The sequence below is a fragment of the Gekko japonicus genome, unplaced genomic scaffold, assembly GCF_001447785.1.
Source record: "Gekko japonicus isolate JY-2015 unplaced genomic scaffold, Gekko_japonicus_V1.1 scaffold1207, whole genome shotgun sequence".
NCBI lineage: Eukaryota > Metazoa > Chordata > Lepidosauria > Squamata > Gekkonidae > Gekko > Gekko japonicus.
In genome coordinates, this window is record NW_015163124.1 from 196,002 (window position 1) to 299,351 (window position 103,350).

The 103,350-nt window shown below is 49.7% G+C and overlaps 3 protein-coding genes across 3 annotated transcripts; all 3 read left to right on the forward strand.

Moving 5' to 3' along the window:
- Positions 1–13,467: 13,467 nt before the first annotated feature.
- Positions 13,468–47,327, forward strand: ZNF592 (zinc finger protein 592). The gene is made up of 8 exons (XM_015406894.1): positions 13,468–15,843; positions 28,924–29,102; positions 33,170–33,346; positions 36,211–36,370; positions 39,835–40,098; positions 42,186–42,298; positions 43,990–44,125; positions 46,778–47,327. The coding sequence occupies exons 1-8, from the start codon at positions 13,468–13,470 to the stop codon at positions 47,300–47,302; spliced, it is 3,930 nt and encodes a 1,309-aa protein (XP_015262380.1). The 3' UTR covers positions 47,303–47,327.
- Positions 47,328–53,904: 6,577 nt separating this feature from the next.
- On the forward strand, positions 53,905–72,085 carry SEC11A (SEC11 homolog A, signal peptidase complex subunit). The gene is made up of 6 exons (XM_015406896.1): positions 53,905–54,014; positions 60,180–60,289; positions 65,918–66,067; positions 68,322–68,441; positions 69,904–69,961; positions 71,846–72,085. Exons 1-6 carry the CDS (start codon positions 53,964–53,966, stop codon positions 71,894–71,896), a joined length of 540 nt encoding a protein of 179 aa, XP_015262382.1. The 5' UTR covers positions 53,905–53,963; the 3' UTR covers positions 71,897–72,085.
- Positions 72,086–92,255: 20,170 nt separating this feature from the next.
- LOC107106708 (neuromedin-B-like) lies at positions 92,256–101,845 on the forward strand. The gene is made up of 3 exons (XM_015406889.1): positions 92,256–92,403; positions 99,681–99,898; positions 101,837–101,845. Exons 1-3 carry the CDS (start codon positions 92,256–92,258, stop codon positions 101,843–101,845), a joined length of 375 nt encoding a protein of 124 aa, XP_015262375.1.
- Positions 101,846–103,350: the final 1,505 nt, after the last annotated feature.

Below are 103,350 nucleotides of genomic sequence, written 5' to 3' on the forward strand. Positions count from 1 at the left end.
AGGTCGTTGCCTTTTCCATTCTATCTGACGGAGGACTAAACCGGAGCGTCTAGAGGAGGCTGTTTGTCAGGCAGAGCAAAGATATGAACCCAGTGACCACTTTGTTGGGGAGGGAGGAGTAGATGGTTTCCAAGACATACCCAGGTCAAAGATACACCTGGGATGGACATCAGTTGTGAATAAGGTGGCTGCATGGGATTTTCTTTTTCTGGATGCAAGCTGCACGTTTATGGACCAACTCAGAGTCCAGTGGCACCTTTAAGACCAACAAAGTTTTATTCAAGGTGTGAGCCTTCATGTGCACACAAAACTCGTGCATGCACACGAAAGGTCACACACTGAATAAAACTTTGTTGGTCTTAAAGCTGCCCCTGGACTCTGGAGTTTGTTCTGCTGCTTCAAACCAACATAGCTGACCACCTGGACAGTTACAATGGATACGATGGAGCTGCGGTGGCTCAAGTGGTTAAGACGCTGAACTCCAGGCTGTGGAAGGTCGGTAGTTCAGCAGTTCGAGACCCGAGTGTGCCGCATGACGGAGTGAGCTCCCGTCTCTAGTTCAAGCTCCTGCCAACCTAGCAGTTCGAAAGCAAGACATTGCAAGTACATAACAGGGAACAGCGTTCCGTGCGCCTTGGTGTTTAGTCATGCCGGCCACGGAAACGTCTTCGGACAGCGCTGGCTCTTTGGCTTTGAAACGGAGATGAGTACCGCAACCCTAGAGTCGGATTCGACTGGCTTTCGAGCAAGGGAACCTTTACCTTTTTACAATGGATACATGCCCCTTCTTGGTTCCCGCCTGTGTGAATCTCCGAAGGAGGGCTAGAAAGAGCAGTCGTTAGAATACTTAGAGGCAATATCTGGACTGCTAAGGTCTCATTCTGCTTAAAAGGTAAAGGTAAAGGTTCCCTTGCTCGAAAGCCAGTCGAATCCGACTCTAGGGTTGCGGTGCTCATCTCCGTTTCAAAGCCGAAGAGCCAGCGCTGTCCGAAGACGTTTCCGTGGTCATGTGGCCGGCATGACTAAACACCAAGGGGCACGGAACGCTGTTACCTTCCCACCGAAGTGGTACCTATTTATCTACTTGCAATTTCTTGCTTTCGAACTGCTAGGTTGCTTACTGGTAGGCAATGCAATTTACTTGCTAGTGTGGCCAAGGAGGGAGAGCGTTGGGCTCTAAACAGTTTTCTGCCAAAGAGGGTTGGATTCCTGTGCACACCGTGCCAGATTTGCATATATTTGTTTGCACAAAGTTTAGTCAGAGCCCTAGGAATAGAGGAGGGTATCGGGTTTTTGAATAAATAAATCATTTGTGTCACTGGCAGGAAGCACTTGCTCGCCTGTTTGGAGCGACAACAAACTAGGCCTTCCTCCCTTGAGCGTTGCCGGCTCTGTTTTGGGAAGGTTTAGATAGTGCCAGACCATCCCAGGCTGTCTGAAACGTCTTGTCCTCGTCCAGACGGATTAACTCAAAACCCAGCCGGTGCCTGTCAGGAGCCGCTGTTGTGATCCCCGCGCTTCAGTCGTGCTTACAGCACCAGTCCCCTAGACAACATCTTTTTGTACATAACCAAAATGGAAGTGTGTCATAACGCGACTGTGTGTGTGTATATAATGAGCTGGTGTAGCGTTGGGGTTACAGTTCAGACGAGGATCCGGGAGGCCTGGATTCAGATCCCGACTTAGCTGTGAAGCTCTCTGGACAGCCAAGGGCCTGTCCCCTTTTCTGTCTCCGTCAGCCTACCCTACCTCACAGGTCTGGTATTAGGATAAAATGGGGAACTTGGGGGACCTTCCATGAGCGCCTTGGGCGGGGAAAGAATGTATGAGACGGATAGATTGTTGGAGAAGGGCCAGGAAACCCTGGATTCAAATCACCACTCGAATCCGAGCGTTGCGTAGCGCTGAGGATACGTGATGATGTCTTCCATTGGATTTCAGCTGCAAAAAGCAGTTGTGCCTCCCATTACGTGCATCAGGGATATGGGGAAGGAGGGTGTCACACACACCCGACGCCAACGTCCTGATTGAAAATGGCCCTTCTGGTCTGCTTCAGGCCTCAGCAGCAGCGAGGGCATGAGTGCTTCCCGCGTAGGCTCCCGTCTCTCTTTCCCTGCCAGAGACAAAAGCACTTTGGGGGAGGCATTTACAATCCGCGATTAGAGCACTGGGCCCTCAGCCATAAAGCTCTTTGGGTGACCTTGGGGAAATTTCACATTTCTCTCGGCTTAGCTCAGGGCGATTGTGAAAGTAAAACTGCACACGCCGCCCGGAGCTCTTTGTAGAGAGGGCAGGGGAGAATGTCAGGGACAGGTCTGTGTTGTGGCTGTATTTAGAACGCTGGCGGTGTGGTTAGAGCAGTCACAGTAGGATCTGGGGAGACCCAGGTTCGATCCCCCACTCTGCCATGGAAGGCTCACCGGGAGACGTTGGGCCAGTCACACAGTCCCAGCCTAACCAGCCACAAGACGCGACGCAGCATAGATCCTTGTGCTGTGGTGGCAGCTGCTGGCAAAGCAGTATTTTTAAAAATCTGTGCAGCCAATCAGAAGTCTTGCTGGGCAAAAGCCCTTCCTGGCCCCGCCTATGCTCTAAAAACACTTGGTGGGCACCGGAGTAGGTGTCAGCAGGTGTTGGTTTGCCCTCCGTGCCCCAGTGTCAGTCTTGTGGGCAGGTCACTAACAGCTACGCCCGCACTGGAGGACACAAATGCAAAAATGCATCGGGATTGACACAGTTTATTCCAGTAATTTTGTGTGTGAGTTCATGCACAAGGATTTTTTTAAAAAAACAGCTCTTATGATGTTTGGCCTCCACAATACACCCCGGTCACACAAAACAACACAGAAGTGGGCAAAACAATTGCTGAAATTGCATGTGCCAGAATTCAGGGGGATTCCACAGGCAAGCAAAAGGGGAAGGCCACCAGAAGGGCCAGGGAGCCACAAAGGGGGGGCGGGAAATTAACCAACCTTTGACTCACGATTGACATAAAGAAGAAGAAGAAGAGATTGGATTTATACCCCGCCCTTCACTCGGGGTCTCAGAGTGGCTTACAAACTGCTTTCCCTTCCCCTCCCCACATCAGACACCCTATGAGGAAGGTGGGGCTGAGAGAGCTCTGACAGAAACGGCTCTTTTTTCAAGGACAGCTCTGACAAAACTATGGCTTGCCCAAGGTCATCCAGCAGCCGCAAGTGGAGGAGTGGGGAATCAAACCCGGTTCTCCCAGTTTAGAGTCTGTGCACTTAACCACGACACCAAACTGGCTATACCAAACTGGCATGGCAGGTTACTTTCGTCAAGACTTCCGCTGTGGCTTTGGATATCTGGGAATGGTCTGGGTTTTTGATGCCATGCATGAGACTGATATGGTTCTTCAGCGCAGACAGCCGAGGAAAGGTCTGGACGTCACCTGTGCAGCACCTTCAGAATAAAGCTAGACAAGAGTAAAGATGGTTCATGTTCACTGTGTTGCTCCTCCTCGCAGGGTTCTTGTGAGTATAAAATGGAGGAGAGGGGAATGATGTGAGCTGCTCTGGGGCCTCATAGGGCAGAAAGGTGGGGTATAAACGCCGTAAACAAAATTAAGATCTCCAAACTGATATAGAGCATGAGAATGTATGGGGAAGGGCCAGGAAGCCAACAGTGGTCCCTCTGAAGAAAAATGTCAGGTCTTTCCATTTGTGAAAAAGACAGCTGAGGAGGAACACTGTATATTGTGGACTGTATAGGTAGAGACAGGGGCCATTTCCTGCAGGAGCGCACAGGAGCGGAGCTCCGGCAGTAAAGAGCCCAGGGGGCGGGCACATGCAATTAGCCCCACCCCCTGCTCCCAGCAGCCCTCAGTCAGAGCAAGAAGCAGCCAGGTAAGTCGCAGAAACCCCCCTGGCCCCCCGGTCCAAAACAGTCCAGTGGTACCTTTAAGACCAAGTTTTATTCAGGTACAAGCTCTCCCTCCTCTGTGAAGACAGATCTGCACGTTCCCCCCCTCCATAGCTAGCAATCCAAAACAGTCCAGTGGCACCTTTAAGACTAGGTTTTATTCAGGTACAACCTCTCCCTCCTCTGTGAAGACAGATCTGCACGTTCCCCCCCTCCATAGCTAGCAATCCAAAACAGTCCAGTGGCACCTTTAAGACTAGGTTTTATTCAGGTACAACCTCTCCCTCCTCTGCGAGGACAGATCTGCATGTTCCCCCCCCCCTAATGAGTTATGCTAATGAGCTCCTGCACTATGAAATGACCCCTGGGTAGAGAGCATGCTTTGTCGTCCGTCCGTCCCCCCCCCCAGTTCATAGGGAGGAATTGTGGAGTGACTGATAGAATTTATTTTAAAAACGGGGGGTTGTTTGATCCAGTTCTTTTGCTAGAAGGTAGATGCAACGGCTGAAAGTGTGTTCTTCCCAGCTTTCATCTAGGGTGCAAATTTTCTCTTATCACAGTCAACCTAGCTGCCATAATAACCTCAAGGCGAGATTACTACCACAGGCTCTTCCTGGTCTTGCCCTTGAAGACCAGCTGGAAACTTCAGTTGGTCCCGATCGTTGGCTGGCTTGGCTGTTGGCTGGGGAGCCTAGCCACTTTGAGAATTTCTCGCAGGTATCCTGCTTGTTCCTGGGTTCAGTTTGAGGTGGTGTTTCCGCCTTTCAAGCCCCTCACAATCCGGAAGCCGCACAGTGAAAAGATCACCTCGTATGAAGCTGTGCAGCCCTTCCAGCCTTCCCAGTATGAAGACCTCTGGTCTTCCTTTCACTCACACTCACCTGCAGAACTGCAACTGTGCAGTCTCAGGTCTTAGAACATAAGAGACGCCAATGTTGGATCAGGCCAAATGCCCATCCAGTCCAACACCCTGTGTCACACAGTGGCCAAAAATACTAGGTGCCATCAGGAGGTCCAGCAGTGGGGCCAGGACATTAGAAGCCCTCCCACTGTTGACCCCCCTAAGCACCAAGAAGACAGAGCATCACTTGCCCCAGAGTCCCTATCTATACCTTGTGGCTAATAGCCACTGATGGACCTCTGCTCCATATGCTTATCTCATTCCCTTTTGAAGCCGTCCATGCTTGTAGCTGCCACCACTTCCTGTGGCAGTGAATTCCATGTGTTAATCACTCTTTGGGTGAAGAAGTACTGCCTTTTATCCGTTCTAACCCAACCGCTCAGCAATTTCATTGAGTGCCCACGAGTTCTTGTATTGTGAGAAAGGGAGAAAAGTACCTCTTTCTCTGCCTGCTCTATCCCATGCATAATCTTATAAACCTCAATCATGTCACCCCTCAGTCGTCGTTTCTCCATGCTAAAGAACCCCATGCGCCTCAACCTTTCCTCATAGGGAAAGTGTTCCAACCCTTTTATCATTCGAGTTGCCCTTTTCTGCACTTTTTCCAAAGCTATAATATCCTTTTTAAGGTGTGGTGACCAGAACTGCACACAGTATTCCAAATGAGGTCTCACCATTGATTTATATAGGGGTATTATGATATTGGCTGATCTGTTTTCAATTCCCTTCCTAATAATCCCCAACATAGCATTGGCCTTTTTTATTGCAGTCACACACTGTCTCTGGTGCTTCAGAAAAAAAATTAAAAGAAGAAACTGCGTGCTGAGCTGGCATTAGGTTCAAATCCTCACTCTGCCACTTTTTAAAAATCCCTCCCCCATTCTTTTGCATGTAAGACATCAACCCCCAATGTCCTTCCATTGACTATGTAAGAGCTGAGTTGTTCAGAAGGAGATCGAAGACTGATTAATAGCAATAAATAGTCCCTCTTTTGTTTGTTTGTTCGTTCTTGGGTGTATCGCTGTTCTTTGATTTGCCGTAAGCCGGTTTGCCTCCCTTGGGTGGGAGAAAGCAGGACAGAAAAATGGCAGAGACATACGGAATCGCTCAGCAGTAAGCTCTAGGCAAGTGTGAAAAAGCATTGCCAGAGGAGGTCTAGTTTTGAGTGCATTTTCATGGCGTGAGCGGTAAAGGCGAGCCCGTCTCAGCCTGGTCAGCAGCCGGACACGAGATCCCTCCCTAAGCGGCTCTGATGTATTCTTTTTGCAGTTGATAAACAAAAGACTTCTTCACCGTGACGGTATGGAATTCATTGTTGCAGGTGACAACCATGCACGTAGGCGGCTGTGTAAGCCAGAGGAGACACATCCACGGGAGTCGGTGTTTCTGTGGTTGGTCGTCGTTATAGAGATGGTAACTGCTCTATTTGGGGTCAGGTGTGAAGATCAAAGGGCAGTGAGCACCTTTTGCTTTCCTGCTCTTGTTTGAGGCCTTCCAGGAGGCATTTGGCCACTATGAGAGACCAGACACTGTATGGAGCTTTACCTGCCATGGTAAAATATCAATTAATCTAGTGCATTTTTCTCCTGCCCTTCATTGAACAAGCTCTGGGCAACATTCGTGGTTCTGTTTTCCCCATTTTATCCTCTCAGCAACCCTGTGAGGTAGGGAACTTCTGAGGAAGAGTAGGGATTTAAACCCGGGTGTTCCCAGATCGTAGCCTGACACCCCAGCCGCTACACCGTGCCGAGGCAAACGTTCTAAATGCAGCCACATTACAAATCTACCCATTGCATTTTTACCTGTATCAGGATAGCCCAGGATAGCCTGATGCCAGACGCTAAGCAGGGTTGGTCCTGGCTAATATTTGGAGGGGAGACCTCCACGGAATACAAGGGCGTGACGTGGTGGCAGACAATGGCAAACCACCTCTGAATGTCTCTTGCCTTGGAAACCCCACTGGGGGGTCGCCACAAGTCAGCTGTGCCTTGACGGCACTTCCCACCACCACATAACATGCTGGCTCTCACTATGTATGAAACAAACATAGTAGAAGGTTCTATAGTCTGTGCTACCTGTGGTTGATTCTGTTGTGCACCGAGTGAGTATATTAGAGTGACCTTTAACTTGGGAGGATCTACCCTGACCTGGATAGCCCAGGCTAGCCCAATCTTGTCAGATCTCGGAAGCTAAGCAGGGTCGGCCCTGGCTAGTATTTGAATGGGCAACCACCAAGGAATACCAGGGGCATGACACAGAGGCCGGCAATGGCAAACCACCTCTGAAACATCTCGTTGTCTTAAAAACAAGTCTAGCGCGCCACCTAGTGGTGCATAATGCTAAAAGAGCTAGAACCTCTGATTGCCAGACAATCTTAGGATCTCCTGGCTATACTGCACACATGTTGCCATACGATAATTATTAATATCAATTATTTATTGGGAGGCTCTTCTGTGCCCCCTTACCGCTGGCAGTGGTGGATTCACATTCTTCACTATATATTATTTTGTCCTGTGTATACAGCAGGTAGGTCTAAATTTCTTGATAATCTGCTAATAGGACAGATTTTTTCCTCTGACATTGACAAGTTGGTCTTTCTATTATCTGACACTGATCCGCTCGTCAGCTATAGTGTCTCCTTTCTTCACCATCGCTGCAAAAAAATCAAGCCTAAGACTGCAGCTTCAGAAAATTAACCTTTTTATGACTAACTGGATTTATTATTTGACAATTTTACTGTTTATAATGTTAATAGCTGGTTCGTATTTATTTGAAAATTCTTTTAATTGCCGTTTTATCTATGTACGATTAGAATTATTTTCTTTTTATTATCCCAATTTTGTATTGTGTCGGCCTTTGGCTATATACACAATAACATTCTGGTAATCCATAAGAAAACCTCCCTGTTTCCCTGATTACAAGTAGAACTTCTTCAGTTACCTGGTAGCAGATGCCGGCATACAGCCAAGTCTCGGGAAGAAATTTTATGAGCACACAGAAATGCAGAATGTGCTGTTGCTGGGTGGCCATGCTCATGCTTAGCACAAATGTTCGGTCCCTGGGAGCTTCAGTTAAAGGACCTCATAGTAGCAGACGTTTCTGAATCCGAGACCATGGAGAGCTGCTGCCTGGCATCTTCATACGTACACATGCACTCACACACACATTCATCTATATATGCAGAATGTTCCCTCTAAGCTGTGGAGTCTTGTGAGCAAAAATTCTACTTTGTGAGCTACCGGCATCAAAGTTGTGAGGGAGCAATTTGGCTACCGCATAAATCAGTTTGCTCTGGAGCCTTCCTTCCTGAGCGATGAAAAAAAATGGGTGAGCCGGAGGCTAAAAAACTGAGCTAGCTCACACTAACTCAGCTTAGAGAGAACCCTGGCCCCCAGACCCAACCTGGCATGGGGAATTTTCATATATCAAGAGGCTCCAGTGGTAAACTACATGATGAGACACGACATTCTCCCCACAAATCTCAATTATCATAGGTGGTTGTTCCTATAACACACTAGCTATCTTCTTTAATTGTATAGAGGTCTTTGTTTAGATGAGTAGGCTTATATCTAATGTATGGCTCCTGATTCCGACTATTGAAATAAAAGGTCAAAGTAGTCTTATGACAAAAAAATAAGTCTCCCCACAAATCTCAAGTATCATAGGTGGTTGTTCCTATAACACACTGGCTATCCTCTTTTAATTGTATAGATGTCTTTGTTTAGATGAGTAAGCTTATATGTAATGTATGGCCCCTAATTCCGACTATTGACATTAAAGGTCTGAGTAGTCATATGACAAAATATTAAGTCCAGCATAGCAAGCAGTGTCTCCTAGATCTTTATCAAGACTACGTTGGGTTCACGGGTCATTTGGTAAATACTAAGTTCTCAACTCTTATATCCCTCTAATGTATACCCTCCTGCTGTTTTCAGTGCTTGTTTTATTTATTTGTCTGCTTTCTATTGTATTACTAAGTAAAAGAATAAAAAATGTATTATAAAAAAAAAGAGGCTCCCAAATACTGGTCACCCAGTATGCAGGGATGTCAGCCTGCAGGAGGGACCTGGGGACCCCCCAGGATTCCAGCTCATCTCCAGACTCAGAGATCAGTTCCCCTGGAGAAAATGGCTGTTTTGGAGGGTGGACTCTGTGGCATTTGTACCCCACTGAGGTCCCTGTCCTCCCCGGGCTCCATTCCCAGATCTCCAAACCTTTCCCAGCCTGGAGCAGGCAACCCTATCCACCTGCTGGTGGCCAGGCGGGACCCTATCACCCAGTCACTGAAAATCATCACCATCTTCTGGAGAAACTGGCAATTGGGTGTGCATGGTCTCTGGTAGGCAGCATTTCCTAATGTCCTTAATAGAAGGGGAAGTAGAGATTGGATTTATACCCTGCCCTTCACTCAGCGCCTCAGAGCAGCTTACAAACTCCTTTCCCTTCCCCTCCCCACGACAGACACCATGTGAGGTAGGTGGGGCTCAGAGAGCTCTGAGAGAACTGTCCTTGAGAGAACAGCTCTGAGAGAACTTGTGACTGACCCAAGGTCACCCCAGCAGCTGCAAGTGGAGGAGTGGGGAACCAAACCCGGTTCTCCCAGAGGCGCACTTAACAATTAAGGATGGCAGAATTGGAACTCCCAGCGTAAACTGCCCTTTACGTGGCTTATCAAAGTAGTATGCGGCTCACATATACTTGGTTAATAGTTTGCATATGCAGAATGCGGGGGGGGGGTGCATTGGATATTATTCTGAAGTCCTGCATCTTTGAGGCTAGTCAGAGAAGCAAGTACGCTTGTTTTTTTTTTTGGGGGGGGTCTCCCTTTCATTACACTTGATTATCTGCTTTTTTAAAGAAGTAGGAGTTGTGCTCTCAGCCAGAGTCTCTTGACAGACAATTTTCAGTACAAACTAAAAAATAAAGCCATGTCCTGAATATAATAAAACCAGGATGTATATATTATTACCCTGACCTGGATGGTTTAGGCTAGGCCGATCTCACCAGATCTCTAAGCAGGGTCGGTCCTAGCTGGGACTCTGATGGGAGACCCCCCAAGGAAGCCCAGGGTTACTGGGCAGAGGGAGGCCATGGCAAATCACCCCTGAACACCTCTTGCCTTGAAAACCCTGCGGGGTCGCCATAACTCTTCTGGGAATTGATGACACTTTCTACCATCAAGGTAGCCCAGACCTGAATGGTGCAGGCTAGCCAGGTCTTGTCAGATCTTGGAAGCTAAGCAGGGTCGGCCCTGGTTCGTACTTGGATGGGAGACTACCAAGGAAGCCTGGGGTCGCTACGCATAGGCAGAAAACGGCAAACCACCTTTGAGCATCTCTTGCCTTGAAACCCCTGTGGGGTCACCGCAAGTCAGCTGTGAATTGACAAAAGAAAAGTGTGTGCACATGTGCATACACACACATGTAGAGAGGTGAAATTTCCGGAAATTTTGAAACTCGGGGAACAGAAATTTTCGGAAAAATTGAAAAAAATGCTACATTAGCATTTCTTTTGTCTTTTCTAGATTGAAAGTCATTCTGTTACTTTAGGAACATAAAATATGACTATGGACATTTTTACTTGGCATGAGATTATCACAACTAGCATATTAAAAATATAATGTATCCAAACAATTATTACAAACAGAATACCCACCCACATGCAAAAGCAAAACTGAAACCTTTTTATTTTCTTCTGACAATCGCACCTCCTAAAGGAAGAAATGCATCTTGTTCTTGCATTGGAGAGTTCTGTTTGTAACCTAGGACTTGCTTGTCCTCAGTGCACAGAAATTAGATCAATCTGATACCATATATATATATTAGAAATGATTTGGAAAATATTTGAACACCTTGTCTTAAAATATTTTATTCATCATGTTAAAATAAATCTTTTTTCCCCCTTTTTTCTTTTCTTTTTTTCAATTTTTCCAATTTTTCAGGAAAAAACAAAAAGGCTTCAAGAAAAAAAACGGAGGAAAACCGTTTCCCCCCCGAATTTTTCTGGGTTTTTTCCGGGCCTTCACATCTCTACACACATGTATAAAAGTAGCAACCACTAGGTTTGCCTGGGAAGTCTGCCTGGGAGATGACAAGATTTTACCTGAGCGAGAGTCATCCCAGGTTTATTCTTGCCAGCTGAGCAGTATCCGTGGCGAGACAGCCGGTGCCAGAGAAACCTGGGACTGACGCCCTGCTGTGAAAGCCAGTGTGTGCTCTTGGGCCAGTTGCTTTAACATGGGAACCACCTGGGTTCCGATTCCGACCTGGCCACGATGTTCCCTGGGCGGGCGCGGTTTTTAGCCGCACTCTCTCAGCCAAGCCTAGGTGTCTTGGTTAAAATGGAGGAGGGGACAATTATGTACTTACAAAGGGTCAGATTCCCCCCCCCCAAAAAAATGTAAAGCCACCTACTTCACAAGGTCATTGTGATTATACAATCATATAATCTCTGTGCACGCTGCTCTGAGCTCCTTGGAGTCAGGGAAGGGTAAAAATCTTTTGTCAGTTGCTTTTTAAAAATATCTAGTCCTTACAAGGTACGCGGGACGGCTTATGGGAATCTTTCCTCCGCCGTTTTAAACGCACGACAGCCTTATGGGGTAGGCTAGGCAGAGAGAGTAACTGGCCGAGGGTCATCCAGTCAGCCATGTGACTGAAAGGGGATGAGAACTCTTGTCTCCCAAACCCTAGGCCAACACTCTAACCGCTTGCTCAATTAAAATACTGCCTTTGCCGGGGGAGTTGTCTTTCCATTAAAACGAAGGCCATTTAGAGATGATATGTCTCCCGTTTGCTGGACGAATGTCCCATTAGAACCTTTAAATTGGTGAGAAGGAGAGAAGGGATGCCTTCTGATATAATTTGTCAGAATTCTTTTTTTAAAAGCAGCATAGTGTAGTGGTTAGAATGCTGGACTAAGATCTGGGAGACTCAGGTTTGAATCCTGACTCTGCCGTGGAAACTGGCTGGGCAACCTTGGGCCAGTCGTTCGTGTTCGTTCTCGTTCTCTCTCTCTCCCTCTCTCCCCCCCCCATTCTGTTTTATTGAAGAACTGGATTACAAATAAAGATTACCTCTCTCTGCCTAACCTACCTCGCAGGGTAGTTGTCGTGAGGATAAAATGGAGGAAGTGTGTTGTAAGCAATGCTCCATCTAAGATTTGGAGTCTTGTGAGCAAAAATTCTCCTTTGTGAGCTACTGGCATCCAAGCTGTGAGCAAGCGATTTGGCTACTGCATCAATTAGTTTGCTCTGGAGCAGTGTTCCCTCTAAGCTGAGTTAGCGTGAGCTAGCTCACAGTTTTTTAGCCACCGGCTCACACATTTTTGTCTTAGCTCAGGGAGGATGGCTCCACAGCAAACTTAAGTGATGCAGTAGCCCAATCACCTGCTCACAACTTTAATGCCGGCATCTCACAAAGTAGAATTTTGGCTCGCAGGACTCCACAGCTTAGAGGGAGCATTGCTCTGGAGCCCTCCTTCCGGAGCGACGGCAAAAAATGTGTGAGCCAGAGGCTAAAAAACCGTGAGCTAGCTCACACGGACTCAGCTTAGAGGGAACACTGGTTGTAAGCTGCTTTGGGTTCCTGCTGGGGGGCAAGAGGGGGGAGAAGGCTATAAATATCCGAGTAAATAAAACAGTTGCTAGCAATGTTCCCTCTAAGCTGTGAAGTCTTATGAGCAAAAATTCTACTTTGTGAGCTTCTGCCATTAAAGTTGTGAGCGAGCGATTTGGCTGCTGCATAAATTAGTTTGCTCTGTAGCAATCTTTCCTGAACAAAGACAAAAATGTGTGAGCCGGAGGCTAAAAAACTGTGAGCTAACTCACACTAACTCAGCTTAGAGGGAACATTGGTTGCTAGTTCTGCAGGGCCGGTGGTTCCCTGCATTGCAGAAGGCAAAGCGAAGAATTCACCCCCCTCCTTTTCTGCCCTGTCACGTTTGGCAGTTCCATCGAGGACAGAGCAGAGACTGGACTTGGGCGGCTCGATGCTCCTTGTGCAACTCGGAGCGGAAAGAACTCCCCCCCCCCACGCGCAAGCCTCTTGCCGCTTAGAATAGTGTGAGGCAGAGAGGAACCATCACCTTTCTGTCAGCCAGCTGGGGATTGCTTGGATGTGTGTCTTGGCAGGGGCTCTCCGGTGGTGGCTCCACTTCAGCTGGGAAGAACCAGAGCGCTCCTTGCATCAGCCTCGCCTCCCCCTTGGCTTGGGTCAGCCGGTTGCAGGAAGCATAGCAGAGCGCACCTACGCACAGTGGCCACGAGAAAAAGGGCAAAAAGGTGTAAGGATTGCAAAAAAATACCCCCCAAAAGTCCATGAAAATATAACAAACATATTTATGTTCCTTGCATCTTTGTTTTTTCACTCGTGTGCTGCGTCATTCAGAGTCTAGTCGGGGGAAGGGCCGAGACTTCATTTCTGAACTTCAGAGAAAGCTAAAATCCTCAGCAGAAGTTGCCAAAAAAATAGTTTTCGATCTGCTAGAAAGCAGGGGTGTCTGGCCATCCGCTGATGGTCCTAGAGCGCGGGAGCCCTTAACGTGGCAAGTGTGTCTTTGCCTCCCTAAACTGTCCCAAGTTACTAGAATCCACCGCTGTCTAAACAGTAGAAAAGATGGCAAATTGACATTCACAGACGCAGCATCTGACAGTGTATTTCGCTTTTGTTACAGTTTTCATCATGGGTGACATGAAAACCCCAGACTTCGATGACCTGCTGGCTGCTTTCGACATTCCCGACCCAACCAGCCTCGATGCCAAGGAAGCCATCCAGACGGCCGGCGAGGAGAACGAAAACCACCTGAAGCAGTCCGGAATCGGCATAGATGAGAACGCATCCCTGTCTCATGCGGCGCCAGCCTCTGACGTGCCGGTGGTGAGCGTCATCGTGAAGAACACGTGTCGCCAGGAGTCCTTCGAGGCAGAAAAGGAAGGTAACCATCTAGGCCCCGGCCTGCTGCACAATGGATTCCGCGGCTCCGATCTGCCCCTGGAGACTCACAGTTACAGTAAGTTTGATTCCGCTTTCATCAATGGGGACAGCCTGAGAAGCTACCCCGAGAAGCCGGAACAGGCCAAGTCGGAGCCGCTGCCCACGTTCAGTCAGTTCAGCCCCATCTCCAGCCCCGAGCCGGATGATGCGCTCAAAGAGAACAGTATTGTAGATAGACCGAAACTCTCCCAGACTCCCTACTTCCAACCCCATCCGATGTATATTCCCTCCGGGTCGTCCATGTTAGACCTCCTTAGTAGGACCCTCCCGGAACCGGAGTTCAGTAGGTTCATTTCGACGGGGCCCTCGCTGCTAGATCTGCTGAGTAAGAAACTGCCGGAACCGGAACTGAGTATGTTCGATCAATACTGCAAAAGAGATCCAAAGATAGACGTGCACGGGCTGCAAGAATGTAGGGTGGACGCTGGCCGGCGGGACCGCGACAAGAGCCCGGAGAAACACGATGCGCCCGGCAGAGACCCCACGGACACAAACAGCTTCCTCGGGGAAGGGGTGCCCCTCGGTAACTTCCACAGCAATAACCTGGCAGAGAGCAAAGGGCCCGCGCCGGAGATAAACTTCTCTTCCGCGGTCCCTCCTCGCCAGCGGATAAAGCCTGCCCACTCCAAACTCTCGTCCTGCGTCGCTGCGCTCGTCGCCCTCCAGGCCAAAAAAGTCGCAGGCATCGCGAAAGACGACCAGGCGACTCCGGTGAAAGAGCCGCCGGGCCCCTTCAAGGACGGCGTTAAAGGAAGCCCCAAAATGCCCAAGTCACCAAAGAGTCCGAAAAGCCCCCTTGAGATGGTGAGGAAGGCCAACAAGCAGCCTGAGTCCCCCCGGAGCGTGTGCAGCGACAGCAGCGGCAAAGGGTCTCCTTCCGTGGCCACCGGCTCTCCGCCCGCCATCCCCAAGGTCAGGATCAAGACTATCAAAACCTCTTCCGGGGAAATCAAACGGACGGTCACGAGGATCCTGCCGGAGATGGATGAACTGGGCAAGTATCCCCTAGAATCCCCCGCAGAGAGCTTGGTGACGGAAGAGTTTGTGAAGTCTCTCCCTTCCCCAGAAGCCGGCGCGTCCGTGGAAACAGAGCCGTGCGAGGGTTTTGCGAAAGCGGCTCCTCAGGAGGCAGCCCTCGCGAGCCCCCAAGCAGACAGTATCGTCGCAGACATTCCCGTCAACAGCACCTCCAGTTTCTCTCTGCTGGCAGACTACGGTGCAATCAAAGCCGGGCTCGCGGGCCAGCAGCCGGGCAAGAAGCAGCCGCAGGGCCCGGTGACGCAGCCCTGTAACCCCGCCAGCCTCCTCCCGAAGGCCGTGCACCTCGCCAACCTCAACCTGGTCCCCCACAGTGTGGCCGCCTCCGTGGCGGCGAAATCTTCCGTGCAGCGGCGCGGCCCGTCCCAGCTGACGCAGATGACGGTGCCGCTGGTCCACCAGGTGAAGAAGGCCGCCCCGCTGGTCGTCGAGGCGTTCCACAAAGTGTTGCACGGTGCCAACCCCGTGCCGATCTACGCCCCCAACCTCAGCCCTCCCCTCGACAGCAGTATTCAGTTGCCCGTCTCCGGGTATTGCTGCCTGGAGTGCGGGGACTCGTTTGCCTTAGAGAAGAGCCTCACACAGCATTACAGCCGCAGGAGCGTCCACATCGAGGTCCTGTGCACCCAGTGTTCGGCCACGCTGCTCTTCTTCAACAAGTGCAGCCTGCTCAAGCACGCGCGGGATCACAAGAGCAAGGGCTTCATCATGCAGTGCTCGCAGCTCTTCATGAAGCCCATCTCCGCAGACCAAATGTTCCCGCCTTCCCCGACGAGCTCATCGGCCTCTTCAGCGCCACAGGCCTCGCGGCTGCCCCCCCTCTCGCAAAAGTCCCGCTCCGCCTCGGGAAGCCCGGGGGCGGGGGGGCCCCCAAACCCTCAGCCCCCGCCGGCTCTGCCTCTGTACACGGACCCGTTGAGACTGATTCGCCATGGATTAAAGTGTTTTGAATGTAATAAGCAGGCGCTGGACTACGTCGCCCTAGCCGCGCATTATCAGAGGACCTCGGAAGACAACGAGGGGCTGGTAAGTCGCTTTCTAGAGGTCTGAGCGACCTTCTGTTGAGTTTGGTGTAGTGGTTGAGAGCAGCAGACTCTACTCTGGGAGAACTCCTCCACATGCAACTGCTGGTGTGACCTTGGGTCGGTTGTGAGTTCTATCAGAGCTGTTCTCTCAAGGGCAGTTCTTGAGAGAGCTCTCTCGGCCCCACCTACTTCACAGGGTGTCTGTTGTGGAGAGGGGAAGGGAAGGAGATCGTAAGCTGCTCTGAGACTTGGAGTGGAGGGCGGGGTATAACTCTAATCTCCTCCTCCTCCTCCTCCTTCTCTCCTCCTCTCCTCCTCTCCTTCTTCTTCTTACCAAAGAACTGTCAATGTACATTAAGCTGAGCACAAGATGCACATTGCCGAATCATTCCGTGCCCTTAGAATCAATACCAGGGGTCCCCAACATTTTTGAGCCTGTGGGCACCTTTGGAATGCTGACACAGTGTAGTGGGTGTAAGCTCCAAAATGGCTGCCACGGGAGGTGGAACACCAGCTCCAAGACGGTTGCCCCATCTTATCTTCAGTCACAGAGTGAATACCCCTTGGTGGCAGCTGCTGCCAAAGCAACATGTTGAAAAACTGATCGCCAATCAAATAGCCAGTGGCCCAATTGAAAGACTCGCTGGCGAAAGCAGCACCCAGACCTGCCCACTTTCTAAAAGCACTCGGTGGGTGCTGGAAAAGGTCTTGGCAGGCGCCCGTGGGCACCACGTTGGAGACCCCTGATCTATATGCTGTATACACTTTAAGGCAGCCTATGGAAAAGAGGACAGAGGGGGTTTAATGTGAAATATAACTGTGGTCCTGAGCTGTTTGGTGCCCTGAAATGTACAGTCAAACCCGCACTGGTGCTTCAGTTCCAGTCACTGGGGAAGCAGATGAGTGATTAAGGTATCCTTTCTTATAACAGGTCTGTTTGTATGCCTTCAGGTTTGGCATTTTTTACTTAGCACCTTGTCCCTCCTCTAGCCAAAAATATTGACCAGTCTTGGGCTTCTTGGCTCAGTCCCATGTATAGACCGTTGCTTGTGCTATAGGAAGCAAGACTTCAGTCTACAATAACGGGTTTGGATAAGAGCGGCTGAGAGCCATGCACAGGCTCCGTATCTTCCCTGGAGGTATTTGCCCTGTCACTGATGAAGGCTGTGTCCAGACATCCAGATTAACCACCATTAAGTTGAAGCGTGCATGGGTCCGGTTTGGGCAGAGAGAAAACCAGGTTCAGCTAACCCAGGCACGAAACCCCGACCCAGAATCAGGTTGCCTACGAATGATTTAGCACCAGGTTCCCCACGAACATGCGGTGCGCTCCGGGCGAGAGGCAGCCCCCTTCTGACCACGCTCCAGATCTATATGTCACAGATAACTGGATAGATTCAGGTGGGTGGCCGTGTTGATCTGAAACAGCGGAACAAAGTTTGAGTCCAGTGGCACCTTTAAGGCCAACAAAGTTTTATTCTGGGTATAAGCTTCTGTGTGCACACTTGTCTGTCTTGTCTGTCTATCTATGTATCTATCTATCTAGTTTATACCCCGCCCTCTCCACCAAAGCAGGCTCAGGGCGCTTACAGAAATTCTTCAGGTACATTCAGGGGGGTAGCTGTGTTGGTTTGGTGTAGTGGTTAAGTGTGCGGACTCTAATCTGGGAGAACCGAGTTTGATTCTCCGATCCTCCACATGCAGCTGCTGGCGTGACCTTGGGTCAGTCACAAGCTCTGGCACAGCTGTCCTTGAAAAAGAGCAGTTTCTGTCAGAGTTCCCTCAGCCCCACCCACCTCACAGGGTGTCTGTTGTGGGGAGGGGAAGGGAAAGGAGTTTGTAAGCTGCTCTGAGATACCTTTGGGTAGTGAAGGGCGGGGTATAAATCCAGTCTCTTCTTCTTCTTCTTCTTGGTTTGAAACAACAGGACAAAGCTTGAGTCCGGTGGCACCTGTAAGATCAACAAAGTTTTATCCTGGGTATCAGCTTTTTGTGTGCTTGCACACTTCTTCAGATACCGGTAACGAGTTAGTCTGAAACACTTCCCTGTCATCGCTCTCTGTGTGAGGAGTCAGATGTACAAGTTGGGTTGAAGTGCATTCTCTTGGATGTCTGCAGCCAAAACATACCAAGGGTCTTCAGTTTTGACTTGTTTTCTGTACATCTGTTCTTCTTTCTTGAAAATACTGCTGTTTGTGTTTGTTAAGTGCTGTCCGGTCACTTCCAACCTATGATGACCCTGTGAATTAGTAAGGTAAAGGTAAAGGTTTCCCCTTGCTCGAAAGCCAGTCGAATCCGACTCTAGGGGTGCGGTGCTCATCTCCGTTTCCAAGCCAAAGAGCCAGCGCTGTCCGAAGACGTTTCTGTGGTCATGTGGCCGGCATGACTAGACGCCAAGGCGCACGGAACGCTGTTACCTTCCCACCGAAGTGGTACCTATTCATCTACTTGCAATTCCTTGCTTTCGAACTGCTAGGTTGGCAGGAGGTGGGGCCAGAGATGGGAGCGCACTCCGTCATGCAGCACTTGGGTCTTGAACTGCCGAACTACCGACCTTCTGGTCTGCACTTCAGTGTCTTAACCTCTGAGCCACCGTAGCCCCTCCAAAATGCCCTATTGTTTAACAGCCTTGTTCAGGACACGCAAACAGAGGGCCGTGGCTTCCCTGATTGAATCAATCTGATGTTGGGTCTTCTAATTTTCCTGCCGCCTTCCACTTTTCCTAGTGTCGTTGTCTTTTCCAGTGACTTTCGTCTTTTCATAATGTGACCAAAGTACCTGCCTCCCTATAAAAAATTAGCACTGTCACTGGATCAAGGGAATCTTAATCTTGAGGTTTAGTTGATTAATCAAGTAAAATCTAAGACAGATTTTTATCTGGATAAAATCAGGCTTCTAAAGAAGACATACCTTGTTTGGAGAGGATGCACAGCTGCATCACAGCAGGGACACTCAGAGGAGGCATTCCCTCCTGTGTGGTAGAGAGGGGGAATTCACTGCCCCAGGAAGTAGCAGCGGCTACAAGCATCCACACCTTCAAGAAGGGATTGGATAAACATATAGAGCAGAAGTCCATCAGTAGCTATTAGCCACAAGGTATAGATAGGAACTCTCAGTCTGGGGCAAGTGATGCTCTATATTCTTGGTGCTTGGTGCTTGGGGGGCAACAGTGGGAGGCCTTCTGGAGTTCTGGCCCCGCTGGTGGACCTCCTGGTGGCACCTGGGTGTCTGGCCGCTGTGTGACACAGACGGTGCGGTCAGATGGGCCGTTTAGTCCGCTTTCAGCCCGCCTCAGAAACGGATTTTATCTGCGCGATCACACAGTCAGCATCTGCCTCCCGTCCCCAGCCGTCGCTTTCCGGCTCAAAACTGCTTTAACCCTGAGTATTTTGATACCAGGTCCCGAAGTGGTGTTTTCCTGATTCTCCGGTTCCAGCCACACTTTTCTGATGTCTGATCGCTCCTGCGGTGTTGAGCCACTTTCGGTTTAAACCCCCTCCCCGCTCAAAAGCTGCCCGAGGCTTCCGGAAGTGAGTGTGATCGCAATTCTCCACATCAGGGCCGGAGCAGTTTAAACTGCTCCCAGCGTGCCGTCTGACCGCACCCAGAGTGTTGGAGTGGGTGGGCCACTGGCCTGATCCAACATGGCTTCTCTTATGTTCTAATGCCTCTTCTATGAAGATGTCCATCACCTACGTTTCTTTCTGTGTGAAGGCTTTTATTTAAAATGATTAAAATGGTTAAAAAGAATCTGCTGCCTGATTAATCAGTTTCAGAGGATGAGAATCAGCGGCAGCTTTCGATCAGTTGATCTAACTTGATTATTTCAGTTACCATTGAAGTCCCAACAAAATGCGTTAACAAAACACTACCTTTCAGACGACCCGGTTTTTAAAAAGCCCTAACGCTAAGTTCGACTGCCACTCCTCCACACACTTATTTGAAAGTAAGTTCTACTGAAATCTGTGCGACTCACCTTCCAGTAAAAGTGGTCAGGGTGAGCCATGACCCGGATAGCCCAGGCAAGTCAGATCTCGTCAGATCTCGGAAGCTAAGCAGGGCCAACCCTGGGAAGTACTTGGATGGGAGATCTCCAAGGAATACCAGGGCTGGAATGCAGAGGTAGACAATCAAGCCACCTCTCTGGAAGATGTCATAGTCCCACTAGGTGTCACCAGACATCCCCATGACTTCCAGCTTGCAAGCGCGCACACACACACAAATACTGGAAAAGGAAAAAGTAGTCAGGGTGGTGGTCACTTTAACTTCATGCAGCCTTTCTCAGGCATGTATTTAAACTCGCCACAACTCCGCCGCAGCCGTGGGGCTGATCTTCAGGCCCTCTCCCGGCTCTCCTTCCTTAATTTCCCTCCCGTCCTGTTTTGTTTTGTTTTCGCTTGCCTTGGCTGTCTTCAGTTGATCTTGTAGCTCTGTCGAAATCCACAAAGGAACCTTTGTCTCAACAAAGGGATCATTCACTGCCACTGCCTCTTGATTGGTCGCTGGCACAGGACTTTTTCGGCAGCGATCTTTCTTGCCAACTCGCTGCGTTTCTTCTGTGGCGATTTTGTTTGGTAATCTAGCTCAGCAGCAGCGGGCTCGGGAAGTTCGCGTGGGATACTCCGAACGGGGGTTCTTGCTTGTTGTATTTTCAGGCTTTTGGAGTCCTCGCGTATTAGGGAGGACAGAAGTTTTCAGAATAAAACGAAACGAACGACTAACAGCGCCCTCCTAAGCAGACAGTTTCAGAGGGCGGCCGTGTTGGTGTGCAGCGGCAGAACTCGATTCCAGTCCATTTGCACCTTAGAGGCCCGACCAGCAAGGGATTTGGGATGCGACGTTTCGAGAGGCAAAGGGAGCTTTGACGACCCTGAAAATCGTGTCGGTCTCTAAGGGAGTAACTCTGCTTGGGGTGGCTCTGGAAAGCTGGCAAAATTTCAAGCCGTTTCAGTTCAGTTGAGGGGGGAGAGGGGCAAGGCTACCTCTAAGCTTTGGAGTCTTGTGAGCAAAAATTCAACTGACATGAAAGTTGTGAGCAAGTGATTTGGCTAACTGCATAAATTACTTTGCTCTGGAGCCCCATCCTTCCTGAGCTAAGACAGAAATGTGTGAGCTGGAGGCTAAAAAACTGTGAGCTAGCTCACACTAACTCAGCTTAGAGGGAACACTGGAGAGGGGCCGTCGGGTATCACGTAAGCCGTTTTTTACTCTTGCACATGAGTCGGTTGGCCACGAATTGTGACTTTTGGCTGCCGCTGCCTGCGCCGCACAATTTGCGAGCCGCGAAGGGGCCAGGCAATCTCAGTTCTGGCAGCTGGCTGCGTCAGGGCCACAGGGAGACCGTTGAGTCCACGGTGCACAGCCAAAACTGCGTGTTTACACCAGTGGCTTTCGCCCAGCTGGTGCGAGTCAGGCAAGAAGTCTTTGAACCATTTCCTGGGAATGGGCAGGATTCTCTTGACTGCCTGTGTGGAAAGCTTAACTGAGAGGGAATTGGTTCCCAGTTGTTTTCCCAGTTGAGGAAAATGTGTAGTTGCTGCTTCTAAGCTGTGGAGTCTTGGGAGTAAAATTCTACTTTGTGAGCTACTGGCGTTAAAGTTGTGAGCGAGCGATTTGGCTGCTGCATAAATTAGTTTGCTCTGGAGCCATCCTTCCTGAGCTAAGACAAAAACGTGTGAGCCGTAGACTAAAAAACTGTGAGCTAGCTCACACTAACTCAGCGTAGAGGGAACACTGGTTGGCATTAGCCATTGTTGAAGGCAGGACCAACCCAAGTGTGCTTAAAAGCCTGGGAAATTTGCATAGAGGAGGGAAGGAGCTGTGGTGTTTACTTTTATTCATTTGTACTCCCATCTTTCTCCATCTTGTCCTCACAACAATCCTGTGAGGTAGGCTAGGTTGACTGTGACCGACTCAAGGTCACCCAGCGAGCTTCTGTGGCACGAGTGGGGATTCGAATTTGGGTTTCCCAGATACTAGCTCGACACTCTCTTAACCACTACACCACACTGTTGTGCATGCTTACGGCATGACTAGTCACACGGGACGGTGGTAGATCTTATCTTCTTGCCCCACTTTTCCTTGTAACTCCATTTTGAATCCTTCCTCCTCCAATCCAAGGAGACTTCCTCCAAATTAAGCGGCTATTCCATTGGGGAAGAGCCTCTCAAGCAGTGTTCCCTCTAAGCTGAGTTAGTGTGAGCCAGCTCACAGTTTTTTAGCCTCTGGCTCACACATTTTTGTCTTAGCTCAGGAAGGATGGCTCCAGAGCAGACTAATTCATGCAGGAGCCAAATGGCTCGCTCACAACTTTAATGCCAGTAGCTCACAAGGTAGAATTTTTGCTCACAGGACTCCACAGCTTAGAGGGAACATTGCTCTCAAGCTGGACGAAAGCTCCTTACACTAGAGGAAGGCTACTTGGAGCGTGGTTGGATCCACCCCATTGCAGGTGAAGAGAGGGAAACGGAGCATGAGGCTTCTGCCCCAGCAGATTTAGACGAACCCTTGTTTCTGAATGTGTGACTTTTGTCGGGGGGGGGGGGGGGGGGAGGAGGGGCAGTGTTCCCTCTAAGCTGAGTTAGTGTGAGCTAGCTCAGTTTTTTAGCCTCCGGCTCACACATTTTTGTCTTCGCTCAGGAAGGAGGGCTTCAGAGCGAACTATTTTATGCAGCAGCCAAATCACTCGCTCACAACTTTAATGCCAGTAGCTCCCAAAGTAGGATTTTTGCTCACGAGACTCCACAGCTTAGCGGGAACATTGGAGTCATTAAATTTCTGCAACGATTTCCAGATAGGGTTCTTAATTTCACATCTGGCAAGAAATGTTAGGTAGTGATTTACTGATTAAAACAATTCTATCCCACTTTTCCCCGTGGTTCAAGACGGCTTACAATACCAGTGAAGAACATTTTCAGTTAAAGCCCAAAGTAAAATAGTAGACCCCAAATCTCTCCCCCCCTTTCTCCCCCCTTAAAGATGTCTGCCGTTCAGACCCCTTCCAAAGCCCTGGCGAGCAGGTGGGCCTTGCAGCGCCTCCTGAAGATCTCCAAGGAGGGGGGCCCCCCCACCTCTTCCGGGAGGCCGTTCCACAGAGCCGGAGCAACAACGGAGAACACCCAGGCTCTGACCAGTTCCATACAGGCCGCCCTTAGCGGTGGGATAGAATCACAGAGTTAGAAGAGACCTCCAGGGTCATCTAGTCCAACCCCCAGCACAATGCAGGACATTCACAAATACCTCCCCCAGTGACCCTGCTGTAGGCCATAGATAAAATCATAGCTGACAGGTGGCTGCCTGGTAACCATAGTTGGTGCACAGGCCCATATGGAAGGAGACAGTCCTTAGGATCAGGGCTCTAGTCGGGGGGGAGCTCTCAGGTACGGAGCTCCGGAAGACAACCTCTAGGGGGCGGGGCGGTCACGTGGTGAAGCCCCGCCCCCTTCTTTACCCCGCCCTCTGCTTCGATCCTCATTCCGTTTGGGAATGAGGATGAAGCAGGAGGGTAAGTAGCCGGGCCTTCTGACACACTTCCGGTGATGTCAGGGGGTGTGGCCTTCTGTCACTTCCGGTGATGTCAGGGGGCGTGGCATATGCAAATAAGTTATGCTAATGAGTTATGCTAATGAGCTCCGGCAGCTCTTTTTCTACAACAAGACCCCTGCTTAGGATAATAAAAGTAATACTACCACTACTATTTTTAACCAGTTTCCAGTTCGGTTTTCTTTTCCTTCCCCATTTGAGGGTTTTTAAAGATGTTTCTCTGGAGCTGTGGTGGCTCAAGTGGTTTAGACGCTGAACTGCAGGCTGTGTAAGGTCGGTAGTTCAGCAGTTCGAGACCCGAGTGTGCCGCATGACGGAGTGAGCTCCCGTCTCTAGTTCCAGCTCCTGCCAACCTAGCAGTTCGAAAGCAAGACATTGCAAGTAGATAAATAGGGACCACTTCAGTGGGAAGGTAACAGCGTTCCGTGCGCCTTGGTGTTTAGTCATGCCGGCCACATGACCACGGAAATGTCTTTGGACAGCGCTGGCTCTTCGGCTTGGAAACGGAGATGAGCACCGCAACCCTAGAGTCAGACTCGACTGGCTTTCGAGCAAGGGAATCTTTACCTTTACCCTTAAAGATGTTTCTAGGGTCAACTGGGGCCTAAGGGGAGTTCCAGAATATGCCAGGCCAGCATGTAACTTGTTTATATAATCCCCTGCAAGAGTCAGTAGTGACTTTTCACACACACACACACACACACACACACCAGTGCAGAAAAATGCCATGCTTGCAGTGATGGTGGTGTTAGTCAGCCACAGAGGTTGTCCCGCCTGCAGGAGGCGGGCCCTTATTTGAGTGACTCATAGCATGCAATGAAATCAGCAGTCGGAGTGTTACCTGGCGTAGGTGGGGGAAAGTGTGACGTTCCAGTAGGTGGCATTATGGCTGAGTTTTGCATTTTCACCTTCATTGTATTCTTTCTGATTGAGGTGGGAGCGTATCTTCAGTGATCTTTCCACTAGCAAACTTTTTTTGGGGGGGGGGGTTGTTGCTTGAGTCCCAGAAGGGAGTCCCATCCCACCTTGAAACTTTCTGCGCTCCTGAGATAGCCTTACTGGGCTGTTGTGTTTGGCAGCTCTTCCCGGCTTCACTTTCAGTCTGGCCGGGGGAGTTAAGTTAGCGCAGACACTGAGCTAATCTCTACTAAATTCCTGTCTGATGCAAATTGGCGGATTCCCGCAGCGTGGGATGTTAAGTAATATTATCAGTGACCAGAAGTGCCAGGAATTGAGAGGTTTTGCAGAAATGGTCAGTTTTCATTAGGGATGGTTCTCTAAGCTAATGCGTAAAAAGTTTTCTGGAACAAAAGATAGGGACCGTGGGGAGTCCAGGCATGAGTGTTTTGTGCTGTTCTCTTGCAGACCCTGTTAACAATACAAAATCTTTCCCGCCGTAGCACTTTCCCTGCATTGGATCTCGAAGGCACGGATGTTTTCTGTTCCAAGAACAGCTTTATTCACATCAGGTTCACATAACACAGCCTCAACGACGCACCTCATGATTGCTCGGAGGACTCAGTACAGATACTGATTTATGACCATACAAATGAAAAATAGTAAATTCAGAAAGTAAGGTTATCTCAAATAATTGCATGGCGCCTGGTATTTCTGGTCACTGTGTGACAAAGTGTTGGACTGGGTGGGCCATTGGCCTGATCCAACATTGGCTTCTGTGATGTTCTTATGTTCACTACTAATCAGCCACGTGTCCGGTATTTTGCCATCTTCTCCAGGATGTTACAACATACCCCAGTCTCTAACTGCATGTAAACCAATATCAAGTATTCTATGCCGCCCACCACTTCGCCACCGTTGCTGCAGATGACCCTTCGTGGGCGTTTTCTCAGGCAGGATTAAGAAGACAGGCCACTGGCTAGATGGAAGAGTTTGCTTTGAGAAGGGGGCCGTTATTTTAGAAATCTGCTTTGCTGGCAAGGCGCACGTGTTAATGTTGTTATTTTCTTCACAAAGGCTACCAAGTCAGGAGGTGGTGTTTCTGTTTCCACACGCTTGATGGAAACCCCAGCGCCTTTCGTATAGGGATGGGAAAGAGGTTACCCTTTGTAGGAAAAGAGAAAATAAAGATGGCCCCCATGTTCTGGCCCAGAGTCCTCACCTGTACTGTGCTGCTCGATGGGAGAGTGGTTTTGTTTGGGTTGTCAGTCGCTAGGGGCCACAGGAGGCTGGATCCCTCGATTCATACACCAGTTCCTCGACAGATTAAGCTAAGACGTTCATGCAGGGCCAGTTCCAGATGGGGTGGGGGCCTGGACAGACAGGGCCCAGGGCCCCCCTTATGCCTTTGCGGCTCTGCCAGTGTGGTGTAGCGGTCAGGAGCGGCAGACTCTAATCTGGAGAACCAGGTTTGATTCCCCGTGCCTCCACATAAAGCCTGCTGGGCGACTTTGGACCAGACACAGTTCTCTCAGAACTCTCTCTGCCCCACCTGCCTCACAAGGGTGCTGGCTGTGGGGAGAGGAAGGGAAGGAGCTTGCAAGCATCTCTGAAACGCCTTCAGGAAGAGAAAAGCAGGTATAAAAACCAACTCTTTTCCTCCTTCTTCCACCCCTCTGCCCGCGTGCACTCCGCTCACCTGGGCACCCTTCTCCCCCTTGCAAGCCCTTCCACCACCCATGCTCAGTTGCCTTCACCACCTGCACACCCTTTCCCTGCTTGGAGTGGTGCTGCCATTGCCACCGGGAGTGCCACCACTGTGCAGACCACCCACATGCCCTTCCTTAATGATGCTGGACACTTGGGAGCGTAGGTGGCAGGGGAGGTGCATGGGTGGAGGTTAGTGGCAGTGGACCTCCTGCCAGAAGTCCTGGGCCTTGGTAGCTGCCCCCCCCCGGGTGTGCTGAGGCTGGCCCTGTGTACGTGCACAGGAGGAAGGGAAGGGAAGGAGAGGGAAAGACTGGACCATGAGAACAGTTTTCGTTGCTGCTACGGCGGCTGACGCTTTCCTCCTAGTATCCTCGGTCCCTGTAGCTCCTTGGCCAGCTCCAGCAAGATCGGGGTGTGCGTTATTGCAGAGTGTCTGTGACAAGGACGTGTAGGGACAGTGGAGGCTGGCATTAGGGATTTGATGATAAAACCAGGTGTCACATATAGATGGGGCTCCAGACCGTGCGAGTTCTGCTCAGACGTCAGTACACACTTTCCAGTGATGCCTTCTCTGGGCAAGTTGGGTAAGCTGTTTCGGAGCCTCATTGTTGGGAACAAGGCAGGTGATGTCTGCCGTTTATGAGCTCGGTTCAAGTCCAGCGGCACCTTAGAGACAAGCAAGGCTTTCGGGGTATAAACTTTTGAGAGTCAAAGCTCCCTTCATTGGATACAAGTAGGATTGGCGATCCCGGAGTCCTTATATCCCAGTCTGAAGATGGGAGGGGGGGGTCTTGAAGAGAAGGGAGTTGGGAGGCAAAGGTACAATGCAAAATGGAATCAACTTGATTAGAGTGGGCTATAAGGACTTGGGGGCCTCCATTCCTACTTGCATCTGATGAAGGGAGTGATGACTCTTGAAAACGCGGACTCTAATCTGGGAGATTCCCCACTCCTCCACTTGCACCTGGCTGGATGCCCTTGGGCAAGCCGTAGCTCTGATAAGAGCTGTTCTTGAAAAAGAGCCGTTTCTGTCAGAGCTCTCTCAGCCCCACCTACCTCACAGGGTGTCTGTGGTGGGGAGGGGAAGGGAAAGGAGTCTGTAAGCCGCTCTGAGACGCCTTTGGGTAGTGAAGGGCGGGGTATCAATCCAATCTCTTCTTCTCTTCTTCTTCTTGTTGGTGCTAAGGATTCGAATCTTGCTATTGTACTGTGGACAAAGATAGCTACCCTCAAATATGCTGTTTTATGGCATGAGATTTATATATCTAGATGGATGGGTGGATGGATGGATGAATATATGTAAGATGATAGATATATGGATGTATATATAAATATATCCAGATGGGTGGGTGGGTGGTTGTATGTAAGATGATAGACAGGTATATGTAAAACCCTGACCTGGATAGCCCAGGCTAGCCCGATCTCAGAAGCTAAGCGGGGCCAGCCCTGGTTAGTATTTCAGTGGAAGACCACTGAGGAATACCAGGGTTGTGACCTGAAGGCAGGCAACAGCAAACCACCTCTGAATGCCCTTGCTCTGAAAACCCCTCCGGGGTTGCCCTTACTCAGCTGTGACTTGATGGCCCTTTCCACCACCACCACACGTACGTAAATATATTTAACTCAGTACATTCGGATGAGCAAATAGATAGAATTAATAAAGATGTGACGAGACAGGAGGAGGAATTCAGAAGGACCCGTATCTCTGAGGCTAGGGTAGGGCAACAGAATGTAAAGATGTCCAGTGGAACCTCGGTGGGTCGATCTCAGTTAAATCTTACATTTAGAAAAAATTTAGAATCCTCAGGGGCCACTGAAATGTTCTAAATCTCTACAGCACGGAACACGACAGGCACCTCGCTAGCTCGGGCGACAGGCACAAGGTTAGCTCAGAGCCGCCCGATCCAGCAGTCTCTGCCCACGTTCCAGCCACCCACATCCGCTCGTGCTCGTACACCGCAGAACGGCTTGCTGGTAGATCGCCGCATTCTTTCTGCTCACCCCGCCATAGAGCAGGCCTGACGCTGCCCTAGAGGCTCAAGCCCAGCGAGAGTTAACAGTGGCCAGCGAACGCAGTTTGGAATCTGCCTTGTGGCATTTAGGCGGTCAGTCCTCCACTCTCCTCTGTAATAGCCCTTTGTCCGGAGTGCTGGCCTCACAGCCAGCTGCCCCGCCTCCTGTGCCCGCAGGGCTCCCCCTGGCAGTACATGTCCATCCGTCGTCCTTTGCCTTCGTGTGGCCTCCCTAGTTAGAGGTTCACGTGCCGCTTCAACGGCTTCAGGTGGGGCTGCTCCTGGGGGTTTCCAGGGCTGGGGAACTTGGCTGAGGAAGCCTCCGTTTTTGACCTTGCAGAGAGGAAGGGCTTCGGATTTAGCCCTGGAGGACCTCCCGGGGCGGCTGCAGCCAACTTGTTTATGCATAGCTAACATAACTCGCTTCATTCATCAAGGATACCGGGTTTCGCCCTGACCCGGATGGCCCAGGCTATCGGAAGCCAAGCAGGGTCGGCCTCGGTCAGTACTTGGGTGGGAGACGGCCAAGGAAGTCCAGGGTCACTGCACAGAGGGCAGCAATGGCAAAACCACCTCTGAACATCTCTTTCTTTGGAAACCCCCCCCCCCGCCGCCATAAGTCAGCTGCGACTTGACAGGCATTTTCCAACCACCACCGCTGCAATGTTATTACTGGCAAATAGAGAGGTGGGGTGGCTGGGGGAAGGGAGAGCTGGGATTTGTAATGCTTTGCATTTTTCAAGGACATTGGAGAGGGAGTATTGGGGGGGGGGATTCAGGAGGGTTTAACCCCAGCAGGAAGTACAGAGAAGCCGGAGGCTATGGGTGCCTAAGAGAGGGGTTCTTTTCCTACCCACAGGTACAGAAGACCTTGCAAGGCAGAACAGCTAACTGCGGCCTCTCCCTTTTCTTCCCCGTAGACCTGTCAAGTGTGCCTGATGCTGTTACCCAACAAGTGCAGTTATTGTGCCCATCAAAGAATCCACGCTCACAAATCTCCTTACTGCTGCCCGGAGTGCGGCGCCATTTGTCGGTCGGCTTACTTCCAAACCCACGTCAAGGAGAACTGCCTGCATTACTCGCGCAAAGTTGGCTACAGGTTTGCTCTTAAACCCACCCACCCATATTTTTTTTAAAAAAAGCGTTTAAAGGAGCTGGAGGCACACCGAGAGATGACTGGGGGAGGGGACTTCACGACAGTCTTTGGAAGCCGTTCTTAGTATTTCATTATTTCAGGCACTTAAAACCCTGTATAGTAGGCTAGAAAAGGCAGCCCTTAAAGCGACATGCAGAAATCCATAATACCACAATCGAAAGCAAGGATCCCCAACCTGGTGCCCGCGGGAGCTGCAGGGCCCACTGACACCTTTCCTGCCGTGCACCAAGTGTGTTAAAAAGTAGGCAGGGCTTTTGCCTGGCAGGGCTTCTGACCTGTGGTGTGCATGCAAGAAAATGTCTTAAAAGGCATTATGTTAAATAGAGCATCTGCCTGAAACTTACATAACCTTGGTCCTAGACATTTTGTGGTTGACTCGTCCTCTCACAAGAGCCATTTTCTGGTTTTTCCCACCAGCCTGTGGCAGAATTCAAAGGGTTCCTGCAGCTGGAAAAGGTCGAGGACCCCAGTCAAAAAGATAAACATTAAAAATATAGACCACGCGTCCTAAATGCAAGCACGAGTAACAATATCGGCTACATCATGGGAACGGGAGCACAATATTTCTTTGAAAAGCAGCACATCCACCACAGAATAGCGGAAGAGGTAGAAGCAACTGGGCCCTCAAGCTCAGCCGCTGAATAAATCGATAGCCTTTGCACAAATTAGTGAGAGCGAGTTAATGAATCCCTGGTCCATTTCTTGTCCCAGGTGATAATTCATACTGATATAGTATTACTGGCTTTGGTGTTGTGGGTTTTTTTGTTTTGTTTTTTCCCTTAAAGTCTAGATTTGCCGCTGCTTTCCCAAAGTGCAAAAGCTGCTAAAGTGATTTTAGATGAGCGTATTAAAAAGATATATATATGTACAGCCTGCGTTCCAGCAGAAGGGGAACATTGAGCATAATTATAGCCCCGGGCTCTTGCTTTCGGAGCGCAGCATAACATGTGCTCTTGCAAAAAATAAAATTATGCACTATTTCTGTGTGAGCAGAAGTAAATTGGGAGAATTGTTACCATCTGGCACAGATCACCCGGAGTAATTGAGGGGGAAAGGCAGAATGTAAGGTTAGACATACCTTGCCTGTAGGGGATTGGCTTGTGATTTCAGGTAGGTAGCCAGAGGTTTGGAGAGCCACCTGTGAAGGCCTGGTTTTTCTTACGAAAGCGTCAACCCCCGTGTGCTGCAGCAGAGAAAAAGGCAAACTCTGTGTTAGGGATTATTTACTTTACTTTATTTATTTCGGCTTACATGACCAGAAGTCTTAAGCACACTTATGCACTGTTAGGGATTATTAGGAAAGGGATTCAACATAAAACAGTCAATATTATAATGCCCCGGTATAGACCTGTGGTCCAGCCTCATTTGGAATACTGTGTACAGTTGTGGTCACCATAGCTCAAAAAGGACATCGTAGAGCTGGAAAAAAATACAGAGGAGGGGGTTGGAGCACCTTCCCTAGGAGGACAGGCTGAAGAGTCTGGGACTTTTCTGTTTAGAAAAGAGACAACCAAGGGGGGGACATGGTAGAGGCGTTTAAAATTACGCATGGGGTGGAGAGAGTTGACAAAGAACTTTTTCTTTGAGCCAGTTTGGTGTAGTGGTTAAGTGTGCGGACTCTAATCTGGGAGAACCGGGTTTGATTCCCCACTCCTCCACTTGCACCTGGATGGATGACCTTGGGCAAGCTGTAGTTCTGATAAGAGCTGTTCTTGAAAAAGAGCAGTTTCTGTCAAGAGCTCTCTCAGCCCCACCCACCTCACAGGGTGTCTGTTGTTGTGGGGAGGGGCAGGGAAAGGAGTTTGTAAGCCGCTCTGAGACACCTTTGGGTAGTGAAGGGCGGGGTATAAATCCAATCTCTTCTTCTTCTGCCTCTCCCAAAATACTAAAATCTGAGGGCATCCAATGAAGGCGATGGGCAGTAGATTCAGGACGGACAAAAGGAAATACTTCTTTAGGCAGAGAGTGTTTAAAATGTGGAATTCAGTGCCAGAGGAAGCAATGATGGTCACAGGAATAAACAGTTTTAAAAGGAGATTAGATAGACTCATCCACCACGAGTCTAATCAATGGTCACTAGCCCTGGTGACTGAGGGGAACCTCCACATTCAGAGGCACGAATCCTCTGAATCCCAGAGCCAGGAGGCCACATCAGGGAAAGGCCTCCGCCTCCATGCCCTGTTGCTGGCCCTCCAGAGGAACTGGTTGGCCACCGTGTGAGACAGGATGCTGGTCTGATCCAGCAGGGCTCTTCTGACGTTCTTATGTTCATTTCCCCCAGTATTTGCATGCCGCCGTGATTCAGTGTTGCTTAGTTTGCCTAATCTCAACACACCATAAAAATGGCCTGAAATTAGTAACCCAATTGTACTGACCATCTTCTCAAAGAGGAGTTCTGGTTGTTTTATAACTGTGAGATGCCTTTGGTCTGGATTGTTGCTGTGTTCAGACTGGATCTCCAGTGCCACTCCATTCCATGACCGCCTCTGAGCTTTGTGCTTGTGCTATCTTCTCCCTTTGAGTAGCTGGATGTGGTCAGATGGTGCTGGGCTGCCCCAGGGACCTCATGCAGGGAATCTGGGCATCGAGACATTCAGACCCATCTTTGCGAGCGATTGTAAAGGCCTGGGGTTTTCAGGAGTTTGCCTGGAACACCGAAGAGCAGGCAGGCCACCCCACAGACACACACTCATTGCCATGGATTAGTGCCGTGAGAGAGGTCTTCAGCTGGTAGGGACAGCAAGTTTAAGCAGAACTTCTCTGGGCAAAGTAAAGAGCAGTTTACAAGGCACTGACCAAGCCGTGAGCGTCTCACCTGCCAGTGAGCATTCCATTGCATTGTTGCTTCGGTTGTTCACAAAGAGGGATCTGTCCAGGTAGCTGACCTGTGATGACAGTTTAGGGGGAGTGTTTTCAAAGAAAAAAGGGGGAAGGGGCCATGGCTCGGGCATCTCCTCGGCATGCCAGAGGTCCCAGGTTCAGTCCGTGCAGCCTTCAGCTAAAAGGAGCTGGCCGCAGGTGTTGTGAAAGACCTCTGCCTGAGACCCTGGAGAGCCGCCGCCAGTCTGAGTAGGCAATAGGACCGTGATAAACCCGGAGTCTGATTTGAGTGTATGGCAGCTTCATTTGGAACACACATGAAGCAGCCTTGTACTAAATTTGACCCTTGGTCCATCAAGATGAGTATTGCCGACTCTGACTGGTAGCGTCGCTCCAGGGTCTCAAGCAGAGGTCTTTCACATCACCGCCTGGTCCTTTTTAACTGGAGACACCAGGGATTGAACCCGGGACCTTCTGGAAGCCAAGCAGAGGCTCTTCTACTGAGTCACAGACCCTCAAGCATGAACCCACTGGTCTGAATCCTTTCCCCATATGTTCCCCCAAGAGCCCTACGGTCCGGGGCACAGCACCTACTGGTGGTTCTAAGCCCCAAGGATATCAAGCTGGCCACAACCAGGGCCAGGGCTTTTTCAGCGGCGGCTCCTGTCTGGTGGAATGAGCTCCCAGAGGAGATCCGGGCCCTGCGGGACTTGGCACAGTTCCGCAGGGCCTGTAAGACGGAGCTCTTCCACCAGGCCTTTGCATAGGAGCCGCCGCCGCCATTGTGCCTCCACCGAGTTGCCATCTATGACGGTGGATTAGATCTATAAGTGAACCGGCCCTGGGAAGACGCCTAGGTGACCAAGAACCTATGTTGCCAGGCTAGGTGATAAAAGGATCCCATCTTGGAGAGATAAGTTAATATCTAGAGCACCGCACTTTATGTATTGATTGTTTTATACTGTTTTAACTGTTTGTTATGGCATTTGCCGCTGTTGGAAGCCGCCCTGAGCCCATCTGGGAAAGGCGGGATACAAATCTAATAAATAAATAAACAAACAAACATCCCGAGAAACAGAAATGATATCGATGAGCCACTCAGTAGAAGACACCCTTCAGGAGCTCCTCAAAGGGGTGTGTGTCAGGAGACGTCACCAGCCACACTCACAGGTGTCCCTCTCTCTTTCCAGGTGCACTCACTGCGGGGTCGTCTTCATGTCGCAAGCGATGCTGAAAGTGCACATCCACGAGAAGCACTGTGAAGTCTTCCACAAGTGTTCGTTCTGCCCGATGGCCTTCAAGTCCGCCGACAGCACCACCGCCCACATCACGAGCCAGCACCCTGCAGAGCCTCACAAGACATCTCAGTAAGTCGGTCTCCTCCCCACCCCCTGGATAGCTCCGGGCCTGCCCTCCCTTGCGCAACACGGTGTGCCCTCTGGTGTTCAACGAAGCTGATGGGCAGTAGGTTCAGGATGGACAAAAGGAAAGACTACTTTACGCAGGGAGCGATTAAAATGTGGGGTTCGCTGCCAAGGGTGTAGTGATGGCCACAGGAATAAACAGCTTTGAAAGGGGATTAGATAGATTCATGGAGGAGAGGTCTGTCAGTGGCTACTAGGCCTGGTGACTGAAGGGAACCCGCACATTCAGAGGCACGGATCCTCTGAATCCCAGAGCCAAGAGGCAACTTCAGGGGAAGCCTCAGCCTCTGTGCCCTCTTGTTAGCCCTCCAGAGGAACTAGTTGGCCACTGTGTGAGACAGGATGGTGGCCTAGATGGACCCCTGGTCCGATCCAGCAGGGCTCTTCTGATGTTCTTAGGAAGGCCTCGGCCTTTCTGCCCTGTTTCCGGCCCTCCAGAGGAACTGGTTGGCCACTGTGTGAGACAGGATGCTGGACTAGATGGACCCCTGGTCTGATCCAGCAGGGCTCTTCGTATGTTCTTATGAAGGCCTTTCTGCCCTGTTTCCGGCCCTCCAGAGGAACTGGAGTTGACCACTGTATGAGACAGGATGCTGGACTAGATGGACCACTAGTCTGATCCAGCAGAGCTCTTCTGATGTTCTTAGGAAGGCCTCGGCCTCTCTGCCCTGTTGTTGGCCTTCCAGAGGAACTGGCTAGCCACTCTGTGTGACAGGATGCTGGACTAGATGGACCATTGGTCTGATCCAGCAGGGCTGTTCTGATGTTCTTATATATCTGTCCATGGGCTGCCATTCTCTACTTTTGAGCATGGAGCCTGTCCCATTTCTCTCATATTTAATTTTCTACTTTCAGTGGTCCTCAAAGGCAAAAGAGGGTTAAGAAAAAATGGGAACACAGAGAGCCCTGTGTAGAGATGGTGTGGTGTAGTGGTTAGGGTGTCATGGTAGGATCCGGGAGGCCCAGGTTTGAATGTCCACTCTGCCATGGAAGGTCTCAGGGGGACAGGGGGCCAGTCCCAAGCTCTCAGCCTAACCTACCTCACAACATTGTTGTCAGGATAAAATGGAGGAGAGGCGAAGTTTGTAAGCCGCTTTGGGTCCCCATTGGGGAGAAGGGCAGGGTATAAATGAGGCAAGTAAATAAATAAATGTAGGAGCCTGAGCTCCTTGAGGGAAGGGTGGGATAAAAAAATGTCGTGGAGGAAATGTTCTTGATAATAGAAAAATACTGCTTCTCGTGACGGGCAGCTGACATGGAACTCACCACCACAAGATGTGGCAATGGCTACTACTGACTTTGATGGATTTAAAAGGGAGTCGGGACAGACTGATGCAGAATAGGTCTATTTGACGGCTGTTAGCCGTGGTCACTGAAATGGGGGGGGAGCCCTTCACTACCCGAAGGAGTCTCAGAGCGGCTTACAATCTCCTTCCCCTTCCCCTCCCTGCAGCAGACACCCTGTGAGGTAGGTGGGGCTGAGAGAGCTCTTCTGAGAACAGCTCTGAGAGAATTTATGACTGACCCAGGGTCACACCAACAGCTGCATGTGGAGGAGTGGGGAAGGAAACCTGGTTCTCCCAGATTAGAATCCGCGCTCCTAACCACTACACTAAACTGGCTGTCTGGGGGAGAGCCAGTTTGGTGTAGTGGTTAAGAGCGACTGACTCTTAAGCTGGAGAACCAGGTTCGATTCCCCACTCCTCCACATGAAGTCAGCTGGGTGACTTTGGGTCAGTCACAACTATCTCAGAGCTCTCTCGACCCCTAAAAACAAGTCTAGCTCACCGCTTAAGTGGTGCATAACACTAAGAGCTAGAACTTGCGGCTGCCAGACAATCTTCGGATCTCCTGACTATTCTACACACAATGCCATACGATAATTAGTAATTACTAGGGGCAAGGCTCGTTGCGGGAAGAGAGGCAACGGGGCCTAGAGAGAGGCCTTGCAGTGGGCCAAGGCGGCTGGGCTCGCGCCTTCCCCTGGGGAATCCGGGTGGGACGGCCCCTCCCCCCCAGGCACCCGAGGGAGCGGTGGGGCAAGCCGGCCAGCTATGCGCCTCCCGCCACCACGCGCTGGAGACGGCGGGGCAAGGCAGCTGGCCTTGTCCCCCCTCTCAAGGCTCGCTGGAGGCGGGGACTGCCGAAGGTGGCAGGCCTCGGTCATCCACGGCACCGCACGCTGGAGGTGGCAGCGGCGCTGGGCCAAGCGGGGGGGGCTGGTCCCTCCCCCCCGCCCACTCGAGGGCCCAGCATGCCAAGGCGGCCGGCCTCGCCCCTCTCCCGACAGGCCACCTGAGCAAGCAGCGCACTTGGCAGTGGAGCGGCGGCGAGCGAGGGACACTGGCTTGCCGCCCATTCCAGCCTTGTGCGGGCCAAGGCGGCGAGCCTCGTTCCTACCCAACCCAGCCAATGGCACACCAGTAGCCCCGAGTGGCAGCCAACAGGCCAATGGCTGAGGGAGTGAATGGAATCTCGCCACCCCATAGGACAGAAGTCCCACCCCAAATTGGCTTTATAATAAGGAGAGATTATTACTGAAATGGAGCCTCTGGGTTCGGGGGGGGGGGCCCCCCCCCCCCCCCCAGCCCTGGTGGTGGGCCCCCCTTCAGCATCGAAGTGGCCGCTGTTAAAATGCTGACCTAGAAGGACCATAGGTCTGATCCAGCACGACTGCTCTTGAGGTTTCAGATAACAGGTCTTTTGGTGGTGGGAAAAAAAACCTGAGAATGGGAGTTGTTCTCTTTCCTTTCACCTCTCTCCGGTGACTGACAGTTTTTGGGTTTTTTAAAATCTTGTCCTTCCAGGGTGATCTACAAATGTTCCTGCGAGACGGTCTTCAACAAGAAGCGGCTTCTGCAGGAGCATTTCCAGCAGAACGCCAGCCGGCTGACGGTGGGGGTCTTCAAGTGTCCGCAGTGCCAGCTGGTGTATATGCAGAAACCACAGCTGATGCAGCATGTCAAGGTTGGTGGCCGAAGAGGACGCGGGGCCTGCGCGGGACCCCCTCCCCCCTCCCCTTTCCCTTTCCCTTTGTGCACGTCAGACCCGCCCTGACCTGGATGGTCATCTCGTCAGGTTTCAGAGGCTAAGCAGGGTCAGCCCTGGCGACTGTTTGGATGGGGGACCTCCAAGGAATACCAGGGTCGGGACACGGAGGCAGGCCATGGCAAACCACGTCTCTTGCTTTGAAAACCCCGCGAGGTCACCGTAAGTTAGCTGTGACTCGATGGCATTTTCCACCACCACCCCATCAGACCTGTGGAGCTGGCAAGGAGGGGGGAGATTGGGGGGGGGAGACGCATATTTCAGGTCACGGGACACATGAAACTGCCTTGTACTGAAACAGACCCCCGGGTCCATCCAGGTCAGGACTGTCTACTCAGACTGGCAGGGGCTCTCCAAAGTCTCAGGCTGAGATCTTTCCCATCACCTCCTGCCTGGTCCTTTCACCTGGGGACGCCAGGGATTGAGCCTCGGACCTTCTGCATGCCAAGCAGATGTGGTTCACTGGAAGTACATTTTCATAAACAGTCTTAAAAAGCTGACGCGTGTGTCCAGAGAAAGCATGCGGTACAGTCATACCTCTTCAGGATGCCAGGAAGTGGTCATACGTGCTGATTCTCTTGCGCATCAAGAAGTCACTGCATGGAGAAAATGAGTGCATCAATGAGAAGTCCCGGCTAGAAACTTTCTACCTATGCTAGCTTTCTTGAAGGAGGAGACCTTTAACAGAGGAAGCATTCAAATATATCACCCGCATCCCAAATTGATACTGTCCCAAGAGGACTGTACTGCAAGCTTTTTCCAAATGTCTGCTTTTTCTAAATGATGTTCAAGGTTTGTTGTCAAAGATAGGATATCGAGATATACGACTTGACCTTTAAGGGGATCTTTTCAGATGGGGAGGAGAGAATTTTTGCTCACAAGACTCCACAGCTTAGAGGGAGCATTGGTCATGAGCACCTTTTATACAACGTTTGACAACCACAGGACGGATCATCACTACGAAACTGAACACTACAACCAGCGGAGATAGTTTTTAGCTTAAATGGAGTAGTCTCTTGAACACATGCATGAAACTGCCTTATACTGAATCAGAGCCTTGGTCCATCAAGGTCAGTATTGTCTACTCAGACTGGCAGCTGCTCTCCAGGGTCTCAGGCTGAGGTCTTTCTCAGCACCTACTGCCTGGTCCTTTAACTGAAGATGCCAGGGATTGAACCTTGTACCTTCTGCACGCAAAGCGGAGGCTCTGCCACTGAGCTGTGGCCACCTCTTGGGTTGCCGTGAATCTTTAAGTCTGATTTGGCTCAGATGCTGCAAGTCTTCTAGGCAAGTCCTATGAGACGTTTGTGGATTCTTGAACAGCATCTGCTGCATTGTTGATGACTTGATTCATTGAGGATTTTTTCCCTTTCCGAGGCATATCAGTGCTTAGGACAGAACAGCCAAACTGTGCCCCCAATGGAGCTAGACATACTAATGTGATATTATTCAAAATCATTGATACTTCACTTCTTCCTAATGGGTTTGCAGTCTGAAGCTTGGCTCTGGCCTCAGGGGAAAGGGCCTCGCACCAGAGGAGCATGCCACTAATTGGGCAGTAGTTCCATAGGATCCAGGCCCTGGTATACCTATGCAGTAATGGATTATCTTGTTCCAGAAATGCTGCCGTTTAAATATATAGCCTTCTCACCATGCTGTCCGCAAGGGCGGCTGCCTTGCGCCTTCTTATCCTGGGCACCGTTTGATTCCTCTCTCTTTTTTTTGTTCCTTTTCACAGTCAGTCATTTCCCCCTTTATTTCCTTCATTTTGTTTCCACCTTAAATTGCAAGCAGTTGCCACATGCAAATAGCACAGACGCCCTATGCCTGTTGCTCATCATCTGGAAAAGGTCCGATATGCCCCAATAAGGCCCGCTATGAAGATTAAATAGTGCAGGGAAAAATCACATCAATAAGGCAGCAAGACACAGGTCAATACAAATGTTATGAAAATTGTGAACGGGGCTGTTTGCGAGACACTGATGAATGCAGTTTACTTACGATCCAGCCAATATCTAATCACATCATCTTAGACTCTGTGTGTCCATCTGTCTGTCAGTCTGTGTCCCAGAATCTCTCTGGGAACTGTGTCTTTGACTGTTTCCAGAAGACAGGCCCCACCTTACAGCCATGATAGCCAAACTATGGTACATATTTTCAGATTAGGTAAAGGTAAAGGTTCCCTTGCTCGAAAGCCTGTCGAATCCGACTCTGGGGTTGCGGTGTTCATCTCCGTTTCAAAGCCGAAGAGCCAGCGCTGTCCGAAGACGTTTCCGTGGTCCTGTGGCCAGCATGACTAAACACCAAGCTGCACGGAACGCTGTTACCTTCCCACTGAAGTGGTACCTATTTATCTACTTGCAATTTCTTGCTTTCGAACTGCTAGGTTGGCAAGAGCTGGAACTAGAGATGGGAGCTCACTCCGTCATGCGGCACACTCGGGTCTCGAACTGCTGAACTACCGACCTTCCACAGCCTGCAGTTTCAGCGTCTTAACCACTTGAGCCGCCGCAGCTCCTATTCTCAGATTACATTAATGTTAATCGTCTTTACTATAAACAATGCAACTGAAGAGCAACTGCACAGTTGGGCTTGTACTGACTGCTTTTCCAGACCCGCGCTCGATCTGACTCAACGTTGCTGATTTCCCCCTACATGCACTTCTGCTCTGTATAGAACAAGTATGTATGGGGGTGTGCCATTTTATGAGGATGTGTACCCTTTTAGGTCACATGGAAGGGGAACAATGTTTTTCCCCCCGTAGCGAAGAGCTGACAGTTTTTGGAAAGGCAGTGCCTCCAGGAGAAATGGCTAGGCTCCACCCTGGGTGTGTCCTCTTGTGTTTATTTCTGTCCTGCTTTCCCCCCAGTTGGGACTCACGGTGGCTCAGAGCAATGTTCTCCCCCCCTCCGTTTTCTCACCACAGCCCTGCGAGGTAGGCCGGGCCGAGAGTTTGTGACAGGCCCAAGGTCAGCCTGTGAGCTTCCGTGGTAGACATGGGGGATTCGAACCCAGCTCTCTCAGGATCCTACTGCCACTGCACCATGCTCGTTCTCGTACTGTCTCACCAGTATGCTAACCTTTCATTTTCAGGGAGTATTTCTTAACAGAGGAACATGCGCCGGTCTCCTCTTTGCAGTTTCAGGTGGTATGGTCCAAAGAGGAACGTACCACTTTCTTTTTCATGTTTGCAGTGATTCAGGGCGCTCTTGTCCGGGTGATGACTACAGAGCCCACTTCACTCTTTTCCCAGCTGAGCGAGCTGTTTGAAAGAGCCATATTCATTTTTTGTGTGTGTATAAGTTGAGTATGCGGACAAATTTTCAATCGTTTTCTCATTCTGTTCTCCGCATGACCCCTTCCCGTTCCCGTTTGTTTTTTAGAGTGTCCATGGAGTCCCCGAAAACCCCGAGGATCTCGCCAGCTTTCGCCAGAAGTCCGAGACGGCAGCGACCAGTAATGCCCTCCCCACATCAAAGGAGCTGTCAGTCGTCAACGGTACTCCCCAGACGCCTCTGCCCATGAAAGACACGAGCCCAGAATCGAAGGCCAAGGCAAAACCCTGCAGTTGGACCTGCCGGGAGTGCTCGCAGGGGATCCCTGACCGCGAAACCTACGTGTCTCATATGAAAAAAAGCCACGGAAAGGTACGGGTCTTGCGGAGACATTGGTGCCACATTTGGTTCTTCTTCCCACAAACACAACAAAAGTGTTGTAGCTGTACAACGCACAACCATAAGAACGCGAGAGTCTGTAAGGTTGGTGCCTTTGGCGTATTGCATGCGTTTGGGACAGCGTGTCAAAATATATCCTGCAGAAAGACTGTGATAGCGTAAAAATGGTCTCGGCACCCTTTTTACAAGGAGGGAAATGAGACTGAGGGCATCAGTGTCCTTGACGCAAGCAAGTGAATTTAGCCCAGGCTGGCCCGATCTTTGTCAGATCTTGGAAGCTAAGCAGGGTCAGCCCTGACTAGTGTTTGGATGGGAGACCTCCAAGGAATACCAGGGCTGTGATGCAGAGGCAGGCAGTGGCAAACTACATCTGAATTGTCTCTTGCCTAAAAACCAAGTCTAGCTCACCACCTAGTGGTGCATAACGCTAAAGAGCTAGAACTTCTAGCTGCCAGACAATTTTAGGATCATCTGGCTATACTACACACAATGCCATACGATAATTAATTAATTATGACCAGGAGCCGTTTGGTGCGATGTGAAGGACCATATTCTCCTGTACCTTTCTGCCCAGGAATTAAGATCACACAGAGAAGCTCTCTTGTCTGCCCGTCAATCAGAGAAGCTCATTTGGAGGGCACACGGGACAGGGCCTTTTCAGGGGCAGCCCCACGATTATGGAACAGCCTCCCCAGGGAGGTGCACTTGGCCGCCTCACTTTCGATCTTCAGGAGGCAGTTGGAGACAATTTTGTTTAGGACTGCATTTGACTAATTTACTTTTAATGTATTGGATTTCCTGACTGAAGATTTTAAATTGTGGTCTTCAGGTATTTCTATAATCATTGTTTTATTTATATTACAAGCTGCCTTCCTCCCCTGGATAGCCCAGGCTAGCCCGATCTTGCCAGATCTCAGAAGATAAGCAGGGTTGACCCTGGTTAGTATTTGAATGGGAGGCCACCCAGGAATACCAGGGTTGCTAGGCAGAGGCAGGCGAGAGCAGACCACCTCTGTTCCTCCTCTCTTGCCTTGAAAACCCTCCAGGGGAGGACCATAAATCGGCTGCAACTTGATGGCAAAAAAAAAAAAGCTGCCTTGAGTTCCACAAGGTAGGAAGGTGGCTAATAAATGTTTTTAATAAATCAGTAGAGCAGAACGTGTTTTTCAGCACGTTCCCTTCGCATCTCCACAGCTGAAGGGGAAGAGAGTGCCTGCAGATCCCAGCAAACATATGGTCCTTTCCGCACTTGGGATCTCATCCCTGGTTTGATCAGAGTTCAAATCGCGACACAAGACCTTGCACTTATCCCTGGTTATAACAGCATCCGTTTATCCCAGGACAAGTGTGGGGCGAAACCGGGGTGACCTCAATGTAACGTGGAAAAAAAAAATACCCCGAGATAATTACAGGGGTGAACTTGAGTGTAGTGTAGAATGTAAAAATACCCTGAGATAATTACAGGGGTGAACTCGAGTGCAATGTTCCCTCTAAGCTTTGGAGTCTTGTGAGCAAAAATTCTACTTTTTAAGCTACTGGCATTAAAGTTGTGAGCGAGCGATTTGCTCTGGAGCCCTCCTTCCTGAGCAGGGAGAAAAATCTGTGAGCCAGAGGCTAAAAAACTGTGAGCTAGCTCACACTCACTCAGCTTAGAGGGAACACTGCTCGAGTGTAGTGCAGAATGTAAAAATACCCGGAGATAATTACAGGGGTGAACTTGCATGTAGTGTAGAATGTAAGTTCGGGGACAGGGTTGAACCAGGATTTAAGGTCTAATGCAGAAAGGACCATATGTCTGAGAGCCACACAGTCTTGCCACAGACTCCTGCCCAAGAGCCTCGGGCGTGTTTACCGTGAGTCCACAGGCAGCCTCTCCTCAAGCAGGGTCGTGCGGCACATGGATGGCAAGCCCCTCTTTCTCCATCTCGCGCAAAGCAGCTCTGTGCCGTAATTTGAGGAACGGCTTTGCAAATCCAAATTTTGTTCTTCCGCCCTGACCAAAAGCGTACATTCCTAGCCTGCTCTTGCGGTTTCACTAACCAATTCTGTTCCTTTGTTAGAACATAAAGAGATACCCCTGTCGGCAGTGCGAGAAGTCATTCCACGCCTCCAATAGCCTGCGGAGACACACGCGCAACGATCACGACACAGCAAAAAAAGTTTATACCTGCCTGTGAGTAAGGGGGGGGGGAGGCGTCTTCCCCACAGTGAACCCCGCCACACCCACCTTTTGCTTCTTATCCTGTTTACCTTGTTTGTTGTCAAAACCCAGGGCCTTTTTTCGTAGCAGGAACTCCTTTGCATGTTAGGCAAACACACCCCTAAAGTAGCCAATCCTAATGAGTTTCTGCTGTTGGGTGTGGCCTGTTATGCTAATGAGTTCCTGCTGGGCGTGGCCAACTCGGGAGCCAGCCGGAACTCCGTTCCTGTGCGTTCCTGCCCAAAAATAGCCCTGTCTATATGTATGTTTGTAGTATATAATGTAAAAAAAACATTAAAAGTGTACCCTCGGGTACTAAAAAAATAAATAAATAAATACAATATAATTGAGTTAAGACAACATTAAAATACTTTAAAACAGTCAGAAAAACAGCACTGACTTCCAGATGACGGTTATTTCCACCAGCCCCCCTGGGTGGAGGGGACATGCAGGAATCAAAGGGAAGGTTGACGTCTGAGAGTGCCAAACCGTCACTGCCCTCAGCCAAATGTGGGCTCCCGAATCCCTGCTTTGTCTGAACAAAGGCGGTTCCCAGCAGGACCCAGACAAAACAGATCCTCATTCTGCCCGTGCGTTCCCTTCATGCATACCTCTTTATTTGTCCTCTAGAAGGGAAGCCGTTCTCCTCCTCTCCCCTGCCTTACTGATAAAGTTATGGCAGTTAAGTTGGGCCAAGGTCGCCCTCTGATACGACTGAGAATAGGAAGCTCGATTCTGAGCCTCTTTGGATAGAGCCTGGGCCTTTGGCGGTCGCTCCCGGCAGCGATCCCCGCGCAGACTTTTATGGGGAGGTGAGTGGGATGTCCGTGCCAGTTGCCTGAAGGCCATCCCATGAACCAAATCAGCCCTGGGAAGCCACCCGGCTGTGCACACAAGCTCGTCCGTGAGCGGCACCTGAGGATTTCTTCAAAAAGGAGCATTAGAGCCTACACTCAAATAGCATGCACAACTAGAGCAGAGTTACCTATTAAACCGGCGAATGTGTTTCCAACTACTTGTTGGCTGATTAATGATAATGGAGGGGAGGACATGTATAGAGGGGAGTTGGTAAGTGGGGAGAGCGGGCGTTTGGAATAAACCAAAGTTCTTTCTCTTACAAACAAAGCATGCGTCAAGGAATACACACAGTAATCAGCAGATTTCCTTAAACGTTTAAACAATTAAAAATACGGTTACCCTGACCCGGATAGCCCAGGCAAGCCCGCTCTCATCAGATCTCGGAAGCTAAGCAGGGTCGACTTTGGCAAGTACTTGGATGGGAGACCTCCTTGGAATACCAGCTGTTGGGAGGCAGGGGCAAGCCTTATTCAGCCCCCTCTCTGAACATCCTCCAGGCCCACAGTAGGGGTCAGTCACCAGAGGTTACCATGACTTCCAGAAGTGCACACACACACATATGAAAAATACAACCTCCTCCCCCCCAAAAAAATACAGTTAAAATTGGTCGTCCTGGAAGGCAGATAGAAGAGATTGGATTTATACCCCATCCTTCACTCAGAACCTCAAAGCGGCTTACAAACTCCCTTCCCTTCCCCTCCCCACAACAGACACCCTGTGAGGGAGGCGGGCCTGAGAGAGAAGTGAAGGGGAGGAGGAGCAAGACTGTGAACTTGAACGATCTTAATCTTGTCTTTACTCCGAAGGTACTGCACAGATGAAGTCCAGACGTTTCCTCAGATGTCTGCGCTGGAGAACCACATCAGCCTCATGCACGGCATCAAAAACCCAGACCATTCCCAGATATCCAGAGCCAAAGCCCCAGCGGAAGTCTTGACAAAAGTAATCTGCCATGCTTTACGTCAATAGTGGGTCAAGGGGCAGTTACTTTTTTTAATTTAATTTTTATTTATTTATTTTTTGCTTGGCAGCCTGGAGCATCTGGCGGCCTTCCCCTTTTGCTTGCGGCACATGGGAACCCCCCCCCAGTGTTCCCTCTAAGCTGAGTTAATGTGAGCTAGCTCTCAGTTTTTTAGCCTCCGGCTCACACATTTTTGTCTTAGCTCAGGAAGGATGGCTCCAGAGCAAACTAATTGATGGTGTAGCCAAATTGCTCGCTTACAACTTTAATGCCAGTAGCTCACAAAGTAGAATTTTTGCTCACAAGACTCCACAGCTTAGAGGGAACATTGATCCCCCCCCCCCGGCCCCCCATTTCTAGCCGATGCATTTTCAGCCATTGGTTTGCCCATTTTTGTGTTGTTTTTTCACAGCAAGCCCTGACCATGTACTGCAAAGATCAAACACTGTGCATTCAAACACAAAATCATTAGAATAAATTGTGCAAATCAGATGCATGTTTACATTTGTGATCTTCAGTGTGGGCGAAGGTGTTAGTGGCCTGCCCACAAGCTTGACACTGGAGCACGGGGGGTCCCCAGTGTGATGCCCATGGGTGCCGTGGCACCTGCTGACACCTTTTCTGGTGCCCACTGTTTTTAGGAAGTAGGCGGGGCCAGGAAGGGCTTTTGCCCAGCAAGGCTTCTGATTGGCCGCTGGAGATTTGATTGGCTGTGCACATTTTTTTAAAACGTTGCTTTTGCAGCAGCTGCTACCACAACACAAGGATCTATACCAGGGGTGTAAAACCTAAGGCCCATGGGCCGGAATCGGCCCACCAAGGGCTTCAGTCAGGCCCAATGTTCCCGCTAAGCTGTGTCTTGTGAGCAAAAATTCTGCTTTGTGAGTTACTGGCTTTAAAGTTGTGAGCCAGTGATTTGGCTACTGCATAAATCAGTTAGCTCTGGAGTCCTCCTTCCTGAGCCAAGGCAAAAGTGTGTGAGCTGGAGGCTAAAAAATAGTGAGCTAGCTCACACTAACTCAGCTTAGAGGGAACACTGGTCAGGCCTACAGCTCTCTTCTTCACCCCACCCCCTCCCCTGCCTGTCCTCACCCTTCCGAGGGAGGACTGCAGAACTTCCCAGCTGGCTGGGTCTTGTCTTTGCTGGTTTCTCCTCCAGCAGGAAGCACCTCTGGGCTAAAGCACAAAACAAGTTGCAAAGAAAATGTGGATTGGATTTTCCTTTAAGGTCTCTGGGCCCTGATAGACTACACTGAGACTGGAATGATAGCCTCCAGAGAGGAATGATAGTCCCTGGGAGTGACAGCTGCGTTCTGGGAATGGAATTCCTCTCTGGGGGCTGTATTCCAGTCCCAGAGTATTTTAACTGGTCCCAGAAACCTTAATGGAAAATTCACTCCACATTTTCTTTGCAACTTTTTTTGAACTGCAATGTATTTCAATGAAGTGGAGTTTCAGTTTCCAGGGTTTGTATGCCTGGTGAAGTTGTCTGCTTGCAAATAAAGAGCTGATGTTTTGAGCTAGCTTGTCTCTGCTGAATTGACCTGAGAATGGGTGCCTGAGTAAGTAGTCTAACCTGGGAACCCACAGCCAAAGGGGGACATTTCACTGGAGAGCCAATACCACTCTTAGGAGACCTGGGGGAGGGAGCTTGCAATGCCCAGCCATTTCATGTTTTCCTAGGCTTAGAGCATTTTATATTTTTAGTTTTTATTTATTTTTAGTTTCTGCTATGATCCTTGTGCTTTTTCTTGAGGTTTTATTTTAAAAATTGCATTGCGAAATCCCACTATCCCCCCACCTTTTGATTTTATGTAGGCATCTTTTAAGGGGGGGGGTTGGGAGCAGTGTTCCCTCTAAGTTGAGTTAGTGTGAGCTAGCTCACAGGTTTTAGCCTCTGGCTCACACATTTTTGTCTTAGCTCAGGAAGGAGGGCTCCAGAGCAAACTAATTTATGCAGTAGCCAAATCACTCGCTCACAACTTTAATGCCAGTAGCTCACAAAGTAGAATTTTTGCTCACAAGACTCCACAGCTTAGAGAGAGCATTTTTTAGAAGGTGTCAGTTATCAAAGACTGTTAAATAAAGTATGGCAAGGGTGTTACTGTTTTAAGCATGTTTGTCTTTTAAATTTCAAAAAAAACCTTTGTGTTTGTCGGTATCCTTTATAGTTAGTATCTTTGCTACCTGCCATTACATTTTATGACACACATGGACTGGCCTGACAAAATCCTATTCATGCCAGATCTGGCCCTTGTAACAAATGGGTTTGACACCCCTGATCTATACTGTGTTACTGAAGTTCAGCTGAGGCAGTCATATTGTGGTTGGCTCCGCCACCTGCGGCCGCCATTTTGTTGCTACGCCCACCATGCCATGAATTCCAAATATGCCTGCAGGCGGAAAACGGTTGGGGACCCGTGCTGGAGCATATTAATTATTCTTGGCAAAAACCAGTAGCAAGGTATGCAAGGTAGACCAGTTGCAGGCTTATTAAACTTCAAATGATACAATTCTCATTTGTTTAAAGGGCTGCTGTATTAAAGATTTACATCCCTGGTTCTTATAGGGAACTGGATCAAGCCCTTTGGAAACTCATGCAATAAAGCTCTGCTTTCTTGTTTGTTTGGCAGACAAAAACTCCAAAGAGGGTATCTGCAGACGGTTCAGAGCAGACCGAAACAGCCGCATCGGGATCTGAAGATCCACCAGCAAAAAAACTGAGAGCACACTGGAAGTGCGCAAAATGTGAGTTCTCGACAGCCTCCGAGACTGAATTTCAGGGGCACATACCTCGGCACAAGACGGACAGCTCCACTTTCCAGTGCCTGCTCTGCGGTTTGTGCTACACGTCCCACATCTCTCTGAACAGGCACCTCTTCATCGTTCATAAAGTCAAAGATCCGGAAGAGGAGGAGGAGGAGGAGGAAGAAGAGGAGGAAGAGGAACAGGAGCAGCAGGAAGAAGCAGGGGGTGGGAAAGAGGGACCGGACACGGAGTTGAACGGGAACGGACTGGTGGAGCCGAACGGGGAGATGAATGTCGGGGAGGAGGAAGCGGGCAGTTCAAAGGAGAAAGACTCGGAGGGCGATTCAGTGTCGCGGGACTCGGAGAAGCCGGCCTCTCAGAACAAACATTCAAAGTCCCCAAATGTTTAAGAATAGATTTTTGTGTGCGTGTGTGTCCCCCTGAGGTTTCGAGGGAGGGGGCGGGAGAGGGTGGGGATGGGGGGTCCACACTTCTTAAATATGCTGTTCATTTCTCGGAGTGGGGCTCTGCATTCCGTTCGTTTGGAATTAGCAAGGGAATCCGAAAGTCGCCACCGCCGCCGTCTCTGTAGCACTGAGTGTGTGACGAGGGGGATGGGTGGGGAGGATCCCCAGCCGAACCATGACCGAACCTTCGAGGTAAAGGAACATTTTTCCGCTGGGGGTTTTTCGTTTTTTGTTTCTTGGTCCTCCTCTCCCTCCCCCCCCCACTTCCAGATCAGAACAAAAGGAGCCCTTTCCCTTCAATCATGTGCCATTTGAGGCCCCATTCGACAGTTCGGCTTCACTTTCCCCCTCCCTTCCATCAAGTCTTCTGCTATTTTTGTCCCAGTTCCCCGTTCAGTTTTATGCAGCCGGGACTGTGCAAGCGTCTGCTAAATTCCCCTGCCCCCCTCGACCCGTCAGTCCACTGAGGGCTTCCCGGCCCCAGACTCGTGCTCGCTTCGCCTCTCAGCCATGCCGTGAAAAGCAATCCAATGGGTTTTGGGGGGTTTTTTTAATTGGCCATCTCTGGAGGAGATGCTTTCGAATCCCCAAGTGGGTTTTCTTTTCTGCACAAGCAGCATTTTGCATTGCTGCCTGTAGCTAGTCAGTTTTCCAGTGTTAGCCCCACCCCCCACCCCGAAATTGTGCCAGGGCAGCAAGGGCACCTGAGAGCAGGATGCCGTCTTATCCCCTCCCCCACCTCCGAGAGTTTTCCTGCATTCAGAACAGGGCGGGGGGGGGGGGGACATAAGACTACAGCAGAAGAAAGCAGCAGTTCGTTTTTGTGAACGGTTGGCCCCATACATTGCATGGGAGTTATACACAAACTGGGGGTGGCTACAGGGACTCTCCGGGGTGGGGAAATACAGTCCCCCGCCCACTGGCCCCTCTCCTCTTACTCGCCTAATTCTCTGGTTTCCCCACTGTCCAAATCCACCAAATCGCTGCTTTATATCTTTCCCCTCAACCCATTTTTGGCTACTCTGCATCCCCTACTTTGCTCATTTGTTTTCTGTTTTCGCAATTCCTTAACGCCGTGTCTGCACAGACCTTGCAAGAAAGCTGGAGAGGTATTTTTAAACTCCCTGCATATAGAGTCCCTATTTATATATTTTTTTTCCCCCTCCACACTCGCGGATTACCTGAGGTGCTCCTCCCTTGCAGAGTTGGCCACCGATTGCAATTCAATATATGATAGGAGTCTCACAGCACCTTATAGACCACTTCTTATTCCAGCATAAATTGTCTCGAACTAGAGCCCCTCGACACCCCTCGCCCAGGGTTGCAGCAGCTCATCGTAGAAGGACAGAATATTGGTTTTTGAGGCGACCCCAGTTTGAACCCGTCGGGTTCCTACAACTGTGTTTGCATAGAGTGATCCTGAGCCACCGCAAGGCACCATCAGCGCCACAGAAATGTTTGCTCCAACTTGGGGGGGGGGTATCACATTGTCCATCTGGAGTCAGTGGGCCTGGAGATTTTCAGTTCCATCTGGAGTCAGTGGGCCTGGAGATTTTCAGTTCCATCTGGAGTCAGTGGGCCTGGAGATTTTCAGTTCCCGCACGGTTGCGTTGATTTCATTTTCCCCCCTCCCTGCTGTCGCTTCATGTGTGCTTCCCACCTACCCCCGCCCATACTCTATGTAATAACTACTACTTTCTCTTTTTATATATATATATATATATTATATATATACAGTTTTTTTATGTTGAGTCAGACTCCTGCTCATTGTTTACTATAAATAATTTAAGAAAAAGAAAACCTATTTATCTTATTACATTTTGAATTGCTCACTTTCTCGTCGGAACGTGTTTTGATAAAAACCCTTTGTATTTTTTGATACTATGTACATTTAGTCTAGGGAATGTTTTACAGAGTAGCCTAGCGAAAGTAACGATAGCAGGGGAGGGGGGGGGTGTCATTCCCAGGCCTTCACATATCTTATTTAATTTGCAGAGGCATCCGTGCCTTGCTATAATGTTTACTTCAAAGTATTTCAAATAAAACCATCTAATAACGACTAGCTGTCGGGGTATGTTCGGTAATATCTCGGGCTCTTCCCAAAAGGTGAGGCACAGTGTAAGGTTGCCAATTCTGGCTTGGGGAATCCCTGGAGATTTGGGGCGGGGACCCGGAAGGGCAGAGTCTGGAGAGGGGAGGGAGGTCAGCAAAGGGTGTGACCCACCAAGCGCACCCGCCTAAGTTGCCGTTCCCTCCTGTTGTAATTGGGGAAGAGCTCCAGCCGCCTCCTGGACGTTTTAGTACAAAAACACCACACTGAGGCTGTAAGTAAAGGTAAAGGTTCCCCTTGCTCCAAAGCCAGTCGAATCCGACTCTAGGGTTGTGGTGCTCATCTCCGTTTCCAAGCCGAAGAGCCAGCGCTGTCTGAAGACATTTCCATGGTCATGTGGCCGGCATGACTAGACGCCGAGGTGCACGGAATGCTGTTACCTTCCCATGGAAGCGGTACCTATTTATCTACTTGCAATTTCTTGCTTTCAAACTGCTAGGTTGGCAGGAGCTGGGACCAGAGATGGGAGCTCACTCCGTCATGTGGCACTCGAATATCGAACTGCTGAACTACCGACCTTCCGGTCTGCAATTCAGCGTCTTCAGCACTTGAGGCTGTAGCACTGTGTAAAAAAATACTAATGGATCCGTAAAGCCCTAAGGATAGTCTTATTGAAAATTTGTAGTATAAATAGCTAACATCTCAGCTAACATATAATATATTCATACAAATTCAATATGGTCCACACAGGACTCCTTCGATAAATTCCAGCTTCCAAAAACTTTTTTTTTACAAAATTCCAGCTGAGCTCCTTCAACCAGGCGACATGCTCAAATCACCAAGAGCCTGGACTCCAATCAGGGACGACTGGGTTTGATTCCCCACACCTCCACATGCAGCTGCTCGTGTTCCCTCTAAGCTGAGTTAGTGTGAGCTAGCTCACAGGTTTTTAGCCTCCGGCTCACACATTTTTGTCTCGGCTCAGGAAGGAGGGCTCCAGAGCAAACTAATTGATGCAGGAGCCAAATCGCTCCCTCACAGCTTTAATGCCAGTAGCTCACAAAGTAGAAGTTTTGCTTATAAGACTCTACAGCTTAGAGGGAACATTGCAGCTGCTGGTGTGACCTTGGGTCAGTCATAAGTTCTCTCAGGGCTGTTCTCTCAAGAGCAGTCCTCAAAAGAGCTCTCTCAGCCCCACCTACCTCACAGGGTGTCCGTTGTGGGAAGGGGAAGGGAAAAGAGACTGGGTAAGCCGCTCTGATACTATGAGTGAAGGGCAGGGTATAAATCCAATCTCTTCTTCTTGCTGGTCTCACATCCAAAAGCTAACCAGAGCTGACCCTGCTTAGCTTGTCAGAGCTGAAAATCTCAGACTGCCCTGTGCCATCTAGGTTAGGGCAACTGAATGCATTACACTGCAGTCAATTAATTTGGATGCCATTGTACTATACAATCAGGAAGAGCTGGACTGAATGCCATTGAGTTAAGGAACTGAGAAGACACGGGTTTAATGAATGGCAGTGGGATGACCACCGTGATGCTCTCTCTCTGCCTTTCAAAGCAGAAATGCACTGGGCCCAGGGGCCATTTCCTGCAGGAGCGCACAGGAGCAGATCTCCGGCAGTAAAGAGCCCAGGGGGCAGGCACGTGCAACAAGCCCCACCCCCCGCTCCCAGCAGCCCTCAGTCAGAGCAAGAAACAGCTAGGTAAGCCCTCGCGCCCCCCAGCCCAAAACAGTCCAGTGGCACCTTTAAGACCAAGGTGTATTCAGGTACAAGCTCTCCCTCCTCTGTGAAGGACAGATCTACACGTTCCCCCCCCCTCCCAATAGCTAGCAATCCAAAACAGTCCAGTGGAGCCTGAGAGGTGGGTGTTGCCTTCTGACACACGTCTGGTGATGTCAGGGGGTGTGGCATATGCAAATAAGTTATGCTAATGAGCTCCTGCACCTCTTTTTCTACGAAATGACCCCTGACTGGGCCCATCGCTAAAGGGGAGGGAGGAGGACCAATTCTTCCAACAGTTCCCACTTTTGCCCTGCAGCTTCCCCATCATTTTGGAGAATGCCAAAGAGGCGGTCCTAACAGCAGGCTCTACAGAGCTCAAAAGACAGCGCATGTGTAGTGTTGACGCGCTTGCCATCTGGCGGGTGGGACCTTCTGCGACTCATGCAGGAAGGCATCTAAGGCAAGGTCAGACGGCTAAAGGCTCACTGGTTCTCCAATAAAACTGGTAATCGTGCAGAGTTTTAGAAACTCCTCGGTTTGCGGGGCAAGAGCGGTGAAACCACACAGGGATTTTTAAAAATAAAATGCAGATAAATTTGGCAGGGTGAGAAGTTTCTCTTTTGTGATAGGGCTTTGGACTAGCAGAACTCTGTTTCTCTAAAGAAGCTCCTGTGTTGTTAAACGCCTACTGAGCAGCAGCATACATTTCGGTAAATGCAGATTGGAGGTTTCTCCTGTTGAATTTCTGCCTGTTGTCTAAATTAAAAGGTGCAGCAGTGCAATGTACAAGTTTCCTTTTGTTGCATGGATCTGGAAGAAGTGTAGGGTTGCCAGGTCTGGGTTGGAAAATACCTGGAGACTTTGGGGGTGGATCCAGGAGAGGGTGGGGTTTGGGGAGGGGAGGGGCCTCAGCATGGTACAACGCCATAGAGTCCACCCTTTAAAGCAGCCATTTTCTCCAGGGGAGCTGACCTCTGTCAGCTGGGGATCAGGTGTAAAAGCGGGAGATCTCTGTTAGCGTATGAAGCGTCTAGTAACCACAGGTACCAGGTTGCTAGTGCTGACTATTCACAGTGGATTTATTTACACAGATATATACACAGTTCATATAGCACTCTCCAACTCCAAATCGCTGGACAATCCAGCAGAGTGCTCCGCAGCAAGGCATTCACAGAGTGAACACCTCTACAAGTACTTTACACACTTATATACATGTTCAGCACCAATCAGTGATCAGTGCTGACTCATGGTGACATCATTTTAGCTGATGCAACTGAGATGCAATCTTAACCTGGTGACATGATCATATGACTCCTTCTGCTGTCAACCAGATCAGAATGATCTCCACCATTTACTTTCTTAGGCTGTCATCTTGCTTCATACCTGATAGTATGCTGACAATCTCCAGGCCCCACCTGGAGGCTGGCAACCCTAAAAAAGTGGGCCCACTGTGCATTTTGAAAAATGGCAGGTAAGGGCGCAGGAGTGGCTTTCATGGTCTAAAACCAGACTCTAAAGGCATTTTCAAGACTAACCAGACTTCATTCCAGCATAATAAACTCTCATGAGTCAGAGCTTCCCCCATCAAATGCAATGGAGACTGCACTTTTACTTTTTTCCAATGTGATGTATATAAACTGTGATAACACATTTGCAAGAGTATTGGAGCGTACGTGCCTTTGCCATATGGGTGCCCACTCCAGTGCATCGGATGAAGTGAGCACTGACTCATGGAAACTTGTGTGAGTGTGTAAAGTGTCGTTGAATCACAGCTGACTTCTGGAGACCCCAGCAATGAGCTTTCAAGGCAAAGGAGAAGCAGAGGTGGTTGGCCATAGCCTTCCTCTGAAGAGCCTTCCTTGGTGGTCTCCCTTCCAAGGACTAACCTTGATTAGCTTCCCCCTGCAAGGGGCTTTTGAGGCAAGTGAGAAGCAGAGGTGGTTGGCTGTTGCCTTCCTCTGCAGAGACCTCCTTGGTGGTCTCCCATCCAAGTTACCAACCCTGCTTAGCTTCTCCCAGCAGGGGGCTTTCAAGGCAAGCGAGAAGCAGAGGTGGTTGGCCATTGTCTTCCTCTGCAGAGCCTTCCTTGGTGGTCTCCCTTCCGAGTATTGACCCTGCTTAGGTTTCTATAAGGTTACGAGATGTCCTCTTTTTAAAAAACATATCCAGTTTTTTGGTGTCCATCCTTTTCTGGGCTCTTTTTAAAAATCTGATGGAAATCTCCTCTTTAGGGGTTGGAAAGTTAGGAATATTCCAGGTTAGTAGCAATGATCACAGCTTCAACAGGAGGAATTTTTAAAATGAGATCTGTCATAGCGATCACTTGTTTGAAGCAGTCAGCCGGAAAAGATGTCCTCTTTCTTGCTTTTGTACAATAACAACCCTAGATATGATGTGATCCGGGTACACCATGCCGTCTCCCTCCCCCACGTTAACTTACACTGGACTAAATTTTGGTAGGTTCGTAGCTGTGCTGGTCTGAATTAGCAGACGAAAGCTGACACCCAGAATAAAACTCCGTCGGTCCTAGAGGCGCCACCGGACTCAAACTTCGTTGGACTAAATTTTGTTGCTCTCCGGGGACTTCTGTTTGGTCTTTCTGCAACAGATTTGCTAATACTGCAGCGTGAAGGTCTCGTAGTTTGCACCTCTCTAATCAGAACCGGACGTGTGGAACAAAAATTCCTCTTTGGTCTGGGAGACGGTGGGCCCTTCTAGCCGGAAACGACAGTATCTATGGTATTTCCCAACTCGGCCGGAAATAGCTGCGGACGGAAGCGGAACTGCGGCGTCCCCGTCCTGCCGGCGGCTGCAACTTTGCCCCGTGATGTTGTCTCTGGACTTTTTGGACGATGTTCGGCGGATGAATAAGCGGCAGGTGCGGCTGGGGGTTCCGGCTGGAGGTGCTCGGGGAGGGGAGGGGAGGGTGTTTCTTGCTTGCAGGCCTCAGCCCCCTGGAAGGGGGAGGCGTCTCTCCAGCAGCCCCTGCCCCTTTTGCTCTAGGGCGAGCGTAGGGTTGCGAGCAGTGTTCCCTCTGAGCTGAGTTAGCGTGAGCTAACTCATAGGTTTTTAGCCTCCGGCTCACGCCTTTTTGTCTTAGCTCAGGAAGGAGGGCTCCAGAGCAGACTGATTGATGCAGCAGCCAAATCGCTCGCTCCCAACTTCAATTCCAGGAGCTCACAGAGTAGAATTTTTGCTCACAAGACTCCACAGCTGAGAGGGAGCGTTGGTTGCTAGCCCCGACTGACCCTCATCTTGCAGTTGCCCATCACTCTTCCAAGCTTAGGCTCAGAGCCACAGTTCCGCCTGAGAGCTGAATGGAGCCTCCATGTTCAGGGGCAGTATACCTCAGACGGGCCTGCTTTGTGAGTTTTCCAGGGTGTCTTCTAGGATTCTGTGCCAGACCGACCTCCTCGTGTTTTTTCCAAACTCCCACACCCCTTTGAAGGTTGGTTCCAGGTCTTTTTTTTCTTTTCTCTTTTTGGAAAAAGAGGTGCCGGAACTCTCAAGAGGGAGATGAAGTTTCCCATCTGTATACTGAAAAGTCGTGAACTTTTAAACATTTTAAAAAGAATCTTGTTGAAGAGGTTCCGGAACTCTAATCCAGTGCTTCCCCCAGAAAAAAAACACCCTGGCTTCTATTTTATTTTATTTTGCATTGCTTTTAATGTCTGTGTCTGCTGCCTGAACGGCGCTGTGGCAAAATCACTGGGTGTAGGCTTTCAGAACAAAGTGAAAATTTAGAAGCTTTTCCCCTACCTTGAGGAAAGTGGGTGTCATCTCCCTTCCACCTGGCTCTGTGTAAACAGATTTGTTTTGCTACCTTGCCTTCTTCGAGATAAATGAACCTCCTCAGTTTTTAATGTTGTCACCCGAGGCCCTCTTGTACACATGAATGCTGAGTCAGATCCCTAGTCTATCGTGGCAGGTACTGTCTGCTCTGACTGACAGCGGCTCTCCAGGGTCTCAGGAGGACATCTTTCATGTCACTTTCTACCTGAATACTTTTAACTGGGGATCGAATCTGGGACCTTCTGCATGCAAAGCAGATGCTCTCCTGCGGAGCCATGGCTAGAGATGTGAAGGCCCGGGGGGAAAACTGAAAAATTCGGGGGGGAACCGTTTTTTTCCCGTTTTTTTCCTGAAGCTTTTTTGTTTTTTTCCGAAAAATTGGAAAAATTGAAAAAAGAAAAAAAATTGATTATGGAACGTTTTATTTTAACATGATGATTAAAATATTTTAAAACAAAGTGTTCAAATATTTTCCAAATAATTTTTATATATATATAAGTGGTATCAGATTGATCTAATTTCTGTGCACTGAGGACAAGCAAGTCCTAGGTTACAAACAGAACTCTCCAATGCAAGAACAAGATGCATTTCTTCCTTTAGGAGGTACGATTGTCAGAAGAAAATAAAAAAGTTTCAGTTTTGTTTTTGCATGTGGGGAGGGTATTCTGTTTGTACTAATTGTTTGGATACACTATATTTTTAATATGCTACTTGTGATAATTTCATGCCAAGTAAAAATGTCCATATTCATATTCTATGTTCCTAAAGTAACAGAATGACTTTCAATCTAGAAAAGACAAAAGAAATGTTAATATAGCATTTTTTCAATTTTTAGGAAAATTTACGTTTCCCCCCGGAAAAAAACGGAAAAAACCCGGGTTTTTTTCCGAGCTTCAAAATTTCCTGAAATTTTACATCTCTAGCCGTGGCCCTGTGCAGAGGTGGATCAGGCCTTCAGGGATCCGGCGGCAGCCTGTCAGGGACAGGGGGTGCGTGTGTGTTCCTTATTGTGCTGGGTTCGAGTAAGCCCCGCTGAGTTCAGTTAAGTACGTTTAGGATTGCAGCCCTGATCTTAAGCAAGGGGGCATGTAGTTAAGAAATGGTGTCAATTTTTTTGCTTGGAAGGATGGGCTCAAAATCACTTCCTGCCACTCTGTTCTGAGTCCCAAATTCTAAACCGGTTTCCTGCCTGCAGGGTCGACCTTCCCATTCATTAGCTGCCTGCAAAATAGTCTTAAGGGAGACAACATGCCACGGTGTACCACAGGCGAACAGCAGGGCCCCACTCCTCCCGATAACTTCTGGTGATCGAAGTAAGCGATCCAGGTTTCAAATTTCGGGGTGGGGATGCATCCAGAATGAGTTGCCGGCCTGCAGCATCCTTTTATCCCCTTCTGTAGCGCTTAGCGTTCCAAATGTTTCCCAGCTATGGGTGGTATCCTGTGGAGTTGACCGCAGGCGCCTTGCTCTGATGCAGGGGTCCCCAACATGGTGCCCATGGGCACCGCGGCGCCCACCAACACCTTTCCTGGTGCCCACCAAGTGCTTTTTAGCAAGTAGGCAGGGCCAGGTGGTGCTTTTGCCCAGCAAGGCTTCTGATTGGTGGTGCAGATTAAAAGGCGTCCTGTTAAATGGAGGTCCTGCCTGAAGGGTTGAGAAGGTACTATTATTATTTTTTTATTTATTTATTCGATTTCTATGCTGCTCCTTCCCGGAGGCTCGGAGCAGTTTACATGTGATTAGTTACATCCTATCTAGGGCCACAATTCACAGGGGAAGGTGAATGCCTACCAGCACCCAGACAGCAGGGCTCTTCTTTTTCTTGGCTCTTTTCATGGTGGGCTCTTCACCTCCTGGCAACGGTGTCTCGGTGTAGGTCTTGTTTGTAGCGACTCCTTCCGGCGAGGTCTTCATGGTGTGTGGCTGTGCGACGGTCGCAGCTCCGGCATACATCCAATTGGCTCCGCCACGCTGCGTCGCCGCGTCACCATGCCTCCCAGTCCAATCCTCGCCCGGATTCAGCCACTGCTCGATGCCGGATGTTCGCCATGCCTGCCGAGTCCCCAGGTCTCCGCACGTCGCTGCCACGCCACACCGTTGCTTCTTATTAGAGTTATATAATCTATGGTTGGCTCCACCTCCTGGGGCAGCCGTTTTGTGATTGTGCCCACCACCCTGTGTCGGAATTCCAGAGGTGCCTGCGGGCTCGAAAAGGTTGGGGACCCCTGCTTGGATAGAAGCTTCTCTGTGCCAGCGAAAGGACCACAGTTAGCAGACCAGATCTGTGCGATCCAACCCATAATTCAGTTGCCCCAGTAAAGAGGGTTGCTACCCAGGAATTGTGGGAAGTCAGCTGAGAGTAACCACCGCCATCCAGTCACACCTGCTATTGTCATTTGCCTGCAAGTGTCATTTGGCATCTGAAATCACTCCACTTTCCAATATATAGGACAGATGGACTCACATTGCGGCTGTACCTGAAGAAGTGAGCCGGGACTCACGAAAACCCCTCCCCTGCCACACATCTTGTCAGTCTTTAAGGTGCTCCTGGACTCTTGCTCTTTTCTGCCTCCACCATCCAGTTCGGTGCCAGTGCTGGACTCTCAAATCTAGGTCTAGGGTGTCGTTCACTAGACTGACGCTCTGGCTTTTCTGTCTTGTATAATTTGAAGCGATCTTCTTGAACTCTTGACTCAGAAATGTTCTCCGCTGTAGCTTAGGACTGTGCTCTGCTGCGGTTTGCATGCTCAGTACTTACAGGTACTGGATTGTAATGCTGTGCCTTTCCTACTCTGAAGGGAGTGCTCTTGACTGCAGCCGGACTTAGAATCATAGAGTTGGAAGGGGCCGTAGAGGCCATCTAGCCCAACCCTCCTGCTCAATGCAGGATCAGCCTAGAGCATCCCTGACACGTGTTCATCCAGCCACTGCCTGAAGACTGCAAGTGAGTGGGAACTCACCACCTCCCAAGGCAGCTGATTCCACTGCTGAACTACTCTTACTGTATAAAAAAAATCCTAATATCATAAGAACATCAGAAGAGCCCTGCTGGATCAGACCAGTGGTCCGTCTAGTCCAGCCTCCTGCCTCACACAGTGGCCAACCAGTTCCTCTGGAAAGCCAAGAACAGGGCATAGAGTCTGAGGCCATCATAAGAACATAAGAATACCTCTGCTGGCTCAGACCAGTGGTCCATCTAGTCCAGTCTTCTGTCTCACACAATGGCCAACCAGTTCCTCTTGAAGGCCAACAACAGGGCAAAGAGGCCAAGGTTGCCTCCTGGCTCTGGGATTCTGATGTTGGCTCTGGGATTCAGAGGCTTAGTGCCTCTGAATGTGGAGGTTCCCCTCAGTCACCAGGGCTAGTAGCCACTGATAGACCTCTCCTCCACGAATCTATCTAATCCCCTTTTAAAGCAGTTTATTCCAGTGGCCATCACCGCATCCTCTGGCAGCGAATTCCACATTTTAATCACTCTCTGTGTAAATAGTATTTCCTTTTGTCTGTCCTGAACCTACTGCCCATCAGCTTCATTGGATGCCCACAAGTTCTAGTATTTGGGGAGAGGGAGAAGAAGTCCTGTTTGTCAGCTCTCTCCACCCCCTGCGTAATTTTATCAACCTCTCTCATGTCCCCCCTGAGCCGCCTCTTTTCGAAGCTGAACAGTCCCGGACTCTTCAGCCTTTTCTCCGAGGGAAGGGGCTCCAACCCCCTCCTCATCTTGCTGGCCGCCCTCTGTACTTTTCCCAGCTCGGCAATATCCTTTTTGAGGGGGGTAAGCAGTGGGGTACCGCAGGGATCAGTACTTCGTCCACTGCTTTTTAACTTGTTCATTAATGATTTGGAGTTGGGAGTAAGGAGTGAAGTGGCTAAATTTGCGGATGATACGAAGTTGTTCAGGGTGGTGAGAACCAGTGAGGATTGTGAGGCACTCCAAAGGGATCTGTCAAGGATGGGCAAGTGGGCGTCAACATGGCAAATGGGGTTCAGTGTGGCCAAGTGCAAGGTGATGCACATTGGAGCCAAAAATCCTAAATATAAATACACGTTGAAGGGGTCTGAACTGGCAGAGACTGATCAAGAGAGAGATCTTGGAGTTGTAGTAGATAACTCACTGAAAATGTCGAGACAGTGTGTGACTGCAATAAAGAAGGCCAATGCTATGCTGGGGATTATTAGGAAGGGTATTGTAAACAGATCAGCCAATATCATAATGCCCCTATATAAATCAATGGTGAGACCTCATTTGGAATACTGTGTGCAGTTCTGGGCACCACACCTTAAAAAGGATATTATAGCTTTGGAAAAAGTGCAGAAAAGGGCACCTCGAATGATAAAAGGGTTGGAACACTTTCCCTATGAGGAAAGGATAAAGCGCTTAGGGCTCTTTAGCTTGAAGAAACAACGACTGAGGGGTGACATGACTGAGGTTTACAAGATGATGCATGGAAAAAAGCAGGTAGAGAAAGAGGTTCTTTTCTCTCTTTCTCACAATACAAGAACTCGTGGGCATGAAATCGCTGAGCGGTCGGGTTAGAACGGATAAAAGGAAGTACTTCTTCACCCAAAGAGTGATTAACACATGGAATTCACTGCCACAGGAAGTGGTGGCGGCTACAAGCATGGACGGCTTCAAAAGGGAATTAGATAAGCATATGGAGCAGAGGTCCCTCAGTGGCTATTAGCCACAAGGTATAGATAGGGACTCTGGGGCAGGTGATGCTCTGTCATCTTGGTGCTTGGGGGGGGGCAACAGTGGGAGGGCTCCTAGTGTCCTGGCCCCACTGGTGGACCTCCTGATGGCACTGGTACTTCTGGCCACTTTGTGATACAGAGTGTTGGACTGGATGGGCCTTTGGCCTGATCCAACATTGGCATCTCTTATGTTCTCTTATGTTCTTATCTGGTGACCAGACAGTATTCCAAATGAGGCTGCACCAGAGAGCCATACAGGTGCATCATGATATCCGTCCGGTACCTTTCTGTCTGTAATTTAAACCTGTTATTGCGAGTATATTAGGAAAGCCCTGCTGGATTAGGCCAAGGGTGCATCGCAGCCAGTATCCCATTCCCCCAGGCAAATGCTCTCAAGTCAAGGAACTGTGGAAGTCTGGTTGCCGCCACGGCAGGGGGTGGCAGCGTTTGTGGCGGAGGGAAGGCCCGGGTCGTGTGCGTACGTCCGCCCTGGAAGAAGGAGCCTGTCGTGTTTTCCCAGCAGTCCCCTCATCCCCGGACCCTCCTCTTCCCCCAGCTGTATTACCAGGTGCTGAACTTCGGGATGATCGTTTCCTCGGCGCTGATGATCTGGAAGGGGCTGATGGTGGTGACCGGCAGCGAGAGCCCCATCGTGGTCGTCCTGAGGTAAACGACATGTGGGACCTTGAGGGGGATGGGGCGGCTCAGATTCCGTGATGCCTGGAACATCCAGGAGCGCAACCACAGGGCCAGCCGGGCTGCGGGGAGCCCAGACCTCGAATCGCCTCTTCCGGCACGAGGGTCCGGTCATCTCCACGGTAGGCCTTGCGGATGAGAGTGGTGGCGGAAAGTGGCCACAGGTCACAACTGACTTGTGGCGACCCCGTAGGGTTTCCAAGGCAAGAGACGTTCAGAGGTGGTTGGCCATTGCCTGCCTCTGCGCAGCAACCCTGGAATTCCTCGGTGGTCTCCCATCCAAGTACTAACCAGGGCCGACCCTGCTTAGCTTTAGAGAGCTGACAATACCAGGCTAGCCAAGTCAGGGCAAGAGATCGACAGAGGTGACTGGCCGTTGCCTGCCTCTCCATAGCAACCCGGGACTTCCTCGGTGGTCTCCCATCCAAATACTAACCAGGGCCGACCCTGTTTAGCTTCCAAGATCTGATGAGATCGGGCTAGCCTGGGCCGTCCAGGTTGGGGCAGATGATGTCACCATCCTTAAAGATGTAAGAAGAGCCCTGCTGGATCAGACCAGGGGTCCACCTAGTCCAGGATCCTGTCTCAGGCTCACACAGTGGCTCACCAGTTCCTCTGGAGGGCCAACAGCAGGGCATAGAGGCCCAAGACCTTCATAAGAACATAAAAAGAGCCCTGCTGGATCAGACCAGTGGTCCACCTAGTCCAGCATCCTGTCTCACACAGTGGCCAACCAGTTCCCCTGGAGGGCCAACAACAGGGCAGAGAGGCTGAGGTCTTCATAACAACATCAGAAGAGCCCTGCTGGATCAGACCTATGGTCCACCTAGTCCAGCATCCTGTCTCACACAGTGGCCAACCAGTGTTTACATTCCAATAATAATAATTTAAATGTCCATGTATCGTCCTAATAATAATCACAGAAGTAAACCCATCTCGAAAAAACGCAAACATGAAGTCCCCTTTTTAATCACATGAATATCCAGAGGAGGACATGAAACAGTGTTAAGCAGACCATAGTATTCCAGACTTGTTCGAAGGCGTCTGTTGATCTTCGAGCTTTGAAAGCATCAGCAAAACCAAATCTCTACGGATGTTCAACAGCATCCGTTTGGAGTCACCTCTTTTCCAAGAGCTGATAATCTTTTCCTTCGAGTGGTCAGTCTCCTCTAATGACGCGACGGATTCATAATGGAACACATTTACCTCCTAATTCACAATGTCTCATTAGAGTGCTTCAAGCTGGGTGTAGCTATACGAATGGTGACTCGAAACGGATGCTATCGAACATCCGTAGAGATTTGGTTTTGCTGATGATTTCAAAGCTCGAAGATCAACAGACCTTAATTGAAGGAAGACTCTTTAAACAAGTTTGGAATACTATGGGTCATTTAATGCTGTTTCATGTCCTCCTCTGGATGACAATGCCATTAAATGGGGGACTTCAGGTTTTTCAAGATGGACTTTCTTCTACGATTGATTGTTACTAGGATGATGCAGAGACATTTATATTGTTATTACTGTAATTTAAACACTAGGATATTTCAGCACTTTATTCATTGTATGTATGTATGTATGTGTAGATAGATAGATAGATAGATAGATAGATAGATAGATAGATAGATAGAGGTAAAGGTTCCCTTGCTCGAAAGCCAGTCGAATCCGACTCTAGGGTTGCGGTGCTCATCTCCGTTTCAAAGCCGAAGAGCCAGCGCTGTCTGAAGATGTTTCCATGGTCATGTGGCCGGCATGACTAAACACCAAGGCGCACGGAACACTGTTACCTTCCCACCAAAGTGGTACCTATTTATCTACTTGCAATGTCTTGCTTTCGAGCTGCTAGGTTGGCAGGAGCTGGAACTAGAGACGGGAGCTCACTCCGTCTTGCGGCACCCGGGTCTTGAACTGCTGAACTACCGACCTTCCACAGCCTGCAGTTCAGCGTCTTAACCACTTGAGCCACCGCAGCTCCCTTTTCCTATGTTAGCACCCACCTGAAACTGCTTTTTCAAGTATAAATGACATTGGGAATCTTCTGAGGGCATCTGTGTTGCTTTGCAGTAGAACAGTTAGTGGACGATGAAGAGTTGGTTTTATACCCGAAGGAGTGTCAGAGTGACTTCCAGTTGCCTTTCCTTCCCTCTCCTCACAACAGGCACCCTGTGAGGCAGGTAGGGATGAGAGAATCCTTAGAGAACTGACTGGCCCAAGGTCACCCAGCAGGCCTCATGTGTCTCAAAGCGGCCTACAATTGCCTTCCCTTCCTCTCCTACAACAGGCACCTCGTGAGGCCAGGGTGGGCTGAGAGAGTTCTGAGAGAGCTGTGACTGGCCCAAGGTCACCCAGCTGGCTGCATGTGGAGGAGAAGTGGGGAATCGAACCCGGGTCTCCAGATCAGAGTCTGCCGCTCTTAACTGCTACACCACAGCGGGCTCTCTTAGATTCGAGTCCTGTAACACTTTAATCTTGTTGGTCAGTTTGGTGTAGTGGTTAAGTGCGCAGACTCTAAACTGGGAGAACCGGGTTTGATTCCCCACTCCTCCACATGCAGCTACCGGCGTGACCTTGGGTCAGTCACAAGTTCTCTCAGACCTGTTCTCTCAGGAGCAGTCTTCAAAAGAGCTCTCTGAGCCCCACCTACCTCCCAGGGTTTGATTCCCCACTCCTCCACATGCAGCTACCGGCGTGACCTTGGGTCAGTCACAAGTTCTCTCAAGAGCAGTTCTCGAAAGGGCTCTCTCAGCCCCACCCACCTCACAGGGTGTCTGTTGTGGGGAGGGGAAGGGAAAGGAGATGATAAGCCACTCTGAGACTCTGAGTGAAGGGCGGGGTATAAATCCAAACTCTTCTTCTCTAAGGTGCTACCGGACTGAAATGTAGCTGGAATCTTCAGTCGCCTGAGCACTGAGGTACAGATGGTTCCTGTGATTAACTCCGTCGTCAGCCTCCCAGTGGCTGGCTACCCTCATTATCCTCCGCCTGCGAATCCTTAACCTTTGAAATTTCAGAGCGATTAAATCCAGCGCAAGGAGAGACAGTGAACTTTTAAGTTGCTGGGCCCGTGCGGTGAGCCTGCAGTTTCCAGGCGAGCTTGACATTCAAGCGGAGAAAGGAAAAGGCAGAGAGATAGTGCAGGCGGCAGGCACGTGTCACCGAGAAACCGGTGACCCGAGAACCACCCGATAACAAAGCCCTGACAGGGAAGGCGGCCGGCAGACAGGACTCGAGCCACAATCCGCCTCTCAACTTCAGTGGCACGGAGCTTCTTGAGATGGCAACAGTGCCCTTTGAAGAAGCAGGGGGTGGGGGGGCAGTGTTCCCTCTAAGCTGAGTTAGTGTGAGCTAGCTCATATTTTTTTAGCCTCCAGCTCACACATTTTTGTCATAGCTCAGGAAGGAGGGCTCCAGACCAAACTAATTTATGCAGTAGCCAAATCAGCTGCTCACAACTTTAATGCCAGTAGCTCACAAAGTAGACGTTTTGCTCACAAGACTCCACAGCTTAGAGGGAACATTGGTGGGGGGGGGGGGCTCTTTTCAAGGAGTGAGACAGAAAACTCCTTTCCAGGGGGGACGCAGGCACCACTTGTGTATGCGAACAGCGCTATGGGAGCTACTTTCTTGTGGGTCCTTTTGATGATGCCGCTGGAATATCCAAAGGGTGGGGGTGATTCCCTGCAAAGAAAGCCACGTGGCTGCACACACCCCTGCTCCTATTTGCTGGCCCTCCAAATGCAGGATGTCAAAACAGTGTGCGACTGCAATGAAAAAGGCCAGCGCTATGCTCGGGATTATTAGGAAGGGAATTGAAAACAGATCAGCCAGTATCATAAGGCCCTTGTATAAATCGATGGTGCGACCTCATTTGGAGTACTGTGTGCAATTCTGGTCACCGCACCTCAGAAAGGATATTATAGCACTGGGAAAAGTGCAGAGAAGGGCAACTAGAATGATCAAAGGGTTGGAGCACTTTCCCTGTGAAGAAAGGTTAAAGCGCTTGGGGCGCTTTAGCTTGGAGAAACGACGGCTGAGGGGTGACATGATCGAGGTTTATAAGATTATGCATGGGATAGAGCAGGTGGAGAAAGAAGTACTTTTCTCCCTTTCTCCCAATACAAGAATTTGTGGGCACTCCATGAAATTGCTCAGCAGTCGGGTTAGAACAGATAAAAGGAAGCCCTTCTTCACCCAAAGGGTGATTAACACATGGGATTCACTGCCACAGGAGGTGGTGGCGGCTACAAGCATGGACAGCCTCAAGAGGGAATTAGATAAGCATATGGAGCAGAGGTCCATCAGTGGCTATGAGCCACAAGGTATAGATAGGAACTCTCCGTCTGGGGCAAGTGATGCTCTGTATTCTTGGTGCTTGGGGGGCAGCGACAGTGGGAGGGGTTTCTAGTGTCCTGGCCCCACTGCTGGACCTCCTGATGGCACCTGGTATTTTTGGCCACTGTGTGACACAGAGTGTTGGACTGGATGGGCCATTGGCCTGATCCAACAGTGGCTTCTCTGATGTTCTTATGTTCAGAAGAGCCGCTCCCATGGGGCTCCTGTGGAAAAAGGGCAGTGCATATACCACTACCCAAACAAAATTGTACAATCCCTGTTGTTGTTGTTTTTTTAAAGTTAGAATAAGGGCAGAACAAGATGCAGATGTCGCTCCCCCATACACAAGCCCAGTCTGCTTAAGAGGTTCTGGCAGGCTGCATGCTTATGTGTTAGCCAAGGAACAGGCCATGGACACACGTATATCTTCGCTCACGAACCGTGACCACCATAGGGCAACAAACCCAACAAAAACCCAAGAATCAGGCCCCCCCAAAGAAGAAGAAGTGGCTTTTATACCCAGCTTTTCTCTCCCTTAAGGAGTCTCAAAGCGGCTTACCCTTCCTCCCTTTCTCTCCCCACAGAAGGCACCTTGTAAGGCAGGTGGGGCTGGGAGAGCTCTGAGAGAGCTGTGACCCACCCAAGGTCACCCAGCTGGCTGCATGTGGAGGAGTGGGGAATCAAACCCGCTTCTCCCAGATTAGAGTCCACGTGCTCTTAACCACGACACCAAACTGGCTCTCAGTAAGCCACTATCAATCAAGAAAGACTGGGCATGCTTGCTGAAGTATGGGTAACCATCACCCGGAACTCACCACCCCTCTGGGGGAGTAGTTTTGAAAAACTACATCCTACATGATGGAAGGATACTTCTCTAACACAATGAGTGATCAAAATGTAAAATTTGCCGCCACAGGGTGTAGTGATGCTCACAGCCAGGGCTTTAAAAGGGGATTAGACAGATTCATTGGGGAAGAGGTCTAGGAGTGGCTACTAGCCATGGTGACTAAAGGGAACCTCCACATCCAGAGGCAGTCAACCTCTGAAATACCAGGAAGCAACATCAGGGGAAGGCCTCGGCCTCAATGCCCTGTTGTTGGCCCTCTAGAGCAACTGGTTGGCCACTGTGTGAGCCAGGAGGCTGGACTAGATGGACCCTCCCTGGCCTGATCCAGCAGGGCTCTTCTGATGTTCTTAGGAAGGCCTCGGCCTCTCTGCCCTTTTGTTGGCCTTCCCGTCTTTTTACTAGCAATTGTTTTTGTCTTTCAGCGGCAGCATGGAACCTGCCTTTCACCGGGGGGACCTCCTCTTCTTAACCAATCGCATCGAAGAGCCAATCAGAGTGGGCGAAATCGTGGTCTTCAGGATAGAAGGACGAGAGATCCCGATCGTCCACCGCGTGCTGAAAATCCACGAAAAGTACGTCTCCCGATTTGTGGGGGGCGATTGGGCCCGCTGCCACTGTGTCAGTTTCACAGCAAGCCCCGGTCCCCCTGGCGGCCTGTGGAAACAGGCAAGTTGTGGGAGGGACCTGCCAGATACTCATCTGTTGGTGCAGTTATCTTACGCTGGTGGAGGCTCCGTCTGCCAAAGGAAAGCTCCCCTGCTAGTGGAACGGGTCCGTGGGATCCAGCCCTCCGTGATTTGTTTGTGGATGATGTTGTGGGCCCAATGTTCCCTCTAAGCTGAGTTAGTGTGAGCTAGCTCATGGTTTTTGAGCCTCTGGCTCACACATTTTTGTCTCAGCTCAGGAAGGAGGGCTCCAGAGCAAACCAATTTATGCAGCAGCCAAATCACCTGCTCACAACTTTAATGCCAGTAGCTCACAAAGTAGAATTTTTGCTCACGAGACTTTATAGCTTAGAGGGAACATTGGGTGGCTGGGTCTAGCTAGCGAAGAGGACATTTTTGTGGCCCATGGTGGGTCTTGGCAGCAGATCTTTTCACAACGAGGGGCACGTCTCACACATAATTTGCTAATTCCTGGTTATTCTTAAATTCTAGGATAGAGATGAAGCCCTGCACTGTACCCACTTGCCTGCCTGGTGGGTGGACCACGTTTCAAAGGATGTGTGTGTTTCCCCCAAGACTGAAATAAGAGTTTTGACTCCCTTTTTAAAGCCATAGCACAGGGGTCCCCAACATGGTACCCATGGGCAACATAGTGCCCACTGACACCTTCCCTAGTACCTGCCAAGTGTCTTTAGAAAGAGAAGAAGAAGAGATTGGATTTATACCCCGCCCTTCACTCGGAGTCTCAGAGCGGCTTACAAACTCCTCTCCCTTCCCCTCCCCACAGCAGACACCCTGTGAGGTAGGCAGGGCTGAGAGAGCTCTTGACAGAAACTGCTCCTTTTCAAGGACAACTCTTATCAGAACTATGGCTTGCCCAAGGTCATCCAGCAGCTGCAAGTGGAGGAGTGGGGAATCAAACCCGGTTCTCCCAGATTAGAGTCTGCACACTTAACCACTGCACCAAACTGGCTACCATGACACCAAATCACTACGCCAAAGAGGCGGGGTTCCTGCCCAAGAAGGGCTTCTGATTGGCTACTGGAAATATGACGGGCGGTGTGTTTTGGCAGCAGCTGCCAACGCAGTGTGGGCTGTTTTCTTTCCTACCCTCCTTTTTCCGAGTGTATTTTTTAAACGTTACCCCTGTTGTCCCCTGCTCATGGGCTTCCTCAGCTTCCTGCGGTGGCCGCTTTGGGGTCATGCCCACCACCGTGTGTCAGAATCCAAAAGGTGCCCCCAGGCTCCAAAAGGTTCGGGACCCCCCTGCCGTAGCCTGTTGGATTTGATAGCACGTCCCAGCCGTTTCGGAGAGAAGAGGCACAAACGGGCAAAAGCTGCTCGCAGTGTTTTCCTCGGCCGGCTTCTCTCTCTCTCTCCGAGACGGCTTCTCATCACTCTGGCCTTCACGCAGATCCACAGCTAGAGATGTGAAGGCCCGGGGGGGAAATCGTTTTTTCCCCGTTTTTTTCCTGAAGCCTTTTTGTTTTTTTCCGAAAAATTGGAAAAATTGAAAAAAGAAAAAAAATGATTATGGAATGTTTTTTTTAACATGATGAATAAAATATTTTAAGACAAGGTGTTCAAACATTTTCCAAATCATTTCTAAAATATATATATATGGTATCAGATTGATCTAATTTCTGTGCACTGAGGACAAGCAAGTCCTAGGTTACAAACTGAACCCTCCAATGCAAGAAACAAGATGCATTCCTTCCTTTAGGAGGTGCGATTGTCAGAAGAAAATAAAAAAGTTTCAGTTTTGTGTTTGCGTGTGGGTGGGTATTCTGTTTGAAATAATTGTTGGGATACACTATATTTTTAATATGCTAGTTGTGATAATTTCATGCCAAGTAAAAATGTCCATAGTCATATTTTATGTTCCTAAAGTAACAGAATGACTTTCAATCTAGAAAAGACAAAAGAAATGCTAATGTAGCATTTTTTCAATTTTTCCGAAAATTTCCGTTTTCCCCTGGAAAAAAAAGGGGTTTTTCCCGAGCTTCCAAATTTCCGGAAATTGTACATCTCTATCCACAGCCTTTGAGGTGCGACGCCCTAGGGGAAAAGGCGGCCCAGAGTCAAAAAGTCTTAAGACGCAGGCTTAGAAACGTCCGTGTGTCCGTTAGGAGCTGATCTGTGGTTTCCCCCCTCTTGTAAGGCAAAACGGAGACATCAAGTTTTTGACGAAGGGGGATAACAACGCCGTGGACGACAGAGGGCTGTACAGGCAGGGGCAACACTGGCTGGAGAAGAAGGACGTGGTGGGAAGAGCCAGAGGGTAAGTGCAGCAGAGCTATTTTTGGGCAGGAACGCACAGGAACGGAGTTCCGGCTGGCTCCTAAGTTGGCCACTCCCAGCAGGAACTCATTAGCATAATAGGCTACACCCAACAGCAGGAACTCATTAGGATTGGCTACAATTAGGGGTGTGTGGCCTAACATGCAAAGGAGTTCCTGCTACAAAAAAAGGCCCTGGGTTTTGACAACAAACAAGGTAAACAGAATAAGAAGCAAAAGGTGGGTGTGGCTGGATGACCACACTTCTGGTAACATGGGGGTGCGGCCTAATGTGCTAATAAGCTGTGCTGTCAGGGGGTGTGGCCCAATATGCTAATGAGTTCCTGATGTTGGGTGTGGCCTATTATGCTAATGAGTTCCTGCTGGGCTTTTTCTACAAAAAGAGCCCTGACCAGGGTCAGTGGCAGGGTAGCCCTTGGCTTGACTCCGTTTCTCCCTGTTACTCTTTAAAATTGCTTCCTTGAGTCTGTTCACTTCTGTTAGAACAAGGGTCCCCGATGCAGGGCACCGGGGCGCCTACTGACGCCTTCCAGGGCCCGCCAGATGTTTTTAGAAAGTGGTCAGGACCAGGTGGGGCTTTTGGCCAGTTTGGTTTCTGACTGGCTATTAGAGATTCGACTGGCTGTGCAGATTTCGAAAAATGTTGTGGCGGCAGCCATTCGGTGGCCGGCTCTCCTTCTCGCGGGAGCCGTTTTACGGCATCCGTTTTGTGGCTGCTGCCACCACGCCGTGCCAGAATCCCAAAGATGCTTGCAGACTCAGAAGGGTGGGGTACGCCTGTGTCAGAGCTTTGTCCCTTTGTCTGAAATCGGAGGGTTGGAAGGTCGGGGGGGGGGAGTTTTCCTCTCTCTGGAATGCTGGGTTCTATGTCCAAAAACCAATTTTTGCACTCATGCAGCATGACTGCAAAACTGAGTAGGGTTTCTCCTGGTTTGAAGCCAGGGGACAAAGAGCCTTAGCACCGTCCTATAACACGGGATGGCTTTCGAGACAGCTGATTCCAGCTTCTGTTTGTAACAAAATGGAATATTAGGCTGGATATCGGGGGGGGAGGTGGAATTTACAGTCAGGGTAGTTCAGCAGTGGGAATGGCTGTCGAGGGCGGTGGTGAGCTCCCCCTCCCTGGCAGTCTTTAAGCAGCGGCTGGACAGACACGTGTCAGGGATGCTCTAGGCTGATCCTGCACTGAGCAGGAGGGTTGGGCTAGATGGTCTCTATGGCCCCTTCCAACTCTGTGGTTCTGTTCTGTGAAAATAAGCCTTTCCTAAGCCATCAGATTTGTATACAGGGCACAATAAAACCACCATTACAGCAGTATCCAGACACTGCTGGACCTCTTGATGGCACCTGGTATTTTTAGCCACTGTGAGACGGAGTGTTGGACTGGATGGGCCATTGGCCCGATCCAACATTGGCTTCTCTTATGTTCTTATGTCTTTGCAGATTCGTGCCATATATCGGAATAGTGACCATCTTGATGAACGATTATCCCAAATTCAAGGTATGGTCACTAATTCTCCCCTCCCCCCTTCTCGTGGAAAATGAGTGCTTTCCTTGGGAGAAAACGTCACTGCAGGTTGTTGCTTCAGGAGGTCTATCGCTACTTGTGTTCAGCAAAGAATCCCAACTTATGTCATTAAAAGCCATCGTAAGCAAAGCCTGCCTCTGACATCTGTACATGGCAACCTGAATCCAATCCCCGAGTGCTGGAGAACCAAGCCCGAAGTTTTGGTTAACCCTGAGCCAGAGGACACTTGTCATCATACTGCTGTGTGTCCGTCCGCCCCCCCCCCCCAAAAAAAAAAGTATTATGCTTCAAGGATGAAACCTTTTTCTTCCAATAGGAAAGAGGAAGTGTCCAGGAGCACCTTAAAGACGGACAAAATCTGTGGTAGGATATGAGCCTTCTGTGAGTCACTGCTCACTTCTTCAGGTAGCTGAAGAAGTGAGCAGTGACTGACGAAAGCTCATACCCTACTACAAATGTTGTTAGTCTTCAAGGTACTAAGGAGCTGCGGTGGCTCAAGTGGTTAAGACGCTGAACTGCAGGCTGTGGAAGGTCAGTCGTTCAGCAGTTCAAGACCCGAGTGTGCCGCATGACGGAGTGAGCTCCCGTCTCTAGTTCCAGTTCCTGCCAACCTAGCAGTTCGAAAGCAAGAAATTGCAAGTAGATAAATAGGTACCACTTCAGTGGGAAGGTAACAGCGTTCCGTGCACCTTAGTGTTTAGTCCATGACCACGGAAATATCTTCGGACAGCGCTGGCTCTTTGGCTTTGAAACGGAGATGAGCACCGCAACCCTAGAGTCGGATTTGACTGGCTTTCGAGCAAGGGAACCTTTACCTTTACACTACATAAAAAGTATCTGCCTTGATAATATTTTATCAGTTGTAGCTTGACCCTTGTAGCATCTTTAGTATATTTTGGGTTGAGTTTTGTTTCCCCCTTCCCTTTCCCCAGTTAGTACCACTGCCCAGGAGGCAACATCGGGGAAGGCCTCAGACTCTATGCCCTGTTGTTGGTCCACCAGGGAAACTGGCTGACCATTGTGAGAGAGAGAGACAGGGCACTGGATGAGATCAACCACTCACCTGATCCAGCAGGGCACTTCTTATGTTCTTAATCTCACCTGGATCTTTGGATCTTACATGGAACCAGGCCATAGCTTGCTGAGCTGAGCGAGTTGTGACGACTGGCATTTCCTCACCTGTAAGCAACTTGATCCTTCAAAATGCTGCTCAGTCTTTCTTCGTCATTTGTAACTGGCTTGTGAACCAAACTCTACATAGTTACCGACATGTGTTGGTAAGTTGTCGTACAGCCCCCTTGTATAAGATCTTTAAAAGAGATCATTGCAGGACTGTATATCTAGAGAAACTAACTACTCTGGAGCTGAGAAGGGCTTTTACTGCCCTAAGGTTCCACGTCATACCCTCAATGGTTTGTATTGGCCGCTTTCAGGGTGTCCCTGCCGCCTCCAGAATATGCCTCTGTGGTATGGGTGAAGTGGATGATGTCGTGCATTACATTCTGAGATGTTCATGGCATGAATCACTTAGGCAAAGGTTTATTTATCCTATTGTACCTCTGTATAATGGAATTTCAGAGCAGGATTTGACCGTTTTCTTGCTCTCTGATATTGATGCACATGTTACTAGCAGAATGGCTTTGTTTGCACTGGCGGCAAAAAAGATAAGACTGGGTCTAGGACTTACTGTAAGTTACTGATGTATACTGTTGGTTGTGCTTTGATTTATTTTGTGTTGTTATGGCCAATGGCTAAGACAATAAACTAAACTTGACTTGACTGTACATAGTTCGTGGAACCTTGAAATATTCCACGTGGGTTCTAATGCTTCCTGGTGGCCTCTCTCTTTCCCCCCAGTACACTGTCCTCTTCCTGTTGGGCTTGTTCGTGCTGGTTCATCGAGAGTAGCTCAGCCGCCGTGGAGGGCCGCGCCGAGACGCCGAGTAGCCAGTGGAGTGTGACGTGTGTACGTTTCGCTGCTTATTAACCGAATTGGATTTTGGCTTCTGGTTTTGTTTTTCTACTGCCGTGTGACGAGAAGGTTGATCCTCCCCAGTATTTTGAACCGGTTTGTCATATTTTAGCATTTTTGTACATCGAGTGAATTTTTATATTAAAAGTTTGAAGTCAAAGGAGTCCGTCCCGTGTCTCTTTCCCAGCTCAGGGGTTCTCCTTTCCCCCACTGACCACAGAAGGATCCGCAGGAATATGACGCTGACAGTGCCAGAGATGGCCAAAATGCAGGCGAAACAGTCTTAGGAACTTATGAATAAAGTAGTCTTGCGTACGTATCTGCTGTCAGTTCGCAACTGACCTATGGCGACCCCAGCAAGCGGCTTTAAGGCAAGTGAGAAGCAGAGGTGATTTGTCATTGCCTTCCTCGGTGGTCTCCCATCCAAGTACTGACCCTGCTTAGCTTCTCCCAGCAAGGGGCTTTCGAGGCAAGTGAGAAGCAGAGGTGGTTGGCCATGGCCTTCTTCTGCAGAGTCTTTCTTGGTGGTCTCCCATCCAAGTACCAACCCTGCTTAGCTTCTCCCAGGAAGGGGCTTTCGAGGCAAGTGAGAAGCAGAGGTGGTTGGCCATGGCCTTCTTCTGCAGAGTCTTTCTTGGTGGTCTCCCATCCAAGTACCAACCCTGCTTAGCTTCTCCCAGGAAGGGGCTTTCGAGGCAAGTGAGAAGCAGAGGTGGTTGGCCATGGCCTTCTTCTGCAGAGTCTTTCTTGGTGGTCTCCCATCCAAGTACCAACCCTGCTTAGCTTCTCCCAGGAAGGGGCTTTCGAGGCAAGTGAGAAGCAGAGGTGGTTGGCCATGGCCTTCTTCTGCAGAGTCTTTCTTGGTGGTCTCCCATCCAAGTACCAACCCTGCTTAGCTTCTCCCAGGAAGGGGCTTTCGAGGCAAGTGAGAAGCAGAGGTGGTTGGCCATGGCCTTCTTCTGCAGAGTCTTTCTTGGTGGTCTCCCATCCAAGTACCAACCCTGCTTAGCTTCTCCCAGGAAGGGGCTTTCGAGGCAAGTGAGAAGCAGAGGTGGTTGGCCATGGCCTTCTTCTGCAGAGTCTTTCTTGGTGGTCTCCCATCCAAGTACCAACCCTGCTTAGCTTCTCCCAGGAAGGGGCTTTCGAGGCAAGTGAGAAGCAGAGGTGGTTGGCCATGGCCTTCTTCTGCAGAGTCTTTCTTGGTGGTCTCCCATCCAAGTACCAACCCTGCTTAGCTTCTCCCAGGAAGGGGCTTTCGAGGCAAGTGAGAAGCAGAGGTGGTTGGCCATGGCCTTCTTCTGCAGAGTCTTTCTTGGTGGTCTCCCATCCAAGTACCAACCCTGCTTAGCTTCTCCCAGGAAGGGGCTTTCGAGGCAAGTGAGAAGCAGAGGTGGTTGGCCATGGCCTTCTTCTGCAGAGTCTTTCTTGGTGGTCTCCCATCCAAGTACCAACCCTGCTTAGCTTCTCCCAGGAAGGGGCTTTCGAGGCAAGTGAGAAGCAGAGGTGGTTGGCCATGGCCTTCTTCTGCAGAGTCTTTCTTGGTGGTCTCCCATCCAAGTACTGACCCTGCTTAGCTTCTCCCAGCAAGGGGCTTTCAGGGCAAATGAGAAGCAGAGGTGGCTTGCTATTGCCTGCCACTGCAGACTCTTTCTTGATGGTCGCCCTTCCAAGAACTGACCCTGCTTAGCTTTGGAGATCTGACAAGATCGGCCTGTACCATCCCATTCAAGTACCTGAAAGGTTAGTTACATCCAAAGTAAAGGGGCCAGTGACAAAAACTATAATTATAACTTGAATATCAAAAATGCATTTATTTATTATCAGTTACTTAAAAACAATCATAGGCCTAATTGTACTCTCATTACAGAATAAAAGTGTACAATATGTACAACTGGGACCTATTGTGACCGGATGCGTTTCAGCCATAGTAGCCTTCTTCAATGGTCAAGCAATATTTGTACATATAGGCTCAATGATACAATAATCGGACAACAAGTTAATCAACGTAGGACGCAAAAAGGAGTTATATAGTTACGATCAATTGACACAAGGCCTGAGAATATTGATGAGCCCTCATAGAGTATTGCCTTGTGTCATAGTCAGGTATATGTGTGTCAGATTAGTATTGCTATTCTAAGCTTTCCTGTTTTGGTCCAGAAGATAGAATCAAATCTGAGCCAGTGTACCAAAGTATTGTGCAGAACTGACCATGCTTAGCTGGGGAGATCGGACAAGATCAGGCTATACCACACCATTCCGCAAACACAAAATATTGTGTTCCCTCTAAGCTGAGTTGGCGTGAGCTAGCTTGCAGTTTTTTAGCCTCCGGCTCACACATTTTTGTCTTCGCTCAGGAAGGAGGGCTCCAGAGCAAACTAATCTGTGCCGCAGCCAAATCACTCGCTCACAACTTTAATGGCAGCAGCTCACAAAGTAGAATTTTTGCTCACAAGACTCTACAACATAGAGAGAACATTGGTTGGGACAACAAGAAATCCTTACCGGGAATTCTGGTTTCCAAAAGCGGAGGGGAAAGGCTGCAGCTGAGGTCTCCTAGGAGATGTACCAAGAGCCAGTGTGGAATTCGGCGTTTGAAAAATGCTACCTGAGCCCTGACCTGGATATAGCCCAGGCAACCCCGATCTCGTCATATCTTGGAAGATAAGCAAGGCCGATCCTGGTGAGTATTTGGATGGGAGACCTCCAAGGAATACCAGGGCCGGGAGGCCAGAGGCAGGCTATCAAGCCACTTCTCTGAATATCCTCCCTGCCCCAGTAGCAGTCACCAGAGGTCTCCATGACTTCCAAGCATGGGCGTGCACACACACGCATACAGAAGAAGGAGAAGAGATTGGATTTATACCTCGCCCTTCACTCGGAGTCTCAGAGTGGCCTACAAACTCCTTTCCCTTCCTCTCCCCACAACAGAAGCCCTGTGAGGTAGGTGGGACTGAGAGAGCTCTGATGGCAACTGTCCTTGAGAGAACAGCTCTGACAGAACTTGTGACTGACCCGAGGTCATCCAGCAGCTTCAAGTGGAGGAGTGGGGAATCAAACCCGGCTCTCCCAGATTAGAGTCCGCGCACTTAACCACTACACCAGACTGGCTCCCACTCACACAAAATTCAAAAATGCCAAAAAAAAAAAAATGCTACCTGTCTGTTTTATGTAGCAGAAATACAATAGCTTCTGGAACAAAAGAGGCATTCTTGGCCGGAGATTTGAGTCCAATAGCACCTTAGAGGCCAAGAAGATTTTCAGGGCAAGCCTTTGATCTCATCCAGTCTTGGAAGCTAAGCAGGGCTTAGCTACTATTTGGATGGGAGACCTCCAAGGAGCACCAGGGGCGTGATGCAGAGATCAGCAAAGGCCGCCTCTGGACGTCCCTTGCCTTCAAGCCCCACTAGGGGTCACCAGAAGTCAGCTTGACTCGATGGGCCAAAAAAAAAAAAAAGGTTTTCAAGTAAGAACCTACCGATGAAGGCAGCTCATCCCCAAAACTCTCGTTGGCCTCTAAAGGTGCGACCGGATTCGAATCAGGCTATTCTACTGCAGCCCGACAAGGCTGCCCTCTGAAATGATCTGATTCGAATGTATTTTTTTAACTGTTTGTCTGTCCCTCGTTCAAGGAAGTTTGCAAAATAGCAACGGAGCACGGACGCATTGGCTTGATCGGCCACGGGCAGCACTGGGCGCTATCGAGGGCAGGTGACCAGCTTTACCGTGATCACGGGCTGGAGGCCGCAGGACTAGTGTGGGTCCATGCTTGTAGCCGCCACCACCTCCTGTGGCAGTGAATTCCAAGTGTTAATCACTCTTTGGGTGAAGAAGTACTTCCTTTTATCCGTTCTAACCCTACCGCTCAGCAATTTCATGGAGTGCCCACGAGTTCTTGGATTGTGAGAAACTGAGAAAAGTACCTCTTTCTCTACCTGCTCTTTCCCATGCATAATCTTATAAACCTCAATCATGTCACCCCTCAGTCGTCTTTTCTCCAAGCTAAAGAGCCCTAAGCGCTTTAACCTTTCCTCATAGGGAAAGTGTTCCAACCCTTTTATCATTCGAGTTGCCCTTTTCTGCACTTTTTCCAAAGCTATAATATCCTTTTTAAGCTGTGGTGACCAGAACTGCACACAGTATTCCAAATGAGGTCGCACCATTGATTTATATAGGGGCATTATGATATTGGCTGATCTGTTTACAATACCCTTCCTAATAATCCCCAGCATAGCATTGGCCTTCTTTATTGCAGTCACACACTGTCTCGACATTTTCAGTGAGTTACCTACTATGACTCCAAGATCTCTCTCGTGATCAGTCTCTGCCAGTTCAGACCCCATCAAGGTGTATTTATATTTAGGATGTTAGTATAATGTTTTGTGGGCAGGCACACTTCTTCGGATACATTCAGGTTGGGAGCCGCGTTGGTCTGAAGCAACAGGACAAGTCCAGTGGCCCCTTGAAGACTTACAAAGGTTAATTCTGGGTATACGCTTTCGTGTGCTGGCACACTTCGTCAGATACAGTGGAACCAGACGTCTCCAACCATTACATATAGGTAGAGGGTGGGGAGGGTGTTGCCAGGAAGGGCTAATTACAGTCAAGATGCATGAGTCACGGAGCAGTAACTACAGCTAAGATTGGAGTAGGCCTACAGGTAATGGTTGGTGACTTCTGTTTCAATGTATCTGAGAAAGTACGCATGCACAAGAAAGCTTAGGTAAGGGTAAAGGTTTCCCTGGCTCGAAAGCCAGTCAAATCCGACTCTAGGGTTGCGGTGCTCATCTCCATTTCCAAGCCGAAGAGTCAGCGCTGTCCGAAGACGTTTTCATGGTCATGTGGCCAGCATGACTAAACACCAAGGCGCACGGAACGCTGTTACCTTCCCACCGAAGTGGTACCTATTTATCTACTTGCAATTTCTTGCTTTCGAACTGCTAGGTTGGCAGGAGCTGGAACTAGAGTCGGGAGCTCACTCCGTCATGCGGCACACTCGAGTCTCGAACTGCTGAACTACCGACCTTCCGGTCTGCAGTTCAGCGTCTTAACCACTTGAGCCACCGCAGCCCCTTCATGAAAGCTTATACACAGAATAAAACTTCACTTGTCTTAAAGGTGCCACTGGGCTCAAACTTTGCTCTGCTGCTACCCACCTGAGTCTCCCCACCTGAGTCTTGCTCAGGTCTTGCAAACTGAGGGCCGCGGCTTCCTTGATGGAGTCCATCCATCCCAGGTTGGGTCTTCCTCTTTTCCTGCTGCCTTCAACTTTCCCTAGCAGTATTGCCTTTTCCAGCGAATCTTTGTCTTCTCATAATGTGACCAAAATACGATTGTCTCAGTTTGGTCATTTTCGCTTCTAGGGAGCGTTCAGGCGCGAAGGTTCGCTGCCTGTCCTGTTACAGGCTGAAACGGGGCTTCCCAACACAGCCCTGTGCTGCGTAGTAATCACTGTGTCGGACCTTTTGAAACCTTGATTCAAATCCCTGCTCAACCACAAAACCGTGACTTGGGCCGGCCGTCTGTCAGGCTGACCTACCTCACAGGGTTGTTGTGGGGGTGCAGAGGTCAGGGAGAAGACGGTGCCTGCCACCCTTTGTTCCTCGGAGTAAGATTGAGGTGCAAGGCGCATCGTTTATCGGGTTGCATTCCAACAGACTCTGGGTAAGGGCTCTCCAAAGACGTTCGTTAGACGAAATTGGCAAACACCGGCCGAGTTCTAGGAGGTGAGAGTTTATCTTCCCTGTCTGAATTTTCCTTGGAGACCTCGGTTGCCATTAAATCGGAGGCTGCTGCAAAACTAATTGCAGATTGGTTTTCGGTTTGGAAAGGCTCCGGAGGATGTGGGAATTATCTAGAGTGCCTGTTTTTTTTTTGCTTCCGTTCTTTTACATCTCGGTATCGCTGGATTAAATGGAACCCAGAGGTGCAGGGATATTCAGCTCGCCTTTACAACTGTGAGAAGGGCTTCCGTGAAAACTGCAGTTTCCAAATGAGGCTATGAGTATATTTAGATGCTAGGTGCTCTGGTTCTCCTGCGGATTGCTGCTGATATATCTCTGGGAAGTGCCGCGACTCAGTGATGAAGCATGCATGTTTGTGTGTTTTTGCGTGCAGAAGGTCACATGATGACACATGAAGCTGCTTTATACTGAATCAGACCCTCGGGGCATCGAGGTCAGTATTGTCTACTCAGACTGACAGCAGCTCTCCAGGGTCTCAGGCTGAGGTCTTGCCCATCACCACCTGTTCCTTTTTTTAACTGGAGATGCTGGGGGTTAGAGCATAAGAGAATCCATGTTGGATCAGGTCAATGGCCCATCCGGTCCAGCGCTCTGTGTCACACAGTGGCCAAAACCCAGGTGCCATCAGGAGGTCCACCAGCGGGGCCAGAAATCCAGAAGCCCTCCTGCTGTGGCCCCTGGAGCACCCAGAAGACAGAGGATCACTGCCCCAGGCAGAGTCAGTCGATCTATACCTTGAAGGACCTCTGCTCCACATGTTTATCCATGTTGAAGCTGGGACCTCCTGCATGCCAAGCAGGTGCCCTGCCACTGAGCCACCGCCCCTCCCCAAAATCTGAGAACTCATCCTTGCCGTAATGTGAAAAGAAGTCCTATTCGGTGTTCCCTCTAAGCTGAGTTAGTGTGAGCTAGCTCAGTTTTTTAGCCTCTGGCTCACACATTTTTGTCTCAGCTCAGGAAGGAGGGCTCTGGAGCAAACTAATGTACGCAGTAGCCCAATCGCTCACTCACAACTTTAATGCCAGTGGCTCACAAAGTAGAATTTTTGCTCACTAGACTCCGCAGCTTGGAGGGAGCATTGGTCCTATTCAGGGGTCATTTCGTAGGAAAAGAGGTGCAGGAGCTCATTAGCATAACTCATTTGCATAACTCATTTGCGTATGCCACACCCCCTGACGTCACCGGACGTGTGTCAGAAGGCAACACCCACCACTCAGGCTCCACTGGGCTGTTTTGGATTGCTAGCTATTGGGGGGGGACACGTGCAGATCTGTCCTCGCAGAGGAGGGAGAGCTTGTACAGGAATAAAACTTGATCTTAAAGGTGCCACTGGACTGTTTTGGACTGGGGGGCCGGGGGGAGCTCTGCAACTTACCTGGCTGCTTCTTGCTCTGACTGAGGGCTGCTGGGAGCAGGGGGAGGGGCTTGTTGCATGTGCCCGCCCCCTGAGTTCCTTACTGCCGGAGCTCTGCTCCTGTGCACTCCTGCAGGAAATGACCCCTGGTCTTATTATATGTAAACCAGGAAAGAATACATCTGTATTGAACACATGAAGCTGCTTTATACTGAATCAGACCTTTTGGGCCATCAAGGTCATTATTGTCAGCTCAGACTCGCAGAAGCTTCCCAGGGTCTCAGGCGGAGGTCTTCCACATCCCCCACTGCCTGACCGGGGATGGAACCGGGGACCATCTGCATGCAAAGCGGATGCTCTACCACTGAGCCAGAGTCTCTGGGCGAAGTCTTTCCCGTTACCTCCTACTGACCTTTTTAACTGGAGATGCCAGGGACTGAGCCGAGGACCTTCTGCATGTGAAGCGGATGGTCTAACACTGAGCCATGGACCCTCCCCAAAATTAAAGAGAACTTCCCATAATGTGCGACGTTGTACTCTATAGCACCAGGAAGTAGATACATCTGTATTGAATACATGAGGCTACTTTATACGGAATCAGACCCTTGATTCATCTAGGTCAGTCGTCTGCTCAGAGACTCTCAGCAGCTCTCCTGGGTCTCCAGCAGAGGTCTTTCCACATCACCTCCTACCCCAGCCTTTTAACTGGGGATATCGGGGATTGATCCCGGGACCTTCTGCGTGCCAAGCAGACGCTCTACTGCTGAGCCACAGCCCCTCTTCAAACTAGAAGAGAAGAAGAGGCGATTGGATTTATACCCCGCCCTTCACTACCCAAAGGTGTATCAGATCGGCTTACAATCTCCTTTCCCTTCCCCTCCCCACAAGAGACACCCTGTGAGGTAAGTGGGGTTGAGAGAGCTCTTTTGAGGACTGCTCTTGAGAGAACAACTTTGAGAGAACTTGTGACTGACCCAAGGTCACGCCAGCTGGCTGTATGTGGAGAAGTGGGGAATCAAACCCGGTTCTCCCAGATTAGAGTCCTCCGCTCTTAACCACAACACCAAACTGGCTCTAAAGAGAACTCCTTCTTCCCATAATGTATGAAGTTCTATTATATAGCACCAGGACAAGGATACATCTGTATTGAATACCTGAATCTGCCATATACTGAATCAGACTCTTGGTCCATCAAGGTCAGTATTGACTACTGAGACTGGCAGTGGCTCTCCAGGGTCTCACGCAGAGGTCTTGCACATCATATCCTACCTGATCCTTAACAAGATGCTGGAGTTTGAACCTGGGAACTTCTGCATGCCAAGCAGATGCTCTACCATTGAGCCCTGGGCCACCCCTAGAGGTCCCAGGTTCGATCCCCTCCATCTCTAGTTACAAGTTTCACAGGTGGCAAATACTGAGGCCGTTCTCCACCTGGGGCTCTAGGGAGCCACCGCAGGAGCGACACGGGCCAGATTCTAGAGGACACATTTAAGTGAGCAAAATTCTAATGGAGCATCTTCTTGTACTGCCTGCTCTGTAAGGCTTCTAGGGGGGACACTCTCCGTCCCAATTTTTGTCCTGTAGTTGATGAACATAAAACTGTCTTATCAGTAACACATTTTTCATCATCAGCCTGTAGATAAATTATCCTGTTGGCGCTTGCTGTTCCAGACAACCTAAGTTGTTTGGGGATATGATTCTCTTTACTAGCTGACTTGCTGGGCCCACGATGACTCCTTGTTTGTAACCTGACTCCTGCCAGAGCTTCCTTGCACCTGCCTCTGTGTCGTTAGCACACACACACACACACACACACACTGCCTCCTAGCAGGAGCTTTTGAGCTCCTTCTGCAGTTTCTAACACAACTGCCCCTTGCGCGTCACCGCCTGACGCGCTTCATCTTTCCCCCATCTGTCAACTGCATCCGCTGCGCTTCTCCAAAGAGCCTAACATTGTGGTCAAAATATTGCTCCGGTTGGGGGGGGGGGGTGCATGCTGCCTGGCCAAAGCCACAGGAGACCTGCTTCAGGGCCTTACGAGAAAAATCAGGGCCGGATCCAGACATGAGCTTGCAGAGCAGCCTGAAGTCCGCAGATGTGTTCATGTATTCTCCTGGGCATCTGGTGAAGAAGGGCTTAATGGCAGCCACTACGATTTTCAGAGGTGATTTAAATTAAGAGGCCCCAAAGAGGACACACAGATACCTCCCTAATTGGATCCGGCAATAAGCCCATCCTTAACGTGGGCAAATATCTAAAGCAACAGGGTTTAGAAGCAAACAGGGCGGCAGATAAAATTTTAAGCAACAGGGAAGGAAGGAAGGAAGGAAGGAACTCCAGGCAATGTATCAAGAAATTGACAACAGAGTTTAAGAGAAATTCTGCAGTGGGGGTCCCAAAGTGTCCACCGTACTTTTTCTGGGCAGGATCAGGTAAGGCCAGGGCTATTTTGGGGCAGGAACGCACAGGAACGGAGTTCCGGCTGGCTCCCAAATTGGCCACGCCCAGCAGGAACTCATTAGCATAATAGGCCACACCCAACAGCAGAAACTCATTAGGATTGGCTACATTAGGGGTGTGTGGCCTACCACGCAAAGGAGTTCCTGCTACAAAAAAAGGCCCTGGGTTTGTTTGTGGTTTTTTTTTTGGTAAAAGAATTTTTATTTTCATGGAAATAACCTCTTACAATTAAAAAACTGTTATCATTCTTAAACCAATACCTATATTCCCATATCCCCCCTCCCTTCTGGTGGCTTCCCGCAATGTTTCCCCCCTTTGACCCTCCAGTACATCTTAAGATAACATCAATTAACCTCAATATTGTTCTAAACATAGTAAATTGTGCTTCACATCCCAGTTTTTTTCTAAGTAAAGTTTAAAGTCCTTCCATTCTTCAAAAAAGTCAAGGTCTTCCTTGTTATTCAGTTTCTTCGTAAAGGCCCTGGGTTTTGACAACAAACAAGGTAAACAGAATAAGAAGCAAAAGGTGGGTGTGGCTGGATGACCAGACTTCTGGTAACACGAGGGTGCGGCCTAATGTGCTAATATGCTAATGAGCTGTGCTGCCAGGGGTGTGGCCCAATATGCTAATGAGTTCCTGCTGTTGGGTGTGGCCTATTATGCTAATGAGTTCCTGCTGGGCTTTTTCTACAAAAAGAGCCCTGGAAGGCTTTTGCCCGGCAAGGTATCACTGGACATAATCCTAGGATTCCACCCAGTCATGTTCCAGGCCGGCATGACTAAACACCAAGGCGCACGGAACTCTGTTACCTTCCCACCGAAGTGGTCCCTATTTATCTACTTGCAATTTCTTGCTTTCGAACTGCTAGGTTGGCAGGAGCTGGAACTAGAGACGGGAGCTCACTCCGTCATGTGGCACCCGGGTCTCGAACTGCTGAACTACTGACCTTCCACAGCCTGCAGTTCAGCGTCTTAACCACCTGAGCCACCACAGCTTTACATAAGACAAATAGGCCAATCCCTATGTAAAACAGGAAAAGGACCCAAATCTGACATTCGGAGAGCAATCCTAAGCAGATATCCCTGGGTTTAGAAGGATGTAACTCTGCTTAAGATTGCACTGGGAAAAAATCGTAATATTCAGAAACCTGTAGGAGAACATTCTAATCTCCTGGGACGCTCTTTTTCTGACCTGAAAGTCACACTTCTTCAACAGAAGTCCTTCAGAGAGAGCCCTGCAGTGTGAAATGGCTGAATCAGTATTTGTTAAGAGGTTTTATATTATCTCCCCCCCTGGCTTCAACAAGAAAAAAATAATAACAAGGATTCTCACCCAGTGGAGGTGTTAATTAGCTTTGCAAGAAACTACTGAGGGGTGTCTGCATTTTATTCCCTTGATTCGATCTAAATTGTTTCACTCTGTTATTTCCTGCATTTCGTGACCCCTCGACACTGCTTCTTGCTTTTCCTATTCCTACACAAAAGGGCTGCCGAGTGGGCATCGACTCCTTGGCTCTGAAGAAGTGGGCTGTGGCCCGTGGAAGTTTCTTCTGGGTCGGCGGGTTGTTAGCCTTTAAGGTGGCACGAGAGTCTGGTTTTATTTTTTCAGGCCAAAAATGTTATGTACGCGGGCCGCCACCAGGGGGCCGCGGCACAGGCAAGAGCTTGGATCGGAGAACAATGGAAACTTCGGATCCTGGATCCCCCAGCCCCAACCAATAGCCACTTTGGCGGGACATTCAAACCCTCCAATGGGAATGGGGGTTGCTGGGTGGATATGTATATAGTTGGCCCTGTCGGGCCGTTAGAGTTAGTCTTTGTCTGTGTTAAGTACAATAAACGTGTGCTAAGCATATCGTCGTCCGAGTCCTCCATGCGGCAAACCCAGTACTTTTCAAAAAACATGTGTCAAACATGTGCCATATTTTTTCAGCACAAAAACATGTGCCATATCTACTCAGGCAGGGGTCCCCAACATGGTGCCTGGGGGGCACCATGAAGAACCACTAACACCGTTCCTGGCGTCCACCAAGTACTTTCAGTAAGTGGGCGGGGCCAGTTGAAGCTTTTGCTGGCAAGGCTTCTGATTGGCCATGGATTTCTTTTAAAATGTTGCTTTGGCAGCAGATGCTACAGGATCTGCATTGTGGGACCGAAGACAAGGTGTGACAGCCATTTTGTGGCTGGCTCAGTCTCCTGCTGCAACCATTTTGTAGCTGTGCCTACTAGGCAGGGCTCCCAAGTACTTACCTTGATTCGGCGGGGGATATATAGTTCTTCGCAGGACCATTCCCACGGGGAAAACACAGGCGCTGCACTATTCCGTCGCCCAGACGTGATGTAGACACGTAGCCGGGTGATGCTCTAGCAATGGGGCTGGAAACTCAATGGTACCATCGAGTTTCCAGTCCCATTACCAGAGCGTTGCCCAGCTACATGCCTACGTCACGTCTGGGCGACGGAATAGTGCAGCGCCTGTGTTACAAGCAAGAATCTTCCGGCGGGAAGCGTGTGTCCCCTGCCAGTTCGTAGGTAGGTACTTCGCAACCCTAGGCTGTGTCAGAATTCCAAAAGTGCCCGCAGTTTGGGGACCCCTGTACTGAGGAATTACCCAAACTTAATGTTGACAATGAAGAGACTGTTAAAAGGTTTCTATTCCCTGGCTCAATCATCCAGCAAAACGGAGACTACAACCAAGAAATCAGGAGATTAAGACTTGGAAAGGGTAGCCATGAAGGAACTAGAAAAGATCCTTTAAGTGAAAGGGAATATCGTCGAAGAGCAAGATAATTCACACAATGGTGATCCTCATTACTATATGTGGATGTGAAGGCTGCAGAGTGAAGAAAGCTGGCAGGAAGAAATTTGGTTCATTCGAAAAGTGGTGTCGGAGGACAGTTTTGCAGATCCCGTGGACTGCCAAAAGGACCAAGAAGTGGGTTCCAGGCCAAATGAAGCCAGAATTCTCCCTAGAAGCTAAAATGACTAAATTGAGGCTCTCATACTTTGGTCACATCATAAGAAGACAAGAGTCACTGGAAAGACAGTAATCCCAGGAAAAGTTGAAAGTAGTAGGAAAAGAGGAAGACCCAACATGAGATGGACTGACTCAACGAGGGAAGCCACAAAGGCCCTCCACTTTCAAGACCTGAGCAAGGATGTTTTGGAGGACATGAATTCATGTTGTTGTTCAGTCACACAGTCAAGTCCGACTCTTCGCGACCCCGTGGACCACATCACACCAGGCCCTCCTGTCTTCCGCCGTCCTCCGAAGTTGGCTCAACTTCATGTTCGTTGCATCGATGACACTGTCTAACCATCTCATCCTTTGCCGTCCCCGTCTTCTTTGACCTTCAGTCTTTCCCAGCATCAGGGTCTTCTCCAGTGAGTGCCCCCTTCTCATTGGGTAGTCATAGTATTTGAGCTTCAGCTTCACTATCTGGCCTTCCAGGGAACAGTCAGGGTTGATTTCTTTTAGGATTGACTGATTTGATCTTCTTGCAGTCCAAGGGACTCTCAAGAGGCTTCTCCAGCACCATAGTTCAAAAGAATCTATTCCTTGGCGCTCGGCCTTCCTTATGGTCCAACTCTCGCAGCCATACAGTACTACTGGGAATATCATCGCTTTCCCCAGTAGGGTCCCCATAAATTGGAAGCGACTTATGTAACACACACACAAGTATCTTGTGATCCATTCACTGAGTGCCTGATATTATTGTATTTTGTGAACCAGTTACTGATTGACTGGCAGTTTTAATCATACTTGTAATCCGTCTTGGGTCCCAGTGAGAAAGGTGGACTATCCAAATAAATAAATAAATAAAAATCAATAATAAACTGTGCCAAGCCTTTGGAACTGTATGTTGATGCTGAACTCAGGGGTTTCATGCTTTCATGAGAGCCAGTATGGTGTGGTTAAGAGTGGCAAATCTGGAGAACCGGGTTTGATTCCCCACTCTTCCACATGCAGCCGGTTGAGTGACCTTGGGCCAGTCCCAGTTCTCTCAGAACTCTCTCAGCCCCACCTGCCTCACAAGGTCCCTGTTGTCGGGAGAGGAAGGGAAGGCGATTGTAAAGCCACTTTGTAAAGCCACTTTGAGACACATGAGGCCCGCTGGGTGACCTTGGGCCAGTCCCAGTTCTCTCAGAACTCTCTCAGCCCCACCTGCCCCACAAGGTGCCTGTTGTCAGGAGAGGAAGGGAAAAGCCATTGTAAGCCACTTAGAGACCTAACCCTCCTTAGGGTAGAGAAAAAGAGGGTATAAAAACCTTCTCTTCTTCGCCTTAAAGCAGCAACCTCAAGCCCAGCCTTTGCTCTGGGAACCTCAAGCCCTGCCTTTTGCTCACCGCTCGTCCCAGTTCTCCTGTCTCCCCCTTTTTAACCGCTATTAACACGGGCGACATATTTTTGTCTCCTGATGCAAGTGTCCCTAATCAACACTTTGTTTTACACTGTAAGGAAACTGCGATAGTCTTTATGCAGGCAAGTGCTGCGAAGAGCTGCGTTAGCCAAAGAGATCGCTTAGCAATGACACACTTTTTAAAAAATATATATAAACTCAAAAAGTTGCAAACCTTTTCTTCGGGATAATGTTGTCGTGAGAAGCCCGGAGTTAACTCTGTAGGCACAGAGCAAGATTTGGGAATGAGACGGGTGAAAGCCTTGTTTGTCTGTTGGCTAGCCTGAACGGAAGTCCTGAATTCTGCCTCAGCGTCTTCCCATGCATAGCCCTTCAAATCCTGGTTGGATTACATTTTAGCCATTTTAGCCAATATCCTGTTGCATAAATTATAGCACAATAGAAGAAGAAGTTGGATTTATATTCTGCCCTTCACTACCTGAAGGGAAGGAGTCTCAGAGTGGCTTACAATCTTCTTTTCCTTCCCCTCCCCACAACGGACACCCTGTGAGGTAGGTGGGGCTGAGAGAGCTCTCTTGAGGACTGCCCTTGAGAGAACAGCTCTGAGAGAACTTGTGACTGACCCAAGGTCCTGTAAAAAGTGGCAATCAGTGTTACCCTGGGCATATAAAATAGGACCATGAATGCCTAGCATGAGAGTCAATTTGGTGTAGTGGTTAGGAACACAGACTCCTCCACATGCAGCTGCTAGTGTGACCTTGGGTCAGTCACAAGCTCTTTCAGAGCTGTTCTCTCACAAACAGTTCTCGAAAGAGCTCTCTCAGCCTCACCTACCTCACATGGTATCTATGGTGGGGAGGGGAAGGGAAAGGGATTGTAAGCCGCTCTGAGATTCCTTCGGGTAGTGAAGGGCAGGGTATAAATCCAATCACTTCTTCTTCATCCCTACTTGTCCTCCCTCTCACAATCTGCCTTAATCCAGCCAGTTTGGTGTCGTGGTTAAGTGCGCGGACTCTAATCTGGGAGAACCGGGTTTGATTCCCCACTCCTCCACTTGCAACTGGCTGGATGACCTTGGGCAAGCCATAATTCTGGCACAGCTGTCCTTGCAAAAGAGCAGTTTCTGTCAAGAGCTCTCTCAGCCCCACCTACCTCACAGGGCGTCTGTTGTGGAGAGGGGAAGGGAAAGGAGTTTGTAAGCCGCTCTGAGACACCTTTGGGTAGTGAAGGGCGGGGTATGAATCCAATCTCTTCTCCTTCTTTTACCTCACAGGCTGTCTGTTGTGGGGAGGGGGGGGGAAGGAGTTTGTAAGCCGCTCTGAGACACCTTTGGGTAGTGAAGGGCGGGGTATAAATCCAATCTCTTCTTCTTCTTCTTTTACCTCACAGGCTGTCTGTTGTGGGGAGGGGGGGGAAAGGAGTTTGTAAGCCGCTCTGAGACACCTTTGGGTAGTGAAGGGCGGGGTATGAATCCAATCTCTTCTCCTTCTTTTACCTCACAGGGTGTCTGTTGTGGGGAGGGGGGGAAAGGAGTTTGTAAGCCGCTCTGAGACACCTTTGGGTAGTGAAGGGTGGGATATAAATCCAATCTCTTCCTCTTCTTCTTCTTCTAATCAATAGTGAGTCATAGAATCAACATTGATATCAGATGGCCCTCTAAGCCAATGTTTGAAAACCTCCCAAGAAGGAGAGCCCACCACCTCCCGAGGAAGCCTGTCACACTGAGGAACCACTCTTAAGAGTCAGGAAGCTCTTCCTAATGTTTAGCCAGAAACTCTTTGGACTTAATTTTAACCCATTGGTCCTGATCCGACCTTCCAGGGCAACAGAAAACAAGCCCATATCATACTTCCTATAGTCATATAATTTCTCCTGTTCAAGCATTGGCGAGATGGTTGCGGCTTTTCCTGTAAGGCAGGTCAGGAAGTTCTGTTTCTCCCCACCACCCCCTCTGAACCTTATCCTAGTTTCAGTCCCTGGGGGTCTGTTTAAAGAAGTGTTCGAGCAAATCCACCCTCCGCCACCGCCGTGTCTCGCCTGTGCCAGTTCACTGCTTGTCACAGCGGCGTAACAAGGTCCCCATTTCGTCCTCAGCTAGGTAATCTCACGGAGGCATCCTGCATCTTGTCAGACATGCTTGGATGCTGCCGGTAATTGCCCCTGGGACTTGGATGCTGCCGGTAATTGCCCCTGGGACTGGCGAGTTGTGGCTTCCTCCAGACGACCTGGTAATTGGCACCCCTTAATCCCAGTCTCTCCGCACGTTGGCCTTGTGTTCATCCTACAGCGGCCTTTCCGGTTCAGAATCCCCGACCAACACCTCCAGAGCCGGGAGGTAGGGGCTTAGCTCAGGCCTGGAGCCCACCCCTTCACCCCCAGATCTCAGACTTTAATCCCCAAACATCGACAATCCACGGCTCTCAGAAGAAGACATAAGCACAGCACTTTTTAACCAAGAGCTACGCATCCTTTAAGGTTCTCCAATTACTTCCTCCCTCTTGTTCTATATACTCTGGCTGGCCTCTGGGCTCCGTGGAGTTCTCCCCCCCCCCCCATTGGGAACTTCTCTATCAGCCCTCGGCCTGCCCCACTAAGGTACTCCAAGGGCTTCTGGGAGATTCTGGTTGCATGGCAACTCAGACGGCCTTTTCGACAGGCTCCTGTGTTGGGAGGTATTTTTGATCTCCGTTTATACAGTTACGCAATGGGAAAGTCCTTGGCAGATTTCTGGGGGGATGGCTTCGCTTTCAGATCTGTTTTCATTTCAGTATTGTAAAGTTTGTCCTGTGTGCCGTAAGGACTTCTTTTGTTGAACAAACACCGATTGCCAGACATTTAAAGATAACAATTTTTTTACCTAAAGATAGACCCGAGTGAGAAGAACGAGGAATGTCGAGCCAGACGTCTGTTAAAACTCTACTTCAAGAAATTCAGTGAACACAGGAGGGCACAGGACTGAGCGCCCTTCGCTACCGGCCTCTATTCCGTTTTTTAAAACCATTGTTTGTACATGAATCATAGAATCACAGAGTTGGAAGGGGGCTACACAGGCCATCTAGTCCAACCCCCACTAGGGTTGCCAGTCTCCAGGTGGGGCCTGGAGATCTCCCGCTTTTACAACTGATCTCCAGCTGACAGAGTTCAGCTCCCCTGGATGAAATGGCGGCTTTGAAGGGATTGTACCCTGCGGAGGCCCCTCCCCTCCCCAAACCCCGCCCTCTCCCGGCTCCACCCCCAAAGTCTCCAGGGATTTTCCAACCCAGAGCTGGCAACCCTGCCCCCTGCTCGATGCAGGATCAGCCTAGGGCATCCCTGACAAGTGTTTCTCCAGCCGCTGCTTAAAGAGGGCCAGTGAGCTCGCCACCTCCCTAGGCAGCCAATTCCACTGTTGCACAACTCTTCCTGTAAAAAAAAGTTTCCCCTAAGATCCAGCCAGTACCTTCCCACCCTTAATTTAAACACTTTATTGTGAGTCCTCTCCTCTGCTGCCAAGAGGAACAGCTCCCTGCCGTCCTCGAAGCGACAGCCCTTCACATACTTCCAGGGGTCATTTCGTAGAAAGAGAGGTGCAGGAGGCTCATTAGCATAACTTATTAGCATAACTTATTTGCATATGTCACATCCCCTGACATCACCGGAAGTGTGTCAGAAGGCAACACCCACCGCTCAGGCTCCACTGGACTGCAGATCTGCCCTCACAGAGGAGGGAGAGCTTGTACCTGAAGGCGGGCCGGGGGGGGAGGGGCTCTGCAACTTACCTGGCGGCTTCTTGCTCCTCGTGGCCCGACTGAAGGCTGCTGGGAGCAGGGGGCGGGGCTTGTCACATGTGCCCACCCCCTGTGCTCCTTACTGCCGGAGCTCCGCTCCTGTGCGCTCCCGCAGGAAATGACCCCTGCATACTTCAAGAGAGCTGTCCCCTCTCAGCCTCCTCTTCTCCAGGCTGCACATTCCAAAGTCCCTCAGCCTCTCCTCACAGGGCTGGGTCTCCAGGCCCCCGATCATCCTCATCGCCCTCCTCTGCACCAGCTCCATTCTGTCCACGTCCGTTTTGAAGTGAGGCCTCCAGAATGGCACACAATACTCCAGGTGCAGCCTGACCAGCACAGTGTACAGCGGAATTACAACATCTTGAACAACAGGCTGCGTAACTTTTGCCCCGAACAGTTGCTGGCACAAAGCAGGTCCTCCAACCTTTCTGAACCTGTAGGTCCACTTGGAAAGCTGACACGGCACGATTGGCGCAGCAACAAAAGGCTCGCCACAAAATGGCTGCCCCAGGAGGCAGAGCCAGACACAGAATGATTGCCACAGATAAGCTTCAGTCACACAGGGTACATCCTCGTGCTGTGCTGGCAGCTGCTGTCAAAGTGGTGGGGTAGTCAGAAAGCGGAGTATAACAAACTTAAAAATATAACAAAGTGACTACAGCCATGAAATTAAAAGACGCCTGCTCCTCAGGAGGAAAGCTAACAAACCTAGAAAGCATAAGAAAAAGTAGAGACATCACCCTGCCAACAAAAGTCTATATGGTCAAAGCAATGGTATTCCCAGTAGTCATGTATGGCTGCGAGAGTTGGACTACGAAGAAGGCCGAGTGCCGAAGAATAGATGCTTTCGAATTAAGCTGCTGGAGAAGACTCTTGAGAGTCCCTTGGACTCACACTAACTCAGCTTAGAGGGAACACTGCCTGAAAGCCTGCCTCCTCTTTGGGGATATTTTGGTGGCTCCTGACAGAAGGTCTTGCATCTGTCCCCTGGACCAGCTTTGCATCCTTTGGCTTTTAAAAAATAAAATCCAAGTCGATGCAGAAAGCTGGGCACCGGTGCAAATTTCTGGTGACACCTGGGCTGTATCAGATGAATACGGTGGCCGCTACAGCTGCTGACCCCTCTGCCCCTCCCCCCATCCCATCCTTAGAGGACAGAAGGATGGGGCGGGGCCAAGGCACCTCATTTGCATGGCACCTGCCCGCGACCTATAAGAAGCCAGCCCCAAACTCGGGGCTCCTGCTAGAGGGAGCAGGCAGAGTCCCCCCCCCCTGTAGGTGGTTGCTGTACTCCAGCCGTGCGGCAGGGGGCGCCCTCGGGTCAGCCCCTTTTCCTTTATTCATTTCCATTTACTTCACTTATACCCCGCCTTTCTCCCCTAATGGGGACCCCAAAGCGACTCACACCGCTCTCCCCTCCTCCGTTTCATCCTCACAACAACCCTGCGAGGTAGGTGAGGCTCTGCAAGTCGATGCCATTCACCACAGAGAAAAAGATTTCGAACCCCAGAAGGGTTAAAGGGCTGGGAGGGGCAGCTCTGGCCACCCGCCCCGTTTCAGTTTCTCGGAGTCAGAAGAAGAAGAGATTGGATTTATACCCCACCCTTCAATACCCAAAGGAGTCTCAGAGCAGCTTCCAAAACTCCCTTCCCCTCCCCACAACAGACACCCTGTGAGGTAGGCGGGGCTGAGAGAGCTCTTTTGAGGACTGCTCTTGAGAGAACAGTTGTGCCAGAACTATGGCTTGCCCAAGGTCATCCAGCAGGTGCAAGTGGAGGAGTGGGGAATCAAACCAGGTTCTCCCAGATTAGAGTCCGCGCACTTAACCACGACACCAAACTGGCTCTCTGCCGGAGTGTAGCGGAGGGTGCCTCTGGGCGAGTGCAGAGCGCTCCTGCTCCTTCTGGCGCTAGAGGGCAGGTTCCGACTCAGAGGCTGGGCCAGGGGGAAGGGGGCTGTCCTGAGACTTGGAGGAACAGCTGTGCCTGGTAACACCGGTGGGGGGGGGAGAGGAATCACAAGCAGACCCGAGGGCTTCCCTGCTCCCCCCGCCTGCCTCGCCCCCTGCCGGGAAGAGACCCCCCCTCCCGGATCTGCTCTCCCCCAATTGACAGGCGGGAGACACAGATTGAGAGTCTGGGCTTGGAGGGAGGCGCTGGGGGCGGGCGGAGGTCCCCGTGGGTGCCCAGCCCTGGCGACGTTTCTCCCGACCTCCTTCGGCAGCGCCCCGGAGAGCCTCTCCAGCCCGATTCTCGCTCCGATTCTCCTGCTCCGCTCTGCACGCGCTCAGAGGCGCCCTGGTCTGCGAAACGACCGAGCCTGGTCGTGAGCCGAGCCCTGCCTTGTTTTCTCCACCCCTGCTTGGTCTGGCGAGGTCCAGAGCGACCCTGCCTGCCTGCGCGCACACGCCGCCGGCCCCCTTTGGCGGCGGCGGCAGCAGCAGTCTCCGCCCCGACGACGCTGCGCTATTTAAGCAGCCGGCGCCCTGGACGGGAAGGGAGAGACGGCGGGCAGCTGGGAAGGGGCTGAGACTGAGACTCCCGTCTGGGCCGCCGCCGAGAAGCCGAGCCAGGCGTCCGCCCGCCCGCCGAGGATCCGCTCGGGAGCCACCCATGGCGGCCGCCGGACGCGCCGCTGTCCGGCTCCGGCTGTGGGGCTTGGCGTACCTGCTCCTCTTCTCCTCCTCGCTCTCCTCCTCGCCCGCGCTGGGCGACAAGCGGAACGGACCCTTCCGGATGCGGGAGAACCTCTGGGCCACAGGTGGGTCCCGGCAGGCCGGCAGGCAGGGGCGCCTCTCCGGCAGGATCGCCCGGCTGGCACGCCCGAAGGGGAGGGGGCGCCTCCGGGGAAATGAAGGCGGAGGGCAAACGAGGGAGGGCTCGTGGGCAATGTTCCCTCTAAGCTGCAGAGTCTTGTGAGCAAAAGTTCTCCTTTGTGAGCGACTGGCACTAAAGTTGTGAGCGAGCGATTTGACTACTGCATAAATTAGTTTTCTCTGGAGCCCTCCTTCCTGAGCTAGGACAAAAATCTGTGAGCTGGAGGCTAAAAAACTGTGAGCTAGCTCACACTAACTCAGCTTAGAGGGAACACTGCTTGTGGGGCATTGCCGGAAGCCCCGAACTGTGCTTGGGAGCGCTTTGCCCTCGCTCCGAGCTTAGGGTGGAGGAGGAGGAGGGTGCCTACCTGTGCCAGGAGAGCAGCCAGCTGGGATTTTCCATCACCTCTGGGCCCCCCAGCAAAGGGAGTCATGGGGAGAGGGAGGGAGGGAGGGAGGGGGTGGGGGGAGCCAAGGGGGAATGCCCCACTGAAGGCTCCCTCGCATGATTTCCCCCTCCTCTCTTTTCTCCTTACCTCCTCCTCCACCAGGAGGGGGAGGCTGAGAGAGATTCTGGGCCAGGGCACCCAATCGGCTTGGGGGCTGAGTGAGGTTTCGAACCCGGGTCTCCCGGTCGGTAGCCCAGGACTGCAACTGCACTGCTCTGGTGCTCCCAAGAGGGGAGGGGCAGCAGAGTTTACAGCTCTGAGCTTTGATCAGAGGTGCAGAAGAGGAAGAGATTGGATTTATACCCCGCCCTTCACGAAGGCGTCCCAGAGCGGCTTACAGTCTCCTTTCCCTTCCCACAACAGACACCCTATGAAGTAAGTGGGGCTGATAGAGCTCTTTCGAGGACTGCTCCTGAGAGAACAGCTCTGAGAGAACTCTGGCCCAAGGCCACACCACAGCAGCTGCATGTGGAGGAGTGGGGAATCAAACCCGGTTCTCCCAGATCAGAGTCCGTGCTCCTAACCCCTACACCAAACTGGCCAAAGGAAGATTAGGATGTGATTTTTATTTTGTATTTTTAAAAATCAATTAACAATAAATTAGCAAACAATTAGCAGGGGGGGAGATGAGTTGAATGAAGGGGACTGAGATAAGAATCCTGTCCACATTTCTCTCTCACTCTTTCTCCAAAGAGGTCGGGGCAACTCTTGTGGTTCTCCTACTTTCTTTTCACAACAACCCTGTGAGGTGGGCTAGGTTTAGCATGACTGACTGAGAGGGCCAGCCAGGGCACTTCATGGTGGAGGGTAGTCCAACTGAGACTTGGCAGCAAAAGCAGGCACAGAGAGACAGGGAGAGGGGGCTTCAGCAACCCCCTGCACCCCCCCCCAGTTTTTCTGACCTGAGATACCCCAAGGAGATGCTATTTCCCCTACTGAGGAAACTTGCCTATTGCTCATCAGTATAACAGGGTGCGGTGGCTCAAGTGGTTAAGACGCTGAACTGCAGGCTGTGGAAGGTCAGTAGTTCAGCAGTTCAAGACCCGGGTGCCACAAGACGGGGTGAGCTCCTGTCTCTAGTTCCAGCTCCTGCCAACCTAGCAGTTCGAAAGCAAGAAATTGCAAGTAGATGAAGGTAACAGCGTTCCGTGCGCCTTGGTGTTCAGTCATGCCGGCCACATGACCACGGAAACGTCTTCGGACAGCGCTGGCTCTTCGGCTTGGAAACGGAGATGAGCACCGCAACCCTAGAGTCGGACTCGACTGGCTTTCGAGCAAGGGAACCTTTACCTTTACCTTTATAACAGGGTACCCAGTGGTTCCCTGGGGACTTTATCAGGTTGGGGGAATGGTGTGTGTAAGAGGCAGTGGGGCCTTAAACCTGCCCTCTCTGCTTGCACTGCACCTGTGATCTGAGTCGGTGGCCCCCATAAGGGGATGTTGGAAAGGGCCAGCAAGTGGCTCGCCACTGCCTGCCTCTGCATAGTGACTCTGGACTTCCTTGGGGTGGTCGCCCAAATACGCACGAGGGCGCCCCCGCCAAAGAACTGATGAGATCAGGCTAGCCTGGGCAGGGGTCAGGGCAGACAGACAGAGGTGGTTCTGCCATTGCCTGCCTCTGCTGTAGTGACCCTGGACTTCCCTGGTGGCCTCCCATCCAAGTACAAACCAGAGCCCACCCTGCTTAGCTTCCGAGATCTGACAGGATCGGCCATCCAGGTCGGGGTCAACCTGGAAACAGTGTTCCCTGCGGCGAGGGATTTCAGCCCAGGTGTTCCAAATCCTAGTCTAACAACAGCGATTGTATGGCATTGCATGTGGTATAGCCAGGAGATCAAACAATTGTCTGGCAGTCTTAAGTTCTAACTCTTTTTAGTGAGCTTGACTTATTTTGGGGGCTGAGAGAGCTCTGCGAGAACTGTGACTGGTCCAAGGTCACCCAGCTGGCTTCAGGTGGAGGAGTGCAGAATCGAATCCGGTTCTCCAGATTAGAGTCCACCGTACTTTACCACTACACCAAACTGGCTCTCTTCCTAGTCCAATACTCTAACCATTACACCACACGGTCCCTTTCCCAAAGGCTCAATGGCCAGTTACCCTAGGATTTGTGTATGGGTACATGGGTCCAGCACTCTCATGAGAAAACCTGCCTGAGCACACTAATTAGCGTGCCTGGGGGGGGGGGGCGGTGAGATGGAGGGAACCTTCATCCCTGCATGTTCTAATTTGCTGTGCTCCCTGCTAGAGCTGTGGTGGCTCAAGTGGTTAAGATGCTGAACTGCAGGCTGTGGAAGGTCAGTAGTTCAGCAGTTCAAGACCCAGGTGCCGCATGACGGAGTGAGCTCCCGTCTCTAGTTCCAGCTCCTGCCAACCGAGCCGTTCGAAAGCAAGAAATTGCAAGTAGATAAATAGGTACTACTCTGGTGGGAAGGTAACAGCGTTCCATGTGCCTTGGTGTTTAGTCATGCCGGCCACATGACCATGGAAACGTCTTCGGACAGTGCTGGCTCTTCGGCTTTGAAACGGAGATGAGCACCGCAACCCTAGAGTCGGATTCGATGGCTTTCGAGCAAGGGAACCTTTACCTTTACCTTTTACTGCTAGAAAACCTGTTTCTCCCCCCTGCTGGGTGTCATTGTTTGCCTCCATCGATAGGCTGTCATTTGCCTGCTAGAGTTCTAGTCATTAATAATGTATTCACCTGAACTGGATAGCCCAGGCGAACCTGATCTTGTCAGATCCCAGAAGCTAAGCAGGGTCGGCCCTGGTCAGGACTTAGATGGGAGACCACCAAGAAAGTCCAGGGTCGCTACACACAGGTGGGCAATGGCAAACCAATTTTGTCCATCTCCTGCCCTGCCCTGGATGGCCCAGGCTAACCTGATCTCGTCAGATCTCAGAAGCTAAGCAGGGCCAGCCCTGGCTAGTATTTGGATGGGAGACCTCCAAGGAATACCAGGGTTGTGCCATGGAGGCAGGCAACAGCAAACCACCACTGAATGTCTCTTGCCCCGAAAACCCTACAAGGTTGCCCTTAGTCAGCTGTGACTTGATGGCAACAACAACATCAGCGATAATGTATTACTAACTATAATTCTTCACCACGCGCACATTTATGGTGGGTGCTTTGTTCAATCCCGTCTCTGTCCCCCTCAATCATAGCCTGGGTGGCTGCGGCTGAGGTTGTGAGGTGAAAAGTGGTGAATGTGGCTTTAAAAAAAACCATTTTATTTATTTATTTTATATTTATACAAATCATACAAAATATGTGTACAAACTTTCCAAGTGAATGTGGCTTTAAATAGGCTGGAGAGACAGGTCCCTTTCAGCCTTATCCTCTATACCTGATCTTATGAAGCTCCAATAAAATATTTTTCTGGAGACGCCAGTTTGGTGTAGTGGTTTGGTGTAGTGGTTAAGTGCGCAGACTCTAATCTGGGAGAACCGGGTTTGATTCCCCACTCCTCCACTTGTACCTGGCTGGATGACCTTGGGCAAGCCGTAGTTCTGATAAGAGCTGTTCTTGAAAAAGAGCAGTTTGTGTCAAGAGCTCTCTCAGCCCCACCCAGCTCACAGGGTGTCTGTTGTTGTGGGGAGGGGAAAGGAGTTTGTAAGCCGCTCTGAGACACTTTTGGGTAGTGAAGGGCGGGGTATAAATCCAATCTCTTCTTCTTCTCTCAGAGCTCTCTCAGCCCCACCCACCTTACAGGGTGTCTGTTGTTGTGGGGAGGGGAAGGGGAAGGAGTTTGTAAGCCGCTCTGGGACACCTTTGGGCAGTGAAGGGCGGAGTATAAATCCAGTCTCTTCTTCATCTTCTTTTTCTGTGTTGGTCTGCAGTAGAACAGATTTGAGTTTAGCAGCACCTCAGAGACCAACAAGAGCTTCAGAGTATAAAGATTTTGCGAGTCAAAGCTTAAAATATGTTGTTCTCTGAGGATTCCCCCAAGACAGCTACAGATGGCTGGCTGCTTAACAGCCATTGTATTTATTCGCGATTTTGTTTCAGTGCAGGCTGAAGTTGACTGTGTCCCTTGACCAAACGACAGACAAATGCACTTTTATGATCTTGCCTTTAAAAGCGGTGCATGTTTTCTGTTAACAGCCGTGCACAGGCTGTTCCTGGTTTCAGCACTTGGAAGGTGGACAGCTCCAAATAAAAATCTGAAAGGGGATAAAGGATTCCGCCTTTCCCCGTAACACTCCATCGATGGGGGCCACTGTGGTGCAGTGATTAGAGCAGTGATGACGAACCTTTTAGAGACCAAGTGCCCAAACTGCGACCCAAAACCCACTTATTTAACGCAAAGTGCCAACACGGCAATTTAACCTGAATACTGAGGTTTTACTTTAGAAAAAAAAACTCACACATTAACTTAAGATGATCCAAACAAAGTAAGGAAAGCCATCCCAAATGCTTTCATTTACTTAAAATGATTTGGCAGAGAATTCGACGGTCTGGGCCTGGCTGGGGCGATGGCACGCGTGCCCACAGACAGGGCTCTGAGTACCACCTCTGGCACCCGTGCCATAGGTTCGCCACCACTGGATTAGAGTAACAGACCAGGATCTGAAAGGCTCGGGTTCAAATCCGTGCTCTGACACAAGCCTGGGGGGGGGGCCTTGGGCCCATCACGCTCTCTCTGCCCGCCTTACCTCACGGGGAGGATCAAATGGAGAAGGGAAAACTCATGTGAGCTCCTTGGAGGAAAGGTGGAAAGAATGTACCAGGCAAACAAAAGTAGTTGTTTTATTTCATTGAGTTCTATCTAAAGTGTTTTGTAGCTGTTATCTGTGGAAGGGCTGTGGCTCAATGGTAGAGTCTTGCATGACGTGCAGAAGGCCTCAGGCTCAATCCCTGGCATCCCCACCTAAAAGAACTGGGTGGTAGGAGATGTAAAAGACTCTGCCCGAGACCCTGGAGACCTGTTGCCAGTTAGAGTAGACAGTACTGGGTTTGATGCACCAAGGGTCAGATTCGGTAGAAGAAAGAGAGAAGAAGAGATTGGATTTATACCCCACCCTTCACTACCTAAAGGAGTCCCAGAGCGTCTTACAATCTCCTTCCCCTTCCCCTCCCCACAACAGACACCGCTGTGAGGTGGGTGGGGCTGAGAGAACTCTGACACAAACTGCTCTTTCAGGAACAGCTGTGCCAGAGCTTGTGACTGACCCAAGGTCACATCAGCAGGTGCAAGTGGAGGAGTGACATATGCTCAATGCTGGAAACAGGAAGGAACTCCCGGAATTTGGGAGTGGCTAAAAAAGTTACTTTTTATGGCGGAAATGGATAAAATGACAAGAAAGCTTAAGAATCAAGAAGCAGAAGAATTTTTTGCAGATTGGAAAGACTTTAAAGAATACTTAGAGAAATATTGGGATGTAAAAAAACAACTTACTTGGCTTTGATAACTATTGAAAAAAGAATGTTATTTAGAATAAGTTTAAACTTATAAGAGCTATAGTTAAAAGATATGTTACCTGTAGAATTTGATCAAGGAACAAGTGGGAAAAGAGGGAAGCACAAGACTTGGGCTGGAGGTTGGAGCACTGTGGGAAGCCAGAAGGGGTGGGTAATTAGGAGAAAAGGAGATATGACAGTTTGTATGGTGATGTATAATTTGACTTATTGATATATCCTAATAAAAATTGTTTAAAAAAACGACACCCTGAAGGGCCTCTCTTGAGGACTGCCCTTGAGAGAACAGCTCTGAGAGAACTTGTGACTGACCCAAAGTCACACTAGCAGCTACCTGTGGAGGAGTGGGGAATCAAACCTGGTTCTCCCAGATTACAGTCGGCACTCCTAGCCACTACATCAAACTGGTATAAGGCAGCTTCCTGTGTATTCCATCGCTAGTGATATTCAAAACTGGAAGGGATGCCATGGGGCCATGAAATCCAGGTCTCCACTTGGACCGAGACTTGAAGTGATTGATAACCCTGCCTGATCTTGTCTTGAAACCTGGATCCTGTGAACCAGATCCCCCAAATCTCTTCAATGCCGCTTGCTCCTCTGACATTTCCTTCAGATGCCATTGACATTTACATCCTCACAAATGTGAGCAAGTGTGTGTGTAGGTGTGCCACCTTTCAAACCATCTTCTTGTTGCATGTGTGAACATCAATCAATTCCCATTTAAAGCTGCCATTTTCTCCTAGTTTATTTCCCCCCATACATTCACAGGGAAAGTATTGCATTTAAGAGTTTTAGTGGGGGGACGACCCAGAGTATTTACTTCAAATAATCCAATGACCCCTCGGTCTTGGGCAACATAAACCACACCATTAACACCATCCCATTCAACTCTCACATTGAACTTCCACAATCAGACAAGATCAGGCTAGCCTGGGATATCTAGGTCATTTAGGTGTTATTTGGTCAGTCTTAACAAAGGTATTTTGTGGCTTGTGTTCTACTTGTCAGCCAAGAATTGATTCTCAATGCAGTTCACAGGAATCAAAATCTAATAAAATGGTACCATATTCAGTGTTTCACAGGGAGTGTGTTCTCGAGAAGGGTTGGATCCAGGCATGGTAGTACTTCACAAGGGCTATCCTTCTCTAGGTAAAGCCAATGAATAATGGTCTGATTTTGCTTTTAAGGCCCTGTTTTCTTGATATTACTTTACTTAACCTTTTAGATTGTACTTTTTTTATCTGATTTTATTTATCTTAGCCTTGTTTGTATCCAATTCTAATTTACCCTCATATGTCATTAAAGGTTTTGAATTCGGATTTGATTACAACAGTAATAAATAATGCTGTTCTTGCAGGGCATTTTATGGGAAAGAAAAGCATGCCAGGCTCTTCTCGCTTACCGTCTGCATCCTTGGAAAGATCCGAGCCAAACAACACCCCCAAGGCGTTCCATCCAGTGCTCACGGATGTCTTGGAGAACATGAAGGACCTGCTGACGAGGGAGCTCCTTAAAATCCTCCTGCAAGAGAGGATACTGGAGGAGAACCGAGGGAAACGTGATCTCAAGGACCAGGTGAGAGGTTGCCCCCCAAACCTTCTGAAGTGTACAGGTACGCGATGCCTCCTAACCTTCCCTGTGGCTAGCTGAGTGAATATTGAGCAGAAGAAGAGAAGAAGAGATTGGATTTATACCCCGCCCTTCACTTGGAGTCTCAGAGCAGCTTATAAACTCCTTTCCCTTCCCCTCCCCACAACAGACACCCTGTGAGGTGGGTGGGGCTGAGAGAACTCTGACACAAACAGTTCTTTTTCAAGGACAGTTGTGCCAGAGCTTGTGGCTGACCCAAGGTCACATCAGCAGGTGCAAGTGGAGGAGTGGGGAATCAAACCTGGTTCTCCCAGATTAGAGTCTGCACACTTAACCACTACACCAAACTGGCTCTCTACATCAAACTGGCTCTCTACACCAAACTGGTGATTGTCATACACTGGGGTCCCCAATGTGGTGCCCATGGGCACATGGGCACCTGCCAACACCTTTCCTGTCTCCCGCCAAGTGCTTTTGGAAAGCGGGGAGGGCTTGGTGGGGCTTTTGCCCAGCAGGGCCTCAGTTTGATGTGCAGATTAAAAGGTCTCCTGTCAAACGAAACTCCTGAGTGAAATGTTGACAGAGTTGCTCTTAGAGTTGTATGTAACCTCAATTTCTGACACTTTGTGATTGGCAAACCAAAACAGAAGGGGGGGGGGAAACAGCCCAAGGAAACAACAAAGTTGGTAACCCAAAGGTTGGGTGAGGGAACTTTATGAGAAGTAAATTAAGCAAAATACATGTAAAAAGAGGAGGAGAACTACCTCTTGGGATACCAGACAGGAGGTACCACTATCTTTGTGTTATTCCTCTCACTTGACTGTGCACACTAAGGTAATAACCATCCTATCTGTAGTTTGTTTTCTAACCTTGGGTATTAACAAAGATGATCTTGCTTTTAGCCTTATAAAAGGCTTGAGTTAAAGTTTTAGATGAACACCTCCTGTTGGCCAGTTGATTAATCAGTTCCTGGGCTTGTCTGTAGAAGTCTGGATCCGAACTACAACTACAAGTCCTTCTTAATCTCAAAAGTTGGGAATAGGGCAAATTCTTTTTAAAGTGATATGTATGGAAGCTATCACCTGCTAGATAGGAATTGGCGTCTGTAGGTTTCCTGTAGACATCAGTTTCTATTGTGGTACCAACCTTCTTAGCGCCACATAGAAAAATTTTCGTCTAGACCTATTATATGTCATATCAAGTTTAAATGTCTTATGGACACTGTTAATGTATTGACCAAAGCAGGTTTGTAGTTCCTCCGTACCCTCCCAGATAATGAAAATGTCATCTAGGCATCTTTTATAAAGGGCAATGTATTTCATATAGATGTTGTTTTCCTGAATAAGGTTGTTTTCTAATTTCTCCATTTAAAAATTGGCCAACTTGCAGCCCTTAGCAGTGCCAGAAACTTGCCGGGGGGGAAAATGCTATTCTGAAATAGAAAGAAAATTTTCCTAAGGCATAATTTGACTATCTGGCACAGAAAAGAGGTAGCTGGATATGAATTCTGCTCTCTCTCACGTAAAACATCCAAAGCCTCATCCTGTGAGATATTGGTATGAAGGGAATCAACACGCACTGTCACGAATAACACCTCCTCAGTATGTAATTGTATACTGTTAATGTGTTTTTTAAAACCCACTGTATCCCTTAATTAGGATCTAATACTGGGAACTAGTGGTTTTAAAAACAGATCCACGTAGAAAACTAAAGGTTCCGGAACTGATCCACAACCAGATACTATAGGTCCTCCTTGGGCTGGGGGTGTTCCCTTATGTATTTGGGGAAATAAATAAAACCAGGGCACCCTGCCTTCCATTTGCAGGAGAAAATTGTACGTGGGTTTGTAAATATAGTTCTCTACTAGGCCCTCCTCCAAAAGTTCAACTATTTCCATCTTAATTCTCTTGTTTGGATTTTCAGCACTCTTAACATCATGTGCCCGTATGATTCAATGGTCTCTTTAACATAGGCCGTGATCACACGGGCAGTTTGGCCCGACATGGCCACTCCTCCACTCCGGATCAAACGGGCGCAGTCAAACAGCCACATCCAGCAGGCGTCCCCCAGCCATACTTATCCTGTCATGGGACGACTTGGAGCCGGGTTAAAAAGGCACCACATCACAAGTGGTGTTTTCGGTTCCCCACACAGTCATTGCACATGGCCGGATGTCTGAACACGAGGGAGCACACGCAGAACAGATTTGGCAGTCTGAACCTACAGATCTGTCCTGCCGCTAGGGAGGCATTTAGAAAAATTGCCTATGTGCATGTCCGTGCATGCGCACTTATGCATGCGCATGAATGGGTTAGTGCTGTGAGAAGTTTTTTAGGTCTGATTGTGAATATTTTAAATGAGTTTTAAGCTTTTTAAAATGTGTACACCTTAATAAATTTTGTATGTTTATTATATGTAATGTCAGCTTAACCCTTGTGGATTCATAGCAGCTTTTTGGGTTGAGTTTTCTTTTTTTCCCTTACCCCCCCCTTTTTTTCTTCTCCCTTTTTTTCTTCCTCCCTCCTTTCTTTTTGTTCGTGTGGCTGATATGTCCCACGGCACTTTAAAACGGTTCAATTAGAGGCAGCACCATATTGCGCCAAGCCACCAGTGTGACCACAGCCACAGTCTTCTCTGTCCCACACTTACAGCTGCACCTCCCTTATCAGCCAGTTTAAAAATAACTTCACGATGTTGGCAAAGATGTTCTGAAGTGCTTTCCCCCAGTTTGTTTAAATTATGGCAGATTAGTATGTCTGCATGTTCAAGTCTGCTTACTTTCTCCAGGACCAGGTCTTGAAATACAAGAATCCTTGGATTTTTTTGTGTGTGGGAGGGTTAAACGTGGACTTCGGCTTAAAGCATTCAATTATGTATCTTGTGAATTACTGGCCTCATTATCCCACTTAAAATAATCTGCTGGTTTAATCTTCCTAAATAGGTGCTGGATTCCTGTCATTAGTTTATAGGCGTTCAGAGGTGGCACTGGAAAACCTTAACTCAATACTGAAATTCCGGCAGAAACAAAATTGTACCCGGAGGGCTACGCAGAGTATCCTCTTAAGCAGACCTTCTGCCTGAAATGCTGATGGGTTACTTATTAGAGTTGTACAGGGGTCATTTCATAGAAAAAGAGGTGCAGGAGCTCATTAGCATAACTTATTAGCATAACTTGTTTGCATATGCCACACCCCCTGACATCACCGGAACTGTGTCAGAAGGCAACACCCAACGCTCAGGCTCCACTGGACTGTTTTGGATTGCTGGCTATGGGGGGGGGGAAACGCGCAGATCTGCCCTCACAGAGGAGGGAGAGCTTGTACCTGAATAAAACTTGGCCTTAAAGGTGCCACTGGACTGTTTTGGACTGCTAGCTATGGGGGGGGGAGCGCATAGATCTGCCCTCACAGAGGAGGGAGAGCTTGTACCTGAAGGAG

Bases quoted from the DNA above. Each gene is read 5' to 3' on its own strand.
- ZNF592 (XM_015406894.1), top strand. From the start codon at position 13,468: ATGGGTGACATGAAAACCCCAGACTTCGATGACCTGCTGGCTGCTTTC. The intron at 15,844-28,923 runs GTAAGTCGCTTT...TCTTCCCCGTAG, and splicing joins CGGAAGACAACGAGGGGCTG to ACCTGTCAAGTGTGCCTGAT. The intron at 36,371-39,834 runs GTTGGTGGCCGA...TTTGTTTTTTAG, and splicing joins AGCTGATGCAGCATGTCAAG to AGTGTCCATGGAGTCCCCGA.
- SEC11A (XM_015406896.1), top strand. From the start codon at position 53,964: ATGTTGTCTCTGGACTTTTTGGACGATGTTCGGCGGATGAATAAGCGG. The intron at 60,290-65,917 runs GTAAACGACATG...TTTGTCTTTCAG, and splicing joins CCCATCGTGGTCGTCCTGAG to CGGCAGCATGGAACCTGCCT. The intron at 66,068-68,321 runs GTACGTCTCCCG...CCCTCTTGTAAG, and splicing joins GTGCTGAAAATCCACGAAAA to GCAAAACGGAGACATCAAGT.
- LOC107106708 (XM_015406889.1), top strand. From the start codon at position 92,256: ATGGCGGCCGCCGGACGCGCCGCTGTCCGGCTCCGGCTGTGGGGCTTG. The intron at 92,404-99,680 runs GTGGGTCCCGGC...CTGTTCTTGCAG, and splicing joins GGAGAACCTCTGGGCCACAG to GGCATTTTATGGGAAAGAAA.